General features: G+C 38.3%; 5 protein-coding genes and 1 non-coding gene across 6 annotated transcripts; 4 read left to right on the top strand and 2 right to left on the bottom strand.

Moving 5' to 3' along the window:
• Window positions 1-10,352: 10,352 nt before the first annotated feature.
• Window positions 10,353-14,087, top strand: LOC140236590 (uncharacterized). The gene is made up of 3 exons (XM_072316516.1): window positions 10,353-10,454; window positions 10,812-10,969; window positions 13,209-14,087. The coding sequence occupies exons 1-3, from the start codon at window positions 10,355-10,357 to the stop codon at window positions 14,085-14,087; spliced, it is 1,137 nt and encodes a 378-aa protein (XP_072172617.1). The 5' UTR covers window positions 10,353-10,354.
• A 42,101-nt stretch (window positions 14,088-56,188) lies between these two features.
• LOC140236932 (proteasome assembly chaperone 3-like) lies at window positions 56,189-69,414 on the top strand. The gene is made up of 5 exons (XM_072316871.1): window positions 56,189-56,288; window positions 61,201-61,302; window positions 63,944-64,024; window positions 64,854-65,012; window positions 68,615-69,414. Exons 1-4 carry the CDS (start codon window positions 56,253-56,255, stop codon window positions 64,998-65,000), a joined length of 366 nt encoding a protein of 121 aa, XP_072172972.1. The 5' UTR covers window positions 56,189-56,252; the 3' UTR covers window positions 65,001-65,012; window positions 68,615-69,414.
• Window positions 69,415-72,208: 2,794 nt separating this feature from the next.
• On the bottom strand, window positions 72,209-100,109 carry LOC140236848 (dynein axonemal intermediate chain 3-like). Its single transcript, XM_072316785.1, has 21 exons — window positions 99,845-100,109; window positions 99,199-99,258; window positions 97,533-97,723; window positions 96,782-96,886; window positions 93,998-94,174; window positions 92,203-92,402; window positions 91,363-91,479; window positions 90,722-90,833; window positions 89,318-89,521; window positions 88,676-88,855; window positions 87,075-87,098; window positions 84,557-84,679; window positions 83,491-83,564; window positions 82,854-82,986; window positions 81,938-82,022; window positions 81,164-81,303; window positions 80,425-80,619; window positions 79,121-79,325; window positions 78,211-78,302; window positions 75,645-75,764; window positions 72,209-74,352 (listed from the first exon to the last, which is right to left on the bottom strand). Exons 1-21 carry the CDS (start codon window positions 100,041-100,043, stop codon window positions 74,209-74,211), a joined length of 2,880 nt encoding a protein of 959 aa, XP_072172886.1. The 5' UTR covers window positions 100,044-100,109; the 3' UTR covers window positions 72,209-74,208.
• Window positions 100,110-103,324: 3,215 nt separating this feature from the next.
• On the top strand, window positions 103,325-111,966 carry LOC140236995 (ciliary microtubule-associated protein 2-like). Its single transcript, XM_072316942.1, has 10 exons — window positions 103,325-103,684; window positions 104,768-104,855; window positions 105,333-105,503; window positions 106,432-106,554; window positions 107,214-107,351; window positions 107,926-108,069; window positions 108,521-108,688; window positions 109,292-109,420; window positions 110,161-110,285; window positions 111,403-111,966. Exons 1-10 carry the CDS (start codon window positions 103,629-103,631, stop codon window positions 111,503-111,505), a joined length of 1,245 nt encoding a protein of 414 aa, XP_072173043.1. The 5' UTR covers window positions 103,325-103,628; the 3' UTR covers window positions 111,506-111,966.
• Window positions 111,967-116,799: 4,833 nt separating this feature from the next.
• On the bottom strand, window positions 116,800-140,874 carry LOC140236734 (DNA methyltransferase 1-associated protein 1-like). Its single transcript, XM_072316661.1, has 12 exons — window positions 140,742-140,874; window positions 138,866-138,951; window positions 136,311-136,431; window positions 135,173-135,247; window positions 134,166-134,324; window positions 133,212-133,382; window positions 132,059-132,262; window positions 128,130-128,198; window positions 126,806-126,930; window positions 122,728-123,073; window positions 118,989-119,048; window positions 116,800-116,953 (listed from the first exon to the last, which is right to left on the bottom strand). The coding sequence occupies exons 1-12, from the start codon at window positions 140,862-140,864 to the stop codon at window positions 116,888-116,890; spliced, it is 1,605 nt and encodes a 534-aa protein (XP_072172762.1). The 5' UTR covers window positions 140,865-140,874; the 3' UTR covers window positions 116,800-116,887.
• A 531-nt stretch (window positions 140,875-141,405) lies between these two features.
• Window positions 141,406-141,477, top strand: Trnac-gca (transfer RNA cysteine (anticodon GCA)). The gene has a single exon. It is a non-coding gene; the product is annotated as a tRNA-Cys (tRNA).
• The last annotated feature ends 2,702 nt before the right edge of the window (window positions 141,478-144,179 follow it).

Genomic DNA, 144,179 nt, shown 5'->3' with positions numbered 1-144,179 from the left:
CAATTTATTTTCATATTTCTCAGTGGAGGAATATACATCAAATATAGTAAATTAAAGTGAAACACAATATCCGGCTAGGATGCACATTAAATTATTGTAAAGTTTGGGTCTATGTATAAATGCTAACGAAATATGAAGAAACCTACTTAAAAGCGAGCTTATTATTAGGCGTAGGTCCCAATTCTGAACAGTGTAAAAAAGCAGATGAGGAGCACGGATGCAACATAGTACCAGAATATAGAAAACAAAAATAAAAGGCAAGAATACCCGGGGATATAGCAGATTCTTTTCAAAAACAGATAGGAAATATAAACAAACAACCAGATTCTGCAGACGCGTGAAGAGTTGTTTGTATGAACAGTAAAATTGTGAACAATGCGGGGGCGGGATGGGAAAACATACGGCTTCCGTTCAAACCTTCTGCTCAGTTTTGCATTGAATAGGTCTATATATATATAATCTATGTATGGTATTCATATCAAGAGCACGTACATTATTTCAAGCTAAGCCATTACAGCGTAATTAAAACAATGTGCTTCACTTAGACGGATAAGTGAAACTATATGACAAGTATATACGGTCATTTAGAGAAGTCAAGACGTTATACGTTTTACGTGAGTATTGTACAATGATAATTTATGCATGATCATAAACCAATAGAAACACCTTGAGGCGATGCGTGTTTTCATTGTGAACCGTATACTCTTCCTTCCGTATAGGTTGTTGCAAAAACTGTGGACTGAGCGTAACTGGACAGAACATGAACTTCACTGCGACTTGGAATGCGTGGGGGCCTGAAAACGCAACCTACACACTGCGGAGAGGCTATTCCACGTAATAATTTCCATGATTATGATACGCCCTTGCAGATCATTTTTCTTTATTAACGAAAACAAAAGCGATTTACTCAATTCCCACGCTTAAAATCAGAACGATACCAATGCCGACATATTGTTATCGCCATGCCCAACTTGAAACTTGTTTTCTTTTAAATCTCAGTCGTTCACCCGCAGGAAAGAGAATAGCCATGCAATACACGCATATTCTAACATACAAAAATGATCAAGCTATCTAGCTATAGGGCCAAGCAACTAAACAAGAAAAGTGTGATTATCTGATAACTTGTCATTACTTTCTTTTTACAAATATTCTATACTTTTGATAACATGTACATTGCTGCCGATGCTGAAGAAGACATTAAAGTGAATTGTTATGTTTCTTGGAAAAAAAAGAGAAGATTAATTCTTTTCCTTTTTAATAGTTCACTGCCCCCAAGTTGTAGAAGGAAACGTCAGAAAATACCGAACAACATGTCACTGCTAAAAAGTTATTAGTGAAGTCTCTTGAAATGCAGATAACGCTTATACACTTAAAACGGAATATGGCGATGGAAAATCTTGATGAAAAACTTGAACGTATAAATATAACATTTATATATATATATATATATATATATATATATATATATATATATATATATATATATCCCGGGAACTAGGACTAAACATGCCTGCTTTTACGTAGGGCCCGTCATCTTTCGTGTAGTTTGAGCACAGTCCAATATTATTCTAAACAGACCTTGGTGTTTTGTATTGAGACGTAGACTGTTGTATATTCAGGAAAAGTTTCACCTCATTTATGTTTTGTATTTTCGGTATTGTACATTTCCTGTGTCATTTTCATGAGAAATGTATAAAATAATTTGAAATTGAGATTGAGAAAAAAATCATGTGTGTTGATGACAAAATGCATTCCGAATAAATTTAGATACAAGTTACTCACGTGCATGTTATCATGCCCCAAGACAAAATGATATATATTGTTACAATTATGTGACGAATCCGAATTAAAGAAATTGTTGCAATACGTAAAAACACTGCGTGACCTTTTATCTGAACAGGGAACTAATTTCGGCACACCAACTTTTGAGTTCGTTGCAGCCGACTTCACTTTTGCAGTAATGTTGTTTATTCTGACATACCATAGAGGAAGCATAAACGACGCACTTCTTTGTGAAACCAAGGCTCTGGGCTGCCACATCGGAAGTTCATTTTTGATTGGCACCTCGCGCCCCTTTGATATCATGTGGGTGAGATTATCGAATGGAACAGACGAGTGTCCGGAACTTGTCTCTGAAAGTCACTTAACAGGTAATGAACCAATTCCCGTATATATGAATTTATATAGCTTTTTAATATATCGTCAAATGAGAACCAAAAGGGCGGTATCACGTCTTACAATATTAATATCAGCGAAAATAAAAACAAAACAATCCATTTTCCAGAGGTAAAAATCTTATTTGGTCGAAAGTGGGTATAGATTCACAAGCGTTGTTCCAAATATCAGTTAGAATAGCACCCTTGTGTTTTTGATTTTTTTTTTACCATTTTAGTGAAAATGAAAACGATTTAAAATTAAAGATCAGAAAGTAGAGGAGATTGAGCTCTACAATGTGATACCAATAATTCGATACCCCCTCCCCCACCAAAAAAAAAAAAAAAATAAAAAAAAATAAAAATTGTGATAGTGCCCTCCTTGTTCTCAGGCCACGATATGCGTGCATCTTCAAAGTTCTCTTACTGGTCTACCACACTGTCCATGGATCCTCGCCACTCTACCTCCAGAACTCCATACATTTATATCAACCCCCTCGAAGACTCCGTTCAGCTGGTACTTCATCTCCAGGTTCCTCGATCCTCTCACTCTTGGGGAGACCACAGCTTTTCCCACGCCGGTCCTTCTCTCTTATGGAACAATCTTCCCCTTTCTCTTCGTCAGGCTTCCTCAACCAATTCCTTTAAGCAACTCCTTAAAACACATCTGTTTAATTCTCAATCGTTAATGAAACATGATTATAATTTGAGTCGTTTTGTATATGTTACTGTATAATTTGTACATGACGGGTTTTTCTTATGTTCTGAGATTTATTTCGTTATGTACGGTAAGCATTTTGTTTTTGTTTGTATTTCATTTGCTCTAGTTATCGTATTTGAATATTGTAGGGTTGTATTACATAACTGTTCATGCTGATTATGTAAGAGCGTCATGAACATTGATGGACTTCAGCGCTTTATAAGAGGCCACTATTATTATTATTATTATTATTATTATTATTATTATTATTATCATTATTTTTATTATTATTATTATTATTATTATTATTATTTCCCTTTCAGGGTTTGGAAGTTTCAAATTAATCCTGCACCACTGTTGGTTTGAATACAGAGATTCACTTGGAATATTCATTTCAGTGCAGTTTTTACAGGTCCATATCCAAGTTGTGCCTCTAATAAGGGTTATTAGATGACACGATCAACTTACAACGCTCATCATTATGGTGTCGGGGATGATAAAAAAAAATAGTCTGTAATGTTTTTTGTTTGTTTGTTTGATTGGTTTCTTTTTCACTTTTCATTAGAAGTGACCTTGGATTATTGATCTGCACCACACACTCACGACAGTGCACGTGTTATATACAGTGTCCTATTGACCGAACTTTTACTGTGTCTCATATACGTTTAGTTGGACCTCCAGATGTTATTGACGCAGGTGTTATGGACGCAGATGTCAAGTCCAATGGGCTCGTTCTGTGGATGCGACTCCGAGGACCTCCGACCGCTCTGTTTTACAACTCCAATTCGGTTACTTTTGATAGCCCGTCACAGCGGGGAGAGCTGCTCAGCATGGGTGACAAAAAACTGCTGGACAGTTCACGTGTGACATGTAACGTGTTTCTCCTCAACGCATCAGGTTTTCTGGTAGCCCAGGTATTTTTATTTCATTTTCATTTCATTTAAGTCCAGCTGTGCAAGTTATGGGGAAAAAAGTGAAATAAGGAATAATAAGAATGTATGTCGGGGTTTTTTTTTTTCAAAATCAAGCTGTCATACTGAGCTGCACCCTCTCTCTCCTGCGAAGGGTTATAAGGTGGAACCTATTGTCATACAGATTGGTAGCCGGGCTTTTACAGGAACCACACTGACAATGTTAATGTAATGTATAGTTCTAATATTGACAATACTATATTTCGTTTCACAATAAAAGAAGGTTCATCAAAGATATTTGCATGCGTATGGCAAGTAAGCACTGTAGAAAGGTTACAAAACACAACACAGCACACACACACACATACATTCTTTAGACTATACACTGGTCCTAGTCTTAGGTCTCTCCGACAAAGAAGTGACACACTCCGTATAGAGAAAGTCGTATGTCACGCCATTCGGATGCTTGAACCAGTTTGATAAATACCCCTAGAATTCTTCGAGTAAACACGGGTAGAGATTGCACAAATCATATCGGCATTGTTTACGCTGTTTTAAGTGGGTATAATGAACACTGAAATGTTACATCCATTAATCTCAACCAGCTGGAGTGTCATGTTTTCTTTAGATTCTGTAATTTGGTACGTATGCTGGTTTTTGTAAAGTTATCTTTTCGCTGAATGTTGCAGATCAGGAAATGTCCTAGATCAATTGAAAAGATACAAAATAACTCGAAACTCTCGCCACCTTCCTTTTAAATGTACGATAATGCCAATGAAACCTTATGTGACATGAGTATTCCATGCCTAAGTCATGTCTTTTCTTATGTAAATTATTCTTCTGATAGCGTGAATAAAGTGCTATTTTTAGTCTACACTTATTTGTTTCCAGTCTTGCCCGCCCCCCCCCCCCCCATTATCTAAGATCTCTTCGTCTTCTTTGTACACACACAAGCACATATAGACCAGTTCGTAATTCCACTTTGCGCATGAGCAGAAAAAGGTCATCTGTACCAGGAGGCATTTTGGTTTGTAAATTCACTGAGATAAGCATCTGTGATGCAATGATGATTCATGTGATCCTTATCTAAATGGTGCTTGCCAGCACATCCACCTGACAGCAAGAATGGTATTTCGCAATATAAAAGGAAATAGGCTGTTATTGCATTCAATCCTGCTAATGTCAACTGCATGGAGTATTTCGATCACCTGCTCTAAACGCAAGCTCATTCTTTGTTTGAACATGAATTCCATAAAATTGTTACGTCGGGCAAGCTCACGCATTATACCGCTTTGAAAACCAGTGAATTGCCTAACCAACTGAGAAAAAAGAAAGGTCATTTGTACCAATGTGTACATGAGCTAATTACGAACTGGCTTAATAAGCTCTCTGTAACTCTCTGTATCAACATGTCCATTGTATAGAACATCGGTAAAGAGCTTACCCCGTCGGCATATGTTGAGTTCGAAGATGTGAAACCATTTTCGGAATACACTGTGAGGGCACAGTGTGAAGTTGGTAATAACGGGATGAACATCAACCATACCATCTACAGCACTAGAACACCGGAACGAGGTAGGCACGGCAAAAATTGTCACTTCTCAGTTGAATATAACATTGACGGTTACTTATATACCCACCCATTTTGAATCACTAGCAAATGCATGATTTCTGAATAGTTTGTTGTTGCAGTGTAAGAATGAACAACGATGACCATATGCAGAAATTTTGCAGTCTATTCAAAACAGAACGCCTATCCTTGCTTATATTGGCTTGAGTAAGACAAAACGATCGCATAACAAAAAGTGGGCTATGACGAATATGCCATGGATTTGGAAAGGTTTACATGATTCAACGGAACACTGTCTTAATTGAATTTGAATGTTTCATAATGACTATGATGTCATTATAAGATAAATCTTCTATCGGTTTGCTTGACTTTTTTATACTTAATAATTTTCAATATTCTCTCTATTTTCAGTCTTGTGTACCTAATAATCGCGATCCTAGCACACTTGCGCGCTTTACGAATTCATTTCTTCTCTCTGCCGATTTCTTTAAAAAGAGGATTTATAAAGAATATATTTAAAGGTATCATTCGTGCATGGATATGCGAAAATTTTACGTTGATGACATCATCCTCAAACGTCAGCCCATGTGTGTACGACCAATACAGTATCACTTTTTTTTTCTTGAGTAAGAGATTGAAACTTGTAAGTTTAGGAAATTTAATTGCTATCGTTCTGTTCGGATGGCTTTATTCTACTGAATATAGTTGATTCTAACGTTGGAACCATAGTAACTAGGTAAGGAATGTTTTTGGTTTAGTGTGAGTTTGGATCTGTTAGTTTGTTTCGTTATCCTCGAAGATTTTAGGCCAATTCACGGCACAGTCATGCTGTCTTATACCCGGCCTGAAAAGTGTCTATAAAATAAATGCTCATTATGTGCTGCTTGGTGAAGACGAAGAGTCAATTCAATTCAATTCAATTCAATTCAATTCAATTCAATTCAATACAGTTGAATTCTATTCAAATTTTATTTCATTTTTTAAGAACATAGACATAATTTTCCTTAGTAACATAGAATAAGGTTTCATAAGCAAAGCAAAGTAAACTGAGAGTGTATAAAAGAATTGTGGAACCTTGTAGTAATGATACGCTGTAGTGAGAACTGAAGTAATAAAGATGAAATAACAGTACGCAACTTCGACAAGAAGGAACCCACTAAAAAGATAAAGCTTGTAGAATGTGGGCCCCTCAGGTATATACAGAATGTCAGTAGAAAAATAAGTTAGTGCACAAAGAAAAACAAGTTTGGCGGAAAAAAGTCTGGAAGCCCATTAAGAAGACAGAGTAACAAACAGACACACATACACATGGCATACACACGCGAATGAACATTAAACGAGACTGCAACGACAATGAAACTAAGGGAGACTAAGAGACAAGAAAGAATGAGACAAGACTAACATGTACAGGAAGACAATACTTGTAACGGACAGAAGGCACAACAGTCAACGCAAGAGTACAAAAGTGAAGATACCAAAATCCACGTGAAAGTGACATATCAGACGAATTATGTAATCTTATACGTGTTTTTCATAAATTGATGTTGCCAAGTATAGAATTGTGGTATCTATTGTATCCTTGAGCAGACAAACTTATGTTCTGAAAATCCCAACACATATTACATGGAACAGAAATGATGACTTAAGAGGTTCACATATTCCTGTAAAGAAGCAATATGATAATTTCCATACCACTTGTTCAGCAAGTTCACTCGTGTAGAATATTCGTGCATGATTTTTTCTTTTGTTCTACTTCCTTAGGCACCCAATCATGCGTTCTTATGTGAAGCTACTATATTATCATCTTTGTTCACTGTAATATTAATTTTGACAAAATTCTAATTGTTTATCCCATTCACTATGAATTCTGTACAGCTCTGTTACCAGTATAACCAATAAATGCTCAAATGTAAAAGTTTGAAAGCCTTCGCCTAATTCAACGCAATAAATACCACCCACACAACGCAATTGCATCGTGTCCCGACTTTCCATTGTGTACAAAATATTCTAAACAACTTTTCGACACTTTCTAATGTAATTTCAAGTGAATAGCGAAAAAAAAATAGTAAACTTTCCTTGGTTGTTGCGTTAGTCTTCCTGATTTTCATGGCAGTCATTGTTCAATTTGCACTTTGCATGCTGGCTCAGTTCCCTCAAGTGGCCCGAAAATCCTGGAAACCGTTTCAAAAGGACTGGGCTGCGAGAATCCAAACAAGAGAAATGTAACCGTAACTATTCAAGTACGAACTCCATTGTGATGCTATATCAATGTATACAATGCCACTCCATATTAAATTGGACTTTGATATAACTGGAAGTAGAATTTATACCATGTAAAAAAAAAAATCATAAAAAATTATATATTAGCTAAAACTATACGAAATATCATGAAAATCTCTTTCTAAGAAATGAAATGAACAAAATAGCTGTCATCATTTAATTCAAATTGCGTTACAATCAATAAGTTTTTGTACATGATAAATAAATTACATAAATCATGATGTTTGGCTGGAAACGTATGTACAAACGCATCGAATCTAATTTGCATAATTATATCAAGGTGACCAAGCGAATTTTGTTTCCATGAAACGAAGTAATATTTGGAATAATTTCTTATTGTGAATGAACTTTTATTACTTTTTTTTGCTTGATTTCATTCTGTTTCTTGTATCTAAAGTGTACATGAAATAATATGTTATATACACGTTATAGTGATCTTGAGAACGAGCGGCTTATACGACAAAAAGTATGATTGATAGAGACATTTCAAATTTATGAATAATTTGATTGATTGGTATGTAAGTTTATAAGTGCGGTGGGGCGAGGGGTAAAGGATCTGCGGTTTATACAGTATGTTGTCAATATAGGGAAATGGCTGCTACCGGCGTGACGGGGCATCGTTATATAGCAGATCTATAGTTCACCTTTGATATATTATGTAACATTTATAAACAACTGTGATGATCATGGTAATGTACATGACTCTAAATGACGCATAAATAGAAGTCGTGAATTACGATTTACAACTTATTATGAAATTCATTTCACGTTTAGATAAGGAACAGGGCAATAAAATCATTCACGAGAATTAATATATTGTCCGTCAATGTTGTCATTAAGTTATGTATGGGAACAAAGTCGTCTCATATGACCCCCTCATCCCGTAAGAACAATATGACTTGTTTTAATGTTGAAACATGTAATCGGTCTTTTTTATTTATTTTTTTTTATTTATGTGCTATATTTATATAGCCTCCTAAACTGGAGAATCATAATGGCATCCTAAAATCCTACGATATCCGCTACCGGCTTCAGTCAGAGGGCCAGAGTATTAGGAACTGGAACTGGAACTCTTTGGTCTACTCAGTCCCTTCCCCAGCCCCATCTTCGATTGAAGTGGTCCTACCTGGTCTTTCCCGATGGGATCCCTACGAGATCTTCATCTACGCCAACAACTCAAAGGGAGGCGCCGAGAGTAACATCCACAAATTTAACCCACTCCGTCCAAGTGAGTGCTGCCCTACTGTCGTCCGAAGTTCGGACGGTAAAAGCCTTCGCACCCATAACTTTTCATTTTCTTCAGAATGCTACAAAGAATCAAAAACAGACGAACATTGTTAGAAAGTGAAAGAATCCCCCAAGCAAACGGATGAAAGACCTTTATATTGCTTCTACGACATCGGCCTGAAATGTGTTTTTGACGTCATGTATCCAGTTGATATGTGTGTTATCTTTTTGAGACTTTCTATCATAACATCTCATTTAAATGTGTCTACCGCATAACTGAAGACACTTACAGAAAGCTGCAGGAAACACACGGGAAATTCTTGTAGGTTAGAAGAGATAGGCCTATTTCTGGAGTTGAGGGCATCCTTTCCAACACAGTGTCCCACAGTGAGAGAAACACAGTGTGAACACAATGTGAGTCATCAATTCACAGTGTGAAACAAACCATTACTATGTGAACACCCAGTGAAAACCACACCACAGTGTGAAATTATCTTCACACTGTTAAATTCGAGCGTTTTCACATAGTCGACCATATGAACACACTGTGACCACACTGGGACGTTGTGTTCTTTTCAGTAGGGTTAACTTTATATAGTTTCATTCTGATTCGGCTATGCCACTCTCCTTGAAGTGTATGTACTCGCATCACCTGTAAGTTGATGCGCTTACTCGCATCTGATGTGAAGTTTTCTTTAGGATTTTTCTTGTCATTGTATCCTTAGTATGATCGTTGCATGAATAATGTACTATCAATTACTAAGACTGTTGGGTTATGCTTCCCAATTGAATATTTGTGTAATTATGAGGATGTATAGTATAATGTATACGGTATAACTGTTCCCTATCCCTTGATGCCCCACTCGAGTCCATTTTTTAACACCTTTGGGATCCTATCTGGTTTCCAAAAGTTGTCTACTTCATCATTGCATGTACAATCTCACTAAGTATTATAACAATTCTGCTACTTTATTCCTCGTTTTCCTCGCTTGGTTTACCGCGTCAGAGAGTGCATGCAGTGGCAGGACACATTTCGGATTTTGTATTCTGGGTATTTCCAAAATATCAATATTCTATATGAGTTCATTTTGGTAGTGTCATGTAGAATTTTTAAAACCAATTTCTTCAATCATTCTTTTTCTGCATATCAATTTTAAGTTTCAATTCAATATCATCGTCTCATTGAATTTTGCATTTCGAGTTGACTGTATATCAAAAGAATTGCCATTTATAAATCTTGACTCCCTTTCATCACCATGACAACGCAAAATTGTATATGTGTATTACCATTACTAAGCTCCTTGTCCCTTCTTTTCGGATTTGAATCTCCGTGTCAGAGCGTTCAGAATCTCGCCTCGTTAACGTGACGAAGACGCAGATCGAATCCAACGTGTGGCTGATTAAATGGCTCCCTCCCTGGCCGAGCGGGGTCGGTGGCTGCGTCAAACATTACGCAGTGCAGATCAATGACGAGCAGGTTGCCTCCGTGAATGAATCATCCTACACTTTGAACATGGAGACGTTGGGGGATGTGAAGTTGAAGATTGCGGCAGTGATATACAACGGCATTGGATCATCGTTCGAGGGAATCTCATCGGAAGAAATGATCTTCGGTGCGTTTGTGTGTGTGTCTGTGTGTGTGTGTTTGTTTTATTAGGGAAAATAAATGTAATACATGTATGTAATACGTATATACTATGTGAGCAACTAACGCACTAAGACTGGAATGGTATATTATAATGATCACTATACATTGATTGACAAAACGTGATATTGGAATGTGGTTGTTAGTTTGTTTGTTTGTTTGTTTGGGTTTTTTTTTTCTTGCATGCAGTGTGGACATAAAACAGGTTGTCAAACGATGCTCAGTCTATCAAACAGACATGTCATTTGGCTTTTGAAAGTGTTCCTTGAATGCTGTGATACAAGATTACCTTATGTTTGCGTTATTTATCTCCCTCTTTTTCCAGATTCGGGTAAGAAAAGCGCCCTCAGTATTGCATGGATCAGTCTGGGCGTGGTCATACCTGTTGTCGTCACCATGGCGGTTGCCTGCTTAGTCCTGATTGTCCGCTTTGGACCTCGAGCAAAAGACTCCTTTTTTAACCTCAGCGAGAATCGAATTTTGGTAAGACCTCCAAATTATGTCAGTTACTCTGTTTTCCTTACACATACGAATCAATAAAAATTCCACACAGGACTTAAGCGCAGTGCGTGTTAGAATAATGTGTGAGTGTGAATAATGTGTGAGTGATAGAATATGTAGGAGAGTGTACTTTTATTCTGCCAAACAACAAAGAATCAACCAATGGCCGTAACATAATGCGTCTAACCAAGGATGTGAATTTTTGGAGTAGCACTGTAATGATATAAATTTTGTTCATTTGCAATTGTCATATTGCATACTTTCGTCGGAAATGAAATAAAATGAAATGAAATGAAATGAAATGAAATGAAATGAAATGTAACGATTCAAGCAACATATCTCTATGAAATGGCGAGGACCCGTGTTATTATTTCATTAAAAAAGTGGCGCATAATTTACAATCACCTGGGCCCCGACGAGAACTATTTTGTCCGTCAGGAATGCATTCTGCTTGTTCCAACATGCTTCAGACTGTCACATAGCTGTCTCGTGGGTAACCAACGGCAAATAAGATGTATGGGTGTGCGATGATTAGTTCACCACAGAGATTGAAGTAGCATGCCATGATTTCCTTGTACCGGCCCAACATGGAAGAATGATTAATGTAACCCCTGCAAACACCGATTCCAACATCCATCATTCGTGTAGTTGTTTTATGTAAGTCCATCGTGGTCTCTCAAGTACTGAGAGTGTGCAATCGTTCAACATTGATCAAAGTAGTGAGACCGGATAATATCACAATGACAGTGAAAAATGTGAATCATTGAGTTTGAATACAACGTCTTTCCTTTTTTTATGGGAATTCAAAATTAATCACTTAATGGATATGTTTTAAGAGACCTCTGATGAAAATGCTTTTAAAAAGGGGGTGGGGTTTCAGCCTAACACCATGTAATATAGTCCTTAAAAAACTGCTAAATGTTAAAGAGGATATATGAGTGGCGAGTGCAGAAGAAGAGGTGTTTTTGGCCGCTCTTTATACCTCTTAAAACTGAAAGCACTAGTTAAGAGGTGAGAGGCGAAATAGGATGAACTAGAGGAAAGTTAAAGGGGAAATCCAGTCCAAATTTAAGTTAGTCTAATAGGAAAGAGTAAGATATTACGAGTTTAACGGTAAAATTTAGATCGAAATCGGATGAAGAATAAGGAAATAAGGACATTTTGAATTTTCGCTAATTTTTTAGGAAACGGTTCTTGAACGGTCAATATGGAATTTGCAGCTTGAAAATTTTGAAATGTCCATTTTTTCATTCAAACACAATTATGCCCGAGGCTCAAATCCTGATATATGTAACTGATCACTATTCTGAAGTTATTCAACCAGGAATAACGTTATGTTTTGGTACATGATCAATGGAAAATTGTGAGGTTACGACATGGTCAGCTCACTCATTTGCATATTATATCCACTGTACAAGAACTGTTTTGCAGAAATTAGCTAAACTTCAAAGTATCATAACTTCTTCATTTTCTATTCGATTTCAGTCAAATTTTTACCGTTGAACTCGTAAGATTTTACTCGTTTTTAATCGGACTAACTTATTTTTGGACTAAACTTTTCCTTTAAGGAAGGGTCATTCTTCAAATTAATGAAAAGGGTTATTCTTTTGCCATAATGTAGTTACGAGCAGAGCTGATAGAGAGACGGTGTGGAGAGCGAGAGCGAGAGTCTGTGGCAGGAGGTTTTGAAAAGAACTGTCCAGAGAGATCGTGAAAAGAATTGACGAGTAGACACTTTGAGAAAGAACAAGAATTCTTTTGGTTTAAATTAGTTCTGAGCGGAACTAATATAGAGAAAGAGGTGGATACAACGAGATTATTGTAGAAAACAGTTCTGAGGAAAAGAAAATGTAGAAAGGAGCGATGGAAGTTGATATCTGTATTCCCCACTAGAGTTCAAGTGAATGTGCCATATCTCAAAGAGTTCTCTTTAGAAAATAAAACGAACAAACTTTTAAATACTGTGCCGACGATTTGAGAATATAACGTAACATGGATTTTTTTGACGACAAATTTCGAGGATTATATTGCAGGGAAGTCAGCACAAAGGGAATATTCATGATCATGAATATCGGCACACTCTATTGGCATGACCCGTATACATGAGTGAACTGTGAATTAAGATATAATTGTTGGTTTGTATGACTTGTGTATGGAAATGTTACTATGAACTATTTCCAAGCTTGTGGTATTTCAACTTTCTTGGTTACACAATGCACAGAATTCACGAAAGACCATGGGTCTGCAGCGACCAAAACCGCCGCCTGAACAAGAGGTTTACAATGAGATGCCCGACTCCCCATCGCCACCTGACTCCGGGAGTACCGAGGGGAGGGTAACGCCCTTGCTCATCCAGACGAATATCACGTCATCATCCTCGACAGGAGCAACGTTTCATCCTCAAAACTTCACCAGATCAACCTGCACCCTACAGAGCCTCACAAACAGTAGCACGAGTTCTCCTCAGAACCGCGTTTCCATAGAAACGAACAGTGGTGACACGCCCTCCTGTAGCAAGGAGTGCGCTCCTCACCTAGCTCTGTCCTCCCTGGAGACTCAAGAGGATCCAGGGATGAGTTTTAGTGAAGATAGTCTCATTTCCAGTCCCCACACTTCTTCTAATTCCTCGGGCTACGTAAGCTATCCACCGCCCGGCCAGAAGAGAGAGACTACAGCGAACCCAAGGAAGCCTGCTGTATCTCCTGCAGGCGACGGATATTACATCTTCAACGCCCTCACCAACAAACTTCAAGCCGTAACGGTCAGTACGGTAGATAGCGACTTGGACGTTAAAGGCGCAGTAGATAAACACAAGGAGAATGAAGTGACCCTAGAGGGTGGAATCTTTGATAAAGAACTTTCTCCTTCGAAGCTGAGTAGGCCTCCGCGTTTGGTCCATCCGCTAGAGGCGAGTAGTTTTAATCCCCAACCTGATGTCGAACTGTGCAGCGGCGTAGATACCTACACCAAACTTTCCACTCCACTCTCTCCAAGGAAGAGATCCCAAACCGATCAGCCCGGCAAACTGGGGGCGGACCAAGAAATAGTACATGGTATGGAGCAATCCCTCGGCCAAGTTGGACTTTTTGGTGTGGACTAAAAATAAACGCATTTTATAGTGTTCTCTTTACAGTTTTCGTGAGCATAGTAATTATGACATCCGATGAAGCATAATTTAGCAGGTCGCACTAAATTATGTGAAAGAAGGTCTAGCAAAAAGTCATCATCTACCGTCATGTAGTTTGCCTGTTTTTAGGTAACTATTATTTTTTACCTTTACTAATCATATAGTCAAAAAGTATGAAATAATACACATAGATTGCGCAAACAGCAGATAAACAGATGAGATACTGTTCAGTGTGGAAGAATGTGGCATGACTTTTGTAAACGGATATTATAGGTCCTCGGGTTTAGAAGAGGCGTTACCTATATGGTCATCCAACCAGGGACTCAGTACCATCGTCTTTCACCGGCTTTACTGATGCTGCGATATTTGCTGCCACCATTAATGACGTCACATACTCGAATTCGGTTTTGTTTTCGGTCAAACAATATGCACAGATCAATGTAATTATGTAGAATTCAAAAGTACATGCATGTCATAAATGTGTGACTCTGCAACCTATCAATGCCTATAGACAGCAGTTCTCTGCTAATTGGAAGCTTTATTATATTTTTTATACCCCCGCCACAGGTAGTGTGAAGGGGTTATATAGGAATCACCGTGATGTTGGTCGGGCGGGCGGTCGGTCGGTCGGGCGGGCGGTCGGTCGGTCGGTCGGTCGGTCTGTCTGTTGCAAAATCCTGCGTCGCGAAGTCCTTCTACAGTTTTGAAGCAATTTAAATGAAACTTATGGTAAATGATGATATTGAGGTATAGATGTGCAAGACATGTTTTTTGTGTTTGTCGGACAATGCGTTGCCATGGTAACCATAATTTTACCAAAACCTTGTGGATTGAATAACTTCCATAGTATTTGAGCAATCAATTTCAAAATTGGTATCTATGATGATCTATAGGTGTAGTTATGCAAGACACTCTTTGTGTTTGTACTTGACAAAGCGTTGCCATGGTAACCGCATGTTTTCTTCGAAATCTTGTGGAGTGAACAACTTCCACAGTTTTGAAGCAATTGAAATCAAATTTGGTAGGCATTATGGCCTTGAGGTATAGATGTGGAACACATAATTTTTGTGTATGTCGGACAAAGCGTTGCCATGGTAACCATAATTTTACCAAAACCTTGTGGATTGAATAACTTCCACATCATTCAAGCAATTAAGGTCAAATTTAGTATGTATGATGATCGGGAGGTGTAGTTATGCAAGACACCAATGTGTTAATATAAGAAAAAATGTGTTGCCGTGGTAATCACTCATTTTTGTATCAAATTGAACCGTTTAATCTATGAAGGTGAAATTTGGTGTGTATGATGCTCTTTAAGTGTAGTTTTGCAAAATCTCCTTTGTATTTTTTATCGGACAATGCGTTGCCATGGTAACCGCATTTTTTTTTAAATCCTGTGGAGTGAACTTCTTCCACAGTTTTCAAGCAATTGAAACCAAATGTGGTAGGCATTATGGCCCTGAGATATAGATGTGGAACGCAAAATTTTTGTGTTTGTCACACAAACCGTTGCCATGGTAACCACAATTTTACCAAAACCTTGTAGATTGAATAACTTTTCCATCATTCAAGCAGTTAAAGTCAAATTAGTATGCATCATGATCTAGAAGTGTAGTTTTGCAAGACACCAATGTGTTAGTCTAAGGAAAATGTGTTGCCATGGTAACCACTCATTTTTGTACCAAAATAAACCATTCAAGCTATGAAGGTCAAATTTGGCGTGTATGATGGTCTTTAAGTGTAATGATGCTGGGGGAAAGCATGTTTCCATTTGCTGTAAGTTTTATACTCAGTGTCAACTCTGTAATTGTACAGTAAACTAAAATTATTCTGTTTCCAATTCGACAAGTGCACAAACTTGGTATTAACGTCATTGCCCTCATGGCATCACATACTATAAAGCAACACTAGGGGCGGGGGTATTAATCACCTTCAGTGATAATTCTAGTTTTTATATCTGCTGTCACCATTAATGACGCCACATAATGCGAATCTAATTTTGTTTGCGTTCAAAGTATATGCTCCGTACAAATTAATGTAATTATGTAAAATTCAGAAGTACATGCGTGTATAAATGTGCGACTCTGCAAACCTAGTATAGACAGCAATACAACTCTACTAATTGGAAGCTTAGCATAAGAATGATGGACTGTCCACTCTATATAAAGGACCTGGGTCCCTTTCATAAAACTTGTTACTGAAAACTTGTTTTCAGTAACAACTGCCACACTTCTATGACAAAGTTGCTTTCAGCCGATCAGATGCAAGGATTTCAGTAGCTTATAACAACTATCGTAACTTGTTATTGATAATAAGTTTTATAAAAACGGGGCGTGCAAGTCTGTGAGAATTTATATTCTTGTAGAGAACAGGCAAAGTCCATCAGGTCCCGGCCGGGACTATTTATTTTTGATATGAGAATTTACATTTTGCCCTCGTTAAATCGGCAACTCTGAATTCAAAGGAGACCTCCGGATTATTTTCGGACTTTAACATTTGAACAACTAAAAATCAGTTATACTGAGTAAATAGTTTCAGAATTTATAGTGATTGGGATGAGGAATAAGAATGTTTTAAATATTTATAACAAATTGCAGTAAGCAGGGATGATGACATGACAGCCTGACTATAAGATTGCATGAGTTGGGGCTCAAGGAACCAGAACAAAAGAAGAAAGCATGATTAAAATAATGCTACATAGGTGAACTTGTTTCATGCATTCTTTTAGTGAGGCTGCCATGTCATCATCCTTGTTCATTTTGATAATTGTTACAAATTTTGAAAACCTTAATTCTTATCCCAATCACTATAATTCTGAAGCTCTGTGCCCAGTATGACCAATAATATAGTTGTTCAAATGCAACAGTTTAAAAATCAGCCAGAATTCTCCTTTAAATATCAGAGAGAATTGATAAAAGGAACAGGCTGAATTCGTTAAATCTGCACAAAATCAGAAAATTTAAACAAAATTATCAGGAAGTTTTAGTCATTTCTTGCAAATTTGATGATCAATTATATTACGAAATCATGGCAAGGCTCCTGAAAAGAAAAACAAAATGCAACGAAAATTGCATCATATTAAAAAAAATGCTTAAAAGAAAGAGCTTTTTATTATTATTTTACATTTATTGGTGGCTGGATGAAACTTGATGGGCTAAGGAAGGCACCCGCTTACTTACCAATGAATGTATTTCACTTTACGACTACACTACGAGCTTGGATTTGTCAACGGAAGGAGGATCGTACATAATGTTTTAATATTCTGTTGTTCCTCAGTTTGATCATGTACTTCGGACACCTTTTAAATGGGATAGGTAATTCAGTAGATATTGTCAACGTCGTGAGCTCGATGCCGATCAGGCCAATGACGTAAGAAAAGTCAATTTGTAACTTTTATTGAAAGCAAAATATGGAGAGAAAAAAAAACAACAACGCAAATACAAAGAAAAACATTCAATGAATGTTGAGTGTTATCTCTATGAATTGTGATAAATATTAACTGCTTGATAATAAATAACATCAAAAGTGAAATTCCACTCTGTTTGAGTTGCTCTATGAATGATGAATAAAGCAAAATCGAACAGATTGGTACAAATTTCATAAAAATTGATCACAAATATGTTATGGAATATAAAGGTTCGCAAAACAGTAACATTTGTATCTCTTGTATTCTTTATTCATTCTTTTTCTTGACATGAAATCAAAAAGAAAAAAGTTTTCTCTCTCTAGGATTGTTTTTTTTTTCCTTCTGGGAGTTTTCTGACATGATGAACACTTTTAGGAGGAAGGTTATATAATCTAACATGTAGGCCTACATACATTATACTGTATTTAGGATATTTTTTGTACAACTATCAATAAGAAAATTATGAGATGACACGTTTTTGCAGATGAAATGTACAATATGATTTTTTTTTTAAACAAAATCTGTGTTCAGTGAAAACTTGCGAAATTTATCATTCAATTTTGTTTTTAAGGAAACCAAAGCCAAAATAATAATGTGGATTGAGTGAAAGCAGCAATATCAGTAGAACACATCAGTTTGTCAGTGAAAGTTTAAAGAAAGATAGAAAATTCGTCAAAAAGTTTTTAAAGTTCTGGTGACGTCATCGCTAGATAAGGAGATTACTACGTACTACACTCCACGTCATTATGGATAACAAGTATGTAAAGAAAATATATTTTGATTCCCTTTTCTAGCATAATGAAAGAGTGTTCCTACAGGTAGACGTACCTCTTTCAGAAAGCAGGGGGTGTGACATTACCAGTAACTGTCAGAAGCATGTAAATGGAATGTGTACTTTACATAAAAAGTAACAATTTGAGGAAATGTATGATTTTCAGTTCAAGAGAGAGACACTCACGTAACTTATTTTGAGGTAGACTGTCAGCCCCATGCAGCCTCGTTCCCCCCCCCCCAAAAAAAAAGAAAAGAAAAAAGAAAACCCTCGTATTATTTGCAACGTATCTTGGAGACCTCGTACCGATATTTTATTTTTGGAAATGTTAAGATCTTAAAGAGAACTGATCTTTATCATTATCATCATGGTCAATTTATGTACAAACTAAGCAGCAACTCATTACCTCCCATTTTCACGAGCATGTTTTTGAAAAACAAATCCTTTCATATCAGATTTATGAAGCTGAAATTTTGCACTCTATAAGCACATTCTATGCATACATGATTACTATAATAACTTTCAGAGCAGTAGCATCATCCTTTCAAAGGTTATTAGAGTTGAAAGTGAAAAGTGTATAAATTATTGGTTTTTAAGAAGTGAAAGGGGGTCTCGAAGGCATACTAAATCATAATATTCTACAAAAACAAGTGCTCTAGAAAAGCTGTAATTGTTTTTATTTTCCCAAGCTTTAGAATTGGATACAGTTTTTTTTTCAACGATTTAGGTTAACATGTTTCACCTATTCTGAGTCCTCACATGAAATCGAGTTGTACAACTTTCTGTTGGTTTTATGATGCACGGTCACATTTAGCACATGTCTTCGACCTCTTAAGTCGTTTTATGACACAATGTCATTTTTTGGTAAAAAGATTAAGTAATATGGCAACGCAAAATTATTCTGGCTGTCCACGGACACAAATCGGCCTAGAAAGGTAATGCACATGAACGAATTTATAATATGGCTTTATTATTTGTTATTATTCATTATTTGTGAAGAACAGGTAAACTGAGTATACCTTCTTACATTGTACGAATCAGGGAGTCATATTAGTGAGTTTGACACAGTGAAACAGCCGATCGATTTATGCCAAATTTTTAGTTGTTTTTTTTTCCCTGTCCCAGCCCAAAAAGTTTCGTTTCAAACTCAAACTATTCATCTCAATTCTCATCCCACCCCCATTCCTCGCTGGTTCAAGGCGAACTTGTAAAGGCTTTTGTAGGATTTTAAGTTTGTTATCAATGTTCGATGACCTGTGTTGTCGCATTATATATTATATAATTTTCTCTGTCCGTCATGTTTTATGTCGTGTTTATTTTAGTTTCGAGGGGAATGCATATGGTAAACTCTGCTTTTTAGCTTCCTAAATATCATGAAACTATGGATGTCTATATCGGCCTCAATTTATTGTGTTTACATTGTATTTTCATGTACATGTACACATATATTTAGAATAAGGTCATGATGTGATTTGCGTTTTTAATGCTATGTTTTGCATACTGATACTCTGATGAAAATAAAATGAGATGAAATGAAATGAAATGAAATGAAATGAAATGAAATGAAATGAAATAAAATGAAACGAAACATTTACACGTCAAGAGACTGCAGACGTGTTTCGTGTTAGGTGTGTGTGTGATTTTTTTATTTTTATTTTTTTACATTTATGTCTATTTCAGCCATAACGGGAAGTGACCTTCAGTATTCCTATGACAATAATATGCACTGTATTACATTACAAATGACTGACATATTTCCTTCTTATTTAGGAAGTTGTCCCTTCCCCTCCAAGACTAGTTATAGGCGACGTAAGTTATTTTTTTTAACCGAATCGGTCTATAGGTGGTTAAAGACCTTATAAGGGCTTCTCACTTGATATACACAACATTATCATTATTTTGGCCTGTCAGCGGTCTTTCAGCAGTCTACATGTCCGAGGAAAAGACAGTAAAGGTTATTTTTACTATTGGGAGTAGTGAAAAATGTTCGAGATATCACATTTGGTGCATATGTGTAGATCAGTTGTATCACAAAACATCCTACCATATAGTTTTTTTTTTTGCAATAAAGCCTAAAATATAAAAGATAATATCTCTTTTTTGTCATCACTATTTTCCCCCAAAAACCGTAACTGTATACGGTTTAGCCTAGAAACATTTTTGTTATAACTATTGTTCACATTTTGTTTATTATTATGTATTTTTATAACAATACTTATCATTGATTATACTGATTCAAATCTTTACATTGGTTTCTTATATCTCTAACTCACATTTTAGATCTATTTTGAAGCACTAATGCTGGATTTTTGTTTCGTCTGCAAATGGCATGCCTTTAAATTGAAAGGATGGTATAGTATTGGTTGAGGTGAGGATTCAGCTTTTAACTTTTTGCGATATACTTAGAAACCACTTCATGAAACGTTAAAGAGCATACAGTTCTTAGAGGAATTCAAAGTCTATTTGATGAAAAATGGTTTTGAAAATGGCTGAGATATCCAAAAACAAGTAAAACAAAGCGATCCCAACAAAGGTGGTTCCCACCTTTTATTAAGATCGCTTTGTTTTGGTTATCTCAGCCATTTCAAAACCAATTTTCATCATATTAACTTTAAATTCCTCTTTATACTCTTTCGTTATTTCATAAGACGTTTCTCATTTTCTCAAGAAATCATCATCAAAAAAACGTTGGAAACCTGAAGCCTCATCTCAACCGAACCTGTACCATCCCTTTAAGGTAAACAAGACAAGTATAGGTTTTGGGAAGCTGTTACATACGATGAGTCATAACATCAGGTGTTATTTTGAATGCATCGTGACCATTGCTGGTTCCATTAATTGTCTAAACACTTCATGCAGACTAATGTTTTAAAAATAAAAAAAAAAACTGCACACACACACACACACACACACATAAAAGATACGTGATACGTAGCATTATTAATTTCAAGCAATTCTTTCTTACTACATTGTATTGATATTGTGTTATTTTGTGTATGAAAATGTTTTGCATTGTTGGAAATGAAATTAAAAAAAAATGAAATGACATGAAATGACCAGAAATCAGGACTTCATACTTTCGCGGACGCACAACCGACGTTTTCGTTTCGATTGCCCGACCAACCAATATGCCATGATATGCAATCCTATAAACGAGTCATAAACTAAGAACACTAACATAATATTCAAATGCATGGATGCTTTACCATTGGACCGTGCTGTTGAATGCACCTGTTTCCACTGTAGATAGATAGATAGATAGATAGAGAGAGAGAGAGAGAGAGAGAGGGAGAGAGATAGTGCTTTGTTGGTTTTTGTGATACTATAATTCATCATACACGAACCTGTCTTGGGTAATCCTCTGTGAAAATTGCAGAAGACAACTATAAAAATCACATATAGGCGTTAATTCAGGTTCATTAGTTTAAACATGCACGAACTAATATTCCATACTACGTGTAATGTAAGTTCCAACTCGGGCACATGAGTTATGACTTTAGCCCAAACTTTTTTGGTAATTCATAACTTTTGACAGAAACCATTCTATTTCTTCTCAAACTTCACTTATGTATTCTACTGCTGTTTCTGCATAGATAGGGATAGATGTCCCTTTAATGATTCACGGGAAACATGTCTATAAAATTAACTATTTTTTTTTAAATCAAGATTTGACTATGAAGACTAGTGTAGGGATACGTCAATATGCAAAAGTTTAACCGTAAGTGTCGTTGAAATACGATGATAGTGAATCAGATATTGGTAGATACCAATACGTATGTCCAGTGCAATTAGACTCGAATTCGTGGATACGAATTATCATGACCAATTAATAAGAGGAACTATGGGAAACTCTCCTTTCAGATTACCTAAATAGCCACTTACTGGCCATATACTTTCAAGTGGAAGTGGACTTTCATCACATAAAAGACTACTAGTACCTCTGAATTGCTTTCTGAAGCATGTGGAAACACTATACCTTTCGAAAAGTGAAAGTAGATATCCTCTTAGTGCAAAGCTAAATTTGGCCTCGTGTGTGTAGTACACCGGTCAAACCATGCACAGACATGAAACAAAGAATTCTCCCCCTCTCTCTCTCTTCCATACACACACACACACAAACACACACACGCACTCACACACACACACACACACACACACACACACACACACATACACGCACACACTTTCAGTTGTTCTCGCTTATTTCTTCCTTATTTCGTATGTACATGCCTTTCAAGAACGCTCTTCTACCGGACAACCTGCTACGGACACAATGGATGTTTAGTTCTCTTGACAAAAGTAACCAGCGCATAAGAAAGGGAGAACAAAGGAGGAAAAGGTGAGGATACAGATGCTATCAAACACAACGACCTTGAACCATTCTACTTGAACAGAGTAAATAATATTAAGATATCGATCAAAGCGATGCCAACTGTAAGAAGAATAATGATAGCAACATGCCTTGTAATGATAATCTGGATAATTTAGCAAAAGTACAAAAATCAGACTGTTGATGTTGTTATTTAGATTTCCATACTAAACAAAGAGCTTGGGTTTGTCAGCTGAAATGAGGGGTAAACAATTACGTATCAGATATATGCTAGAATTAAAAGCTACGTCTTTTGGAAATCCCAGATTTTCCTGAAGTGTTATAGAAATAAAGTTGGGAAAAATTACCGAGACATAACTTTGGGACATCATTAACATCGACACAGAGGCGAGAGCCATTCTGGCCTGAACGCCAGTCATGTGAGTATGGAGTCCCAAAAAATACGTGATTATAATTTTGCGGTGTTCTTACTTTACGAAGCATCATATTACTCAACTTCTCTGCACTGATTCTGAAAATTATGACTCCATTAAAGCAAAAGCGCGGTACACTAGAATCCTCAAGGGTGGGAAATAGCCATAAACTTTTTTGAAAGGACATTTTTTTTTCATATCGTTGCCGTGGTTATACATTGCGAATTCAACCACTCGCAAAATGTCCGAATGGACAGGTTCTGTAATGTATTTAGATTTTATGCATGCTTTGTTCATAAATGTTACTACAAAGCTATAGCATGAGACTTGCCCTACCTAGCAACAACTTTTATCTATGGAACTTAAAGGGAGGGGACAGTTGAGTAAAATGTATAGTTACTACGCCGTGTTACAGGAAAAGAAACATTCATAAATTGTAATATTGTCTATATAAACTGTCTATATGCGTAATCAGGTACTTTACTCGCAAACAGGCGTACAGTATACCGACCAAAAACAAAACAAAACAAAACAAAATCATTTTTGTTTTCCGAGGCATTTTTTTTGTTGTCGTTGTTATTGTTATCTGTTTTTCCCCTTCTTTCTCTTCGTGACTTCGTTCGGGGGGGGGGGGGGGGGTGCCAAACACTTTCATATTGAGCAAGTAGATACTAATTTTATAGCTACTTGAGATAAAGCTGAGAGCTGATATGTGATAGCGACGTAAGGATTTGGTCTTCCCATAATAATCTCCTTGCAAGATACTAGCAGTGGATTGATGTAGTTCCTTAACGCCCATGCTGTGCTATATTCAATTCAATTCAGTTCAATTCTATTCAATTCAATTCAATTCAATTCAATTCAATTCAATTCAATTCAATTCAATTCAATTCAATTCAATTCAATTCAATTCAATTATTTATTGTCACGAGTACTTCACGTTTTTTCTCATGCACGCCAAAAAATCCATAGGCATTCATATATATGCTTGTCGTTCTGGAACTCTGGAAAAAATGATTTGTCGCATGTTCAGATATAAAGTATAGTGAGTTATCATTGTAACACCCACGCGTAAACACTCAAAAGGAACCCATGGACTGTGATGCAACACGGCTGCCAGCTCTTGAGATAGAATCCATATACTTCATTGCATAATAATCAAGCTTTGTTTTGTTTCCCTTTCGATGGATTTGCACGCAACACCACTCTTCGTTACTGTTCCAAAAGATAAGCAGTTTCAATTCTGATATAGTCGACCCAAGTGCAGTAACAATAAATAAAACGTGTTCACTCTTCTATTGTAAGCACAGCACACTCTTGGTTTTCATATACATGTAAATGAACCAAATGTGTATAAGCCGCATTCTAACGTGTAAGCATACTGTTATGTGTTCCACTTTTATAGCCAAAATAGGACGTAATTTCCCTTACCTTTTTTTGTATCGCCCATGAAGTCTGCATTCCCATATGGCCTATATTTTATCTTTACCTTTTTATCAGGTCCTAATATCTTTGATGTTTAAATAAGATTGAAATAAAAGTAGATCATTGCATCGTTGCTGTAAGCCAGTAGTGAAAACTTTCATAGGCATGATAAGGGAGAAGAGCTTACAGCAAAGTCAGTCAGTTGACTAACATAAGTTTGTAAATCATTTTCTGTGCACAAAACATGAAGTTGTGAGGTGATGACATAAACATTAAATTCATTTCGCATAATGTGTTTGGAGTAGTAACCTGATGGGGATGATATATAAAATAACATTACTGTCTTATTCTGTCCAACTTCACACAAACTTTTACGGTTCAGTTTGCTTGTTTTATTCTCACATAGCCTTCATTTTAATCAAATACGATTAATTTTGTTTGGTCTTAACGTACATAGCAAGAGTCTACGCATTCGATCAGCCTAAACTCATCACACAACAAACTGATTTGCGCTTTATAACACCACCTTCTCAATATAGCTTCAGAACTGGAGAGACAGGATAGCTTCGTTATTTTTTTCCAGCTTATCTCCCCCACATTTACCATATACTTTTGTCAATTCATGAACATGTCAGCGATGCAAACTGCAAAGGCGATGGTTTATAATATAGTAAACCTCGCATAAATCAAAGAACAGGAAATACATACGTAAAATCGAGACTTTTGTTTTTCCTCCAAGTTAAGCGATATTCGGCTAATCAGACGTCGAGTTATCATAGGTATAACTGTACATTCATGTACGACATGTACAGTAATATATGTACACGCCTGTAAACAATGAAATACCCAAAAAAAAAATGAAATAGATGCGACTCAATCACCACTGGTCACGCCCTTTTTGTTTGTTTGGTTTTTTTTTTGGCTCAAGAACCATAAAAACAAAGAGACGCGTAGCGGGGGAAAATCTGTGATGACCTGAAATATACTAAGCTTTCGATGTTTTTGTTGCAGTATGTGCTCGCCCATGGATTTCCTGCTCTAAATTGCTGACGAGACACATGCGTATCGTTAGATCCGACAAATTTTGTTTGGGTCAAGTGCGTGTGTCTCTCACTTTCCTCTTAAGGACCGTATAGGCCTTCCCCATCACACGATATGAATACATGCATTTTTTTTTCTCTCCAGCGTTTCAGTTTAGCTCCTTTCGAGTGAGCCAAATTTACCCCAGATGAAAATTTGAAGTGCCCTTTGTTGGGTGAAAGGACAGCAGCTATAGGTAGAATAAACAAAATAATTGTCCTTCCCTGGCGAGGGTACAAATACGATACCTGGAAGTCTCGATCTTGTCTTTTGAGTGGAGTTAGCAATCATTTAAGTGTTTTTTCCCCCATTGATTTTATTTCACCATTTATTACATGCTATATACATAAATTACACAGTCATATTGTAAAGAGAAAACATTAATAAGTATGATGTTGATCAGCGGGATGCACTTGAAAACATTTTCAAAATCGTCCACGTCAGAATACTAAAAGGCAGAGCATTCAAACACAATAACAATTATCAGTAAAGGCTGATACTGTCATCAATTACAGGCAGGCACATGCACATAAAATATAAAGAGACGCTTTCATGATGCACACGTATTACGTAGATATAAAGGAGTATGGTAAATCGTGAGTAGAAACGGGGGAGAGAATAGATGTTTGTGGAGAGAAATGCAAGACCAAGTTCTGTAAGCTCATAACTGGATTTTTTCTTTTTCTTTACTTTTTAAAATTTGTACATATGTTAAAATGACTTATGATTATCAAATCAGTTGGACAATGACTCCTGTCAACTCGTAATGATGTCTTTGTCACTGCAAACAAGAGACAAGTAAGATATCATAGATGTGTTTGAGGTAAAACTTTAAATACATGTACAGACGGCAAACTACATGAGAATTTATAAAATGAACGTTTGTAGCTTTCCTTATTTCCTTCACTCGAATAGCTTTATTCAAATAGTGTTTTTTTTTTTTCTTTTGAATCGGCCACATTCATTTCTTCGTTAAGAGCATGAAGTCGAGTAATTTGGATTTTCATTTCATCGATCATTGTGCACTTTGTCTTCGCGCATCCCCTTGTCTGTACCAGTATTATGTACAGCCCATGTTTTATGAGAAGGGACACTGAATATTGATTACCATCAAGATTCTTCCTTAGAAAGTGGCTAGTCAGGCAATGACACATAAGCATCAGTATCGTCACCCTATGATATGTGAGGCAGATCAACTTTGACACATACTTCAAAATATTTTTGAGTGGCGGCATCGAACATGGGATCAAAGGGAATAAAACTGTTGTGACTCCATCTCTTGAACTCCCTTGGTTCTTATCAAATTGCTATGCTGTGCCCAAGCAAGGAGGTTACAGATGGAGCAATAACAATTATATTCCCTTTGATCCCATATTTAATGCCGCCACTCATAAATATTTTTCAGTTTGATGTGCGAAACTGGAGCTGCCCCATAGATAGGAAGACCGTTGATTCATGTGCCATATTACACCTGGGGGAATTTCATGAAGCATTTTGTCTGACAAAGTTGTCGGACAAATTTGCTCTCAGCCAATCAGATTCAAGGATTTTAGTAGCTTGTAACAGTTTGTCAGAAAAATATCCGACCAAATTGCTTCATGAAATGCCCCCAGGACTAGTCACTCTCTAAGGACAGTGGCGTAACTACGGGGGGGCATGGGGGGGCACGTGCCCCCCCCCCCCCCCCCAATCCGCTGGTAAAAAAAAAAAAAAGAAAAAAAAAGAAGAAGAAAAAAGGAAAAAAAATACCAAAATGGTAATTCAAGGGTTAGTAAACTGATTTTGAAATCGACATGAAAGGATGATCAAGAAAAAAGACATTTTTCTAAGATTTCTTTTAACCATATAAGAGGTATTATAGTGAAACATTGTTCAAAAAGCCCGGAGACGACAAAAGATTGTGATTCAGCGTGATTCCTGGTTGGCATTTTGAATATAAGCAGGATGTGCGCAGTGTACTCAGAACATCGGAATGGCAAAAAGAGTCGCTGCAATGTTACGCAATGTGATGTTTGATAGGTTGTGCGCATTTGCTATCAAAGCTTGATCATTGATTTTGCAGTATTGCTTTACATACTAGTCTATATTGAAATGCCTTGCATTGCCAATAATAAGACTTGACCTTGGCTATTTCCTAACTTTTCCATCTATATGAAACACACACACTCACAAACGCAAACAAATTAAGGGGATGCTCTATATAAAGTGCAGATTTTGGACATCCTTCTCCCGCTTGGTCACTTCGACGCCCCCTCGCTATTCATACTCCCCCAATCATGAACATAAACCAACACCCTTGACTACCAGTGGCGGATCCAGGGGGCGCACCGGGCGCCCCCTCCCTCCAAAGCGAAAAAAAATAATACATGTAGCTACAAACGACAGTTTTTGGACTGTAAAATGTCAACATTTTCAAGCTCGCTCGCTTCGCTCGCTCGCATTTAACCGTTATATGCCATTCTCCTAATGTTACTGCCAATAATTGCCAGCAGTTGCGCCCGGTGCGCCCCCCCCCCCCCCTCCTGAGTTTCCAAAGCGAAAAATATAGCTACAAACGGCAGTTTTAAGCTCGCTCGCTCGCATTTAATCGTTATGCCGTTCTCCTGATGTTACTGCCAGCAATTGCCAGCAGTTGCGCCCGGTGCGCCCCTTCTCCTTAATTTCGAAAGCGAAAAAATATAGCTAGAAACGGTAGTTTTGGGACTGTAAAATGTCAAAATTTTCAAGCTCGCTCGCTTCGCTCGCTCGCATTTAATCGTTATGCCATTCTCCTGATGTTACTGCCAGCAATTGCCAGCAGTTGCGCCCGGTGCGCCCCTTCTCCTTAATTTCCAAAGCGAAAAAATATAGCTACAAACGGCATTTTTGGGACTGTAAAATGTCAAAAATTTCAATTCAACCGTTATATGCCATTCTCCTGATGTTACTGCCAGTAATTGCCAGCAGTTGCGCCCGGTGCGCCCCCCCCCCCCCCCCCCGAATTTCTAAAGCGAAAAAAATATAGCTACAAACGGCAGTTTTGGGACTGTAAAATGTCAAAATTTTCAAGCTCGCTCGCTTCGCTCGCTCGCATTTAATCGTCATGCCATTCTCCTGATGTTACTGCCAGCAATTGCCAGAAGTTGCGCCCGGTGCGCCCCTTCTCCTTAATTTCCAAAGCGAAAAAATAAAGCTAAAAACGGCAGTTTTGGGACTGTAAAATGTCAAAATTTTCAAGCTCGCTCGCTTCGCTCGCTCGCATTATTTTAATCGTTATGCAGTTCTCCTGATGTTGCTGTCAGTAATTGCCAGCAGTTGCGCCCGGTGCACCCCCTCCCCTTAATTTCCAAAGCAAAAATATGTAGCTACAAACGGCAGTTTTTGGATTGTAAAATGTCAACATTTTCAAGCTCGCTCGCTTCGCTCGCTCGCATTAAATCGTTATGCAATTCTCCTGATGTTGCAGTCAGTACATTTTTGGGACTGTAAAATGTCAAAAATTTCAAGCTCGCTCGCTTCGCTCGCTCGCATTCAACCGTTATATGCCATTCTCCTGATGTTACTGCCAGTAATTGCCAGCAGTTGCGCCTGGTGCGCCCCCCCCCCCCGCCCCGAATTTCCAAAGCGAAAAATATAGATATAAACGGCAGTTTGGGGACTGTAGCGTAAAATGTCAAAATTTTCAAGCTCGCTCGCTTCGCTCGCTCGCATTTAATCGTTATGCAATTCTCCTGATGTTGCTGTCAGTAATTGCCAGCAGTTGCGCCCGGTGCGCCCCCTCCCCATAATTTCCAAAGCAAAAATATGTAGCTACAAACGGCAGTTTTTGGATTGTAAAATGTCAACATTTTCAAGCTCGCTCGCTTCGCTCGCTCGCATTAAATCGTTATGCAATTCTCCTGATGTTGCAGTCAGTATATAGTAATTGCCAGCAGTTGCGCCCGGTGCGCCCCCTCCCAATAATTTCCAAAGCGAAAATATATAGCTACAAACAGCAGTTGGGGACTGTAAAATGACAAAATTTTCAAGCTCGCTCGCTTCGCTCGCTCGCATTTAATTGTTATGCCATTCATGTTACTGCCAGCAACGGCCAGCAGTTGCGCCCAGTGCAACGCCCTTAATTTCAAAAGCAAATATATTATTATATATAGCTACAAACGGCAGTTGGGGGACTGTAAAATGTCAAAATTTTCAAGCTCGCTCGCTCCGCTCGCTCGCATTTATTTATACCGTTATGCAATTCTGATGTTGCTGCCATAAGGTGCCCCCCCAATGTCTTGACCCACGGTACGCCACTGTCTAAGGAAGATATGTCTTTATGATGGTATTTACTTTTCGTCGTCCCTTCGTATAAAACACGAGTGGCACATACAGGTACAGACATGGGTATGTGCGAGTAAAGGGGTGCTGTTCGTTATTCCGAAGGTTCGCTATTTCGAAGGTTCGTTATTCCGAAGCGTCGTTAATCCGAAACACACAAATTCCCTATGCCTAGAGGTTTAATGAAAAAGGGTTCGTCAATCCGAACATTTGTGGCGTTATTCCGAAGGTTCGTTATTCCGAAGATTCGTTAATCCGAAAATGAAATTCGGAAAAATGAACCTTCGGAATAACGAATCTTCGGAATAACGAGCTGTAACTGAGTAAAGATTGTCCCAAAACTGAAGAAATAAACTAAAAATTACTCCACTTTACATGGCTGTACACCAATCCAACATACACATAAATAAAGAACTATACTTGAAGATTATGCCATAGGCCTATCAGTTTCATTTGTCAGAATGATCGGAAATATGATAAAGTTGGCTTTTCAGCGACAGTATACAGTTTCAAGTATTTCCGCGACATACAACTTTTTTTGCCTATGTTTCTGGACAGGATTTACTTTTGATTCATATGCTCTATCGTTAAGTGAATTTTAATTGTATTTAATGAATGAACAAGCAAAATATAGCCGACGTTATGTCAGCATTCAAAATGAATCTTCAGTGCTCAGAAAGAAGACGGCATCAAACCCCGATCATCAAAGACACATTATGTATCTGTAGAATTCTTTTATGCATCAGTCATGTCAATAGAAAACTGACAGTTGTTAGAATAACTACAGCTATACGGATCTCCATTGCTTAAACCTTAATTGGTCCACGTAGGTACACCTCCTTTCTCTGGCCAACATGAATTTTACCCTGTTCTATTGTGTTGTCTTATGTTGTGTGTAGAGTAAGGATTTTAAACGGCATTTTCTTTACATAAATTTGGGACACTGACCTATGTCTACTCGTTCACATTATTCAATAGTGTGACACCTCAGACTAATAAACCTCTTTATAAATTGATTCAAGTTGCGCTCTGCTTTAAGACAAATCCCTGAACTTTATTAAATCATGGAACTACTTCATCCAGAGCTCCATTATTAAACTTCGGCTGTAAAGCAGACTAGTTGGTGGGTGGAGCCAGAAAGCCAACTTCGCTGATTGGTTCAGACTGACAACAATAGAAAGTCCTTAGATGCACAGGTGATAACATACTAGACTTTGTCACAGGCCCTCCTGTTGTGGAAGGCGCGCAGGTCACCGCTGAACACTGTCCACTGATTGCGAAGAGACCAGTCGGCACACGTGGAGGAGTCGAGCCTCTCTGCAGAAGAGCTGACTTACAAAACTGACGCCACGGGATTCCAGCATTTGGCAGCAAAGATCGACCAATCGGTGGTGCTCAATTCGAAGCAGCTTATGCATTCAGAGACCACATTTCCTACTTGGCGGCTGATTGGTGCATAGATCTGATAACTCCATGAATTGATTTGATTGACTTAGCAACACCAGGAGTGCTTCATATTTCAGCGATGACCGGATGACGCGCTCGGCTTTGTATCGCCCACGGTGGTTAGAGCAACGCACGGTGAGAACCACTGCTCGAGCACACACACATCTGAGACAAGAGTGAGTGAGTAGGCCTACATCATACTCGATTTCTACTAGTACTGTAAAGTACTACAACTGCTACTAACACTTTCACGTCTTTGTAATACGAACTCTGTATAGATGCAATGGGTTAAACAGTTAAAGGTAAAATCATACTCATCTGCTGAACCACTATTTATGTCACGTCTTGCAGCATCAGAATGAGTTTTTCTTTTCTTTTCTTTTCTTTTTTGACTTAGCACTTGGTCATCAAGTTTCCCTAAAGAACCTATAAATGCAATGCAATTGGATATTGACTTGAGTAGAATCTTTGTATACTCTGAACACCACACAAGTACAACAAATGAATTGGTGAATACCTGTTATATATTTTTTGTATGATAATTCCTACTACAGAATTTTTCTTCATATTTCTAGGAATGGCCCACATGAAAAACAACATTCCAATGTTTGTTTTTGTTTGGGTTTTTTTTTTTGTCAATTATGTTATATTTTGCCAATAATAGATAGAAGTGTCGCCAGAATCTCGGTTGGAAGGTTAATTCTTTCGGGATCATTTGAAATATCCACATGATAAGTGTATAATCTGGAAAAAAATGTAAAAAATTAATGTAGGATAATAGCAAGATTGCTCTTTGTTGTTGTTGTTGTTGTTGTTGTTGTTGTTGTTGTTGTTGTTGTTTTTGGTTGTTGGTTTGTTTGTTTGTTTTTTTTTTTTTGGGGGGGGGGGTGGGGGGGGGGGGGGGCTCATAAATGTATAATCAGGGTATTATGAATTCAAGTCAAAACGTATTTGCAAAATGTACAGTCTGGATCTGTTAAAGCCATGGAAGTGATATTGCCTTTGATTGAACAAACTTCCGTCATCAATCATATAGCTTTAAGAGGAGAGCTTTTGCTTTCTAAAACAAAAATCGCACGTACTTTTTTATTCTTTTCAATAGACTGATTGATGTCTTAAACAGATAAATGTTCGTTGTGATACCATTTTTGAAGGCTCGGCACATTAACGGGGAAATCATGATGGGGGTATGTTAGGGGGCAGGCCTACATTAGGAGGTATATAATATGGAAGTACATTATATGGCTCTGACAAGTAAGGAAAATAATTTACCATCCAGCCTATATGATTTTCTAGAAAGTTACTCACAGAATAGAGACGATTGTTACAGCGGAGAAGAGCCTGTCACTAGCTGATATATCGAACATATACGGTCTTCCTGTCTGAATGGTGTACGATCTTTTAAAACCGAATTAGAAACTGGTCACGTTTACACATCGTTTGGTTGTTTTTGGATTCAACACATGCTCTGCTCACAAAAGTTGACCTTCACAAGCACAAATCTTGCCCGAGCAGGGGAGTGAGACGGTCCCTTTTATTGGGCGATGGGAGAAGAAGTATCCATGAATTTCAGGACATCACGGAAATGTTCTATTCATATCCCAACAGTGAACATTATTACATTGGCTCACTCGATATCGCAGGAGATGAAGTGTATCCAATTTGCATAAGATCTTGCGACGCAACTTCAAAATGACGTCACATCACTCGCTGCGCCTCGTCTCCACTGGAAGATTTCGCCGTGATGGACCACTGTACGACCATGGTCTATTCGTCGTTCTTGTTTTAGGATACATTGCGCTAGGTGAGTACAGTACTACATAACATAAGCCAGGGAGATGTTAGAGAAGGAGTGGAATCTCTTACTTACTTGCTTACTTACTCAGATACTTACGAAACAACTTTGTTTAGATTAACTTATGCGTAAGTTCTTTAGCATCAGCATGATCAGGGGCGGATCCAGGAAATCCTTAGAGAGGTGGCACCTTTACAAAATTAAATGGGGGACGCGTGTGCGTCCAAGCCGCTCTTCCTTGGAGTTTTTATATGGGGACCAAAGGACAGGTTCTTGATTTTGATTTGATTTGATTTGATTTTAATATCTTTACGCTGTGTTGTAGAAGAAATGTTGACCTGTCTGTAACTTTTTGGTAATATGTTACGGAACAAATCCTGTCAGTTCCGTTTTTACGCCTTCTTGCCATCAGTACCCCAGGATTGAAAAAAAAAAGAAGAGACTATTACCGCGTGAAAAGTTAACATTTTGCCATCTCACGCACATCGTTGTGCGCATAGTTATATTATTTTGTTGAATGACCGATCTTTCGGATTCAGTGCAGAAGGCTAATGCGTGTTCACTGGCATTTTACAGTGAAAGTAACTACAGCTTTTACAGATTTTTTGATGGCTTAAAGGGATGATACAGCATTGGTGGAGATGACAATTGGGCTTTTAACTTTTTGCGAGATGCCACGAAAACACTTATGATATAGTACAGAACATACCATTTTAAGAGGAATTCAAAGTTTATTTGATGAAAATCGGGTTTGGAATGACTGAAACATCCAAAAACAAAGTAAAACAAAGCCATCGTAATAAAGTGTGTCATGGGTCCCACATTTCATTAGAATCGCTCCTTTTTGGATATCTCAGCCATTTCAAAACCAATTTTCATCAAATTAATAAACATTGAATTCCTCAAAGAATTACATGCTCTTTCATATTTCATAATAGGTTTCTCATTACATCACCAAAAAATGTTAGAAACTTGAAACTAGGTCTCAACCGAAACTATACAGTCCGTTTAAGTGCCCCTCCCTGACCTCCCCGCGCCTCTGATTATTTTCTCTTCACGGTCAAGATGTACACTGCACAAGATATGACGTACCCTTGTGCACTTTCAAGCACTTGCACGCGCATTCACCACCATCACACATCAGAGTTTATTTTCCCCTGCAATCTTCGCAGCAGAATTTGTATTGTTACGAATCTAGTACGTGCCTACCTTTTCCTCGGGCCGGCCATCCTTTCAAGCAATGCTTACAATGGCGGCCCTCTGCAAAATCGCTTCTTAACTACAATTGTTATTGTAATCCCTGCTGCATAGACATGCATACTGTATATTATATCATTAATTTCCTTTTACATCGCTGTTTATGCAAGTCAAACGACTCTGTTTTAAATTTACTTTGTATGTTTTCCACATGTTCATGATTATGTAACTTATGTATATTAATTTGCAGAAAATAAAGTATCTACAAACAAACAAACAACACTCATGGAAAGTTTCTTCAAATTCTAGTTGCGTATTTACATTTCATAATACATTTTACCTTCATTTCAAATAGAGACACGTGTGCTTGAGTGTTCTTAAATGTATCGATCTGCGGATAATCAACTGAAAGTGGAAATGCTTCGGGATTAACAAAACAAAGAGAAATGCCATGAGGCAGACATTACAGCATTAAGTATTTTGATGACGACATTAATGTTGCTATACCATGATCTTTCCTCCTATGTGATTATGTACGTGTGTGTGTTTGTGTGTGTGTGTGTGTGTGTGTGTGTGTGTGTATGTGTATGTGTGTTGGGTGTGGTTTGCTCTAGTTACTTATTCCATGAACAATGTAAAAATCTGTCTGCTCCTATAATGTGCGCCATTTTGAAACGGTCAATATTATCAGCGAAAATAAAATTTCTTTATCAATCAAGCTTTTATTGATGTACTGTATGTTTTGATTTTGTTTGTGTATTTGTTTGATTAAAATAATTATGTTTGTAGTCTTTGTATCAACTCCATAGAAGGTAAGATTTGTCGTGTTGACAAATGTGAAGATGGGCAGTTCATCCGAGTACCTTTTTTTTTCGTCTGTTTGTTTATTATTTTACGGGAAATAAATACTTTACCAAACGTTTCTGTATCTCCCTCCCTCCCCCTCTCTCTTTCTGAATCTCTTTCTTGCCTTCATGCCTATATCTAGTTTGTTGTAGCGATTGTGGGCTCAGGATCATGGGTGACAACGTGAACTTCACAGCAACATGGAATGTGTCTGGTAACAGGAACACTACCTACACGCTAAGCAGAGTACTCTGGTAGGTATCCATCAAATTACCATCTGGTAAATTGAATGAATAAATGAATAGATAAATGAATAAATGTCTGAAATGAAGAAATGAATAAATGGAATTAAGGTATACATTCAAACATACAGTATAGTATATACTATGTGTGTCTGTGTGTGTGTTTTAAGGAGCATCATCACAGCCACATGATAAATTGAATTTGAATACACAACTTATCATTTTAGCATGTTAGCATCTCTCTACTTTTTTGAAAGTTTTACTTCACTCGTCAAGTCTCTCTGATTTAACAGTCAGAACTACGTCTGTTTTTGTGGTAGGCTTATTCTAAATTTTGTCTGCACAGCCAAGACAAAGGATGTTAAACTGAGCAAAGATACTTTGACGTCTGGAAAATATTATTTTTGTTTTTAAAGAAAAGAGAAATGATGCTCTAAATTGTGTTGTGATTTTGATTATGTAACAACTGTATGTACAAAAGTTAAAAAAACAAAGCCCCCATAGGTTTTACTCTATGAAGAAGAAAAAAAAAACAACAGCTATTGAATATTATGCAGATGAGAAATATATTCATTCTGTATCGGGTACTCTCAACAAATTTAGTTTAAAGTGGCAGTCACTCCAACATTTGTTTGTGTAAATGTTTACGAGAGAAATGTTAAGAAGAAAAAAATTAAGGTTGAATATTTTTGAGTTTATATTATGTTAACATGGAGATAATAAAATAGTCCATGGAGGGCTAAAAAGTTTTGAAGAAAAATATACTTTGACGTCGAATTGCTTCAAATTACTTTTCCCCATTATCATAATCATTATCATGATCGCTTCTACTATTGTTGACCAACCCTTCACCCTGGCATTATGCACTGTGTTTCTTTTACAGCACAGGGCGATATCATGAAGTCGACTTTTTGTGTGAAACCCAAAGTCTACGCTGCAACATCGGAAATAGATTACTGATAGACTGTGGAACGTCAGTTTCAGCTGTGAGGTTGAGACTATCGAATGGATCAAACAAGATATGCGCCACATTATTTCGAGGCATTCATAAATATATCACCGGTAAAGAGGCAACTGCAAGATAACAGTACATTATAATTTTATCAAGATGATGGCTGGTATGGGGAGGGGTACAGGATGTTCCATCCCCGAGAGTGTAGAATGTTTTGTATATTGTTACTAATTTCATTATCTGTTGTATTGTTATATGATATAGTCTAATCAATTTTAGAGTTATTTATCTCTTCAACTTCCATTTTCAACTTGGTAGTCTACGTAATTTTGCATCGGCATACACCGTGCAGTAGTGCCAACACAGCGGAGCTATCTCATGGATATAACTTTATGCAGCTGTATAAGCCCCGTTTTAAAGAGGCTTTCGAAGCACAATTACCGTGACAACGTCCGGAGATTTTTTTTTTTTAATACTACGCGATAATTTTGTATTCAGGACGTTGTCCCGACATTGTCGGCGTAGCAGAACGCAACAGAACGTAATGGAACGTTATATTATCACGTGGTTATGTTTATCCAATTGCTGGCTGGTGCCTGACTTTAGAATTATAATGATCACATTTATGATAAACCTTCTATCATTTGTATGTCTTTCACAGTTTAGACCTTCCCGATCAGAAGCAATAACCTCGTGCTCGAATGTGCGCCTTTAGAAGTCAACATTTTAAAAAGATATACCAATTTGATTTCAACGTGCATGCTGTATTCATTGTGATTGAAGCATTGTTTCCTTTTTATTCTTGCCAAGTGCTCGGAAATATGTGTTGTTTTTTATATCCTGCGTGTATGTACCATCTTGCATACAGAGCTCTTAAACAGTCGTATTCTAAGAAACACATAGTTGGTAGTAAGTGGTTGTTGTCTAACATGACATATTAGAGAGCTTGGAGATTTTAGCGCAATAATCATTATAAACAATGCTCCAGTTTTAATCTCTCATAATTATTTAAAACGGCCTTCCTCAGGTCGGTAAGCCTTATTCCTTCCACTTTTGTGTCACAGTTGGACCGCTAGATGTTCTTGAAAGTCCAACAGTGACCTCGAGAAGTGTTAACGTTTTGGTTCGTGGTCCTGGAACATATCTGAAAGAAAACAAAGCTACTGATACTCTTGTGAACGCGTCGGAAAGAGAGCAGCTGTACATGGGGATGGACGAGATTCTGGGACCTAGCGTTAAATGCATAGCATTTCTATATAACGCTTCCGGACTGCTCGTGAATCAGGTACTTTAATCATGTTAATGCTTTCTAGATATGCAAACGTTTTTTTTTTTTTTTATGCTTCCAAGAAGTTACATCACTTCTTGGCGATGACTTCGAAAAAAAGTTCCCTACTTCTCTTAAGTTAGTTGGTTTGTGCAATCCCCTCGAACAGGTATATCTAATCCGCATAACTTTTACCCCGATGCTTCATGCTGTGGGTTTTTTGAATATTTTTGGAGCTTTTTGCTGATGTATGTCGGTATCTTCATCAGAACTTCCTCAACTGTAATTGTAGAATGCATATTTACCCATTTGATGATAATACGCACCAAGATGGTCGGGGTTTCCATAATCTACCCATGTTCGTTTTTAGTTTGCATAGCTTTGAGTTATCCCATTGGTATCATTCAATGTTACTCAAGGTGTTTGTCTGTGTGTGTGTGTTTAGTTTCTGGAAAAAAAGCGTTTATATTCCTGAATTGAATTATCATTTTCTTCTTTTATCAATATTCACTTCTCTCTCTCTCTCTCTCTCTCTCTCTCTCTATATATATATATATACATATATATATATATATATATATACATATATATATATATATATATATATATATATATATATATATATAATTATAAGAAGAATGAGTCTCAAATACGCCATCTGTGGATCCAACAAGAAGGTTTTTATTCACAAAATTTTCAACCCGCCTCGGGCCTTCGTCAGTGTAGAGTATACCAGGACAATGAGACTCATATTTGAGACTCATTCTTCTTATAATCATAACATTCGAAGTCCAACACGTGGAAAATTCCAAGATATATATATATATATGTATATATATATATATATATATATATATATATATATATATACAGTATATATATATATATTCTACATACATACACTATTTTGCACTAGACTGAAAGGCAAGCACTTCACTTCACATCGGGAAAAATGGAGATAAACTTTATGGACCTCGATCCTTTCTCAGCGTACTCCATCAAATCCAGATGCGAGATCGGGAATGAGCTCACCACTATAAGCCCGCAGCATGCACTCTACAATTTTACAACAGCGGAAGAAGGTTAGTAATTTCGGTTTTCGTACATGGTCAGATCATTGTGTGCACTGTGTGAACTCTAAAGTCCTGAAGTTTGTTTTAACTTCTCGTTCACTTTTCTCTCTCTTTTTTTAATTCGTTTCACTGAAATCCCGTCATAAGTATATTTCCATTTGATAGATCGGTATGCTGTGATCATTATGCTCTTTTGCCCTTTGTATGATTCACATTATACAGAATCGTGAACACGAAATGTTTTGTGCATAATATATGTATGATGATTAGGCAAAAAATGATACACAAAATATTTAATATCTAATTCCCATATATATATATATATATATATATATATATATAGGCCTATAATGTATATATCATATGCATAATTACATCTATTTACGCAGATAATTAGACATAAACAACAATAATAGATACAGTATATATAGATAAATATATTACATATATTCACGTAGCTAATTAGACATACGCAGTATCATTTATGTATATATGTATATTAGTATATGCCCTAAACATACAATATAAATGTATGTGTGTGTGTGTGTGTGTGTGTGTGTGTGCGCGCGCGCGCGCGTTTATGTACATTCACAGTATTGAATGTTGGCTCAGTTCCCTCAAGAGGTCCGTTCATCCTGGAACTGATTTCAACAGGACTGGGCTGCGAGAATCCGGACCGAAGAAATTTCACGCTCACCATTCAGGTATTCATCTCAGGATCAGCATCCTGCTTAAAAGGGAGACCTCCGGATGATTTTCAGACTTTTACATTCGAACAACTATCAGTTAGTTTTACCGAGTACAGAGTTTATAGTGATTGGGGTGAGGAATAAGAATGTGTTCAAAATTTATAACAAATTGCAATGAGCAAGGAAGATGACATGGCAGCCTCACCATAAGAATGCATGAGTTGGGCCTTAAGCAAGCAGAACAAAAGAAGAGGTCATGCATAGATTTCACACAGGTGAACTTGTTAAGCAAGCGGTATTGTAATGGAATTACACTGCTACATTTCTGAAATATGTGAGGTTCATAAGTCATCAACACTGTTCAGTGTAATTTGTTCAAGATTTTGCAGAATATTGGTTTTTCTGCTCAAGGACCACAATAAATTCCAGAAATTTATACATAAGGCTGTCGATTTATGTACTACATAATGTGAAATTTTGAAAATCGGCTGGAATGCCCCTTTAACTTGGCCCTTCTCACAAAAAAAGTCGGATAGAGTTCTATAGCGCTCACAACTGTAAATAAAATGGAATGTCCCTGACCTCTTCACAAAATCATACCAAAATAAGTGAAGAAAAAAAAATTAATTAAAATCAGAAATGCAGTATGAATTACTCTACAAACTGCATTTTGGTGGGAAGTTGAAAGCTTTTCTCATTGAATTTGAAGGGACTATATTTCATTGGGTGCATGTACAGAAAATAGGTGATTTTTTTTTTTTTTTTTTTGAGTGAAAAGAACTCGTAGTCTGGCTTTGCGGATCATTGGACAGAGTTTGAGCTGAAGAACTCGCCGTGGAAATTTGACATTGTTTTTCATAAAAGTGTTTTCTAATAATCTCGCAAAAAGCTAAAAGCTGAATCCACATCTCAACCAAAACTATACCATCCCTGTAAGAGAATTCTTGAGCAATGCCACAGTCCTGCTGCTGGTGCCACTTTTCCTGAGCTAAAAGGGTGATCCAAATTCGTGTCTCATTTTAGCCGCCCGAACAAAAGCACCGCAACGGTAACCTTACCGCCTATGAGATCCGCTACCGCCTTGTGTCGGACGAAAAAGGCAGCCAGGACTGGACTTATGTGGTCGAGCCTATCCCGACCCCAGTGCCGCCAGCCACTGAAGTGGTCCTAGATGATCTGTCCCGTTGGAATCCCTACGAGATCGTCGTCTACGCCAACAACTCCAGGGGTGGCAAGTGGAGTCGCTTACTTCAGCTCGATCGACTTTTGCCAGGTGAACACTTCCCACGTTATTCCTCTCAGAGCCTGTCTACAGTGGTGACACAGCATATAAAATATAGTACTACTCACTTATACTTATATACTATACTCACTTATAAGGCATTAAATAATTTGGCTCCAACATTCATTCGATCAATGTTTAAAACTAGTTCATTTCATTATTGTACTCGATACTCAATGGATAGCCTTCTAAATGTACCATATCCCCGCACTGAATACAGGAAACGTTCGTTCAGCTTCATCGGGAGTTTATTATTTGATAAACTTCAAACTTCAGGGCATACTACAGTGTTCTTATTCCTCACTCCAACTTTTTAAAAATAAAGGTAAAAGTGTAATACATAGTCTGTAACAAATTACGTTAGATTCATTCTGCACCTTGCAATATCACTAACCCATACAGGGCATACATATCCCTTTTTAAGGTAGGGTGGGGTGAGGGAGTGGGACTAAGGAGGAGGGGGGGGGGGGGTGGGAGGGACAGGGACTTCAGAAGGGGGTAAGGGTGTTAGATGTGTTGGGGGTGGGGTGAAGTAAATGACTGTATGACAACACAGGATCTCCAATTTAAAAAAAAAAATCATAACCTCAGTTTTTGTCAGGATTTGCTCAGAGTTCATTGGCCTGTTCCTGTAATTTGTCCGCCTCTCGTCACACAAACTAATTTTTGGGGTGGGTTTTCACTCTAGTAAACTAAACCCTCCGGTTGATTTGCCAATCAATATATGACATATATACATGTATTATATATATATATATATATAGCTGCAATATAATATATACGTTTAGATGGTAACGGCAACATGGTAATGGTTTATGTATTACTGCAATTATCATTGTTTATGTTTATCGGAAAAAAAAAGAAGATATTCTATTAGGGATTCCAAAATGGAAATACTTGACCCAACGCCTTTACAAACCTCGCTGGAACAGACGTGAAATAATGTGTTAAGTCATTGACTGGAATAAAGAGAGATTTCACTTTCCCTCCATAAGTTTGTTTAGACTATTATGTATACGCCGATTTCGACTCCTTCCATCGTCCCTATATTCCTTCTGAATTCTTGTCCCATATATAGAGACTGAAGAATTTCTCCTCCGTAACGCAACAAAGCGGGAGATTCAACCTAATGTGTGGCTGATAGAATGGCTCCCTCCCTGGCCTACAGATTCCGGTGACTGCATCCTGAATTACACCGTTACCATGGTGACGGTAAGCGGCACCCATTTCGACACCGCCAACACATCTTCCTACACCTTAGACCTGGAACCGCTTGATCAAACTGAAGGCGTGAGCGTGACGATCACAGCGTTGATTTACAATGGAACCGGTCCACCTGCTAAAGGGACTCCCTTGGAAATGACTTTTGGTGGTGGGTATATACGACACATGACTTTAGTGGGAGGGAAATGTCAGCATGTTGCAAATTATATTGTGAAGGTTTCATGTTGAGGACTCTCAACAAATTTCAATGAAAATTGTTATGTGTTTCTGCCAGATGTTTCTTTTCATAAAGGCGTATTGGGCCTAATGCTGGATACGTTTGGATTCGCCTGCAACGACACACACGCACACGCACACACACACTGCACATATACATCTTTGATTTCGGTATATGGATAGTTTTCGAGTTCACACTCTTTCTTTGGATTTGTCACTTAGGATTTGTCACAACAAAACTTGGAAAAATTCTATTACAATGACATTTTATTATGGAACAATGGAATCAACATTCACAGGAAGACTGTGTGGAGATTATAGGGCCTATACTTACAAACTATAACCCAGTACAGTCATAAGAATTAGGCATTATGCTAGAGTGGCAATTGGCCGTGTGTGAACATAAGCACAACAAAGAGTAAGCGACCAATATGTGACGCCTATGGCACACACGGTTCCTTAGCAGGTTTACTACGAAAGAGACATGCGATGTTTCCAGACTTGTATAGTTATAATACTTCTCATGTAATTGGAATACATGGCTTTTATAAACAGAATAGAGGCAACAGAAAAGCACTAAATAGAGTTAAACTCAACAAATTACAGCGAGCGTCCACTTGATGTAAATTTTGCATATAATTCTGTTTAGTTCAGTTCAGTTTATTTCGGCATTCCGTTCTCAATACAATATATAAAATATTTTAACAAAATTTTATAAATTGTATGAATTGTCTCTATGCATCAATACACATAATAAATGAAGTACAATCGTTTAAAGAAAAAAACATGCAACGAGGAAACATATAAAGCAATATCATATTGAAAGTACAGTGTACAAGAGGGAACACTTCGAGTTAAGTTTTTAGAGAGAAAACATAACTTGATTATGAATGAAATCGGACATGCAAGGGACCATCTTTATAAAGCAGAGCTTGGCTAGAAAGATGGCCCAGGAGTGAACTCATCATTTAGTTCTGGGCATGCCTCTCGCTTTGCTTTCACTCTCAGGTCCTGGCCTGAGCAGCCCCTCCAAGAGCGGGATAGTAATTCTAGGAGCACTAATTCCTGTCGTCATCATCACTCTGGCGGTTGTCTGCGTAACCGTGTGCATTCGCATTAGGTTAACACGGAGCAAAGATTCCTCCGACCTTCGTGAGAACAAGATTCTGGTAAGAAAGAGAAAATTGAAAGGGTATACTAATCATTGATGATTAAAGGTTCAAAATGTTTCGTGTTAGAAGCATATTGCAGTTACTAATTCTGCTTTACAATTACCCAATTCCATTTCCGTACAACGAGTGTTTCGCTCGAAATGCTGCCATAGAGGGTAGGTATACATCAAGAAACCGTCTAAAGAGTGTGAAGGATAACTCTAACTCGACCAGTCAGTGGAGGGCGAAGTGGTTATTTGCTTTCCTTATAATGCTTGCCCTCCTCAATATCTTTTGGCTCGAAGCACCCCCCCCCCCCCCGCCCTACCCCATATCTGATCTTTTGCTGTTGGGAACAAGAATATACACCTATGCATAGTCATGGAAGAAACGAGATTTAGATTTTGCATTTGCAATTAGTATGAAAACAGCTTTCTCCTCTACTGCGCCCAGGCTGTGGAATAGGCTTCCTCCTCTTCTGAAATCATCACCAACATTAGATCACTTCAAACAAAATTTCAAGACCTACTTATTCTTAAATTCTTATGTATGCACTGGACTTTTAATCTCACTGCCTGGTAATTTGTTGATATTTTTATCTCCTATGGAGACCCTGGATGACATCTCTTAGCATCCAGTGGAAAAGGTGCCCTAGAAATATTAACTATTGTAACAATAGATGGTGTATATATGTGCGACAGATGAATTTGTTTGTGAACTGATTTACAGAAATCAGCTAAGGCCATGGGTCTGCAGCGACCAAAACCGCCAACGGAAAGGGAGAAATTCACTGACTTACTCGATCACAGACCTCCCCATGACTCCGAAAACGATGGCGAGGTACCAGCGGTACTCCTAAACCGGGCAGAAGAGCCACACTCGACCGCAGTAACTGTAGGAGACGTGAAGCTGATCCCTCCCGGCGCAGCCGACACGACGTCCATCTCAGAGGAATCCACAGAAGATACCAAAGGGACAGGTCAAGACTGGTGCGTTTCCTCTGAAGCAGGTACAGAACACTCCAACGACATTAACCCTGAAACAGCTGTGCTCTCTTTGGTGGTTCACAAGGGGCCTTCGAGAAGTTGCGGTGAGGAGAGTGTCAAGTTTGGTTCTCAACACTTCTTGAATTCTTCTAGGTGTGACCCACCTCTGGATTCTTGCGAGAACCACATGGTCATTGGCACCGATGAAAGTGGTTCCCTCAGCATAACACCCTCCTTTTTGTCTTCTGGCTACGTAAGCTCTTGTCCTACGGAAGTACGGGAGGACCACAATGTTGATTGCACCGATGAATGTGGTTCTTTGAACATCACACCATCTTCTTTGTCCTCAGGACACGTAAGCCCCCCTCTCCCAGAAGTTCGGAAGGGCGTAATGGTTACTTGCTTCAATGAAAGCTGTTCTCTGAGCACCACACCAATGATTTTATCTTCTGGCTATGTAAGCTCCTCTCCTTCGGAAGTTCTGGAGGACAATGTCTTCACCTTCACCAGTGAAAATTGTTCCGTGACTACCACACCATCTGCTTTGTCTTCTGATTATGTAAGATCCTCTCCTCCGGAAGTTCAGGAGGACCATGTCTTCCCTTTTACCAGTGAAAATGATTCTATGAGGAACACACCATCTGCTTTATCTTCTGGCCGTGGCAGCTCCCAGCATTTCAAGTATCATGAGAACAATGCGATCCCCTCCACTGATGGAAGACGTACCCATAGTGCCACGCCTTTAGTTTATCCAAGCTGCGAGACCTGCCCACCTCTTCAAGCGTGTGCAGACCACACCAGCACATGCAATTACGGCAGTGGTACACTGGGCACAACCCGCGTCGCAGCTTCTACCACAGCCAGCTTTCCCCCTTCGGAGGATCAGGAGAACTATGTGACCACTTGTGATGAAAGTGACACCTCGAGCACCGCACCTCCCAGTGTGTCTTCTTGCTGTGTAAACCCCGCCATTCCGGAAGCTCACGAGGAGCTCTTGATCGCATGCACAACGGAAAATGATACCCTGAACACCATTCCACCCGTAATTAAGTCTTCTGGCTATGTAATATCCCCTCCTCTGCAATTCCAGGAGGATAACGTGATCAATTGCAATGATGGAATTGGTCCCCTAAGTGCCCTATCATATTCTATGTCTTCTGGCTATGTAAGCTCTCCACCTCTCATACCGCACTAGGACCACTTGACTGCACTGACGGCAATAGTAGCCCTAGTAACGCAGTAGCGCAATAAAGGAAGTTCTGATGGATTGCGTGATCACCTGTACTGATGAGAGAGGAACCACACCTAGAAGTGCGTCTTCAAGCTAAGTTCTCATCCTCCGGAGCTTTATGGAGACCACGCAACTACTTGCATTCGGGAGAGTGATCTATTAATAGACACAAATGCCCCCTTAAACTCCTCTTTCAAAGGACTAAGACCACCAATCATCTGCACAGATGAACCAGCAATCCTGCGAGCATGCATACTCCTTCTTTATAACGTCTTCTCGGTTTGTTCAAGTTCCTCCTTCCTCTGGAGGCTCATGATCACCAAGAGATCTCTGGCAATAGAAATAAGACACACTGAGCACCACGCCCTTTTTATACCTTCTCGCGATGCAGGTAAATTTATCTCTTCGTCCAGCTCACGAGGACGTAAGATAACCTTCACAGCGAAAGGTATCACCATAGTCCCTATGTGTCTTCTGACTGTAAAGCTCCTTACCTCCCCTGCACAAATGGGTTACCACGTGGCATCCGCACTCTATCGTATCCACTTGCTATGTATGCATCTTATGCGAGGGGCGACGGAGGCTTAAAAATGTCAAACTTAAGATCGCCATTACTGAGGCACGTCGTACCTTCAGCACGCTACTATCGTATGCGTATCCTCCGAACATGGAGACTCATCACCCCTATAAATCCCAATGTAACTTCTGAGTTCCACCAACTTTATCCTTTAAAAAGACTGGAAATATTGTGAACGTGGGAACAAAATTAATGTCTGCAGGTAATGCTTAATATTGCATCAGAAGGCGGACAATATGTAATTGTATATATACTTCAACTAGCCAGGCACAGCATGGGCCGCCCCAAGCGGAGTCTAATGGGGTCCAGAGACTCGAATGGGTTTTGAGAGAAGGCACAACAATGTCTCCACATCTCCAGTCGAAAAAACCGGGCACGCACATGACTGTGACGCATCCAACCTCTCCCGATCATCGACGATTCAAAAGTGCAACTGTCACAGTGCTCAAGTTGGCTTTAATAGATATATCAAGGCCTATGCGTTAAAATCAGATGAAAAAATGGTAGAATTTCCATCATAATAAAATTATTGAACTGCAAAGTTCAATAAGGGGGGGGGGGGGCTGTGGCATAGTGGATAAGACTCCGGACTCCCAATTGGAGGACCAGAGTTCGATTCCCGCCAAGTGCTTACGTCTTTGGACGAGATGTTTTTATCCACAGTGTCCCTCTCGATCCAGGTTTATAAATGGGTACCTGACAACGCTAGGGTAATAATAATAGCAGGGCCCCCTGGTAGAGCAGTGGCAACACTGATGAGGCTACCCTGGATATACAAGTTTGCTTTTTAGCAGCCCCTCAATTTTCATTTCAATCAAGTCCTTAATGAAACAAGATGAATTTCTACAAGAATATACATGTACTATCATTTTGACGTATATATTACCTATGAATATTGTTTGGGAAATGAAAATAAAACATGAATGAATGAATGAATTAATGAATGAATGAATGAATGAATGAATGATAAAGGAGACCTTGATAAAGTTTGCGTGTTTTCACGGTTTTATTGAGAATTCCACGATTGAGAATTCCACACATCTTCATTTTGTGTTTTGTACATTACATTATTGTACCCTTTTTGGAATCCATCTGCGATAATGACACGTGGATCATATCAAAACTGTCATAAAAATTAATATCCTTTGAATGACTAGTTCAATTGCCTATATAAAACTTCACTGATGTCCATCGCCGATTTTTAAGCTTTCACTGAATCCATAAATAGCCTTAGACGGTCATGAAGTTTCTTTCTCATCTCACGTAAAGGAGACAAAAGGATTTGTTATATTTTATGTCATTCTGCCCGACCCTTAGTTACGTCCCAAGTGGATTATTTGAACTACTCTACTATGTAAACTCAAGTGAACAGAAAGTAAATTCCCAGCATATTGTTTTTATTCAACTGGTTTTTTTCCTTTTGCTTTGTTAACAGGGCTCAACTTGTAACAAAATATTTCATTGCTTGATTGAATTTATTTTTTAATTTGTTTTAACTTGAATTTTGAATTTGTTGTACGTGGCCGTTTGAGAAGCAATAGATGCTTGATATCAGGCAACCACTTTACCGATGGCTCACCCCCCCCCCCCTCCAAAGGCAATGAGCCAGGGCTGGATCTAGCTTTTTGCTAAGGGGGGGGGGGGGGAGACCTTATGACGATGGATCAAGACAAACACAAATGAAAAGCAAAGAAAAAGTCTTTACATTTTTTTGTCAGTTCTCTGTTATCCCAGGCGGTTTTAATCCCTAAAAAAATTAATAAAAATAAAAAAAGGAGTCTGGGGGTGGGTAGGGGTTAACCGTCTATAGTACCTCCCCCCCCCCCCCCCCCGTATAGATCCTCCACTGTGGGCATAAAGTGCCTTGTAGGGGCATAACCGCTGCAGTCAGGGGACTTGAACCAGGGACCTAACGATTGACAGTCCATGGTCTTATACCGCTGAACCACATCAGCTCCTCAAGTCAATTCGAAAGTTAGTCCTCCTTAATGTATCGATTCCTTAATGCCCTACCTTGTTTCTTTTACAAGCCATCAGGTTATATTCGTTATTCCCCTTGATCCTAATATGTAAGTTTGACTATCAAAAATAAAATGTCAATTGGTGATAAAAACTAGACATTCCTATTCGCTTCCAATATTTTAAACAGTATCCCTGTAAAACTGAGGTAAGTGGCTTCACAAACCGCAGTCATGAAGCGTCCCAAAACATAACTCCCCTTGCAGTGGCTAACATCAACTGGCTTTGATGCTATGGCATGTTTGGTGAAAAGTTCGAACAAACAATCAGTGTCATATCAGGTCTATATTTAAGAAAATTGATTATTGTACCCATCAAAGGAGTCAATTTATTCGTCCATTTTTTAATGTCTTCCACCAAAGTAAGCAGATTTTAAAAACATATCGTATACCCGGTGTTTACCGAGATTGTTAAACATATCCGGGTACTAGTATCGGTTTTGCTAAAGTCTGAATATTCAGTGTTTTGTCTTGTCCTTTCATTAAGTTCCTAGATCCGGCCTCTCAAAGTTTAAGTGTTTTTATGACAATGGGAAGGAGAAAATTTACCTTCCATGCTGGGCTGAATACCTGACCAGTCGAATAACATTGATAATGATCACGTTTTTACAACTAATGTGTGTGTGCTAATTACATATGATCTCACAAAGATCTTATGACCCCTGGTAAATGACAGATATAAATGTGGTCAATTCGATGATGAATGATGACCCTATTTCTGAGCATGTATTTCACGAGGAGCATCAAGTTGATGAAATGTGTGGGAAAACGAACTTCCCCAAACAAGCGTAAAATAGTAGCACTTCTCGGAAAGGTGTTATTGTTGCGTGGTGTCCTGACTCAAGTTGTAAAATAGCATGGCGGAATAAACAAACAGGACTAAGTATGAAATAGATGAGTTGGGATGCGTGGATATATGCACGTGTAACTGTTTTGTTTTGCTTTGTTTAGAAATTCTGTTTGTGCAACACTACCCACCAATTATAGCAGAAGACAAATTTAACCATTTATTTGCCGCAGTGGTTGGCTCTTTAGTGTGTGGTACAATATACCTCGTAGAAAATTAATTAAGATCTAACGTTGCTAATACACATCTTTTCTCGTTCTGCTCTAATCAAATCAATAAGTTGAGCATTGGCGATCTTCCTAGTTTATTTTCCTCAATGTTTGTTAAAAACAGTGAAATTCATAATTACCCTACAAGACACAGTGGATCATATCACTTTTCCCCCGTTCGTACAGTTTTAGCCCTTAAGACAATTACTTCTACCGGCCCTTCTTTCTGGAATGAGTTAGATTCTGTTCGGTTGCAATCAAGTTCTCTAAGTTCTTTTAAGCAAAATCTAAAAGCCAATTTTTTTTTTTAAATCCTATGATTAGTTACTTTTCGTGATCATTGATGATTATCTGTCCTTATTCGCAATGATGACTACATTAAATTTTGTTTGACCAATATTGCAATTTTATGTAGCATTGAATCCTTGACTTTTACCTTGAACATTATAAACTATTTTGTTCATTCCGTAGATTTTATTATGATCTCGACATGCTGAATTTCGCATGTGTTTCGTCATCTTTCGTAATTAGCATGTTGTACTAAACGCTTGTATTATTTCTTTGGAACCTACATCCTACAAGCATTGCTTTTTAGTAGGTTCCTCATATTTACACATCATTATATTACATGTCCTTATACATTTTTTTTTTGGTGAAATTATGTCTAGAATTGACTGTTGTGTTAAACATATTTTACTTCGAAATCAAATGGAATATGAAACCTGAATATGAAATGTGGAATATGGAACATGAATTATTTTTGTTTTTCTCCAGACCACTCCAAACTAGATAGGTCTATGCGTTTTTGTTTTTGTTTTTTTTTGTTTGTTTGTTTTTTTTTTTTTTTTACATAGAATTATTCAGTTATTATTTCCGGAATGGTCGCACTATGGACGCATTTATACAAGTCATTTATATATATATATATATATATATATATATATATATATATATATATATATATTGAAAGATGGCCATATCTTGCATTTTTAGTTGACAGTGATGTCGTTTTGTTTGTTTTTGTTTTTGCTTTTCTTTTTTTTTAAGATAATGACATTACTACGGTTTCCACAAAAATGTATACAATTTTAGTATTTAACCCTTGGTGAGCTTTGAGTACCAAGTGGCACAAAAACCCAATAGCATTGTACATACTGTCCAAAGTTCCGGCACAGAAAGGGGTACAGGTAGGCGTTGTGTGTATAATCATTGCTCACAGTTTCATTTTCAACCATCATTCAATGTAGCCTATACATGACGTAAGTGTTTATGTCGCTTGAAAATACAAAAACAAAAATTGAATAAAGTAACATAGACTAGAACAAGGTAAGATAAAAATAAATAATGTGATAAAATTAAATGAAACAAAATCGATGATATAGGGTAGGGGACCACCTAAAGTTCCTATTATGTAACATCTTCATACAGAAAACACTATATGTGCTATAGGAGATTTATCAAGACATTGATGGCAGTATGATATCCATGATCACAGTGACATCTCGTGCACAGTTGGCGATGATACTGACCAGGTTATATTTAAAGAATCCTGGTATTCCCAACAGAGATAAACAGCTAAACCTGTTGTTTCGTACACAATCACATGGTATTCCCATTATACCAGGGGTATGGACAACAGGCAGGTGCGGACTTGTCTTTTTTTTATTCCTTGTTTCGAATCTATATCTATATCTATATACCGTCTCCCTTGTATATCTTTCATAACGAAAACGAAAGGAAGATGGGAGACATATCCAATGAGCGCCTTCGCTGTAGAGACTTCCATCAAACTGTAAACCTGATAACCTCACCTACACTGTGACCGAGAGCGACCTATTAGATTCAAAATGCCTTCATCAAGGTCAATACAACGTAAAATTCTATGGAATCTATTGACCAAGTAATCATGCCATTGTATGCTGGGCACCCCCACTTTTTCACATATACATAGGAATACGTAAGGGTCTAACCACTTGCCCCCCCCCCCCCACACACACACACACATTAACACACGCACACATTTTTTTTTCTAACCCCGGAAGTGGCACCAGAAAATGTGCTTAAGCTTTCTTTTCTTTTCTTTTTTGCCCTAAAATTGTACCAGGAACCCCCCCCCCCTCTCTTTTTAGGCGTCGGCCTTAATTCTTAGAGTGAAACTGCTATGACATCATCTATGTTTAGTGTGATTTATCATACATTTTGAAAACATTCTTCTACCTTATCCCAATCACTATGAATTCTGAAACTTGTTTTACCCAGTATAACCAAATTTGTAGTTGTTCAAATATAAAGGTCTGAAAAACATCCGGAGTTTTTCTTTAAGCAAGCGATATTGTAATGGAATTACATAGCTTTCTGAAATAATGTTATGTGAGCCTCCTATGTTATCATACTTGTTCAGTGTAATTTGTTTGGGGTTTTTCAGAGGGCCGGTTTCTCTGCTCAAGTACCACCGATATATTCCATAAATCTATACTTGGAGCTGTCGATTTTATGCATGCTGCATGATGAGAAATCATGAAAATCGTCTGGACTTCCCGTTTAACTCTCAGCACCCTTGTTTCGACAACATGGAGTGAAGGGAATGAGTCTGTAGAATTGGCAAAGGTGTTGATGCCAAAATGTAGTTGGTTTAGGCCTACTTTAAGTGGCGATAGAATAGTTGACGCGTTGAGATCGAGGATAACTGATATCTTGAGATCCTAATAGCATAAAGTGGAAATTTGTCGTTCAGAAATTATCACGAGGACCGTAAGATCATGCCTTTCAGGGCCACAACAATCACATACTGACATACAAGATAAAATAAATGGTCTAACGTGACATCAACCATGAATGTAATTTTACCAATTACTTAAATCGGGTAAATACATTTCATCGTTAATTTTCATTTGTTATTTCAGTTTCAATTTTGCCTTTTTTTAACAAACAAGCAAACAAACGTAATATCATTCATAACTTGACTAAAATGAAAAAAAAAAATGAGCCAAAGAATAATATTATAATTATGTCATCGTTACAGCTTTGGTCAATAAACTTGAAAATCACACAATAATAATTGCCTGATTTAAAAAACAGAGGGATTGATATGAATATATTAAAAAGGCTGGAGACTCCACATACTGTCTGATCTTGATAGAGGACACATTAAAGTCCTCAATGATGTCCTATGGACATCATAAATTGTCCATGAATATTAAAAAAAAAAACTAAATGTATGATTTTTAGTAACTCTTTGGAAAATGTACCTAGGAATGTATATTTGAATGACACAGTTATCGAAGAAGTTTCTTAAATCAAATTCTTAGGTTTGATTATTGACCGTAAACTCACTTGGAATTTACATATTGATTCTATAAGCCGTATTATTTCAAGAAATATAGGTGTTATGAATAAAGTTAAATTTTGTTTACTCAAAAATGTTCTTTTAATGTTATATTCATCTCTGATTTTACCTCATCTGAATTATGATATACTCGCCTGGGGAAACACACATTCTTCTCATTTGGAAAGACTACTTTTGCTACAGAAAAAAGCTCGTCGTATTATTTGCAATGAATCGTGGAGAAGTCATACTGATATGTTATTTCATGAAAACAAAATCTTAAATGTTAAGGATTTGTATTTTTTTACACCTAGGACAATTCATGTACAAACTTACCAATAATTCTCTCCCATTTGTGTTTGAGTCCATGTTCACTAAAAATAGATCTGTTCATTTTTATCCTACCCGGCAATCCAACTCATTTCATTTGCCATTAACTACGACTATGTTTGCTAAATCTATATTTTCTTTTACTGCATGGCCCCAAATTTTGGAACACTCTCGATAATAGTATGAAACAAGTTCAAAGTTTAAACACATTCACATTTAAACTGAAGAAGTTGTTCATAAATTCTTATATAGTTGAATGAGTTATATTTTAGTTAGCCTTAATTTTGAACTCTCTTTTATATTCGTTATACTCATTCTTTTCTTTTATCTATTCCTTTCCTACATTATGTACATATATCTCGGTGATTCACCGCGCCTTGTGCTTCGCGCGTGCTGGTATAGACCTTTCATCTCTTCTCCTTTCTCGCCTTTCCCTGTCCTCTTGTCTCTTTCTGTTTCTTCTTTCAAAATAATTTCCTCGTTTCCCCTCTTTCCTTTACTGTGTTTTGTTTTTCTCTCTCTATCTTTCTCTTTACAAGAGAGGTTGCTTGTGTGTCCGTTTGTTTGTTTGTTTGTTTGTATGTATAGGTCTGTATGTGTTGTACACCTTTTATATTATGTCTAGCTAATTGCTTTTTGATGTTATTTAGTCTTTTTGTCCACGGGGAGACTGCAAAATACAAGCTTAGCTTTTTAGCATGTCTCTTCCATTTCCTGCAACTTTAATTTTAATTCAATTTTCATTGTTTACTTTGCTTTTGTGATGCGTAGTATTGTCAACTTCACGTATTTTTCTTTGTTACTACATTGCATTGATGTTGTATTATTTTGTGTATGAAAATGTTGTTGGAAATGAAATAAATGAAATGAAATGAAATGAAAGGGAATTCCGGACCAGTGAAAGTTAGTCTGAAAAGAAAAAGTAAAATATTACAAGCACAACAGTGAACATTTTGGTCAAAGTCGGATTTAAAATAAAAAAGGGGAAAATTTGATCATGTACTCACAGACACAGACCCAGACACATCATTATTTATGAAATTCAATTTTCAAACGTTGTTCCTGGTTAACTAACTTTGACATCTTGATCAGTCAGATATTATAGGATTTTAGACTATTATAGGGCAGAATTGCGTTTGACTGAAAAACCTAAAAATTCAAAATTTTAGACACACATTTTATTTTAACCCGTAATTGAGGGGATAATTCACTGCATTGCATACATAAGTGAAAATTTGAATAGCGAAATTTCACAATTTCATAGCCTTCTTAATTTTCATCCAATTTTGATAAAGTTTTCATCGTTGTGCATAGAGAAATTTACTTTCTTTTCAGACTAACTTTCAACTTGCCTGGAATTCCTCGCTAACGCAGACATGATATAAATAGGCCCTACAATGTACACATAGTGCGTCTATGTAGGCCCTACTCATTGTAGAAACAGTCTAGGAGGGAGGGGATATTAAGAGTGCGGACGTGCATGAGCGCAGGGCATTGTACTGTATACTACAGTATGCGTCGGTGCAACAGGAACGGTGATTTGTGTGGGTGGGTGTGTGTGGGATGTAGTTGAGGTTACGTGTGCCTGTGTAAAAGCTGGAATCAAAGAGTGTTATTATAATGACCAAGGAAGTTCTCCAACGTGATACAGAAGCACTTATCGATAATTGCTCTATATACATGTAACAATTTTACTTGTACTTTCGTGATTTCGTAATGAACTACACATTATACCTATAAGCCATACCGACTTCTGTCAAAGTCATACATCTAATTATGCTGCATTTTAGTCAAGGACAATCGGCACACGCAAGAGAAATACTAGTATAAGAAGGTATGTTTGCCACGACTTAAAAGGGAAACTTTAATCCCTGTTTACAAAAGTAAAGTCACAAAATTAAGCTTCATTGAAATATATTACTGAAAGCTACATCTTTTTTTTTGGCTTTTGAATGATTAATTTGCACAATTACTTAATATCACTTATATATATATATATATATATATATATATATATATATACATATATCAAATATATATATATATATATATATATATATATATATATATATATATATATATATAGTAATGAACCAATGCGATGGTCCTCTCGGTTCTTCTCTTGTAGGCCTACTTTGAATTACCTGTAAAATGAATTGGATGAACGCTACTATTCTTAGCACCGTGGCGACAAAGATAACTCCTTTCCTGAAAAGCTACTATAGATCTACGCACGTACCACAGTACAACTTTTTGGTGTTTAGATGCAGATAATATGATACTTCTTTTTAATACATCAACTGGAAAATAAGGGGTATTATACTGGGGGCATTCCAGACGATTTTTATAATCTCACATCACGCTGTAGCTATAGGCCTACATGAATCGACAGCTCCATGTTGTCCCCCCTATCAATAGATTCGTGGAATTTATTGTGGTCCTTGAGCAGAGAAACCAATAAACTAAAAAATCTTAAACAAATTACACTGCAGTGCTGATGACATCAGAGCCTCACATAGTTCAGAAATGTATCATATAGCAGTGTAATTCCACTACAATACCGCTTGCTCAACGAGTTCACCTTTGAAGAATCTATAATGCATGCCTTCTTCTTTTGTTCTGCTTCCTTGAGCCCCAACTCATGCATTCTTATGGTGCGGCTGCCATGTCATCATCCTTGTTCATTGCAACTTGTTCTAAATTTTGAAAACATTTTTATTCCTCATCCCAGTCACTATAAATTCGGAAATTCTGTAGGCCCTACTCAGTTTAACTAATTTATAGTTGTTCAAATGTAAAAGTCTGAAAATCATCCGCAGGTCCCCTTTAGGACCTGAATCAGGGTAGGCAATGTGCAAGTCAGTGGAAGACTCGTGCGGTTATAGAGGCCGGGCTCTATCACTTCTTTATTCATGTGAAATTCGTTCACGAGTGTTCATTTTTATCTTCGTTTTCAAACGATGCACAGTAGGCCTATTCCATAACATAATAGAAATAGGTTTAATACATCTTGTCTCACAATAAGACTGAAAATTATTATTATCATCATTATTATCATTATTATTATTATTATTATTATTATTATTATTATTATTATTATTATTATTATTATTATTATTATTATTATTATTATTTACGTTTTAGGTCGCCGTTTAAAAAAAACAAAACAAAACAAAACAAAAAACATATGAAATCAGATACTCCACAAAATTCATAAGTCCCTTCTGGACTAGCTCCATTTCATAAAAATGTTGTATGATTGTAACTCTTGCTGGAATGACAATTGTTATGGTAACGACAAGAATCCAGTCTCCTGATCTGATGTTGCTATGGGAAATTGCCATTCAAGCAACAGTTGCTATCCTAACATACTTTATGAAATGGGACCCACTGATTTTATACAAACAAACAAACTTGCCTTCATAAAGGACGTCTGGAAGTAAGACTATGTAAGCAAACGTGAAGTTTGAGTCTGACACAATTCTCTAGGCTCTGGTCCGATGATCGACGATGGAATCCCAAAAAGGCTATCCAACCTCGAAGACGGTATGATATATTCATCATATCGAATGCTTTTCATGCTGTCGGCTGAAGGGATATTACTGGTTTCAATTGTCTTGAGTGAGGAAGGAGTGACTAAGTAACATCATATCACACATGATCAGTAGAAAGTAGGAAACTGCTTGTAAAGTTTTACGTAGTCCCATTCGTGCCAATATATGTTGTATCGTGTTGGGGCATCGTTCTGCTACAATTGATTTTACAAACTGGGATTTTTTTTTTTTTTTTGTGGATGAATTACTTTTAACAGTAGCCCCTCTACCATAGATTCTGTCTGTAATCCTTTAGCATTCTTATACTTATAGCACGTGGTACTGCTGAAGAAGTAGATAACTAACACTAACAGCAACGGCAACGTCAGAATTACACTCCGTCTCCAGGTATCATCATTCATGGACATGGTAGGCAAAACTCCTACTATTACTTGACCGACAAGTAACGTTACAGTCAGTATGTCTAATTCCGCGAAAAACTTCTCATTTATAATAATGACATTTGCTGGGTCAGTTTTTCGCTTCTTAGACAGACACCATTGATACATACGCTATTGCGACGGTTTTCGACCGTTTTGGTCGAACGCAACTTCGACCCAGTTCCCCCTGCATAGAAATGGTTCTTATTATTTTTTCCAGCTTGGTTTGGTTTTCAAACCAACAAACCAATCTGGAAAAATATTTACAGGATTAATCAGTAAACATTTTGACTCCCCTCTTCCACTGTTTCCTCCTGTTTTCTGGTTGTTTTCTCCACTTCTTTGCAGCGCTCCCCAATTCATCGCCGCCTTCGTTTGAAAAATGACCGCATGAACGTCTACGGCAAGCCAAATGCTCATTCACAATATTACAAAGTTAAATTTAGTGCTCGCGAACAACTTATTAGTACTTTAGTCAATAAACATAAGTGTACCGATATAGTGATTGTATGGAGCATTTGGCTTGCCATAGACGTTCGTGCGGTCATTTTTCAAATGAAGGCGGCGATAAATTGGGGAGCGCTGCAAAGAAGTAGAGAAAACAACCAGAAAACAGGAGGAAACAGTGGAAGAGGTGAGTCAAAATGTTTACTGATTAATCCTGTAAATATTTTTTCCAGATTGGTTTGAAAACCAAGCTGGAAAAAATAATAAGAACCATTTTTATGCAGGGGGAACTGGGTCGAAGTTGCGTTCGACCAAAATGGTCGAAAACCGTCGCAATAGCGTATGGTATCAATGGTGTCTGTCAAAGAAGCGAAAAACTGACCCAGCAAATGTCATTATTATAAATGAGAAGTTTTTCACGGAATTAGACATACTTGTCTGTCAAGGGCATTACTAACCGCAGCAGCGAACCCAACACGTCCCCGCGCTAGGGTATTATTACTGATGTACGGTTAGGGACAGTGACCTAATGCTAACGTTAGACGGCTAACGTTAGAGGTAGAGCCTATTAAATTCATTCTAGATTCTACTCTATCTATCTAACCTTCGTTAGAATAGAAACCTCTCTTGCTAAATTGGAAATAGTTTTGCTTGGGTTGGGAATTTGGCTTTTAACTTTTTGCGAGATGCTTATAAACTACATTATGAAATGTTAAAAAGGATACAATTCTTACTTCTAAGAGGAATTGAAGTTGATTTGATGAAAATCACTTTTGAAATGGCTGAGAATGAGATTATGTCCAAAACAGTAGATCTAAATCTAAAAACAAAGCGATCCTAATAAATGATGTATTCCACTTTTTATTAGGATCCCTTTGTTTGTCGATATATCAGCCGATTCAAAACAGATTTTGATCAAATAAACTTTGAATTCCTATTAGAATTAATATGCTCTTTCATATTTCATAAAGAGGTTTCTCATCATAATATCTCAAAAAATTATCATCAAAAAACATTAACTTCAGGCCCCATCTGAACTGACACTGTACCATTCCTTTAAGTACTGGTAGAAGGTCTAGTAATAGTATATACAGGTAGAAGCTATGGTATTACCGGACAGCATGGTAATTCCGGACGCACAGGACTTTGTAGATTAGCCTCACAGAGTGTTGTATGGACCAAAATTGCAAAAAAAAAAATGACATAAAAGTGTTAAAATGCTGAGAAATTCACATTTCACCTCAGATTTAGAAAAAGATGTCAGTTCAGCACATGGTTTTATCATGTGAACTGTTCAGAATGTCCAAGTTTGATATTTTACCATAAAATATGAAATTTGAGCCTCATTTGCCGATTTTTTTCTTTGTCGTCCGCTGGGGAAGAATGTATACGGTGAATAACGGGTGTGAATTGTGACTCTAGTGCAAGGACAAGGTGCGAAAGTTGTTGATTATTCCATTACAAAAATTGTGTCTGGAATTATAATGTGATCTTACCACACCGCAAAAAAAGACAACTTTACGGAGAGGGGTACATTTGAAGTCTATTTTACAACTTGAATGATTTTCATAATTTTGCCAAATTCTCATTGTGAAAACTTGGTGCTATTTTTGGCTGAAAGTTCATCCCCCGAGTGTGGAATTCAGAGCCACGAAAAAAAAGCGTCCGGTGATATGATCCACTCTCTTACCGTCTAGATATACTACATGATGTACCTGCCAAAATTAGTTTATTTGTATTCATACTCGATTGTTGGATGATTGTGTAACCCCAGGGTGCTCCTTCACGTTTGTGCGCGCTGGTTGCCGTTAATGATTGTATATACTGGTGCTGTAACAAGTTAGACATCTAAACATTAGGGAATCTATAGTGCAGACTGTAGTGTAATTAGTAGGGTTTATAGACCTGATGACATACATATTCTGACCGAGTGAAATGTCAGCTTTACAACGATACCAAACTTGCTGCCTATCATCGTATCGCAAAACAGGGGCCACGGAATCAGGGGGGCTGGGGGCAACAGTCCCCCCACCCCCACACACACACACACTTTTTGTCCCCGCCGAACGAGTTCGAGCAGGGGACTATGAAACGGGCTCCGTACGTGTGTGTGTCCGTGTGTCCGTCCGTCCGTCCGTCCGTCCGTGTGTCCGTCCGTCCGTCCGTCCATGTGTCCGTGTGTGCGTCCGTGTGTGATCAAAATCTTCAATTTGCTACTTCTCTGTCATTTTTGAGCCAATTTTGATTCTGTTTGCTTTATATGATAGCACTACATGGGAGCTTTGAAACTTCTACACAGAATTTCAGTCGTGACCTTTGACCTTGACCTTTGACCTATATTGTACATTTTGCTACAAAATGCTACTCCTTCGCCATTTCTAACCCGATTTCGATTCCGTTTGCTTTATGTGATGGCACTAGGTGAGGGCTTCAAAACTTCTACACAGAATTTTGACCTTTGACTTCTTTGACCTTTGACCTTGATTTTTTGACCTATATTGTACATTTTGCTACAAAATGCTACTCCTTCGCCATTTCTAACCCGATTTCGATTCCGTTTGCTTTATGTGATGGCACTAGGTGAGGGCTTCAAAACTTCTACACAGAATTTTGACCTTTGACTTCTTTGACCTTTGACCTTGATTTTTGACCTATATTGTACATTTTGCTACGAAATGCTACTCCTTCGCCATTTTTAACCCGATTTCAATTCCGTTTGCTTTATATGATGGCACTAGTTGAAGGCTTCAAAACTTCTACACAGAATTTTGACCTTTGACTTCTTTGACCTTTGACCTTGATTTTTGACCTATATTGTGCATTTTGCTACAGAATGCTACTCCTTCGCCATTTCTAACCCGATTTCGATTCCGTTTGCTTTATGTGATAGCACTAGGTGAGGGCTTCAAAACTTCTACACAGAATTTTGACCTTTGTCTTCTTTGACCTTTGACCTTAATTTTTGACCTATATTGTACATTGGCTACAAAATGCTACTCCTTCGCCATTTCTAACCCAATTTCGATTCCATTTGCTTTATGTGATGGCACTAGGTGAGGGCTTCAAAACTTCTGCACAGAATTTTGACCTTTGACCTTGATTTTTTACCTATATTGCACATTTTGTGACAAAATGCTACTTCCGGCGGGGACATATGTTACGCACCGCGTAATTTCTACTTTTCCTTGTTTTTTCATCAAAAAAAAAAGGAAGAATAAGGATCTATTATGGATAGCATGCCAACTAAACATATCAACTCAATGAAACATCAAGGCTCTTGCCATGAAAGATTTTTCCACCTCTGCCTTGTTCCCTCAGATTGTGAAAATGTATTTCAGCAGAACAATGTCAAGATAGGAATGTTGTGGCAAGCCTCTGTGTTCATGTCATGTAGGCTAAATTTGGACATTGTATTAAAGGACATGTCCCCCTTCATATACGTGTGTATTGAGTGAAAGCAACAATAATAGTAGAACACATCAGTGAAAGTTTGAGGAAAATCTGACAATCCGTTCAAAAGTTATGAATTATCTGCGCAATCACTGCTGGATGAGAAGACTATTGTACTACGGTGTATGATGTCACATGCGGGGGGTATGCGTAGAAAGATATGAGGAAAATAAAAAGAGAATTTCACAAAATTTTACTTTTTGAATAAAGTGCACTTTTCTTGTGCTTGTTACTGATGTGTGTTAAGGGTAATATTATTCCCCTTGCCTTCTGAAAGAGAGAAGTCGAGTGTTCTTTTGTTATGTGAGAAAAGTTAAAATATGTTGAATTTTTTTAAATACTTTCTTTATATCGTTGTACACATGTGACATCACAAGCTATAGTAGTCTTCTCATCCTGCCGTGACTGAGCAGAAACTTCAAAAATTCATAACTTTTGAGCGGATTGTCCGATTTTCCTCAAACTCTCACAGATGTATTCTGTGTTCTACTAATATTGCTGCATTCACTCAACCCACATGTTTATGAAGGTGAACTTGTCTTGTAAGTTTCTCAAAAATGTTTATCCCTGCTGCGATTCCTTTTTCAGGGTGCGGTGACTCTGGATGGGAGGCACACAGACTTTGTTCTCACTCCTTTTGAAGACAGATCCTTTCTTGTTGTTACACAGTATCAGAAACTTGGGACGCTCGTAAGTATCAAGGCTTTATTTTCTTTTTTTTTTAAGCCAATCCAAGCCTTTACATACAGTTATTATGCCTCCACCACGAAGTGTCGTCGGAGGCATTTTGTTTTCGGGTTGTCCGTCTGTCCGTCCTTCCGTCTCTAGTCAATTTTGTGGACAGCGTAACTAAAAAACTGTTTGAGGTATCCTAATTAAACTTGGCTTGTATATGTATGAGTGGGTGAAGTTGTGCCTATCAACTTCTGGATGCACATGCCTAAGGTCAAAGGTCAAAAGGTCATGGTTGAATGCTCAAAATTTCACTATTTCTCCCATGTCTCCGCAATGCCTGAAGGTATTTTCTTGAAATGTAGTGTATGTATTACCCAATAAAGATTCTGGAGAGAAAATTTTGGGCCATAAGGTCAAAGGTCAGAGGTCAAGTGAAAATGTTAAAATGTCACTTTTTCCTCCATATCTCTGAAATGGCTCGAGGTATCTTCATGGAGCTTAGTACATATGCATGTACTGACGAGCAGTGATTGTCTAGGGAGTGATGGGGTCAGGAGGGTTAAAGGTCAGGGGTCAAAGGTCAAGTTCAACTCTTAAAAGTTTCACTATTTCCCTCCTAAGTTTTAATGCAATGCCTGCAGGATTTTTCTTTAAACTTTGTGTATACATGTACAGTGTAATACCCAATAGAGATTCTTGGGGAAAGTTTTTTTGAAAACTGAAAAATGCTAAATTTCAAGTCTTCTTTTATATCTCGAAAGTGGTTTAAGGTATCATAATGAAACTTAGTACGTACACTGTATTTATGCATGTTCTTCATGAAAGTGATTCTCTTGAAAATTTTAGGGTCAAATGTCAAGGCTCAAAGGCAAGGTTAGAATGCTAAAAATTTTACTATAAATACTTAGATTGCACTTTTTTCCATACCTTGGAAATTACTCAGTGTATAAACTTATGAAAGGGTCAAAAGTCCAGTGAAAATCTTCAAATCCCCAAATATGTGTACCTGCTCTCTGAGACAATGTAGCCATTCATCCAATGAAACATAGTACATGTACAGCTGTACAAGGGAAGTGAAAACACATCATCACATTTGTGGCAAACATGTCATTTTAAGAAATTGTCATCGCACGTTGTCATGATGTGCCATAGACCTATTGGGAAGAACCACACATTATGGCGGAGGCCTACCAGCTGCCATAGCGACATTTCTAGTTAATATCAGTATGTAATGACATGTGCTTGCCTTAAATATGACACTTTTTAAAAAGAACAGTGACAAAAATTAAAAACCCAGGTGTCTTTTTGACATAACATTGTGTTGAATTTAATAGTGAATTTTGTGATCAAACTTTCATATCAGTATGATATCAGTATTATTACATTTGTGAGACCAGTTTACCTGGTGATATTTATAATTTATGAACCAATGCCCTCTCGAGATGAAACCAAACACTTGAATGTTTATGACATAGTTGGGATTCATCTAGCTGTTGCTTTCATTCTTTGCTTACCTGTGGTTCAAATTGTTAATCTTTCTTTCTCTCTCTCTTCATCTCTCTCCCTCTCTCTCTCTCTCCCTTCGTTTATTACCAGTACTTCAATGACAATAAAAGTTACCATAAAGTATTGACCGATTCGGGTCCGTTGAGGGCAGCAGACATTTTATGGCACTGGGCGCAGCCATGAGCTCAAATTGCGGTGTCTCAGCCGACCCCCCCCCCCCCTGCTCTCCCCCACCCCTCGGGCAACATGTTTATCGCGCACTTGTAACAAAGGTTCGCGCGCTAAGCAAGCATTCGCGCACTCAGTACGAGACGCCCATTGGCTAAAGCAACCATGCATCAGTTCTTCATTCTGCGCGCGTGCTAATGTAGGGAGAGGGGTGGGGAGTGGGAGGGGGGGGGGGGGGGGTCGGCTGAGACACCGCGTAATGGCGCTGCCCATGCCAAAAATACACATAGCGCGTCACAGAATCGGTCAATAGGCAGTATAGATCTATGAAAGTTGTAGGGAATGCATGTTTGAATTACATTTTAAAAAGTCAAAGTGTATGCCAGTAATGGATGGATTTTATTTCCTTTCTTTTATATTTTTTGTAGAGAAGAAATTGCTGTCAGGAAGTAGGTCACAAAATAATCTGTGTGAATGCATATGTTCTTCACCATTTTCACCAAAGTTTTTATTTTCTGCATGTTACATCATAATTGGTAGTCCTTGCATATTTTCCTATAATTGACTTCGAATTTGAAGAAGATACTCTGGGTTTGAGAAATGAAGGTGAATAAGACAGATTAATTGAGTTGAAGTCAAATGCACAGTGTTAACATATCCTCTCACAAATATGTCAATTTGTATTAAAGTAGCATCGCATACAGACTTAATATATGTTTACTGAATGAAATTATTAAATTTGATTCCCACAAAACATTGTGAAGCATAGAGCCCTCATTCTTGGATCATTGACTACTTAGAATGATATGTTTGTTGCCTGACGATAAAGGAACTTTGGACTTGTGTAGACAGCAATTTATGTCAATATCAGAAGTAATGTTAATAATGGGTGCTATGCAGTATTACTGAATGTGTGGGTGTTAAAAATGTATTTCTCTCAACTATTACTGATAATCACCCTTTGTGTACTCGTGTTTTTCAGATCCATGTCACCAAAGATTCTTTGCCTCTTGATAAGAGAGAAGAGACATACTCTACTCATGTTTTACTTGGCAGAGACGAGGTAAGAAACGAGGAGGAGCCCATCAACTTTTACCCATTTAGGACAAGTCCTGAGTATACTTGGACAAGTGTCTATGGGAAATGTGTGTCTTAGCAAAATCAGCCTGTCCTCAACAGGTTAATGGCTACATGACAGTCTGTGAATGGGCATGCAGCTTGTTGGCATCATTTATAGAAAGTAAATAATCAAATGTGAAACTGTCTGTTGCACTGGATCTTCTATGGATTTGATGCCATGAAATTGTTCTTAATTGTAATACTATCATGCACAGTCCAGTTCAAAGGTACATTCCATTTCAAGCAAAACTGACATGGGATTTTCCATTACATTCATCTGCCATGAAGAATAGAGAATGATAGAGAAAGTGATAGGTAAATTCTGTTGAAATGAAGTGTCACCGAGAAATGGTTGATGTTTCACAGAGTAATCTTGACCTAATCTTGACTTTCTAAGATTTTGCATCAAAATTTTAAATCTTGACTTAATTCTGAGTATGTAAGATTTTGCATCATATAGGGAGAAGAGTTAGATGTGGTGCATAGAAGATCATCAAAGAGTGCAAGATGTGTCAGTGTCAGACATTAGTGTGCAAAACATGACACAAAACAAAAGTAATCTAGATGGTCTACTGACTAGCGATTGGTATAAAGGTAGGAAACTTTCCAGGCATGTCAAGTAAAGTTGCCAACAGTAGTTGTTGAGAGTGAATTGACTGGAAGCAGATCAACAAACCGGCAGTTAATGACAGATTTCATGAATCTGTGGGTCATCCTATTTGGTCATTTTATGCTGCATTCTTGTTGTTCCCTCGTGCATTGCTTTAATTCAGCCGGTGATCCATGTGTTCGCCCGGAACATAGCCAGCCAGGTCCTAAAGTCGGAGTCGAAGCCGCTCCTCCTGAGTCTGGCGCTGGAAGACTACTCACCAGCCGTTCTCAAGGGCATTCAGAAGGTCATTGAAAACTACCTGTTATGAGAGACAGGACTGGTGAGTTTTCTGGTCCTCTGTATACTACTCTGCTCATGAGAGTCAGTGGTGAATTAACAAACTCTTGATGCCAAAGAGTAATTTCCTTACACTTGAAGATAAACCTTCTTTTCATTTTTTTTTTATTTCCTTTTTTAAGGTACTTTACAACTAACTTTCACTGTTTGAGAGTTTTTACTAGTTATTGTTTGGTTGGTTTGTTGGATCTCTTATTAATATTTTGTTTTCAATCTATGGTATGATACCAGTTAACCCCTGCTGTGCCAGGGACTTTGGACAATGTGTCCAACGCCATGGGGTTTGCTGTGGTAAGAGACACTGAGAATACACAGAGGGTTGACTGATTATTTGTCCTCATACCCCCAAGATATTGTATAGACAAGTTCTCATGGATTCATACATTGTTTTTCCATCTTGGTCCCGTACTTCAGCCTCTCTTGTCATTTTCATGTGCTCTTTGGATGGTATTTCTGCAGATGTGGTGACTGCTTGCATAATAAACTCATACCGTGATATGTTGCTTTAACTCAGAGAAGCCATTGAAAATGTCAAAGTGAAATATTGGGAAGAGACAATTTAGCCACTTTGTAATCAACAGTATGTGGAGCAAAGGGCATATGATATACAATGTGATCGAAAGAAGGGTGATGCTCCGCTTTCCTATACATACTTCAAGAATCACAACCAGGTGTATGTTTTGTAAATCATTTTGTAAACAAACGTAGTGCATGTCGCACCTTATCACACTTTGAGGTGGAGAGGTACATTTTGTATCGCTCACTGTGCAGGATACACGAGTTTCATGTCTGTAGCAATAGCATGCAGAATACAGCAAACAATATACCACTTTGTGCATGTGACATCACAGGGTAAAATGCTTCTCATTCTTTGGCAAACACTTCCACTCCATTTGGAAGATTTGAATGCTCCACTTGTCATTGGAAACAAGTGAAACATTCCCCCTCCCCCTATCTCTTTATACACAATGTTTGAACTCACAGGCCCACAAGTAGACTACGATACTGAATAATGCATAAGCCATATATTTCGCAAATTTTATGAGACGGGTCCTTTTTTATTGTCCCCGCCGAACGAGTTCGAGCAGGGAACTATGAAACGGGCTCCGTACGTGTGTCCGTCTGTGTGTGCGTCCGTGTGTGATCGAAATGTTCAATTTGCTACTTCTCTGTCATTTATGAGCCAATTTTGATTCTGTTTGCTTTATATGATAGCACTACATGGGAGCTTTGAAACTTCTACACAGAATTTCAGTTGTGACCTTTGACCTTGACCTTTGACCTATATTGTACATTTTGCTACAAAATGCTACTCCTTCGCCATTTCTAACCCAATTTCAGTTCCGTTTGCTTTATGTGATGGCACTAGGTGAGGGCTTCAGAACTTCTACACAGAATTTTGACCTTTGACTTCTTTGACCTTTGACCTTGATTTTTGACCTGTATTGTACATTTGCTACAAAATGCTACTTCCGGCGGGGACATATATTACGCACCGCGTAATTTCTACTTTTCCTTGTTTGTGAATTTAACAACATGCGAAAATATCAACTCTGGTCCTGATGTGAATTCTTCGGGCATGCTTCGTGCATGCCTACATTTCTCTGTTCTGTCCTGCATTTCACAATCGCGAATTCAACCATTTGTGAAATTGTAGGGACGTCCTGTTTCACAAAAAAAAATGACCTGCTATAATATGCCGTATAATATGTACAATAGTATGATGGTTTCACTGTTAGCTTTCAAGTACAAGTTTACACTTCACTATCCAAAATACTTTGTAATTGCCACAAACATACAGTGAAAGACAACTCTCTTTAAAGGACAAGTTCACCTTCATAGACATGTGGGTTGAGTGAATGCAACAATATTAGTAGAACACATCAGTGAGAGTTTGAGGAAAATTGGACAATCCGTTCAAAAGTTATGAATTTTTAAAGTTTCTGCTTACTAAAGGCTGGATGAGAAGACTACTATGGCTTGTGATGTCACATGAGTACAGCGATATAAAGGAAGATTAAAGAAAATTCAACATATCTTTACTTTTCTCGCATAACAAAAGAACACTCGACTTCTCTCTTTCAGAAGGCAAGGGGAATAATATTACCCTTAACATACGTCAGTAACCAGTTGAAGAAATGTGCACTTTATTCAAAAAGTAAAGTTTTGTGAAATTCTCTTTTTTATTTTCCTTATATCGTTGTACGCATGTGACATCATACACTGTGGTAGTCTTCTCATCCAGCAGTGACTGCGCAGATACTGAAAAAATTAATAACTTTTGAACGGACGGTGTAATTTTCCCCAAACTTTCACTCATGTGTTCTACTACTATTGTTGCCTTCACTCAATCCACATGTCTGTAAAGGTGGACTTGTCCTTTAATACCAGCAAGTGGGGCATTATGTGTCGGGGCCCTCTGCACTACTACTTTATGTCTATTTTTTAATAACTTTTGAGAGTCTGTTTTGATGGGATCTTATTATAATGAGAAAATTCTCATGGTCCAGACTGCTGTTGCTGATTATTTAAGGGTCACATGCTCTATTGTTGAAAATGAAATACATGTAATTGTAAATAGGATTGTTGGTAGTTCTCGAATCCAAACGATCTAATTATCTGCCTGTTTATCATTCTACAAATTATTTTCAGAGTATATGTGTTAACCATTTTTGTGTTTTACTTGAATCATTTGCCTATCAACATTCTCACTTGCCTCTTGCTATTGACCAAACACTTGGGACCCTGTCCATGGGCAGAATCCGCCCCCCTCGACATTTCGCGCTATAATTCTGTAACACGAGAAGGCCTCGTCGCGAGGCTTCTTGACTTTCTTTGTTCAAGTCTCGCGCAACTTTTAAGACCAAATTTGCAACATCCACACGAACTTTGTCGAAGCCACGCCCATTTTTGTAACGACACGTCACCCCGAAACGGGCACAATTTTGTGATTTTGTGTACATTTCCTATGGAAAACAGTGCTCTGTTATGGAAGTCATAAAAGCCTGATTATTTTTACAGATAATTACTTTCATTGATTAATTTTATGCTAATTATGGTAGAAAGTGGGCTGTGACATTTTCCAATAAAAAACAAAGAAAAGAAACAAAAGTAAAAAAACAGTGGAATACATAAGAAATTCCGAAAACAGTAAAATACATAAGAATTAAAATGACTCGTGGAAGTTTTTATGATGTACGATTGTTTGAACATGACGTACGATTGTTGAACATGCTAAAACAGATGTACAAACCAAAAAGTAGACTCTCAATGCTTTTCATTAGGCTAAAGTACGATCTTGGGCTTAATTTGCATAATTAATTAATTAGAATTAGAAATTGATTGCTTCAAAAAATCCTATGACACAATCTTGTAGATTACAACGTGGGTGTCACACATGCCAATTTTGTCGAGATCGCACCACTGATGGCCGAGATCTTGGGGGGGGGGGGGGGGGACAGAATCCGCCTCTCTCCGTTTTAGCATAGCCAAAAAAGTCCGGCCCGATTAGGGTTAAAGAACTTTTTGTTGTGTGTGATAACTTTCTCTTCTTTTCCCCATTTGTTCTATTTTTCTTCATTTCAGGGAGAGAGAAATGTTAGGGCGGAAAATGCAGCTGAGCCATGGTGATTGTGTCCTGTCCTCGTGTTCAGGGGTTGAAAGAGAAGTGATCTGCGTGCTACCACCAACGCAGGACATCGCTGGCAGTTGGGTTCGACAGAGAGCAGTGCAGATATCCCACCTGGCCCTGTCAGGGCATTGATAATAGCCATATTCCCTGTGCCTGCATCCACTGGAGACATACGGTACTGCTTTAAACTTCAGTTGGCATTTCTCCACCAGTAGGTTGAACACTGGACTTAAGGTTCCATCTAGAAGTCCTGTTTAACAAGATGTGTCAGATTTGATGGGAGTTGTACTCAAACTGATGCTAAACTGGAATTTTGCTGAGCTTGCAGGTTTGCCACCCTGCTCCTTTTGCAGGCTCACATCATGTTTTCTGAATTGGTGCATACACATTGCAATATACACAAGCACATGGTATCAAACGGTGTATGGTAACTTATGTGTTTCTCAATAAGTGAACCCAGCTGATTAAGGCTTATGGAGTGCCAACTGTTACTCTCGCACCAAAATTGATTTTCCCATAATGATTTACAGTAGGACCTCGATTATCCAGCCCCGTCAGGACCAGCGGGAGTCCAGATAATTGATTTGGCCGGATAAGAAAGAAAAGCTCAAATGCAGCACTATCTAGCATATCGTGCTAGGGGTACACACATGTTATTACCAATTCACTAATATCGTGATTATGTGTATGATATTGTCATGTATTAAACTTTATGGATTGGTATGGAAATAAAATGAAATAATTGTAAGGAAAATATTCCTCATGTATTGTTTAGTTTTATTGATAAAAGCCGGCGATGAGATCGATTCAAATTCATGAAATTCTTCTGTAGAGATGTTTTGTTTTGTTTTTTGCAACTGATTGACAAATTGCCCTACATCGATGTAAATAATCAATCAGTTGCAATGAGATCAATATTGCGAATACTGCTGCTATATTGTACTGTAACTATTGCTGTGCACTTGGTACCAGTGACAAGCACGGTACCAGTCATTGACTTCATCTCATGAACTGTTCCGCTGCGATGAGTGGAATATGTCCCATTGTGTATTTGCACGATAAATGATTGAACGTGTGTTTGTTTTGAGTGAGATTTGGCACTGTTAAAAAATACTTGAAAACTTTAAAAAATGTCTTATAGTTGATGTCCAGATAACAGAGAATCCGGATAATCGACAGCCAGTTAATTGAGGTCCTACTGTAATAAGCATAAATTTTAACTATAAGATGTAAACTATGTAATTTAAAAAAAAAAAAGAAAATGCTGATTTTTTTTTTTTTGATTTTTTTTTTGATTTTTTTGTCTTTGTGGGAGCTCCATACGGTATTAAAACCGAAATTGACCTTGATGATCATAAACCAGTCAGACATTCTGTAGATAAACAGATTTTTAACAGAACCGTTGTTTTGGATGGGCATTTGCAGAAAGGTTAACAGCTGTGACTACATTGGAATTTATATTTATTAGTGTATTTCTGTCAGTTTCTGTCAGGAGACAAATAAAAGTTTTGTTGCTTGGCAACAGATAAACCATTATGGACTTCGTAATTGATGTCTAGTTAGCAAAGTATATGATATATCAGTAAACATAAAAAATTAAATGTAATGCAGGCCAAATACAGTCGTCAGTTGGATAATCTCTGCATTATGCATCTCAAAACAGGACCCACTGTGCTTTTCATAGTCTTTTTTTCTTTTTTTTTTCCCTCCCAGTTAGGCAAACTTTGTCACAGTACTTACAGCCTGCAATTTAAGCAAAGTACTCTGACGGAAGTGACATTGTTTTTCTTTTTGTTTGCACGTTCGTTCTCATTTGGGGTATGTGCTCGTTTGTTTGTGTGTGTGTGTGTGTGTGTGTGTGTGTGTGTGTGTGTGCGTTGTTGTTGTTGTTGGTTTTTTGTTTGTTTTTTTTTTTGTGTGTGTGTGTGTGTTTGTTTTTTGCATGTCCAATGAGCAGGGGATATCATGAAACCCTTCCAACCCCCAAAAAGCAAATTTTGTCTGATGCAATGAATTACATGTAGTTGCAGATTCATATTCAGGCCATCCAGCACATTACTTGTTACAGTGGATCAAATGAAAAAAAAAAAAGTTAGGCTTCTCATATTTTCTTTTGTATGAAGGATAAACATTTTGATATGGTGAACACACTCTAGTTTGCAGGTGTGCAAGAATCTTACACTTCGTATCATGAAACATCCAGTTTTATTTTAAGGCAAATCTTTTCTTATCATGAAATTAATGTGTAAACAATACAAAGCAATTTACATTTGACATGCTCACACAAATAAGTGCAATGAAGTCTCGAGCAGATGAGTTTGCACAACGGCTTTTAATGGTTCAAACATATATCATCATACTATAACCAGCTCAACAAACCAGCATATAGTGAATACAAAACACTTTACATATAAAATAGCAGTATTTACATATCATTTCATCATAAAGTGTACAACAATCTATTCAATATGTACAGTCGACTATGCACAGTAACATTCCAATAACTCGACCATTGGTATCGCAGATCTCCTTCAGATCATTCTACATCATCAACATTTCAAATGATGAAAAGTCATTCAAGTTTGGATGTCGTACTGTATACTTCCCCTGTGTGTTGCCTGAACACAATTTTCCCAAAGGCCCTAAATCTGGGTCACAAATTCCTTCACACATCTACACACCTGTAGTTTCGTCTGCGGTCAAACTGTTGTATGTTTCATCTATCTGGACTTGGAAAAGTACATTGACCTACGTACAGTGTCATCAAGATGTTGGGTATCAGGATTTCAGATCTGAATTAAGAGAGAAAATCTTTAGGGGAAACTTATCGCGGTTTAGGGCAGTTCAGTTACTAATGGGTTAAAGATAATAAAAAGTTTTGGTACCTCAAAAGTTTCCCTGAATTTCCTTGTCTTAGTTTGTGTTTCAGGTTAAAGTACCTTTCATATAACTAACACTGTGAGACTTACTCGCCCCAAAGTGCTCTCTTGTCTTAGTAATCATGCAATTAACTGCGACCAGCAGCCCCATACGCATAGCATAATCGGGCTTCGCATTGTAGCATTCAGGATCATGACAGATTTAGTATCGCGGGTACATGTCAACTTAAAATCCCAAAATTTCTTCAATTTGAAGACTTACCAATTAAGTTGAAGTATTGAAAACAGGCTTAGGGCAATGTTTGGTTCTGCCAATAGTCCCTTTCTGTTGTTCGAATTGATGACTGAATGTGACTCGGTCGAGAGGACCTTGGGAGAACTACGTACACTGAATACTACAGCCAGTGCATGAGAACACATCACATGCATGCACACAGATTTCAAATCCATGAACGGATAAGATGTTTGTGTGCGCATGCGCTGGCCGTAGTATTCAGTGTATGTAGCTCTCCCAAGGTCCTCTTGACCAAGTCACATTCAGTCAATTCGAACAGAAAGGGACTATTGGCAGAACCAAACGTTGTCCGAAGCCTGTTTTCAATACTTCAACTGAGTTGGTAAGTCTTCAAATTTAAGAAATTTTTGGATTTTAAATCGACTGTTACCCGCGATACTAATTCTTTCATGATCCTGAATGCTACAATGCGAAGCCCCATTACGCTATGCGTATGGGGCTGCTGGTCGCTGTTAGCTATGCGTATGGGGCTGCACGGTGCTGGTCGCAGTCAGTGGTTTCGTACAATACACATACATTGTACTATAATTTTCGCCGCGGTACCACGATGGCTCTGGTACGAAACCATTATTGCATGATTACTAAGACATGAGAGCACTTTGGGGCGAGTAATTCTCACAGACAACGTACTTTAACCTGAAACACAAACCAAGACAAGGAAATTCAGGGAAACTTTTGAGGTACCAAAACTTTTTATTATCTTTAATCTAGCGAGAAAAATGTGGGAGAGAATTTCAGATTGGATTAGCCCATACAGGAAAGAGGTAATGTGTAATATGTCATTTGATACAAAGCCACTTTACAATGATTCATAGTACATGGTGTATGTTACACTTTCGTTCACCCCATTTATGCCAATGAGTCAAATGTAAACATATTTTACACACATACAATGTACAGCCAGAGTCAAGGGTCAAATAGGGTCAAATTGACGAATTGTGTATGGTGCCAAGTGCGATGGTACAAAATTTCGGAATTGGTAAGAGATGAGATACACTCTTCCGCACAGTGAAGTAGAATTGAAATCTTTGTTTTATCATGTGCACAAAGGCAATTTACTGTATGTTTCTACAACACCTCGGACATCTATGGGCTTGGTCCATGTGAAGGATTTGGTATTATAATTACAGCCATTTCTCATGGCACAACATTTGTGGAAAACTGCAAGTTGGGCGAAGAGCAATTGTTTGGCTGTGCTAGCCTATCCAAAAAAGTTTGGCAGCTATTGCAAACTGGATGGTGAAAGCACGCAATGGCACTTTCAGCGAAGGTCACGCAATAGGCAGTCGACCAATTGGGCACCAAGAATCCGTGTGGGTGTTGTATAATCGACAATTGTTAAAAAATAGCAAACACAACCTTACATCCCGTGCCACCACTTTTGGGTTTCTAATGATGTATATAACAAAGGATAGGAATACACAACCACTTCATTGCGACAAAGCAAACTGGTTGTGTACCCAAGGAATACTTTTATCGTTACTGCCGTAGACAGCCAGTTTTGTAAAGTTTGCTGTCACGCTTTACAGCGTCTGAAAATATTCAGAGACCTCAAGCACTCTCAAACTTGTGGCTATTATTAGGCCTGTCATGATGGACAATGATTAGGAAGTAAGCTAGCTGCCAGTATCACACCCGATGCTATAATCTGACCTACCTGCTTGCCGAGGGAAATATGAACACTCATTGTTGGGCAAGTAAAACGAATGGCCACTTGTGTGTTCTGAGTATTGGGCCTTTGCTGAAATGTCCATTTGAACAAGTACTGGTACATGTTAGTGGAGGAAAAATCTTTTGTAACGCCATGAACCCATGCACTGGTTAGGAGAGGCTAAAACAAAACGTGACCTCGGACTGAAAACATACCCCATTGTAAATCAGCATGGCTCTTGAAGGTCAGTAAACACAGCTAAGTGCTATCATGTAGCACGCAATTGCCGGTTTCTGGATATGAAACTGCGATGCGTGCAGTCCGGGTTGGATGCTATATGAAGAGAAAATTATAGAGAAAGACTTGAAAAAGGTCAATACTTAAGGCCTCACTACCCTCTGGTAGATCTCGGTAATATGCTGTAACAGTGAGTGGATAATTGGCAAAGTGCCAATCTGTCGCCCATGATGATTAATAACAAGCCCAATTATGATATTACCCTGCACTGATACTACAGACATTTTTTTTCCCTCATTCTTCATTTTCATATCCACTTACATTTTATAAAATCCCTCAGAGTTTTCTCTCAAGTGACTGTGATTGCCAAGAACTCATCACCACTTCGTTAACACAATGAACTGGTTTCGTCATCGTACGAGTCTTGTTTCCATCTCACACACGTGCCTACGTGATGGGCGGAGCCTCTTGGCTCCTCCCCTCTGACTACACCTCCGGGAGAGGCTCCTCCTCCACCTGGAGGAGTCCCAGGTCCTCCAGAAACTTCTTCTCCTCCTCTTTGAAGTCGGCGTACTCCACCCGCTGCTTGTTCTCCACCTCGTCCATGCTCGGCTCGGCCGGCTGCGCCATCTACAGGTGAAGAGAAATAATAATTGTTCAGATGTTAAGAGCGCCCTCGCTGTCGAGCGCACAGTCAGGTACAGGGTACAGGGTACAGACCTCCCAGCCTTTCTGAATTTGGTGGAAAGAATCTGAATTCTTACCATTCCAAGCTCTTGTTTCGATAGGCGTTTCCTATTTTTCGTGGTAATTTTGCGACACACTCCTATGGGAACTGCTCTTTCTTTCCTATTTTTGAGTCAAATCATCCCCATTTTTCAGTCAGATAGGTTGGGAGGTCTGAGGGTATATCTCTACCTTTTCTCATCTTGGCCGAGTTTTGTTCAGTGGCAATATAGACGCACAGGCAATGTCCAGACACTACTCAGTGTAAAAACCTTTCATTTTCTAAATGATGTCATGTTGAAGTTGGGGAAAATAACTGATCATCTCTTCTATGTAGATGAGGGAGTCTAGAATACTGATCAGAGTACAAAGGTCTTTCGATGTGGGATTAACATCAACAGCAGTGACTCTTCTCAATGAATCTATTTACGGATGATGAAAACTGGAAATATGATGCCGGTGCAAAACTCTTTAGACGTATCACTACCACTGAATGAAGCAATTCTCTTCAAGCAATCTGCATACTGTATACACCATATCATGTTAGGGGCATAACGTTTCGTGAAGTGGAACTTGTAAGCCAATTTTACAAGCCAATTATCACTACCACTGAAAGAAGCAATTCTCTTCAAGCAATCTGCATATTGTATACACCATATCATGTTGGGGGCATAACATCTCGTGAAGTGGAACTTGTAAGCCAATTTTACAAGCCAATTATCACTACCACTGAAAGAAGCAATTCTCTTCAAGCAATCTGCATACTGTATACACCATATCATGTTGGGGGCATAACATTTCGTGAAGTGGAACTTGTAAGCCAATTTTACAAGTGGCTGAACCTACAATTTTGTTTTTCATAAAAGGGTAATGCATTAACTGGATTAAAAGAGTCCTTCCACAGGGGCCCTGTGAGAAATAAGTATAGTACCTTTTCAGATGAGCACTTTCTAACCTAGGAGACAATACACAGAGCACTTTTGCTTTACAAAGCAATATTTTTGCAAGTTGTTAATTTCATGAATATTTAATAGTGGACTTGCAAAATTTGTGAAAACTATGAGAATGCAGAATGTACCGCGCATACATAATTCTTTTTCATAGTAAGTCCACTTCAGTGGTTCAACAAACCTTGACATTAAAGACGGGATAAATGAGGGCAGTGGTCAGAGAGAAGAAAGTTTGGACCAGCTCACCTTTTTCTGGGCCTCCTCTTGATCCAGGCGGCGCTTGTTATCCACGTGGAAGTTGGCTCTCTCTTGCTGGTAGTCAAGTCTTCTCACCTCTCGGTCGATGTAGTAGGTAAAGCTTGAGAGCTGGAGGATTGGCAAGGGGAGAAAATAAACGTAATCACATTTTAGTGGTAAACATTGAGGTCTAATATCAGTGATCACCATCTGGAAGTGTAGGGAAATACAGCGGTGACTTTAGAGCAGTGAGTGAGTGATGTTGGTTTAGCGGTTTTGATTGAAGCGCGAATCTCCTTATCTATATTGCTGGACAAATAATGCCTGAAATTGTCACAAGTGGAAGATTATTTAGCCAATAGCTGGTCATTGACAAGTGGGACAAATGTGACATGTATGCATACATACCAGACATATCCATATGTACAAAGCATGTATCATGCCTGCTTCATATATGCATTCATGATTAATTTTTTGTTTGTCATACAGGGTAATGCATTAACTGGATCAAAAGAGTCCTTCCAGGGGGGCTCTGTTAGAAACACTAAAATGTACGCACATCTATTTGCACTGAAAAATGATTTGATATGTGCACAATAAAAGTACAGTCTCTCAAGTATTTGTCAAATAAAAAAGATGAAAAGAAGTAGATAATGCAACATATCTACAGGGGATGTATCATTCATTAAATATGTCTCTTTTATTCATATAAAGGTTACTATTACAAATCAAACAGATACATGAATTATGAAAAACGAAGAAAGTGACTGCATGAACATTCATTTGAAAGACCGACATGATTATCAGTTCTCACCGCATAATCAAATTATTTCATGTATGTATGAATAGTTTATTTGCAAAAGGGGCTAGATCCATTTTTAGTACTTTAGAGAAAAATAGGTTTATTTGTGAGAATTTGTACACAAGTGTATGGAAAATCTAAATCTAATTTTGCAATAATTTCAATTCAAATGGTTGTCTGCAGTTGAAATTTTCACTGTAGCTAACTCAACTGGAATTCTGTGCAGTGATGCTAATAACTAAATTTTCATCAAAAATGGATCTAACCCCTTTTGCAAATGAGCTCTTCATATAGAGAGAGATGGCACAAGCAGGCTGTGTCTGTGACAAGAAGTCTATGATATTCACGTATGATCAGATAGATTGATGTTTGTGGGACACCCTGCTCCACGCTGGCATGCATGATTGATGCGTGGCCACAGCACTGCACATTTCTCGGTGCAGTAATTTTAATCTTTTTAATCAAAGTGAAACTCTGTACTACAGAGTCATACCTTCACTACTCAGGGGTGAGGCTGTGATATGTAATTGCATTAAACATATGATATATGTAACATTATATATTTTCTGCATGAGGGAAAATCCCTTCGCAATCCCTACGAAATTTTCTACTTGAGTTTACATTGAAGGCTTACTTTCCCGTATGTAGATCTGTTAACCAGAAAGAGAGGTTATTAAAGACACTGTCATCTTCTGGCTGTACTCATGGTGATGGATTTGATGCAAATGTGATACATCACAGGATTGCGCAGTAAATTACACTGCGTCTCCTTTGAAGAAGGAATGAATAGGCATCCTTATGATACGAAAAAGAAAAAAAGAAAGAAGAGAAGATAATGTAGGAGTTCCAGACTGGAAGAGTGAAAACATGGTAGGGCAATACTTCACGGCGTATGAACCAGAAGGGTTTGTATGAGAAGACATTGACCAATATGCATCAGGCCACACTACAGGTGTTAGATATAACTCTGATATTTTGGTGCAGGGTGTGGCATTGGAGTAGAGAGAGAGAGAGAGAGAGGAAAAAAAAAGAAGAACATCTGACCCAGAATGTAGCCAATTTGCCTTTTACTAGCCCTCAAGCAACGATATGCTGTGATTGGAATGCCCTTTATTTATAATAGAGTATCAAAGTGATGATGTCACAGTCTTTTGTTATGTATTTGGGTTGGAACCAGGTGTGAGCATAAACGCTTGGGCCAGGTGAGGTTGTTTAGAACCAGTTTCCATGGCAATGAATGGCTATGACATCACACTTTGGTAGTCAGTGGTAATGTTCTTGTAGGCACAAGCCGGTAGTGGAATAAGCCAGTTGGGAGTTAGCTCATGGGCACATTGGTACGAATGACCTTTCTTTTTTCTCAGTTGGTTAGGGGCACTTCACTCGTTTTCAGAGCGACATAATGCATAAGCTTTACCTAACAATTTATGGGATTCACCAATCCTGTTCAAACAAAGAATAAACTTGCGTAGACCAGATGAGCAAAATGATCTGTCAATTCACACTTGAGAAAGCATCCATTTCATTATTTTGCATTGGATGTATTGACAATCTCTTTCTATTGATATTGCCAAATACCACTTTTGCTGTCAGGTGGATGTGCTGGCAAGCAGCATTTATAAGGATTACATGAATAATCATTACATCACAGATGCTTATCCCAGTAAATTTAAAAACCAACATGCCTGTTGGTCCGAATGACCTTGTTTCTGCTCATGCGCAAAGTGGAACTCCGAACTGGCTTATAGTGGGGTGACCCCCATAGAGACTGACCTCATTCGGTGTCGGATTCCTCAGGGTCCAGGGAACTTCCAGGATGTGTAGGGTACCAATCTTATCAGTCACTGCCAAGAGCTGCTGCTTGTCTGCACACATGGACAGAGGTGAGAAAGGGTAAGTGTCTGTTAATCTGTTGAGGAGGGCTGATTTTGCTACAAAACACATTTTCCATAGACACCTGCCCGAGTATACCGGGATTCGTCTGTATTCAATACATAGAACATGCCTCTCCACGTGCTCTAAACTGTATCAACTTGTCAAATCCATGGTAATTTTTCGGCGAAGAATTATATCTACCGATTAAATATAATTATATTATAATTATATCTAAGAGACAATTGTATTTTGTATTCAAATGAATGAATTCTTGCAACAAGTTGTTTTTATTGCAACTGATTGACAAGTTGCCTTTCTTTGACATAAGTAAGCACCGAATATAGTGTTTTAGCAGTAGCCATGATAAAAAAAACATGGATACATGTACTCGGGTTCCACTCAACGATCTCCAGGTAACTAGACAGGGTTCATATCAATTGGATCACTGAGCTTGGGCCCGACAGCCAGGTGTTTGTTCTAATCCTTATAGCAACAGGTACTGTGTATTCATTTAGATTAATGCATTCCAGCAGCACTGGCTGACTGACTGAATAATCGGTGTTTAGTTATGGCAATGAAGGGCAATTTGTCATTCAGTTGTAATAAAAACTACTCTATGCTAGAATTCATTAATTTGAATAAATTGGCGGAACCCGCTGCTATTAGGATCAGAACCAGCAGTGGATGTTGGGTGCAAGCTCGGAGGTCCTGTGGACACAACGCCTATCCAGTAATGAGAAGAGCGTTGGTTCAAGTCTAACCCATGTATCATTTTGTACGTTTCGGGGCACTTTGCCTGATAACTTACTGCTTAGCACCCAGGGGTAGATCTTGGTGATGCCAGCGGCTGAGATGTTTTGGGAGAGGGACGGCTCGTGAGTCTTGTCCAGCAGGTCCCAGACATCCACATTGCCCTCCGCTGTGCCAAGATAAAAGACAGCCGGACGGGTAGGGGACCAGTATGCCGCTGTCAGGGGCTTAGCAGCACCCGCCGATACCAAGAGAGGTCCAAACTAGGGGATAGAGTATTGAAACATTAAAGAAAATAATAAAACAATGAATTCTTGTCCTTTTTATGACACTTTTCTTTACTGATGTGGTAAAAGTGAATCACTTAGATAAAGTCTGCAGGGCAATGCTATTTAGAAGTTGACCATTACTGTACTTCTTAACCCAATTATAAACAGCCCAAGCGCATACTATCCTTAATTTAACCCAGGTCCATTGTCTATGTCCACGACTTTCATTGCCAAACTATATCCAAACGCATGCAATCATCTATCTTTTGACATTAATTTGTCACTCCTGATATAATTTCCTTTTTCTGTTTGCTTTGTCACAACTGCAATATATACAGCATGACCTTTAGCTGTCAACAAACACACAAGTCACGTTCTATAAGAGCTGCATGGTGGATTTAAGTAATGTTGTTTAGGATGTGTGGACTGGTGTATATCAAGACAAAGAGGAAAAAAAAAGTTGATGAGCGTGTACAGATCATACTTTTATCAAAGTCTTTTTTTAAAAAAAAAGGTAAAAATAACCTATGTATAGAACATAAAACAAACCCCCAAAACAGCTGGCACAAGAACTCAAATCATAAACCTTCGACCCTCAACCCACACTATAATCATACACTGAATAGAGCCCATTACTCTCCACACTGGCCATGCAAACTTGCTGACCTCATAACAGCTTCCATCCACCCACCGACACACCTCCTCGTCCTTCCTCTATAGGGAGAAAGTTCCCGGTCACACTCACTCATCGACATCACCCATCCATCCACCAAACCATTTCCTTACCCTCCTTCCAGAAGGAGATGGTCCATGGCCACACCCACTGACATCCCCACCCATTCATCAAACCATCTCCTTGCCCTCATTCCAGAGGGAGAAGGTCCCTGGCCACACCCACTAAACTGACATCATGTCAGCCTCTGCCTACAAACCCACCTCCTTTCAGAGGGAGACCACACCCATTAAATTGACATCACATCAGCCCCCGCCTACCAACCCACCTCCTTGCCCTCCTTCCAGAGGGAGAAGGTCCCTGCAATGGCCATACCCACTCACTGACATCATGACAGTCCCCACCCATCCACCAACCCACCTCCTTGCCCTCCTTCCAGAGGGAGAAGGTCCATCCCCCGACGACCAGGAGGAGGTCCTTGAAGAAGGGGGACCTCTGTAGGCCCTCGATGCCCTTGTCGTGGATCTGGCTGGCAAACTGAGGCTTGGGGGCTTGCAGGCGGCCCGAGTCTGTATCCTTCTCCAGCTTCCAGTCGGCATACACCAGCTCTCCTTCCTACCAAGGGAAAGGATCACCACAGGTAGAAGAGATCCATTATATTTTTGCTTTCTCTTCTTCTTCTCTCTGTCTCTCTCACACACATATACATAATTATTACTAGTTATGAGTTAAACTGGTGGTCCTGGCCACCTCAATTAAATTGGGATTCCTTGTACACAATACCGGTGCTCCAGCTTATTCAGGATGATATAGTTAGTATGATCCACATCACAAACTAAAAGTTGTTCCGTTTCCCAAATTAGTTTCTAAGTGTCTCTGTCTCTTAGTTGCTTGGTTGTAGATTCACATTTCGGACATCTGTTTTTTTTCCCATCCATTTTTTACCATCACATAATCACTTACCCAGTCAATGTAGCAAACCACCTTGTCATTTTACTCTATTTTTCATCTATTCATGAACCCATCTGGTTGCTTTGTGTTTGCAAGAAGATGAGAATATCCTTCTTCTGAAGAAGGAAAAGGAAGCACAACAACAACAAAAGAATAATCAGGAAGAAGAACCACTCATACAGCAAAGACCGAAGAAGGTCACGCCCACCTGTGTCCCAACAAAGAACTTGGTGGTGGCTGCCTCCAGTGGTTTCTTCTCCTTGGCCGAGCCGCCCGTGAGTGACATGCCCAGTCCTCCCGACATGCTGCTGTCTTTCCTGTCCATCTCACTCTTTGGCTGCTTATCCACTGCAGGGGGCAAGGAACACAGAAAAGTGCCGTCGTCACTTCAAGGCACATAATTGACAAAGCATTTGGAATTCTAACTAGCATTCTGTGCAAGATTAATATCATTAGGCTGTAAGGATAGAAAAACTCAAAACTAGGATTGATTACTGTAAAATGAGAAATATTCATGGGCATTTTAATTTCGTGAATTTCGCGATCCAAGATTCGTGAAATCAAAATGCATGTGAAAGTTCTCGTCAACACTATATGCATTGAATGTCAGAGGCAACTCACAAAAATTTCATGCCACGAAGAAGACCGTTGGCTCCAATTCATGAAAATTTCATGCTGCGAAAATATTGTGTATTACAGTACCTCTTCTGGAGGCACGTGGTTCACATCACTTTGTGATGTTATATGGCCCCTTGGTAAGCATCAACAGAACATTGTTTGTGTAGACTGAACTTTGATTTATGAGAATTCAACCATCACCACAAAGATTGCCCTGATTGATCTGACAGAGACATGGCATCCCAACGGTCTATAGATGATAAGGCTCACTTACAGAATTTACAGAGAGATGCAAACTGATCAGGAGAAAATTTCTAGAACCAAGGCCAAAGTAAATGAGTTGAAACCTGACTGCATCACTTACAGACACTTCTGTCTCCTTGTCTCTCCTGTAGGCTGACCCGTGTCGGACAATAGTCCCCGCTCCCCTCCATTCGATTGATGGGAATCTAGAATGGAAGACAAGACAGTATTTGATATCAGCGAATTGCAGATTTTCTTCAGCAATGTGTTTGACCATCACATCCACTGAGTATTCCTTGTTACAGTAACACAGAAATTGTTGCACTAATTGACAAAAAGTGTTGTATGTCAAGTGGACGAACGATGTCTGAAGATTACAAAACAAGTCAATTCGAAAGAGAAATCTAGAACATGTTCAGAAAGGGAGTAAAGCTCATAATGACAGTTAATTATCATCAAATAAAATATTAATTCAAACATGTTAATTTTTGCGTTGGACAATGATATTGACATAGGGATTTGCCATTCCCCCATGACTTTTGGAGGCTGGAATGAACATTTGCACTCTTACATTAATTTGACAATATCCCAAACATTCCATGACTGTGATGGACTGAAATCGCCAGTTCTCATTTCACTACCTTTACATACTTCCGCTAAACTCCTAAGGTCCTGACCATGTATTTGTATTCATTTAGGGAAAACAGATACACAAGAAATCCCTCAAACTTGCCTCTCAATGGTCATGATAGTCTGCTGGTATGGACAATTGACGATGAATAGTTTGTAATATTCCCGCTCTCCATGGTCAACACAAGCTCTACAAGTCAATCTCAGGACCACCACTTTCATATACTAGATTGAAAAGTTAACTTCAAATGTCCTGCATTTAAGCCTTCAAAGGCAATGAAAGTGCTATACCCACATACAAAACACTTAGTTCCTTGACTTGTTAAGTGGACATTACCTTGTCTTGGGTCAGCTAGCACCAAAGGTGCCAATCTACCCTTTGACCACCCCCCCCCCCCCTTCCTCACCTTGATGACCGGCTTCCATGTGAGATCAAGGTGCTTGAAGGTTGTTGCTACGCCCAGTGGGTTGTCCTGTTTATTGTTGTCAACTGTTGGTGTCTGGCCCTTGGGAGGACGTGTGTCCCATATGGCTACATATCTGCCGGAACAGGGAAACATACCAAAACAACAACATGTGAAATAAAGTGCTACAGGAGCATAGCAAAGTTTACAATTAAGTATGTCATGTGTGTGACTATGTGAGCATTCCAAACATGAAATGATATATGCATTAATTGATAACATTTCTCTCTCTATCTGGAAAAACAAAGAAATGCACACATGAACACACTTTACAGGAATACTTGATGAGCGTGATTTCAATACTATGCCAAATATTTGCCACCAGAAGTTTATTATGAATTCTACATTTTATCCCCACAAAAGTAAAATATTGCTAACTGGCAAATGGATATTATTTCACGAATGAAAGTTTTACACTTATAACAATTGCAATTGTACAATTTTGTAACAAATAAACATCGTCTGATTCACAAGCAAAGGAGACTACAGAATTCTTAGGAGCTGGAAGTAGAAATTGTTTGTAGCTAAAGACCTATCATTCTGAGATGATCTGAAGACAGAAGATTAGATCTTGTCTTACCCATCTGGTGAGGCTGTTAAGATTTGGTGGCAGAACTGCTGTTTGTTTTCCACGACCATCCCCACACGAGTGATCTGCACATGAACAAGAAAAATGCACAATGGCCAGGGGATCAATCTTTAGCCATGCATTGGAAGATAGACCTGTTTCTCTTTATGTCAATAGTTAATAGATATAAAACCAGAGTTTAATCATAATCAACTTTTCATTCTAAAGCTTGATAATGTCATTCTGAAAGACTAATATGCTGAACTGCAAAATGCCCAAAGTTATACTCTAGGTTACTGCAAACACAAATAGAGATATGTGGTGAAAACATACTGGGTGCCAAAGAAAAGCATAATTGAGTTAATACTATTTCATTTGTGATCTTTAAGAAATCCTTGCTGTCAAAGCTTTCTCTTCTTATCCATTCTGTGACATGTTTTCACTGCCTTAAAAAAAAAAGGATATCAGGTTTCTTTTTTTTTTCTTGTTGGATTTTCCACCCACCCTTCTCTGCCTTACAAAAAAAAAATAATAAAAATAAAGAATAAAACAAACATGTACGATATAACCAAAAAACTATATAAATATTACCAAATACATCACTGTTACACCTTACAGGTATTGTTTACCATTGGGAGCAGTGATTTAAAAAATGTTCAAGTTATCACATTTGATGCATATGTGTAGGTCAGTTGTATCACAAAACACCCTACCATATAAAAATTTTGCACTGAAGCTTACAATATAAGGAGATATCACTATTTTTCTCAATACACCATAACTGTATAGGGTTTTGTCTAGAAACAATTTTATTATAACTACTGTTCACATTTTAGTATATTAAACAATACTTAACATCGATTATACTGATGAACATTTTTGCATTGGTCGTTTACTAACTCACATTTTAGAACTATTTTGAAGCACTAACGCTGGGTTTTTGTTTCATCTGTGAATGGTAAATAATGCCTTTTAAGAATGTAAACATCTTCACAAACAATAAACACCCTGAACGCCTGTTGGTCATTGAGTTCCACTGAACGCATGGGTGGGAGAATTAATCATCTTATCGTCCTACCTCCATGTGATCTGGTACCCACTGGATGTCGCAGATGGCCGTCTTGTGGCTATGCTCGATGGCCGAGACAGCACAGTACCTCACCACTGGAGTCTTGTCAGCGTTTTCATCTTCAAACCCGGGCTTTGGTATGAACAAAGAATTTAAAGGAAGGTTTTAGCACAACGCTCAGGAACAAGTCACCGCTTGAATGAGAAAAAAATAAAGAAGAACAGCGTGCAGTATAACTTCAAAGATTGCATCATTCAAGGTACGCCACATAAGACGTGATTGACTATCTTCATAAAAATAGTATTGTCTTTGCTGCAAACCCGTTTATGTGAAATTCTATAATATGTATAACTGTAAACTAGCAGTTAATCTCTTCTTTGATTAAATGTAGAAAGTTAACTACTATATCAGCAGTAGTGCATTGATCTCTCTCAGTATACATGTACGGCTTTCAGGTAAAAACACACCAATATATTCCATTGTCATCACACAGTGATCTAAATTGAACACATCTAGATTTGATGAGAATAAGTGAATAAATCATGTTGCATACAAGTTCTGTGCATGAACATATATAACATGAGAGCCTACATTAACAGGAATTCCAGGATATACCTTGTCATGTTCTCTCTTTAATTAAATCATCAAAAGAATGCAAAACAAAAATAGTGCAGACCCAGCTCGTGTAAAAAAAGAAATGAATAAAATCCATCGAAAACAAAACTTAACAGCAAAAGCTTTTGTGCAAAATTAATATTCCTTTATCAACCACTCACTCCCAAACACAAGAACACATGTTGCACCTGAACCATATGCTATGCCAGAAGAGCTAACTCTGACATAAACCAAATTTTCAGCAAGAAATCTTGACAAAGAAACAAAAGGGGAGAAAAAAAAAACAACAACATCCTTGCGAGCTGTGACATTTGCCTCATGCAAGACTGATAAAGAATTTATACTCCATTACATCTTGGCATGCTTCAGCTTATAGATCATGCAACATGCACTGAAAATACAGTACTATTTTCATATTGTTTTTTCTTTTGAAGAAATTTGTTCAACATACAGGTAGGTTCATATCGGTAATGCTTGAATGCATAGCTTTTCAGTTCACATATTTCCATATAGTCCCCGCCCCCCCCCCCAAAAAAAAAAAATAAATAAATAAAAAAAATAAAAAATAAATAAATAAATAAAAATAAAATAAAATAAAATAAAATTGATATGTAATTATGTATTGTGTGAACCAATATGGTGAACAAAGGACAAAGAGACAAAAGTCAAATAAAGCCTGATGGGAAAGGGTCTAACTACTACGAAAAATTTCATGATATAACATTAAAAATTTGATGAGAAAAAATTTGTATGAAGATTAAAAAAAAACAAGGTCAAGCTGTACAGAAATTGAGAATGGGTTCAGAGAGGCAAAAAGGTTACAATGGACAGGTTGAGTTGAATTCTTTACAACAGGTTGTTTATTATCCCCCCCCCCCCCCCAAAAAAAAAAAAAAAAAAAAAAAAAATGTCTGGATGTCTGGATTACTTGAGTATCTTTAATATTGGTGGTGTACCGGTATTATTCTACAGGCTCAGTCCCTATATATTGATGACTTTGTGACTTTGTTCTGAAATGCCAAAGGTTCGGATACTCATAAGGTGTTTGTGGATTACATGCATGTGAATAAAAATTCAGATTGCAGCATTTCAAGGAGTGGAAGCGATCTGACAATCATGCATATAGAAACGCATACAACATAAAACTATGTGATAAATATTTATTTGAGAGTGTATAGAGCTTCTTAAGCATGCATCTCCTCTGTGACATCTTGAGTCAGCTTAAAGTTCCTGATTACAACTTTCTTGCTTGAGGTTCTAGATACTGCAGTCTCGGCCCATTGAGGACGAGTCCCGTGTATACTCGGGCAAGTGTCTAGGGGAAATGCGTGCTGTAATAAAATCAAACCAACCTGAACAGGTTAACATGTGTGTGTGTGTGGGTGTCAGTGCATATGCTTGGTGTAATGTCATCCATCGACACTTTACAAATGTCCCCCATCCCTTTCTCCCAACAATCTGTGCATCAGAGATAAATAAACAGATGAATGAATACAATGGTGTGCATATCATTTTCCCTTTACTATATCAAAGGAAAATATACAAGAGAAGATTAGATATGTGAATAATTGGTGTCTGTCGCCTTGTGTCAAGGCTCGATGAAAATAAAAAGAACTAATTCGTTCCCAGCTCAATCTATGGGAAAGAATCATGAGTTAATAATGTGAACAGAATACACTGTATTAAACTGAAAGTAGGGGTTAGAAATTCCCTGCACCAAGTGCAAAAATCTTGGTTGAGGTTAAAAAAAATAACAGTAATATGAAAAAACAGTGACTGCATTCAAAATTTGATGTAAGAACCATGCTGAAAGAAAAATAAAACTGTGCATAAGTAAAGTGCATTGTAAGTCAATACAAAATGAGATACTGGAAAGATGAATATAATAATGCATGCATGACCATTTCTTTACCTTGTCTCTGCCCCTACCATACCGCTAGAACATGCAACAGTGGATGAAGTGGGATAAATTGGGTGGGAAAAAGTACAGGGATAGACCAGAGCAAGAAAAGATATCACACAATATTGTTAGGAATGGCAAAAGATTAAGAGGAAGAAATTTAGACCATTATTCTAGCTACAGCATTTCACAGATACAATGGTTTGTTGACATGTGAATATGATGGAAAATGATTTGATTACTGAATAAACTGAAAGAGAATTTAAAAAAACAAAAACATACAAATACATATACATTTCATCTTTTCATATATCACTACAGCCTGTATAGGAAACAGTTGATATTTTAGTACCTTAATAAAGACAAGTCAACTGATCTAAGCAGAAAAAATATCCACTGAAACATACAGATATTCTAATTGTACTCCAATTTTTGTTTCTTTTCAAATGATTCAGTCAAACTGGAACTCGATTACTTTTACAAAGAAGGTGTGCAGATGTTGGTTTAGATTATCAAGATGTGAGTGGCTACTGTTTTCTTACAAACCATATCATTGGAAACTTTTTTTTAATGATTATCTACCAATCTCTAACTGATTACATGATTAATATCTACATGTGCATGTACTGTTATGCTACATGATATTACTTTTTGTGTTATAATGTGCAAATATTCCAGCAATAATACTCAAATCAAACTACAACAATGAAGAGCATAACCCATTGGGCACTAGTTCCAAGTATTCTTGGGCTGGGGTAAATGGGAAATGCCTGTTATAGAAAAATCAGTCTTCAACGGGTTCATAAGACTGGCTAATCTCACATTCAATCACACAAAAAACTTTCTACAATTTGTGTAAAACTAAAACTGAAATGTGCATTACTTTGGGACACTGTAAAAACAGAGGTATCTCATCAAATTTCCCTTTTATCACACACACAAAAAAATGCTTCAAATACTTTTCCTCAATCAAAGTTAGAGGGCTGTAAAAGGAGACATTCCCTTGAAAGTGCAACACGTTTGAGCACACACTTTGGAAATGTATCAGGCAAATTATCATTAAGAGAGCAAAGCATATTTTGTGCCCATTCAGATTCTGTTTACTACAGCAGAATTTTCATGTGTGTGTGTACTTGTTCAACGCAAATACAATGTCACTTTTCATTTCCATCCGCATATTTTTCATGAAGAATCATAGATGATAGATCACACATTAAGTTCCATTGAATTACAAAAAGAGTTGTGACCTCCATGTCCTCAAATTATACTCTATGCATACATTTAAAATTACCTTAGTCAAAATTTCTCTCCCTTCTGGGGGCAAATTGGCAGGCCCACATTCCATGAATCAGTCTACAATTGCAGCTTAAAGTGGCAGTAAATATCATTGCAACAACAAGGTAACAAATAATAAGCTGTGAGCAATTTAAGTTCCTCCGGTGATAACCACCATCATTCATTGTCAAAGACGACTGTAGACTAGTTTATGAATTGGGTTCCTGAAATAGAGGCACAAAAAAGTAATAAAAAACAAAAAATAAAACTTCAAAATGGATAGGAGGGACTTTCACAAGATTTGTTGCTGGGTGTGGCCCAGGGACCATCTCTCTTACCAGGTTCATCATGGAGTTCTTCTTGCTCTGCTTGCCTCGCTGGTTGCTCTTGAGACGGTCCACATGCTTGCTGATGTCCCACATGACCACCTGACCATTTATGCAGGCCCCGGCGATGATGTTGGGGTCGGACGGGTTAAACTTGAAGCCAAAGATGTCGTCAGGAGCTTCTAGTAGCACCTTGGTAGTGGTTAAAGGTAGAAATAGTTTATTGATTTTCAAAAATGTAGAAGGACATATCAAGAATTCAAACTATGTTTTGGTTCATGATAAATTTATAAAGACTGCTGAAGTGGCAAGACAGATTGGTCCCTTGAAGAAACTGGTGAAAACAGGAATAATTTGTGAAGCAACCTTTAATGGGAGTCTGTCAAATGTTTGATGAGTAATTAATCTATGTTCCCACGAACAAATTTTCAGGTTAGAATTTCAGATCATCTCCTCAAGCATGTACCAGTAAGGTATCTTTAATTATGGTTTCACAATAATTTTTTTTTCCCTCTCTCTGTGGTCATCCTTAATAATTCAAAGCCTCTTCTGTATTGCTTGCAGAATAAATCTAATTACTATCATGTCTGCTATGATTGGCTGGCACGAAATATCAATGTCTAGGTCTAGGGAGCCATTTCGATGACATATTACCTGTGGGTGGATTGGGTCTGTGAAACTCCACAGCAGAATGAGGGAAGGGTTCATGATGATCTTGGAGGCGTGGTCCACGCGGTCATCAAAGGTCATCCGCTCAGCGCAGGAGACGGCGATGACCCCCTTGATGGTGGGATGCCACTCCACCGCGGTCAGCACCTTGTCCTTGCTGAACTGCAGGTCGGTGAAGGACTGGTATTCCTGTGTGGAGAAAAGGGCAGTACCTTGAGAACATTAATGATTATCCCAGTAACAGGATGATGGTGATGACAGTGCATGATGGTGATGATGATAGTGATGATGGCGATATGATTGTGATAATGATGTTGGTGATATGATGGTTGCAATGGTGATGATTGTGATAATGGTAGTAATGATAGTGATGACGGTAATATGATGGTAATGATGATGATGGTAATGATGGTGATGATGGTGATTATTGTGATGATGATGATGATGATGATAAAGGTGGTGATGATGATGGTTATAATGATGATGATGATGACCATGGTGATGGTGGTGATGGTGATGATGGTGATGATGGTGATGATGGTGATGATGTTAGCATCACTGATGACAGTGGCGATGATTCTGACAATGATGAAAAACAATGTGATGGTGTGGAAGACAGCAAAGATGAAGGCATCGATAATGATAATGAGCATGATAATGATAACAATGAAGATACTGAAGACATTGAAGATGGCTTGCATAATTCCAGATTGATCCAAATGTAACAACCCATTTTAAAAATGCAGAGAAGTTTGTTCACTAAACTGTATCATGACAGTCATGGTGATGAAACACTCAAGTATATGCAATACTTTGAACTATGTTGTGAGAACAAATGCAATTGCATGCCATTGCAGGGGTGTATCCAGGAATTCCATAGAGAGGGGGGGGGGGGTGCAAAGCAATTTACCACTTCTGGGTTTAATCAGCTGCCAAGCAAAAAAAAAACAAAAAACATGTATTTCCACCCCTTTCAATGTTTTTCTTTATTTCTTTCATGTAAAAACAAAGAAAACACAATTAAAGGGGGGCATGTGCCCGGTGCGCCCCCTCCTGGATCTGCCACTGCATTGAATCATTTCTGTAGTGGTTTATTCTCACATTTATGATCATTATACCTTTGGATATGTTTTCTACTCCTATGTCAAGTTTCAAGAGAGCATGAAACTTGTACGGCACTTCTTTTTACAACCATTGAAAACACATTCACCTTGCTTCTGAAGTGAACAAAATTGACAATTTCTATTCAAATCCTGGATCAATTTGATTTAAAGAAAAATATCTTGACACAAAAACTAAAAAGTAGAGCAAAGATTCTGCTTTGAAATTGTCATGACATTCCAGTAAATGTAGCTTAGACTTGAGGTAAGGACCAGCTGCACAGCCCACCTTGAGATAATTGTCCGATTTGCTCCCAAAAGCGTTGTCTTCGTCGGCGAGAGCCTTCCAGTCATCAAGGAAGACGTCCATGATCTCATTCTGCTGCAATGCCAAGTCAAATCTGAGATTAAGGTAAGAGAGGAATAACGGGGATAAATTCAATCAGTTGAATGTACCACAATTCATTGCAACTTGTAACAATAATTCCCATCATACAAAGTTAATAACCTTCACGGTGATGATATACAAGTGCTGCACTGGAATTTTCACATCTGTATTTGGAGATCCCTTTAATAAGGTAACAGAGAGAGAGTAATTAATAAAAGTGGCACAATAGTGTGAATGAAGAGTCTTCTTCTACCTTGCTCAACTGGGAAACAGTGCGAGGGAATGCTTACACTTGTAAAATGACAAGCATTCATGTTTACAAAAATAAAAGAAAAGAAAAAAGTTTGACTATCCAAAGCAAGACGCATGGTGAAGGAAATTATGGCCTCCTAATGTGATGGAACAGTATGAGGAGATATATCCTGCACTTCACACATGATATGCCATACTTCTCTATGTGTGTGTCAATCACATTTTATACACATTGGAGGCAAAAAATCAAGACCACATCTTGACATCATTCTCATGTTTTCCAGACAAACCTTGGGGCGACTCTTTCGATGAACTCTGCGAGTTTCTTGGACTCTGAGATCTTGGCCCGTTCCTCTTCATTGAATTCTCTGGGCGCATACTGTATGGCCTTATTGCATGGATGTTTCCTGCAGAAAAACACACATGAACTACTGTAAAACGAGGAATGTTCACGTGCATTTTAATTTCTCTAATTTCATGTGCGCCAAGATTCACAAAATTAAAATGCATGTGAAAGTTCTTGTCTACACTATACGCATTGAATGTTAGAGGCAACTCGTGAAAATGTCATGCCGCAAAAAAAGCCGTCGGCTCCAATTCGTGAAAATTTCATGCTGCGAAAATATTGTATTTTACAGTATTACATTGTCCTGTTTGATAATTATAAAATGGCTCAAACTATTTCCCAAAAAGGCTTGTTCTAAAAGCTCAAGACCACAGAGGATTCTTTTTTTTCAACATTTATAACAGAAATCAATTCAAGAATATCATCATTTTGATAACTTTACATAGTCTCTGTTTTCACTTGCTTTTTATGGCTGTAAAGAGCCTTAAAGAATGTAAAGTTGTTGCTCATATTATGTCATTTACATGTTATTACACCCTCCCTAGGTACTTGGAAGGCAATTGAGCAAAGAATGTAAAAAGGAGTGAACAGAAAGTCAACATTTAACACAGATGCAAAAAATAACATCTGCATCATCAAGTATGAATTAGGGGCTACCCAATGTTTTTAGTGTGCGTGTTTGTGTGTGTGTTTGTGTGGGGGGGGGGGGGTGGGGAGGGGGCCTCTGGCTCAAGAGGGTGCAGTGCTTGCGGTTCAAGGGTCAAAGCTCCCATGCTGTGCTCACCAGTCTGTCTGAGTGCCGTTGTCCGTGTACGTTGGAACAGCCTGGATGGCAAAGTCTAACTCCACCTTCTTCAAATTGAAACTCTTGTCCTCGTATGATGCACACTCGATGTAGCCGTCCTTCACGTCATCCGGGCCTCGGTCCGAGAAATTTACGGGGGCACCGAAGTCTCGCCTCACACGAGTGATGGTGAACGAAAGCTGTCGTAGATCGACAACCACAAAAAAAACAAAAACAAAAATAAGATTACATGCGGACTGCCATTGACATTATTATGCTACTTCTGTGTCAAGTTCAAGGTAACATTCAAAGTTGAGTTTACAATGTTTCTCTAACACACACATACAGAGCGTACTATTGAAATAATTCATGGTCAAAAAGAGATGGGTAATTGTTGTTGTTGTTGTTGTTTTTTGTTTGTTTGTTTGTTTGTTTTTTTTTTTTTGGGGGGGGGGGACCGCATAGTGGTATTTCCATCTGCTGGTCACTAATGCAACACTGAAGTTACCTACATATGTACTAAGCAAACAACCTCACACAGTCTACATGACTAACAACAGAATTTCTGAGGCTGATTTTGTCGCCCGATTTTAGTACTACATGAATACAAAAAAGATGACAGCTCACAGCGTTAACGGAAACCATTCAAATACCAGCTGTCACAGGAAGACATATTACTACTAGTATGCTCATACCACGCCTCTTTGTGAGATATGGTGGTATATAAATGAAAGAAACTCACAACTGTTATGACAGGTTTGTAGTCACAGGCAAGTCTTTCAGTTTGTTGATATTACGTAAAGTTCTACATTGACAAATAGAGCTATGAAAGTTGCCAGTATGTTTAACCCGTTGAGGACGTTTTGATTTTGATACAACACGCATTTCCCATAGACACCTGCCTGAGTATACTCGGGACTCGTCTTCAACGGGTCAATCATGTTCTTCATAATTTTTACATCGATTTATCTGTGATATTTACTGCTCGTAATGGATTCCAAATTTCTGTGGTTCCATTAGGATTCTATATGGGTTTTTATTGGTCCAAGAGGATTTGTGGGTTTTCTAATGGTCTATCAGCTGTTTTCTGTTCGTTTCTGTGGGTCCCACAGACCTACAAAAATTCTATGGGTTTCCCAGTTACCTTTTTCCACATTGAAGCCATTTGACCTATTCGCTTCTATTGGACCAATAGCCTACAGGTTCTATGACTTTTTAACCAGGAATGCATGTTTGACATAACTGCATATGGTGATCATGAAGTACCGGTAGTTAAATCTTTATGTGACATGGTGGAAACCCCCTGTGTGCCACATTATTCTGAGACACCAACGTTGTCGTGCTTTAAGAAAACATTTTGTTTTAAGAATCAGTGTTACTTCCATAGATTTCTGCTGAGCTGGACACATTGTGAGTAAAGTTGTCGAGAAAATGACAAGCTTTGCTTTGATGTAAATCATATGACAAATCTATGATTATTATTTTTTTTTTTAATGACTAGTAGCTAAATTACTGTAAAGGCATGTCTTTTACACACGAAATAGTGACAGAAACTTAGAATTTACAAGCAAATCCAGTACGGAACGCCTCTTGTTAGTCCATCACAACATAAAATGCAAGCTTGTATACGGGAGAGGAACGAAAGCGCGAGAAACGCTGCATTTGGCGATTCATCGATCGGTTTGGGCGGGTTTGTGCGTTTGAGCAGAATATGCGAAGTTGGCCGTCGACTGAGTCGGACGTGTGAACGTGGCACATAAAGAATTAATTGAAAGACAAATTACCATCCACCTACCTTCTCTCTGTTCTCCACCACAGCCTCATCCTCAATCTCCTTCTCACTCCCCTGGGAGATCCACTCCTTGGGCTCGGGGGGCACATACCGGTAGATGGTGAGGTCCACCTCCTCCTCCGCACCTTCTCCTTCTCCACCTTCCTCGCCTTCTCCTCCTTCATCCTTCTTCTCATCGACCTGTCGGCATGAATCAAAGATTAGCATGTATAAGAGTATAAGGCTCTTTGTTTTTTAATCTGTTTAATGTGAATTATTATTGTATGGTATTGTTTTGTTTGTACATTTACATCAAACACATGCAATTCAGCCTCTGGGCTGCTATGTACCTTCCTTTTGATAAAACAGAACAATATCTATCTATTTATCTATCTATCTATCTTTCTATCTATCTATCTATCTTTCCATATATGTATGTATGTATGTATGTATGTATGTACGTACATGTATGTATGTATGTATGTATGTATGTATGTATGTATGTATGTATGTATGTATGTATGTATGTATGTATGTATCTATTTATCTATCTATCTATCTATTTATCTATCTATCTATCTTTCTATCTATTAAGAGGTAGCACACAGAGAAATACAAATTATACCTGGTGTTCAGTGACACACAGACTCAGGATGTGATCTGAATAAGAGATGCAGATATTGCCGTGGATGGTCTATGCATAGTGTTACTGAAGTGACCTCCATAAAATTCTCAAAATGTTTGTCCAATTCAATACCAAAAGGTGTACTTTTTTGGGGTTACACGGGAGAGCAAGAACCAACTCACAAGCAACAAAAAAACAAAACAAAAAACCCAGAAAAACACGGACATTATCAAGCGGAGCAATGATTCCACTAGGAAAGCAAATGAACATACATCAAGAGCTTTGACAAAGGGAGTTAAATGAGTTTCATTCCTGATACCCTATGGTGTTTAAAGGGATTGTTTAGTTTTGGTTGAGACCTAATTTCAGGTTTCTAACAGTTTTTGGTGAGATAATGAGAAACCTCTTATGAAATATGAAAGAGCATGTAATTCCATGAGAAATTCGTTTATTTGATGAAAATTGGTTTTGAAATGGCTGAGATAGCCAAAACAGAGCGATTCTCATAAGTGTGGGACCCATACTTTTTTACAATCGCTTTGTTTTACTTTGATTTTGGATGTTTCACTCATGCCAAACCCGATTTTCATCAAATAAACTTTGAATTCCTCTTAAAATGGTATGCTCTGTACTATTTCATAAGTGTTTTCTTGTTATCTCACAAAAAGTTAAAAGCTCAATTCTCATCTCCACCAATACTGTACCATCCCTTTAAATACAGTGTATCCCACTTCTCTGAGCTTAAAACAGAGAAGAGGTAGGGTAAGGGCACCAGTATTCGGTCAGGCACCGGTATTCGGTCACTTATCACTAGTCACCAGCCAGTAAGTTCAACTGTCACAACACACGCAAATCACACTAATTCACATACTTGCACACTCATTCACAACAGGAAACTCCCTTAGCCCCCTCCAAAAATCCATCCAAAATCCCAAATTTTACCGTCAAAAGTGCAGAATCGGCGCTACTTTCCAAAAGCGCGCGCGGATAAGGCCCAGTTTTAAGAGTACGGGTCGCCGAAAAAGCGCTAAAAATCGAGAAATACGCCGTTCTCTCGCGGGATTTTTCGCTTATCGCAAGCTTGGAGTGTAATGGTATCCTCAAAAACGCAAAAGAAAAACAAAATGTCTGTACGTGCCGATACAGTGTCCCAATGTACAAGGGTTGAATGCAAGTGCCGAGGCCCCAGTATTCGGTCACCAACGGTCGCCGCAACTTCCCCGATGCAATTTTGCGCCAACAAGGTAGCACGCGCGCGCGTTTTTCAGCTGCCTTGAACACGCATTGACTTTGAACGCGCACATCGTGTGACCGAATACTGGAGCCGATGACCGTATACTGGGGAATTTTCAAGGTGAAATATTTCGCGCTTTTGTGCAATTCTGTGAGATATTTAACGAAATGAAAGTTGAGATTAAAGAAATTTGATATATTTCACATACATTGCTGTAGATATGATGTATGTATGTATTATTTTAGTTTGAAAAATATTGCAAAAAAGCTTAAGTGACCGAATACTGGGGATGTTACCCTACCAACAAACATAATATGCATGGGCAGGACTACATGAAGAGAGATCGCATGGCACAATCATAATGATCGAAATGATGATCAACAAGATGATTGACATGATGATCAACATGATCGCATAGCGCAATCATGTTGATCATCTTTAGCATCTCACTTCAATGATACAGACAAAAAAAAAAATTGCATTTCTTTTTCTTCTATGCCTCATCAAACACTGACATTCCTCACATGTTCCATACGCATTTATCGCTGAGATATAACCACAACACCGTGACACTATGGATTTCTTTATTCGCTGGGAAACACAATATCCTGGGTACTTTACTGACCACAGAGCAGAAACCGGACATATCGCAGCTTAATTACGAAGCTAGTTTTGCAAATACAAAACTAAATCCTGGAAAGATTTTATAAACAGTGCACTGGTATGTTCAAGATATTGTTGTCATAACAAAAGATGCAGTAGAGAGGGTTATACACATATATGCATGCACAGTGCAAAGCACTGATATTATGTACTTGCAACAGAACTTAGTCTATATCTAAGATACAACTGCCCGGTCATTCTGTGTTATTTAAAGTAGGATTTTAAATTAAATTGAAATTTAAAGTAAGAACCCTACAACTTGGTTTGAGAAAAATTCAAAACTTACAGCAAGGAGCTTTTGCTTGGCTTCCTCATTTAGGGCCACGATGAAGTTCTGTCCCCACTTGAAGTCTGGATCATAGACTATCAGCACCTCCTCCCCATCATAGTCCTGTACAAAAACAAAACAAAACAAAACAGAGATGAGTGCCATCATTGACTATCAAATAACTTGAAATCTTATCATAACAAAATAATACACTTGAAGACAATCTTTTTCCACACAAAACAAAGTGAAAATCTGTATCCTTTTGATTTTGTTTTTAATCAACACTGGAAACAATAATTGCTGAATACAAACAATGTTTGTGGTCCTAATATCTGTCATGAAAAGTTCAGAACATAGTGTAAATTTGTTTTGGGGAAAAGGCAGGGAGTAGACTCTCCCGGTTTAATAAGATTTCAAGTCGATTAATTACAAGATACGGGAGTCAACCTTTGTAAAATATAGAAATACATAGACACTTTCTTTCACTCCATTTAAGCTATCCATACACTGCACTGCACGTAAGGAATCTGTTAAAATACTCTTAAACCTAATGAATCCTGCTATGGACAATTGTAATGCATTTCACAAAAACTTAATTCATCTTTATTTGAAGGATTGACTCATAGATATTTTCACTGTTTTCGATGTTACATGTTGCTATGTCTCTTTTCTTGACGTGACTGAAAACAAGACATGCGATATTGATTAGACTGAAGGGGGCAGGGGTATTAAAGGAGGGCAAAAAGGAGGAAGGGAGGGCTTGCTTTACCAGCATGGCCTGCTTGACGGGAAAGAAATCGGAGACAGCTGCCCTGGTCTTCATGTCCTGGACGATCTCCTCCTTACTGAGAAGCTTGTTGGGGTTCTCCTGGGTGACGTCCTCGTCACACACACACTTGAAGAGCTCCTGGGACTTGGAGGCCATAAAGAGAGGCACCACATTGGGTGGCAGTACATCTGCTGTGAAGAGAAATAACAAACAGAGTTAGAGTCCAAGCGCTGTTGATATAGAGACAATTGCTCTTTTTTTACTTTTTTTTTAATTTATTTATTTTTTTATATTTTTTGCTCTTCTTCCACTTTTACATAGGGGTAGACAGGTAGAATATTGTTCTTAATGCTTGACTACACTTTTTTTTTCTTTTTTTTTTATTTCTGTCATCATGTAGAACAGCAAAATTGAAACAGAAATACAAAATCTTGCTGAAGACTGGCAATACAGGAAAGTACTGCCATGATTAATAGACTGCTGAGTTTTATCATTTTCTTTTGCTGTTTCAATAAAATTGTTGGAACGATGTTAGTCATTAGTTGCTAATTATAGAATTACTGATGGGTAATACCAGGTTTGTCACTGCAGGAGACAGGTGAAAGGTAATTTTGAATCCTGAAGGAATGAGAATCATGTAGGAAAACATATGTGACCCGCTACAACAAAAGGATCCGAAAGTCGGGGGAGGACAATTTTCTGAAAATGGCAATTATTCTCTTACTCTTCTACTTTAATTTCATATATTTCACAACTTATAAAAGTACTCGGTTGTGGAGATATCGATGATTTTATTGGTGCATGCCAAGTGGTTGAGGAAATCAGAGTTTCGAGAAGAACGCCTTCAAAGTTTTCCTTCCCACGCTATCATGATTAAGGTGAGGCGAGACAGTTTTCACTGCTTGACAATAGAAGGCATGCTCCTAGCGACCTCCGCGATGTTCATTCAAGCTTAGCGCCAGCGGTCTACGCACAACCAATCAGTAATCAGGATGCCACGCACTGACCAATAAGATCACCCCCTCGTTGCTAGGGGCGGAGTCTATCTGCGGCGCTAAATCCAAATCTTCGGACACGTTTCTGTTACGTTGAAAGTCAAAAAATCATGGCCCAGAAAAACGCCGATTTCTTGCCTTTCCTTTGATCATTTAGCTTCAAAATTTCGGCAGATGATAGACAAAACATTAGACTACAAAATTACGCCAAAAGCAGAAATCTGATTGTTTTGATCAATTTTGATGATGTGACTTCAAACTTGATTTTCTCGGCTCAGCCGTCAGCGACTTTAGGATCCTTTTGTTGTAGCGGGTCACATATCACTGACTTGAGGCTCTTGACATATGACAGTAGACACCCAAAACTGTCGTGAAGTACATGTGTTTCACTTGAGAAATTTTGTTAGTCACATAATTGAGCATGCTATTTCTCAGTCAGTTAGTGTTGATTTTGAACAATGTTCTATTATCAGTTTCTACTACTATTCAAGTACAAAGACCAGTGGAAACAGCTTTGGTATTATATTAAATCTTCCATCTATGTTCTTCCTCTTTTTCCAGTCATCAGGACCTGTTAGCATTGTATTCTTGTTACTTTAGAACATACTGAAAAAAAAAAGTTACTATACAAAGAGTTTTTGGGGAAATGAACAAGCTAGGTTATAACATACCACTGGCGTCTGTTGTCTCAGCCTCAGGGGTCTTTGGAGCTTCTTCGGCTTTTGCTTTACCTGAGAAAGAGAGGATTCATTGCAAATGTGATTTCAGTAGTACAAATGAACTGTGATCTATAGCTTTACATGCACAGTCTAATTTGCTACTGCTAATTAACAGGATAAATATACAAAATACTTTCATTCTCACACAGAATCAACACATTTATCATTGACAACAGACTCTGCATCTTATCAATGAAGGAAATGCAAAGTATGTCTCTAGATCATCTATCAATGAGATCACAATGACAATGACAAGAAACCGTGAAAACCACAAGACATATATGATATTGTATACAAAGCGCGCAAATTGATACAACTACAATACAAACTGTAATTTAGTAAACAGGAAATCATTTGCAGTGTGGAAACTTTCATTCTCTGCTAAAACTTGCATGAAAACTAAACCATGCAAATATTTGGGAGAGATGTGTTGAAATATTTATAGAAATATGATGACCATCCGGGTCGTCAGAAAGTGATTTTTCTCTGAAATTGCCCAACATGAAAAATCAGTCAATCAACACGCAGTTTCTAAGTTTACAGTGGGACAGGAAGTAAAAGATGGTTGCTACTTGATGCAGTAAAGGACAACACCAACCTTTGCCCCCCTTCTTGGACTTTGAGGCACTCTTCTCTCGACTCTTGGGTGTGGCCTTGGGAGGGGCGAGGCCACCTTTAGCGGGTGTGGCCGACTTCTCCGGGGTCTTGGGTGCATCCCCTTTGGTGTCTACCTCCTTCTCCGCTACCTGGGCACTCTCTGCCTCCTTGGGCGTGACATCACCCTCTGGCTCTGCCATCCTTGCTCTCTATGGTTTCCCCTAGCTGGATATGTGAGATGATTTGCAGCTTTTCCTGTCACAGAGTGATAAAAAATTTTGCAGAATTGTAAGAGTATAAAAGATCTCAAAGTTCAATGCACATACTTTAAAAAGATAAGCCATCCTGAGTGTTGTTGCTGTTGTTGTTGTTGTTTAAATCACATTAACATGGCCTTTTTACTTTACTGCCACCACTGTTAATTCAACAGAATCAAACCAAACAAAGCAAATGTGACTCTCGGCTACTATAGATAAACAGATGTTTGTTACTTTATCATGTATGAGAGATGAGGTCACATGTGACATATTTTCCCCATCATTTCCTAAAGTGGGATCAGGTACAATGGTAATTGGTACTTCATCTGCATTCACCATGACCAAGTGGAGATGGGATTATGTGATCTGACTATGAGAGAGAGTAGATGGAAAGAACAGGCTGATGAAGGTTGTGATAGACTCTGTGAAAAGGAAACATGTGGTACTGGGTGCTGCAAAAAAAGCTGAGAGACACTGAGTGATGGAGCAATATCTTCATCACACCTGTGCCTGATTACTCACCAGGAGAAAATATGAGCAGAACTGAAGAATAGAAGGGAAAAGAAATGGGGATGGTGAGGATCAGGATGGTCTATATTTTTAGTTTTATCATCACAGACGTGTTTAGATTATTCAGCTGAAACAGAAAAGAGGCATTGGTGTTGGACTAACATCAAATTTTATAAACTGAAAATTGTCTTGAATATGAATTGTTTCAGTTTTTCATTTTCTCTTTCTTTTTCTTTTTTTCTTTTTTTTTTTAAGTCTGACAGGTAGACTTAGACTACTGCCCAAGGGGTCTAGAGTAACTATGGTAGTGAGCGGCCGTGCGCCCGTTTGCGGCAGGTACAACATACTCGGTAATATACCGCTAAACGCAGCATTGCACTGTACATGCACACTACACATATACTAGGACACTACCAATCAACGAAAATCAACCGAAAAAATGGGCACAATCTCCAACAAAAGTGAAATTTTCTCACCTAAATGACAACATATCACATCAAAAGTTTTATTTTTGGTACTTCTTAACATAACATTTAAGAAGCAATGGTCTAAGAAACTGGATTTTTTGTTGTTTTCCCGATGTTCATGGATTTTGAAAACATATCCTCACGTAAAATAGAACTTTCGCGAGCCGATGTGGGCTGCCATTTTATTTCAGAAAGAGGATGTTACCATCGAAAAAATGAGAAAAACAAGACTAAGAGAAAGACATCAACAACACCGCCAGAATTGCTATCCCTGTTTGCAGCCAGTGCATGTGCGCCCGCTATTTTCACATGCTTTCGCAATGGGAATTGGCGCTTACGCAATGTTCGCGAGACATGTGAAGGCGTTCAGCTGAAGATCGCAGAGCACACGCGTAGGCCTATTGCATAGGGATTGTACATCATGCCGCAAGCAGAACTACTACGGCGCATATCGGCGAAAATTGTGCTGGTTTTTGCCCTGGTATTAGTAAATCATGAAAACTGCGTTTGTCATTGGTCAAATCTTTTTATGATAACAATAGCGTTTAAGAATAATCTTGTCTATGATATATGAAATGGTTGAAAATAATTTGCCTGATTTGTTTACAGTGTGGAAAAATCCTTAAACTGCCGCAAACGGGGTATTTTAAGTAGTCTAGTCTAGAACTCTAACATCGTTAAAAATAACTTAAACTTCAGTCTAACAATTGTTATAGATCCTATATCTAGGTTCCTAGATTCTAACCATATTTTGTATACAAGATGCTGGGCCACGTAACATGGTACCGATGTCATTGTAAGGTAGCTTTGATGACCGAATATTCTCCACTCGAAAATAACTGTACCGTATCACAAAACTAGTCTATTTTGAATTCATCCCAGTATAGCTTTATGTAAAAGCTGCTTCAAGGGATTACGTGTACTACATCAACAAGGTATCAAGGTAAATTCATTCACTGCACTGTGTGTGTGTGTGTATGGATAAGCCTACGCGTACGCGGGTTGGTGTGTAGTCCCATACGTTTTGATGCATGTCAGGTTTTGGCCTACGTCGTAGGACAGCGACTAAAAGTTATGGTGATTAAACGTTATATAGCAAATCACAGAAGGGACTAACATAACAGGTAACCAAATATAGTATATATATGATTATTTTCATGCTACTTTACCAATACACAGCACATAAAAGAGATATTCACCTTACTTACCAGCGGCTGCGATAACCACTTCGTAATCCGCAGACATACGGTTGTCAAGCGACGAGCGTTACATTGATAGTCTTGAAAGCAGCCGCGAAACTTAAAGGGACTGTACAGTACTGACAATGAGGTAGGGATTCATGACAATATCACAATATCACAATATCACTATTGTATGACAATATCACAATATCATTATTTATGACAATGAGGTAGGGATTCATGTTTTGAACATTCCCAAGTGAGATAATGAAAAGCCTCTAATGAAATATGAAAGAGCATGTAATTTTAAGAAGGATTCAACATTTATTTGATGAAAATTGGTTTTCAAATGGCTGAGATATCCAAAAAAGTGCTAATAATAAAAGGCGACATGCCCCAACTTTATTAGTATCTCTTTGTTTCACCTTGTTTTTGGATATCTCAGCCATTTCAAAACCGATTTTCATCGAATGAACTTTTGATACCCCTTAGAACTGCATGCTCTTTGACATCTCATAGAGTGGTTTCTGAATATCTCACAAAACGTTAAAAGCTAAATCTTCACCTCGACCAGAACTGTACACACCCTTTAATAGAGGACATCAGTCAGTGCACAGAGGAATCATACTTTATTTTCATTTTCTTTCATTCAATGAATAGTGTCTCATACTTTAATGATGATAAACAGGCAAAAGTTCAAAATACTGGAATCGAGTAAATATAATTAACAAAAGTAATGCTACCTCACATGGAGTCATATTGGGCAATATCTTAATATTAAAAAAGAATACTATATTTCACTATTATTGATCTTTCAAGTCCCATAAACAACACCTCAGATATTGCATATTGTCATCATATCTATCAAAGCTTTCGTTCTTTTCCGTTTTACTTTTTGATGTACGCTGTATAATTTCATTTAACGAGCAACAAGTATGGCTGCAACAACGACTACGTGAACAAGCGAATGGGCGGTACTCCTAAAGAGACAGCTGCTGTGATATGCAAATAGCTCTATAGCAACGGCTGTCTGCGTGACCTCGCGTTTACAAACACATGTGGATAAAGGAGCTGAAGTACTAGTGCTACATCGCGCCTTTGAAAACAGTATACCATCAACTCCAAGCGCTCTAAGCTCATAAGATATTGGTACAATGGAACGAAGTATATGAAATTTTGCAGTTTTCCATATCCTTAGGCCGACGTGGGTGGTTTCTTGGAACATTATATTTTTGTTTTTGATTCGGGTAACATCGGTATATTTTTCGCGAGGATCTCACTGCAAAATTCGGCGTGCGTGTGTGTGTATTTTTACCTTCTGGATTCTGCTTTTATTTAGAGATTGCTGTATTTCAGTACTTCTGGACATCATGTCTGCTTCCGTGAAAATGTTCAAGGGTGCGCCTTTTGGGACACAGAAAGCCAGGTAAGCTATGAATCTCTCATGCATCTGCTTCTTTATCACTGCAACGAACAGATATATTAATCAGCAATATTATATGCACCTAGCATACATGTGTATATGTTTGTTCTATTGCGAGTGGTGACAGCATCAACATGTAGAGTTCTACACGCGGACACTTGAACGCATGAAGAATGGGGCGCATATGTTACAAGGATTTATCTGTCAATTTTACCTACCGTCGTGTTTCTTTCACCGATCAACAAGCTAACACTACTTCAGCAGCCCAGGATTGCAATGAATATTACTCTCTAAAAATCGAGTGAAAATATTCACTCTTAAAGGAGTGAATACAAAAAAGAGTGAATTTTGAGTGAATTTTGAGTGAAAATGTTCATTTTCACTCATTTTGGAATGCGAGGATCACTTGAAGATTTTGGAGTGATCCCTGAGGTCACTGTAAAACGAGTGAAAATGAACATTTTCACTCAAAATTCACTCCAATTTCACTCTAAATTCACTTTTTTTTTGGATTCACTCCTTTATTAAAGAGTGAATATTTTCACTCGATTTTTTTTAGAGAGTACAGACAAAATCATTTCTCTGTGATTTTACATAATGCTGGCTATTAATTTTGTTTTCATTAAATTGGAATCAATTACAATACTGTAAAGTGGATATTTTCGCGGGACTAATTTTTCACGCTAGGCCGGGTCAGAAGAGTTTCGCGTGTTTTTAATTTTGCGGAATCAAGACATCACGCACAGGAACGTATGGCAAGCAAAAATATTCGCGTGTTTTTATTTTCGCGCTAGTTTCTGGTTGCGCGAAATGCGCGAAAATTTCAACACCGCGAAAATTTCCACTTTTACAGTATTGAATCATTACTTCTATCACTTCTATTAATTCATCCCAGTCTAGCTGTGTTTGCAGCTGCTATAGGGATTACTCCATCAAGACTCAAGACTCAAGACTGCTTATTTCATCTTGGTTCAATTTCATTATGATAGAATATGGAGCATTGAAACTTTGAATTTTTGCTCATAAACATGAATTATTAATTCCAGCTTGGTTAAAAATCTTGTCATTTATCTTTCCCTCGACTAGATTTGATGTGTCTGGGGTACATCCTCAGAGTAAAATGCCAGGAACTTATACTCAGGTGTGGTACGACAAGAAATCTATGCACAATCTGGTGAGTACACATCTTCCAAATCCTCTTTTCCTCTTAATTTTGAATATAAACCCAGTGCAAAATATTGCTAAACTGATTGATTGAAAAGACTGTGTCCCCAAGTAGTTTGTCAACTTTTCATAATTACAAGACCAGCTGTAGGAAAAAGAATTTGAAATTCTTACATTATGTTTGTAACATACTACATGTACATGTCTCAATAAAATTTAATAGGCTTACTAACATAATTTTTAAATGTGTTGGGTTTATTTATAATTACAGCAATTGTTCCTCCTGATGTTTTTATTGTTTGATATCATAACTTTAATCCTTGCTGGGCAGTCTTATGGTATACATATGTAAGGTGCAATGCTGGGCATATTTTTGCATGAAAATATGGAGCAGGTATTTGAACTTTTGATATTTACAAATGTATATTCAAGGTACCTCCTGTGTACAATTTACAGCACGTGTATGCCTGTGCTATCTGCTTTTCAGAAAAGAAAACTTGGCCCTGGCGTTTATCAGGTTGAGGTGGGGCACTTCAGTGAGAATGAGGTGGCCCGCAAGGCCTCTGGGCCCGGCTGGTCACGGGCCTACGAAACTGCTCGCATGGCAGCTCTGCCCCACCTACTACACAAGGAGCAGTGGGAGAAGAAACGTATGATTGTGAGTAAACACTTCGTCTATTCATCTTTTTTTTTTTTTTTGGTCCTCTCTTCTCGCATGTTATATACTTCCCATGAATGTCTCTAGCTTGCTTTTCTTTTTCCATTATGCCTTATTTTGTAAATTGTTTTTTTTATCTGCACTCATGCACCAAAAATAAACATTGGAAAAGGTGTTTCATGATTTCAAAAGTGTCAAAATTTATATCTGCAGAGTGCCAAATCAATGCTGATAAAGTAACTGATGAAAGTATATTACATATAAAATGTCTTTGTGACTTCAAAGGTGTTGTTAAAAGAAATTACATACATGTACACTGTAGTGTATGCTTGATGTGTAGGCCTATTTTGTGCAACTTTGTGCATCTTTGGCCATCTTTTTAAATCTGGTGAAGAGAATCTGGCAAATCTCATCCTTTTTCATTATCTTCTTTTCTTTTCTTTTTTGCACCTCCTTAAATTTTAAAGGAATGGTATTGTCTTGGCTGGTATGAGGATGCAGGTTGTAACTATTTTGCGAGATAATTAGAACCACTTACATGAAATATAAGAGAGCATGCAATTCTAACAGGAATTAAAAGTTCCTTTGATGAAAATCAGTTTTGAAATGGCTGAGATATCCAAAAACAAAGAGGTCGGAATAAAAAGGATGGACCCACTTTTTATCAGGACCACTTTGTTTTATTTTGTTTTTGGGTATCTTAGCCATTTCAGAACCTCTTTTCATCAAATATGCCTTCAGTTCCTCTTAAAAGCTCTTTCATATTTTATGTAAGTGGTTCTAATTATCTCACAAAAATTTAAAATCTGAATCCCAATTTCAACCAAAACAATACCATCCCTTTAGTGTTTCCAGTCAGATAACTCATGCTATTTTGAGATTTTTATGATTATTTTTTTTTTCAAATTCCTTTTGATGTTCTTTTCAGGAAAGGAATCTTGGACCTGGATCATACAACATAAAGGATTTCTTAGAAATGATTTCTGAGAGGCCGTGCAGTACGCGAGGAATCTGTCAGACTAGGGCTCGCAGATTCAAACACAATAAAACGGTGAGAATAACAATACATTTCATCTTTTGATTATTTTCATGTCTGTTTGAATGTGCTCTCTATTTCAAGAATAAAAGATGAAACATAAAAAATACAATCATGTGTTAACATATGTGTCAAGGTGAAACTTTGTTTAGAATGGATGAATGCGCAATGCAATGAAACATTATCTTGTGAAGACTTTCTTGAGAAAGCGTAGGTGGTTCACGCCTTCTTTCTGCAACATTGTGTTTATTGATGATACTTAACCGATATCATTTCAGATCAGTTGGTGGCATTCAAGAAATTCAAATTCTAAATGCAGTAGATTTCTATGTTGTAAGGCCAAGGCACAGTAACCATTGCCCCATTGTTGACTTGAGGTAGAAAAATACCCCAACATTTTACAGTTTATAATAACATACCAGGGAGGTGGGAAGAGACCACCTCCCTGAACATCAACATTTTTGATGAATTGTTAAGACAGAAAAAGAGGACGGAAATTTCAACTTGTACTCAGGCTAGACATGACCAGTTTGTGGTTCCATTATCCACTGTCTTGTGCAATCCTAGATTGTAGATTCAGTGTCATTCTATAACCAGCTGTCCATAGTTCTGCCCATTTCATAATCATGAGATATCCGTGATGTCATACTTTATATACCGATATTCATTCTCAGACTGAAGTTCCTGGACCAGGGACATATGGAGAGGGCGGCATTCCTCACTCGGCCATTGAGAAGAAGTCCAAGATGTCCACAAGCACTGTAGGACTCTTGGACGCTGGGTCGTCCACCCCGCGGCACTTACCAACAGTGGTGAGTCTAGAGTTTGTTACGTAATTCAACTGTTTGCCATTGTGCAATAATATGTTCTACGTATAACTTATTCAGCAAATTTTGTATTCTTTTTGACAAGAAATTTACTGATATGCATTGTGTGTGAACAGGACACTTTCTTAGGCATGTCATAAAATCAGACATGAACTTTTATAATGCACCAGAGGCATGAAGTCTATTAGATTTGTCATGGAAGCCAAACCATGTCTCAATTTTGGTTGATTAGATACAGTATTTGTAGTTACTTTGATTCGGCTGTACTGTGGTATCTACACAGATTTTGGATTAGTGTGGATCTGTATCAAGCCAATAGATATAGATACTAATATTTGATAATATCTGAAGGGGATTGCCGAGATGCCATGAAGGGAGTTCTCACTGCCGTCATGTTGTCATTTACCCTGTAATCCTGCACTCAAAGTTATGGTAATGTGATTAAAGCCTAATTACGTCAGCATATGATATATGATTTATGTAACATTTGTATATTTAGGATGTTTTGTCGTGCAGTGTTACGACCAAAGAATTAATATTTCTGTTCCTGTCCCGACAGGGCTGTGAGCTTGGTCCAGGGACCTACGAAAACAAGAGCTTCACCGAGGAGCTGACGAGTAAAGTGACGAGCACGAGAGGTCCCTACGACCTTTTCACCGGAGAGAGGAATGCTCCGATCAAAACGGGTCATCTATCACGACCGGTAAGTAAATTGACATATTCTACCCTTTGCTCCTTGCATTCAGTATACCCCTGCAATATTGTGAAGATTCCTGCATTACTTCATTTATCCTTTTCCTTGCCCCGTTACATGAACATACCTGTATATAGATCCATGTACCTTTTCTTCACCTTCTCTCTTTGTATTTCTATTTAAAATTCTTCTGTACTTCTTTCTATTCAAAACTTGCTCAAACATAATATGTATCATTAAGTAAACTTGTAAGAATTTATGTATTACCTATAGTTGTTTAATGTCTAAATGTTGGGGGGTTTTTTGAGGGGGGTGTAAGACGATCATCACACTCGTCACACATTAAATTTACAAATGAAAGCAGGCTTATTCTGTGTGAAAGCATTGATTCTTGAAACTTAGTTTCATATTCTATCAATTTGTCAAATTAAATTGATGATTCCCCCCAACATTCTTCCAGGGCCAACATCCACTGGGACCGGGCCAGTACAATCTCAGCTCCTTCTCGGACAAGTGGCAGGACGAGCACAACGAGTGGAAGGGCAAGTTGGGCAAGATATCCCAGTACCCGGAGAGGCCGTCGGAGCGCATGTACTGCTCCACTCTCAGCCAGTGGCCAAGAAAAGAGGTGAGCGACGAGATTTCATCTCTTTTGCAGTCATAGTTTGTCTTTATTATCATATCTTCTCTGAATTGTAATCACATGATGTAGTAAAGAGCATCATTGCTGTGACACATGCATTAGCGTCTTTATATGCAGACACACCGGCAACAGTAGTTTCAACCGTAAATCACATTTGATTCAGTAGAATCATAAAAAGGGCCAGATCTTTAATGAATGGAAACGCTAAGTTGTTTTTTCTCAATTGTCTTTGATGGAGCATAACGTCAACACTTAATGTATCATTTCTTCCACTGTAATATTCTTGTACATGTATTGTATTTTTTATAAAGATAAAGTACAATATTTTTTTTTACACCATTTTGTGTCTCTGCCCCAGGAGAAAAAAAAAGAACTTAATGGGGATGACACAAGTGACCAGTCTCCATTTGTGCATGTAACAACACCATTGGTCATTTCATACAAATGGCCACATATATTTTGAGTAGGTTGAATATGTGTGAGAATATGTGTTATTACATGTGTTTATTTCCATGGTTGTAATAAGAAAAACAAATTTTCTTGTCCAAAAATTTTGTCCTAAGATTTTTCTCCTGCCTTTCCTTTCAGTCTGATCCGGGTCCTGGTAACTACACACCGAGGGAACTCTCCAAGCCCAAAGCCAAAAATCTTCCGCCGTTCATTTCTTCAGCTGAACGCTTTGACAAGCGTGCACGCAAGTTCTTCACTGGCCAAACAGTAAGTTCCCCCTTACAAAATGTATGTTGTTGTGCTGTGCTGACCATTTCCTCAAGACAAAGACTATTTCCTTTTTCTTTTAATGATGAATTGTAACATGATGCTACCAGAGTAGCTGGGCTTGGTAAAAGATGTTTTTTACATAAATTTCAAATATTTACATATTTCATTCAAAGTAGGGAATATGTGAAAAGTAGAGGAATAACAATCAACAAGTTATCTGCTACTTCTGAATATCACTGTTACAAACAGCCTCATTCCAGACATCCATGCCTTACTCGTAGAAAAGTGTATCAAACTTTTAATTGTAAATAGCTCTATCTGAGAAACCTCAGAAATACGGAAAGTTTATACTGCAATGTTCACTTTATGTGAGCTTTGTCTAGTGTTAACAAACAGTACACATCATATGTATCACAAATGTTGCAAGTCGGCTGAAATCCGCTAATCTTATGTGCCAGCTAGTTGCCTTACTTTACACATATGCAATGTACATCATACCCGTGGTGAGGGAATCCCTAAATCTGCTCCTTGAAAATACTTGTCTCTCATTCCATGGCTTTGGTTCTTAATCACAATATCAACCACTCCTGAACTTGTCTAACAAGTTCTCATTCGCAAAATACTACCCTCACAAAACAAATGGCACATTATATCCAATACCAAGCTACAAGGACTTTAATTCAGTATTGGTTTGTTTTTGTAATGATTATCATAATTATGTTCCCTCCTCTTCCCAGAATCCTGTCGGTCCTGGTCGGTACAACGTCCAGCACTGGCACGAGGAGCAGCACCGCAACGGTCACTCCAGCGTCTTCAACTCCAAGGTGAAGCGCGAGAGGACGGCCAGGGATAACATGATGCAGTAAGTTGGTCTTTCTATTCTTAACAGGTGGTATCACAAGACCCCTGTCAAGTTCTCCCAGATACCATTGCAGGAATATTGACTATTAAAGGTGCATAGTCCCGGTAGTGTAGAGGGCGCTGTTGATGATACTGCCGATCACCGTTAGCATTGATACGAAGATAGCCGAAGTTGAGCTGTCATCAAGAGTAAAGCGCGTAGGTGTTGCTAAGTAACGTTGCCTTCGTTGTCTTCTCTGCGCAACACACATTCTGTAGTAATGCCAGGGTGCGTGCATTATGTGCTTCTTATTATGACCTCACAAAAGAAGTTTGCTGAAGCTGTCATCCCCCTCAGCCGAATCATGATCTGAACTATGATCGGACCACTGACTACAGTGAATCGGACTTCTTCTGACTCTTGGAAGTGGGCCAAAGCGTAAGCACTAAAGAGGAGTCGATAGCGTAGGTCTCTATAGGAAACTTGTGCCATGCGCCCGCGTATGCATTTGACTAAAACACCGGGACCATGCACCTTTAAATATTATCTCTCCATTTTCAGACTAGAGCATGTGGGTGGTAGACTCCCTGCTTTGGTACCAGTAGTTATTTTCATCTTTAGAGATGCATGGCACACACAAAATTGTACATTCTGTGTCTACATCCGATTCCTCTCTAGTACCTCCTTGATTTTGATGCATAGATGCTGGCAGCCCTGCATCATTCATGAAAAACAAACAAAAAACAAAAAAAACACTCTCACTTCAAACCAGGTATTGTCTGAACCGGGGGGGGGGGGGGGGGGGGGGGGGGATATTGATGATAGGAGTACAAAGTGTTGAATATCACTTTGAGTCTTCACTTTAAGGCTGTGTTGTGCTTACTTCTCTTTAGATTTTCACAATCATCAGCACAAAGTGAGGACTTAAATTTGTGACAGCTCAAATTCAAGACATTTGTATTGAGCAGAATTCTGGCTCATTCTCCATTATTGATTTATTTGTTTGTTTCATTATTTTTTATTGTTTTTTTTTGTTTGTTTGTTTGTTTTTGCTGTGGCATAGTTTGTTTGTTTTTTTTGTTCTTTTGGTGCTGTCCTTCCATTCTAATCAAACTCCCCTTCCGGTCTCCCCCTTCAGAGAGAGAATCCGAGGGGTGAACGCGAGATCCATGGAGGCCAGGGGGAACAATGAAGAGGACTACATGAGGGCGAGGAGAACCATCTACTCTCAGCAGACATAGAGGGCCTCCTTCCACTGTTGTCATGCCAAAACCAGAGACATTCCACAACTTGTACAAATTCCTCAGCAGTTGCTACAAGCGTGTGCACCACCTGGCGCAATAGTTCCGCGACCTTCCAAACTGGACACAATTGGAGTGGACGTATACGCATCCTGCAGCAACAGATTTGGAGCTGCCATTACCAAGAAACATTTGCACATCGTATTTCAAAAATCCAGTCCTTATGACTGAAGTAGAAAGCAGACGAGAAAACAAACAACTATGCATAAAATTGTACTTTCCGTCCTCTGCCATCTCTCTTGTCTTGAATCAAAGGTTTCAAGTCTTATTAGTGTGTGTTCCTTGCATCCATGAGAGGCATTACATTTTAGAGCTGCCTGTTTTGTTATGGTGAGTGCTCTAGAAGCACATCCATCAAATAATGAAGTCATTATCATTAAAACTCTTATTTCTTTCATGAATCCGTATTGCACACATATCTATCACATAAATGTCTGATACATTTTCAGTTGCATGCCTGTAAAATGCCTCACAAGTTTATCATCTGTAACCAAGACGTGAAGCTGCACACGGTGAAAAAAAAAACCAAAAAACAAAACAAAACAAAATACAAAGTTATCTAACAAGGGCATTTGTAAACTTTGAGGCTGTTTTGACCTGCACAAAATAGAATAGAATGACATAACATTCAATATTGCCTGTAATACCAATTGGATATTCTACAGAGTCCTTGCCTGCACATTACATTTCTATTCAAAGTTATTGATTTCTATTATGCCATTGCTTGCTGGTATATTCTCATGGTCGCGCACATCACTTCCAGCATAGCTGGAGTGAAAACGAACAGCTTGTCTGTACATACAGTACATGTACGGAGCTGGAGTGTGAATGCTGTGCATGATGCACAAGCATATCACATAACTTTACACAGCTCTGTCGCTACACAGCAAGTCATGCTTCGCACAGCCTCTGGTCGGGCTAAAGCATACAGTGTACGAATCGATGTGGTGGTACAGGCAACACAGCATCGGCATTCAAAATCCTCAATCTACTATTCTTTCACGTAATCCATCAATAACATTTCTCATCATTTCTGTGGCTATCAGAAGTGCTATGATGGGCCATATCTGCCAATTTCTTGGAATTTCAAAGCCAATTCTGAAAGAAAAGTAGATAATTTCATCTAAAAAAAAAAATATGCCGATTGTGGGTTTGTTTCCACTCCAGCCACCTCCAGATACCTAAATATCCGACCATGAGAATATGTGTGCTCTAAAAAGGAAAAAACAAAAATATATGCTAGTAGTAGTCTACACAGACATCACTGTGTTGGTAGAGAGATAGATTAGATACATAGTAAAATAATGACCTTTTCTTGGTGTTAATCGTACTTCAACTGTGTACATGTACTAGTACAGCCAAAGCCCTTTGTGTGTGACAATATTAAACATTTTATTTTTATTTTCAACTAAAGTGGGAACATTTCACTCACGTAACTACTTTCAGTCACACTAAAGTGAAGAAACTTTGGACACCCTTCAGTAATGAGGCAGGGTTTGAAAAAACTGTGTATTCTAACAGCAAAGTGCCTCAGAAGCAAACAGTCTCTAATATCTGTAGACTTCTGACTTGAACATTCATCTTTAAAACAGTGACCTTCCATTCGTTTAGTTATCCATCTACAGTGTAGAAAAGCAAATTGCCACAATGCAGAAATCAGCTACTAAGTATTTTTTTTTTGTATTTTTTTTTTAATTGTTTTTATTTATTTATTTTGTTTTTTTCTTTTTTATTTATTTGCATTTTTTGGTTTTTCTTTCTTTCTTTTTTGTGTGTGTAGCTGTTGCTGGAGCCAGGATTTCTATCAAAATCTCTTTTGTATAAAACTGACCAGTATATGTATGTGTATAAACTCAGGTTAACTCCTGTTCTTGAATGAGCTGCATTGAAACTATCGAAGTGCCAATACAGTAGAAACTGGTTCGGAGAAGCCGTACTGCAAAGTTTTGTAATTCAAAGATGTTACCTCCGCATACCTTGAGAGCTGATATAGACTGTTATATGCACAGTGTTTAGAGCCAATGTTTAGAGGTAATATTACACACTTAACTTGCACAACCACTCAATAACTATAACTCCATAATATCATTAATACGAACTCCATTCTGAGTATAAAGGCTCTTCCATGTGTGAGGAGCTGACTTTAGTGTGCTGGGTATTCTAGTTGGCCTAGTGTGATGTGTTGGTTTCAGATGGGGAAAATATTGGAAATCTATGACGGCGTAACAGGTTATTTGCCTTTCGCCTGAAACAAAATATTGAGTGTTTAGGTCAAACAATAATATCTAAATATGACTGCTAACGATTCATGAATTAGAAATATGACTGCTAAAATTGTTTCTATGAAGTGATTTGTTACAACATCCCAATCATTTGGGATTACTGTAATGTCTTTCAAGGTATAAAGAATGTTTGAAATAATTTGTTATGCATTGAAATTATGTCTTTCTCGTCTAAGGACCATAAAAGGTTCGCTTCCTTGAAATTTTCTAGCATGAAATCTGACTTGTGTGAATGGACTGTAACAAAGCACATTTATCATGACAATAAGCACTGTAATTCTCGAAAGATGCACTTATCAAAAACATTTGTAAATAATGCACCTCTACTGTGTAGCAGAGTCGATGCTAATGCCCTAGATGCATGATGTAAATCTAATATGTATTCTTTGTTGATTGTTAAAGGGTATACATTTGCAATATTTAAGAGCATGAAAGTACATATAATAAATACAGCGATATATATGTATATATTCAATGCATTGTGCGTTGTATTGATGTCGTGTTTATTACACATCATAAATTTACAGATGAATATAAACATATCATACACATCTCAGTTACAATAATTTACATATGCACTTGTTTTTTTCTCGTACTTAAGACATCAACAAGCTCATTGAATGTATGAGGACTGTATGAGGGCTAATCTTGAAAAAAATAAAAAAAATAAAAAATAAAAATCCACCTGACATTAGGACTAAGTTCATCCATAAAATCTGACAAGACAACCAAGCTAATTCCAGTAACAAGATTTCTATGGAGCGGGACAAACAGAGTGGCGCTGACTGTGCTAAACTTTGTTTCATCCAAGCAACATCCAAGGATACACTGTAATACACTTAATACAGTATTGAACCTCCCCATAAATATGTCAACTACAATTGTAAAACAAAGGAACAAAGAAACATGTCTATAATAACAGAGGTCCCGAGCATATCTCAGAGACTCCAACCCCAAGCACCTTCTGATCTGGAGATTCTCCTGCCTGAAACCCCTAGCAAATGGGAGACTCCAACTTGATGTGCGCGAAGTTCCTTGCGGCCGGGGTCCAGGGCCCATTGAAGCTCTAATAATTAGGGTTCTTGATGCTCTCTCATGCTACCTAAGGCTTATTTTTCAACATACGAAGACAAAAAGTAAGAAATCATTTCAAGCTGGAGACACAGAGCCGGGATGGGAGAAATTAAATCTCAAGCGGGAGAACAGGAGATTTTGCAAAAATGGGCTTTCGGCGGGAGATCTCCCGTCCAAAGCGGGAGAGTTGGAGTCTCTGATATCTTATGAGTACTGTATAAAAGCTGTTATTTTTCACGTACAGATATTTTCGCGAATTGACACCAACGATATCATAAATGCAGTAATACCTTTGTGTGCAGTTAAATTCGCAATCGGACTGAATTCGCGAAATTCACAAAAATTACAGCTTATACAGTAAGTGAAGACTGACTTGAGAAAAATTTACATAGCTATCAGCCCTTTCATAAGACATTTTTGTGCAAATCAAATATCAATATCTGAAAACATTGAAGTCAGCAACATAAACAGTGACAAAGATTTGAAAAAAAAATGAATGTCTAATTACATCATGGTCATGAAATACATTGAGATTGATTACATAACTTTTCTGAGAAAAATGACAAAAGCAATTTTCACTCTAGGCAGCTGGATACATACAATAAAGCTCTTGGAATAACTGCCGTCCTGCTATTTCTGCTTCATCTCTCCCCATTAATAAATTCAGATTGTACAACACTAATTGAATGTGGTGTTCAAACTGGCTTTCCCCAAGAGAGATATTCAAAATGAAGCTGAGTCAAATAGCCAAAATAGATAAACAGAATGGAAATATTGATGTCTGCATGATTGGGTAATTAGCTTTTGGGGGATTTCAAAGTTTTACCTGGTGTGCATCATACTCATTTATCATAATATTTTGATTTAATATACACCATCCCCACACTTTGCTAGCATTTTGCTAGCATTATAAGCATGCACTTATAAATCTTAGATGAGGACATTTGGGGAAAAATGGGAACTAGAGGACATCAGACAGAAAGTTTTTAGGCTTATGCATGTCACAACATCATTCTCAAAAGTCATATATTCATTTTACACTATTCCACGTAGAATTCTGTTCCAATGATACACTTCCAGACCTAGCATCTAAATCTAATTAGAGTGAACAAGTTTAATACTGTATTAAAAACCAGAAACATTTGCAACATGAAACTTTTGCAAAGTGGACCCAACAGCCTTTTTCACGGCATGAAACTTTCACAAACTGCCACAGGCATTCAATGCACTGTATAGACTAACACTTTCGCATGCAATTTACTTTCACAAATCTTGGCTCCTCGCAAAATTTGTGAAAGTTTCATGTACCGTATGCAAATAATTTCTTGTTTTACAGTAATCAAGGCTTACACATTTCTTACTATCATACCGGACAGTTTTTGCATGACCAATTTTCTTACTGCTGTTGTCTTGTTTTTGTTTCTCATCATAAGGTTTATAAAAACTGGCTTGGCCTGTACCTCAATACAGATTTCGCTTAATTTGCAAACAAATAAAACATCAACTGTAGACCATGTGGAGGAGTTTGAGCTCATTTGCCTTTATACTCTGACTCAGTCAAGAAAGTTGCAACAAAAGATCACATAAACAGAGGATCATTGTTAAAGAGAAACAGACCAACAGGACTGACTGCAAAGTATTCAATAATATCCTTACATGTGACGGCTGGTCTGGGCTACTTCAGTGTACTCACATGATGTGTAGGTACCTTTGACCTTTGACCAGCAAATCAATGAAGGATCAAGGGTAGTCTGCACTCCAGCCATTCAATAACTTCTGTAACGCTTCATCTTTCTCCAAGCTAGGCAACCTCTGTGTCCGCTAATGTTCGGATGCCTCATCAATGCAAAGGCCAGCAATTGCTTCATCACTGTCCACAGCATTTAAATTAGTCTGTACGAGTCTGCCGAGTTGCAAATTGGCAATCCAAACGAGGGAGATTCGTCGTTCAGCGTCCAATCTCCTCTCACTTCTTCAGCTTCTTGAGAATGCTACCCTGCTCTACGGCTGCCTGCCTCTTCTTACGTTGCTGCTGTATATCAGAAAGAGTGGGGGGGGGGGGAGAAATGGAACAATGAAAAAAAGAAAAGCAAAGCAATAAAACACGTGCAATGCTTCATTTCTGTGGATTCAAAGCTGGGTGGGATCTAGCTGCAAGCTACAATGATGGGTAAAGATAGGGCATTGTTTTGTGAGCTGAAGTAGATTAGAGCACACCACCACCACCACCACCACCACCACCACCACAACCACTACCACTACCACTACCACTACCACTACCACTACCACTACTACTACTACTACTACTACTACCACCACTACTACTACTACTACTACTACTACTACTACTACTACTACTACTACTACTACTACTACTACTACTACTACTACTACTACTACTACTACTACTACTACTACTACTACTACTACTACTACTACTACTACTACTACTACAACTACTACTACTACTACTACTACTACAACTACTACTACTACTACTACTACTACTACTACTAACTACTACTACCACTACTACTACCACTACTACTACTACTACTACTACTAACTACTACTACCACTACTACTACTACTACTACTACTACCACTACCACTACTACTACTACTACTACTACCACTACCACTACTACTACTACTACTACTACTACTACTAACTACTACTACCACTACTACTACTACCACTACTACTACTACCACTACTACTACCACTACTACCACTACTATTAATTAAGTTTTAAAAAATTGTGTAAAAAAACAGATTTACAAAGGAAATACTTTTATGGAATTTCAATATTTCTTCTCTTTCGGTTGAAAGACCAAAATCATGCTGCATGCAGAAACTATACAAGGGCTCTGAAAATTGCAACACCTACATGTTTAACAAAACTGCGCGTAACTTTGGTATTGATTGCACACACATACAGAGATTGAGATGCAGCATTAGATGGAATATAAAGAAAAGGAAGAAGAAAGAGGAAGAGTAAGAGAAGGAGAAGAAGGTGTACAAGCAGGAAAAGACAGACAAGGAGAAATAGAGCAAGAAGGTTAACCTGAACATATCTTTTGCAATCATAATAACTGCATAGCAGTGATTCATGTAGAAGTCTTACCTTTCAAATATGTGACCGTGCACCACAAAACAAACAAAAAGTCGCACCCCTTGATTTCAAGTGAGGACTCAAAAAAGGTGAAATTGTTCAACCAAGTCAATCTTGAGTTTTTCATATTTTGTGAAAGACCTATCCTTTTTCTATACTTTTCTTTAGTTTGTTATCTTAACATGAATGGGAAAGTGTGTTTTTAGCAGTTTTTCTACAACCATTTTTGGGAGAAGAGTAGAATGATTAGGTATGTCTTAGAGGCTGTTTTTCATGTCTTGAAATCCTTTGCACACTCTTCACTTTCAGGTCTAATAACTTATAGGATAACACCACCTGCTTTGAAAGTTAGCATTAATCATGGGCAGAATGTGCTAATAGAACATGCTGAATTTCAGCTTAATCTGGTAATCCCTTCACTGTTGTTGCTCCGGTGGTTTACATTCTGTGTTTTGTCCCTTTCATGGCACAGCTAGCACGGCTTGGTAAAGATTAAGCGCTTGAATAGACTGTGTACTTCAAAGCCTCTTTTCTCAGTTCACACTTTCCCCGAGTGTGTGCTTTCTTTCCAGTATTTAGGTAGGTTAGGGAGTACATTTGAATTGAATTATACATCATTTTAAAGCTTAGAGTCTTCTCTTCCAGAATCTGCCCTTAACTAAAAATCCATGTCCAGCAACTTTTTGCTGGTTTTGTGGTGCAGGGTCACATATCTCATCATACTATATCATTCCTTTCTTGTGAGTTCATTCCCCATTTCTCTGCTTCTTGTTACTGCTCATGAGTCTTCTAAGGCCTGAATACTTTCAATGCAATGTAAAATATATCTGCCTTGCCATGGACCACAGCTACTAGCTGTTACGCCCACCTAATTGAACACACTGTGTTGCAAAGATCGCCTATAGGTATCAGATATTACTGGAATGCCTGCTGGTTAAGCAGCATACTCACCAGTGTAATAGGGGTCGTTGACACCACATCCACAATGATTTGGTCCGCTGGGTCAGTCATCTGTTGAAATGAGATTAGCAAAAATGTCACAAAATGATATTTGCTGAAGGCAAATACAAACATACATGTACTGCATTTTCAAGCATATATAATATAGATCTAATGCCACCAAGAAGTATTGGAGGGAAAAATCAAATTTTTGCATATCTGGTACTCAAAACTGGTTGAACATGAAATTCGCTTGACTTGTTTAAAGGGACTGTACAGTACTGGTTGAGGTCAGGATTCATGTTTTGAACATTCCTAGGTGAGATAATGAGAAACCTCTTATGAAATATGAAAGCGCATGTAATTTTAAGGAGGATTCAACGTTTATTTGATGAAAATTGGTTTCCAAATGGCTGAGATATCCGAAAAAAGTGATAATAATAAAAGGCGACAGGCCACACTTTTATTAGGATCTCTTTGTTTCACCTTGTTTTTGGATATCTCAGTCATTTCAAAACCGATTTTCATCAAATAAACTTTTGATACCCCTTAGAATTGCATGCTCTTTGACATCTCATAGAGTGGTTTCTGAATATCTCGCAAAACGTTAAAAGCTATATCCTCACCTCAACCAGAACTGTACACACCCTTTAATACTGACATATGTTATGGGCAATAATCAAAAATATAATTCCCCCTGCTTTCTGAAGGATGGTAAGTCAAATGCTCTTTCACTATGCTAGAAAAGTGAAAATATGTTCCACTTTTAAGAGATTTCTTCTTCTTTTTTTTTTTTTTTATTGTTATAGCATTTTCCATGTGAGACATCACAAGCGCGGTCGTGATTTGGCAAAAAGGTGTATGTCTGAAAAATATCATGTTTTTGGTTTTTACCATTTGGGGGGTTTTCGATGCCGAAATTTTCATGTGACCAACTTTCGTAAGTCATCGATCATTTGTTTCCGAGATACTTGGGGCTATCTTTGTATTATTTTATCAATTTTCCTGCTTTTGATTAGGCAAAAGGGTGTATCTTTACATACACCCTTGACGTACAATGACGTACCAGGATAGAGAACTACATGATTTGGCAAAAGGGTGTATCTCTAGATACACCTCTAACCGTGCACGCTGGGGAGCGCTTAAAGATTTGGCAGATAGGTGTATCTTTAGATACATCCATCTGCCGAATGAATCATGAATTATAGTTGCGAAGTATGATAAGGCAGAAAGGTGTATCTTTTATACTCTGTGTATATTATATACTCTGTTGTTTATACGTGCTGCTGGCATGTATGTGTACCGTTTCACCGGTCGGTGCGGTGGCGGGCCATGCTCCTGACTTAAAACTGGCAGCCCGTTGCACTGCAGAAGTTTCTCCTTGTTGCTAGTCAGTGAGTAGATAGAACATAATATCTAGAAGTTCAGATCTAACGTTTGTCCTAGACTTCTATGGCCACTTCTATGCCATTAGATGCGCAGATTCGTAAAATCTAGCATTTCTGTTGAAATGACAGCTTTTCCGGCAAGTGTGGCTGTGGGATGAGAGTTCTCTACGCTTCAAAATGACAGTGATCCCTGCACTGTCCGTGCTGTGCACTGCATGTAGAAGCCTGTACATATACACAGCCCAGTCGCTGTACATGGTACGTCGCGACAGGGCTGTACGCGCGCGACCACCAACCACTAGGACAGCGACGTAATCGTATTACGATAGCTTTGAATTTTGATACTTAATATCATTTTTGTCACCTCAAACTCAACGAGTATACTTTTCAATATTTACTCTACATCTTATGCTATCAGTATTCAAATGTACGCAATGAAACTTACCGGAATTGATCATCATATCCAGCATGTCCACACCGTACACAATCTTTCACGCCAGGCCTAACTATACACAGCCCAGTCGCTGTACATGGTAATGTACGTCGCGACGTACCATACAGCGACTGGGCTGTGTATAGTTAGGCCTGGCGTGAAAGATTGTGTACCGTGTGGACATGCTGGATATGATGATCAATTTCGGTAAGTTTCATTGCGTACATTTGAATACTGATAGCATCAGATGTAGAGTAAATATTGAAAAGTATACTCGTTGAGTTTGAGGTGACAAAAATGATGTTAAGTATCAAAATTCAAAGCTATCGTAATACGATTACGTCGCTCTCCTAGTGGTTGGTGGTCGCGCGCGTACAGCCCTGTCGCGACGTACCATGTACAGCGACTGGGCTGTGTATAGTTAGTACATAGTGTAATGGTGTGCTGTGTGACTGTAAGATCGGCTACCCATTACGCTATGCGTATGGGGCTGTTACCTAACAGACATTTAGTGGCAGTTACACACAAAGGTCTAGAGAAAGATGTGTCCCTGTCTTTGGAAATGATACTTGGATGTACTGCTCAAAGTGCTCAGTGGATGCAAACAGTTAAATGATCCTACCTGAATTTTCACATTTATTGAATTTATTGCAAAAATTGGGAGCAGCATGATAACTGCGTTTTTAAGAACAGATACATGATGTGCAAACAACTGCCTCTTTGTTTGCTAAAGCATTCAGTAGAGAAAACAAACGAACCTTTTGTCGAAAAAAAAGGGGCACAAAGCTAAAAATATGATGAATCATCTCATTGGAAGTAGAAGTTTTTGGAAAAAAAGGAGGAGAAGGAAGAAGAAAAATTCTTCAGCTGTAATCCTTAACCATGCATATCCATGAGACCATGTTTTGTTAATATTTAGACTCTAGGGTGAGTTGTAATTTGCGCACATTTTTCTATGTTTGATGAACAAGTTGTGCATCCTGATATTTTTCTTTATTGTTATTTTTAAAATCTTTTTGTAATAATGAAGTAAAGATTGTCAAGAGTTAACATTTGATTAGAAATGGTCTCACATACACCCTTCTCCCTACAAAATCTCTGGTATATTTTGTTATCGTTTAATTTGGCAAAAAGGTGTATCTCTATACATACACCTTTTTGCCAACTTAAATGCACGATTTCTCACGGTGCATGAGAAGATACACCTTTTTGCCAAAATAGCGTGGGTTGCAGTCCCTGTAAACGTGATTTGGCAAAAAGGTGTATCTCTATGCATACACCTTTTTGCCAAGTTAAATGCATGATTTCTTACGGTGTATGTGAAGATACACCTTTTTGCCAAAATAGCGTGGGTCGCAGTCCCTGTAAACGTGATTTGGCAAAAAGGTGTATCTCTATACATACACCTTTTTGCCAAGTTAAATGCATGATTTCTTACGGTGTATGTGAAGATACACCTTTTTGCCAAAATAGCGTGGGTCGCAGTCCCTGTAAGCGTGATTTGGCAAAAAGGTGTATGTCTCTAAACATGCTAAAAGTGCTAATTCTGAAGTATTCTTTAAAGTTAGATGCAAGAAAATTATCAGGAAATGAAATTTGAAGTGTATACTAAATCATGGAATTGAATCCCTGAGCGTTGCACAGTTTAGGTGGCTTTTACGGTCAAGGAAACTGCCAAAACTTTAAAGTCGATTTTCTCGGCTTTGTAGTCGCTGTAAAACGGCAGACATACACCTTTTTGCCAAATCACGACCGAGCTGTGGTAGTCTTCTTATCCAGCGATGGCAGCCCCAAAACTTAAAAAATTTATCATTTTTCAATGGATTGTCCAATTTTCCTCAAACTTTTACCAACATGTTCTACTAATATTGCCGCATTCATTCAATACATTTGTCTAGTTGGGTTTCATTCCCCTTTGGATATAACTCACCTTTCGGCTTGCCCCTGGAGACAAGGGTTCCTCTTTGAAATCCTTCTCCTCCTCCCTCATGCTGTCTTCCACACCCACGCTCAGTGAGGCCGACAACGACGAGGCCATGGTCATCGGAGAGAGCGACGCAGATGACGACGACGCAGTCCCAGTGGCTCCCGACAGCGATGAGCCCTTAGTCCCACCTATGCCTTCTCCTGCAGCCAGTGCTGCCCCGAGTGTCAGGGCCGGCTTGGAGGGCAGCTTGCCTGGCGCCAGGGCCTCGTACCGATGGCGCAGCGTCTGCAGCTCGAATTCGCAGTTGGCCAGCGCCAGCTTGAGCTCATACAGAAGCACCATGTCCGACCTGAGCGAGGAAAGATGCAAAATGATGAACCACATCAACTCACCCAATACTTTTCAAAAGATGCCCTGTGAAGTAAATTCAGTAACAATGGGTCTTCAAAAAAGTGGGATTGAAACATTCTCTTCACAAAGTGAATCACATGCAACCAGATCATGATGACAATAATATATTTACATTGAACTGAGAAATGATAACAGATGCTATCCCATCTGAACTCAGTGCTCGCAAATATCATACATTTAACACGTCTGCAAAACAAGATGAGTTGACATCTCTCAGAAGCTCGGAACACTTCAGACACGACCACATAAGCAGCACACACACATAAATGACCTTTGTCCTTTCACCACAGAGCATTGTGAATCAGATGTTAACAAATATACATAAATCTGTGTGTATCCCTCTGCCATGAATGTGTATGCACCACCAGCATGCATATTTGGGGTCAATTTCAGACCTTCACTGCCTACTGGATCCTGTTGAACAAAACTGCCCTTCACTGTCATAGAGAAAATCATATCCTTAATGCAGCTGTCCTATAAATCCTGACTGGATGACAATAAAGTAGAATTGACATTTACATGCCTAACCATCAACCACAGTATCTTTTTAGGCAATAAGGATTGGGTTTGTTAACTCTCTATGTGCCATGGTGGAAATCCCCCGTGTGCCACATTATTCTGAGACACCAACGTAGTCATGCGTTGTGAAAACAATCTGTTTTTCAAATCTATACAACTTCTATAGATTTATGTTAAATTATAGACGAAGTGAGCAAAGTTGTATAGAGAAATGCCAAGCTTTGCATTGATGGAAATTCTATGACAAATCTATAATTGCTTTTCTTTCAAATGGCCAGTAGCTACATTACTGTAAATGTATTACTTTTGCATACAAAGCTGTGACAGAAACTTAGAATTTGCACTTGAATTCAGTATGAAACACTGCTTGTTAGTCAGTCACCAGATAAAATGCAAGATATAGACGAGAGGAACGGAATCGCGAGAAATGTTTTCATTGTACTGTGGCATTTGGCGATTTATTGATCTGTTTGGGCGGGTTGTGCGCTTGAGCAGAATATGCGAAGTTGGCACGCCGTCGACTGAGTCAGGCGTGGGAACGTGGCACATAAAGAGTTAAGAGAAATCATGACATCCACATGGTTTTGAAAGAATATATCAGCTGCAGTGAATTATTCATTTTCATATCCACAGAAGCACCAGATTTCTTGCATAAATATGACATTACCACAAGAGCATTATATCTGACTAGTTTAAATCATTTGATCTGCAGTACTTGGAAGTTGAAAGGGGCACAAAAACCAGCACCAAATTCATCAGCATGAACAGAAAAAGATACTTTAATGAATTGATTATTCAGAATCACATCAGCTGGAGTATCTGAACCTGTCGTCAAAGACGCTCTGCTGAGGTGCACCGCAGACCATCGTTGATTGGACGTCCGGGTGACCACCAGGTGTCAACAATCTGCCACGACGCCCTCTGTCCCACAAGCTCGAATGCAAGCTACAGAGCCTGCATCAACACATATCAACACTCGGGGGCCCCCTTGTCAAAAAAGTGAACAGCCACAGCTGCTGGACACAGACTGACTGGAATGGCGGACAACTTCCACCAAAATACCTTTCCAGTTCGACTCAGAAGGGTATCTCTCTCGGGAGAGAGACAGGTTACTGTTTTGGCAATTAGCTGATCCGAGGATACTTCCTCTTCACCGCACTCTGGAGTGAAAATATTTGGGGGAAGGCTGGCTCAGTTTGGGTAGCTGAAATCACAGTGATAAGGGAGATAGAGAGAAAGCCACCCCGGGGGAGAACTTTCAACAGATAGTGGAGATAGGGAAGAGCTCGAACCAGCGTTTGCGTCGACCCGCTTTCCCAGCGACGACGACGAGATGTCAAGAGCACCTTGTGTCTCGAGGCAATAAATATAAAGCGGTCTGTCTGCTCATAGGGCGTGTTTGTTATTGCTTGTTTCTCCATGTGGTAGCAGATGGCGGTGGGTAAATGTCCTTCAAACGGTGGAATTGACAAGAACATTTTGTTGGAGAAAATTTCCTTTAATGCTCCCCTCCCGTAGGGTAAATGCATATACCCTTGCATGCAGGGTTCTGCAAACCTACTTGACAGCTTATTTGGAACAACTAAATCTCACTGAAGGGCAAGTAGAACAAGTGGGGCACTTGCCTCACTAACAATGCTCTTAGAGGAAGTGAGACACATTATCTTTAGTAGTGCTGTGGCAAGACTACAGGTTTGGCACCTACACAAAGTCAACTACATGATACATGAAGCTAAGTTGATATACAAAAATGTTGATTATGCCATATCACTCCTCATTTTTTTCTTCAATCTTTCTGGCACCAATTAAGCCAATGTGAATACGACAATAGGCTTTTCTACTGGGACAAGAAAAATCTATAGAGGGTATTTTCTGCTTTCTTTGTTAGTATACTAACAGGCATTAGGCATGTAATGAAAATAACTTCTTTCTTCTGTCAGTACAACATTTTGTCACAATTTGATGTCCCAACTGTATTCTTTTCTTTCTCTAATACATAATATAAGTTGCTGTTTCTCAGAAATACCATATGCAGGCATGCTACTGTGTCAGAGCAACACACAGAGTTTCATCTCTCAGAACACATTTAATGTGCCATTAGAAAAGCACAGATGAGTGTATTGCCTACATGTATACAATGTCCAAAGTAAAATGACCAGAAGGCAGAATTGAACACATGCTGCTGTGTCTGCAATTAACGAGCTGGGCATTCAGCATGTAGTTACCATCAAAACATGGATGTAGCTGGATATATACATAGATACATGGACAGACACATACAGACATAGTTAGATATCCGTAGACAGACAGAAGGACAGATATACAGACAGACAAAGACAGACAGACAGATACAGATAAATAGATAGTTATAATTTAAAGGACAAGTTCACCTTCATAGACATATGGGTTGAGTAAATGCAGCAATATTAGTAGAACACATCATCTGTTCAAAAGTTATCAATATTTTAAGTTTCTGCTCACTCAAGGCTGGAGGAGAAGACTAGTACAGCTCGTGATGTCAGATGTGTACAACAATATAAAGAAAGTATAAAGAAAATTCAACATATTTTCACTTTTCTCGCATAACAAAAGGACACTTGACTTCTCTCTTTCAGAAGGCAGGGGGAATAATATTACCCTTAACATAATGTCAGTAACAAGTCAAAGAAATGTGCACTCTATTCAAAAAGTGAGGTTTTGTGAAATTCTCCTTTTATTTTCTTTATATCGTTGTACGCATATGACATCATACACTGTAGAAGTCTTCTCATCCAGCAGTGACAGCGCAGATACTTTAAAAATTCATAACTTTTGAACGGATTGTCCGATTTTCCCCAAACTTTCACTGATGTGTTCTACTAATATTGTTGCATTTGCTCAATCCACATGTATATGAAGGTGGACTTGTCCTTTAAGATAGACAGAGACAGAGACATAAACAAACTAAAACATACAGAAAACCAGGTAAATAGACATATAGATGACATTACCTTTATTTTCTTTTTCTCTTTCTTGTCTAAGGTATAGTCAATGTAGATGAATGGTAGTTACTAATTCATATAATTCATATTCTCTTCCTGGTCTACAGTATAGTCAATGTAGATGAATGGTAGTCACTAATTCATTTGAAATCAAAAGCATTAAAGCTTACCTGACTTCATTATATAGCAGCGCCACTTCCTCCGTGGGCATGGGCTGGACCGGGATGCCCAGCTCGTCCAAGAGATGCTCAATGGCCTTTGTCTTCTTCAGACCAACGGAGGATGGCAGTTTCATCTGGAGGAGGAGGAGCACAGTGTGTGTATGTGTGTCATGGAATTTCCTGTAATAGATGTCACTTCTCTCAAATACTGCTTATATAAAAGGCAAGCCAGAGAAACTTGGATACATTAAATTTTGTAGTCTAACAAAGAAAGATATCATGACTGCATGGGTCATTCTACACCTACCTGAATAATCACAAACACAAACGAACCCCCCCCCCCAAAAAAAAAAAAAAAAAGAAACCCCAACCCCCCCCCCCCAAAAAAAAAAAACAAACAAACAAACAAAAAAAAAAACAAAAAAAAAAACAGATCCTCAATAATTGTCTAGTGCTGCTTTTGGAGGATTTTGGTAACCTTGGTTGTAATTTTCCTATGGAGGGAATGTAGGACAAAGTGCAATTTTTATACCGTGCTGCATCTGGCAAAAATTAAACAAAACTATTATTAATCTATTATTAATCATATGAAAGTGTCATCTATACTAAACAGAGTTATACATGGGGCTGAAATTGTACCACGATATATGTCACAGAATCATTTGGATGAATAAGTCAGAACATCACCTATGATAAATCTCCAAATATTTCATTTCTGGTGTTCTGTGGAGTGAAATTGGCAATATCATTCAAACACAATTCTTTAGACCCGTTCACACACACATGAAAGTACAGGAAAAGTTTTTTGAAAATCGACCTGATGTGAAAACTATTTATTCTTGTGCGCAGATACAAAAGAATTTTCTAACTCTCGTGATGGGCATCATGATGCGAAAATGGGTCCAGCTTTATTCTTTCTAGACACTATCATGACAAATTGCCTTGCATGGCATGTGTGAACGACACATGACGAAATCATCAATTTTTTAATCTTGTAATGTAATTCAATTTCGCCATACTAGGTCCCCACACTCAGGTGTCCTCGATCACACTGGCCTTTGTTTAGGTATGTGCAGTCTAGAGATTCAAAGCACTTCAGTTGCAGCCAATTTAATTTTTTTTTTTTTTTTCAGTGTGTGAATGGTTGCAAACATAATTGATTTTCCCATCTTGATGCAAAAACTCAACAACTCCTCATGTGTGAACGCGGCTTTCCGCCTGGCATTGTGTGTGAGAGAGAGAGAGCTTCTGTATACATATGTAAATATTTAGTTTTTCACGGCTGGCAGTCCCAAGGGGCCTGCACAGGACTATAGCCGGATTCAGTGCTCACCTTTTGGCTTCTCAGATAAACGCCGGACTGCTTGAAGTCAGGAAACTTGATGCCGCCTGTTTCCGGAATCTACCAAAAAATCACAGTGGGATGAGTCATACAGAAAAACATTTACTCTCTCGGACAATGAGGGCGTTTGTAACGACAAGAGGAAGTCATTAGGTGGGTGTGTTTGTGTGCGCTTTCCAAGGTCAACATTACAACTGTGTGAAACCTTTGAGCACTTGCTTCCATTTCAAATCCGGTCAGCTTCCCTCAAAGCTGAAAAAAGTTAGAAAATATCATACAAAAACAGCAACAACAACAACAACAACAAAAATCAAACACATGCACACACACACAAAGAATAAAACTCACAATTCCTCTTGGATTGAAAATGGTTGAATAACCTCAGATATTTATATTTCACTTCCCTGGCTTCCATTTAAAGTACATCATCGTAAGACAGGTCACTGCCTAGAAATCAATAATGCCTGACTGACACTGCACACTTCCTACAGATTGGTAAAGAAACGGTGGCACGGTCAAACACCTGCCCACTGATAGGGAAGCCACTAAAGGTCACACCACCAAAGCATACACTAAAGGCAGGTCAGATGTGGTCAGTACTGACAGCAGAGCTACCAAGTCTCACGCATTCTGCGTGAGACCCACGCATTTAGGGTCCGTCTCACGGTCTCACGCATGGCACCCACTTTTCTCACGCATCGGCAGCATACTAGTAGGTCAAAGGATTAACGTGATAGTTGTAATTCAAGGTATATAGCCCTTTTGTCTTTCAAAATAAGTAAAAAATAGTCACTTGAGTATGCACCAGATTGCACCATTAAGAGCTAAAAATTGAAAAAAGCTCCATACCGTGCTCCTGATCCCCCCGCTCGGTCGCTTCGCTCCCTCACTCGCACGCATGCGCTCGCGCCGAGGACGCCAAATCATGAAAATCTCACGCATAAAAATTTTTTGAACTTTGCATCTCTGTGACAGGTTGTTACCAAGAGATTAGGGGCCACTGATAACAGGTGGCTGCTACACACAGGTGAGTGTACTGAGACAGGCTGGACAATTTTAATACAAGTGTAACTGAGAGGAAAGTTATTATTACTTCTCACATCAACTCAAAGCATTCAGGGAGGCATACACAGACACATGCACAAATTTCAGAAATCCTCTTCGATTTGAGCGTTACACAAAGGGATAAATCAATGGGTTAATCTTCTAGATTTACATGGAAACCGATACAGTGGCTGTGTATTGCACACACACACACACATACAAACACACAACAAACAAAAAATTCCACAAAATGCATAAACACATTAGCTACATACAATAGCACAATAGCTACAGTGGGAATGATAATAAACAGTTTGGGACAAATTTTACATGAAGTATAGTAGGTGTCCAACACATCGACACTGTACACAGAAATTGGAACCCCTCTATTTACAGCACTACGCGTAAAAAACGAACTTTCACGCATGAGACTACGCGCTGTGGTTTTGCATTCTTCACTGGGGATATGAAGATGTCCAAATATTACTGAAAAACCTGATAATAAACAAGATCAACAGCAAAACAATGATACTGCAGATTATAAATGCACATTGGAAAAGCATTACATGCATTTCACACATATTATCAATAGAGGGTAGGGGTGTTGGTTTCAAAATTATGGCGCAACTGAATGCGTCAAAATACAATGTAACAACCCAAGCGTTCGAAGCAGTTATCTTGGAGCGTCTACCGCAAATCGCATTTCTGATGTGCGCTTGTGAATCCAGAGTATTTTCTTTACATCATCATGTGAGTAAAATTTCACGCAAATTGTGAGATATTTTAAGTATCTATGGATAGATATCTATTGATAGAAAAACATTAGGATGTTGGTGTGTTGGACACCCAACGATACTATAACCTACACAGTCAAGTGGAACAACCCAATAATGCTTCTTGATCCATCTTTAAAAGTTAACCCCTCCTCCCCCAACCACATTCAAACTCACTGTATCATCTTATTCCATTTATCAGCTATCTTCCCCCCCCCCCCCCACCCCCCCACACACACAAAAAAAAAAGGGTGGGGAACAAATTTCACACAAAATGCTAATAACATACATATTCAAACTGAATATCATTCCTTGCTTTAACGCAAATTTCAAAACACACAGTGTACTTCCAGGATGTTGGACTGAACACAAACATGAAGATTTAAAGGTAAATATCTATCAAACTCCACAGAGAGAAAGACATTTGATGGAAAGCTGTCAAATCCAAAGAAAATTTTTACTGAATATCAGCATCAGCATATGACTGCTTATAGTATTTCAAGTTTGAAAAATCTCAGCTGTATGGTCCTACACATTAACAGAGTCACTAATATTGTGTCATATATGAAGCTATGTACAAAATCAGAGTTGAAATTGAGGGCTAAATGCATCAAAACGGAACAAAAAATGTGTGTTCAAATTCATAATACTACAAAAAGTCCCACAAACAGTAGTGCTGTAAAGAACCATTTTGCAAAAGGTTTCTTTGCATGGTGATATTGTTTATGATCTCAAACCTTTGCATGCTCAAGTGTATTGTTTTTTGTTTTTGTTTTTGTTTTCATTTGGATATCATAATACAGCTGAGATAGCAAAGTTTGACATAGTCTGAAATTGAGCCCTCATGATATTAAAGGGCCTATGCAATGCAAATACAATATGTTGACTTGTGTTGATTTATGATACCCTGATCATTACTGTCTTTTTTTAATCACATTCAGTAGTACAATGCATGGAATGCAAGTTATGCTTAGTTTAGGGGAAGGTGCATTCCAATATCTTTTGCCAATCAAACATAGTAATTTATCAGTGACTGACAGATGATGTCATTGACAGAATCTTGGTTTGGAAGATATATATTTTTTTTTTGTATATCCAAGAAATCTCAAGAAAAATTAGCATAAAAATTATCACAAAATATATGGGACAAATTTCGACATTTCTTTTGCAGCATACAGTATAAAGCAATGATTAAGTCAACAGAAATATAAAAATATATGGGACATATTTATTCCTTCTTTTTGCAACATATGTGATGAACATCGGGGTATTACAGATCAACACAAGTCAACATGACTGCATAAATATATGGGACACATTCATACGTCATTCTTTTTGCAATACACTGCATACATCATCTATTCAGTGAGTCTAATTCTTCACGAATCGGGACTTCCCGACAATTTAGTGAGTACTCAAATTCGCGATTGTGGAGTACAAGACTAAATGAAAAATGTACGCGTGCATGTCACATTCACATCAAGATCACAGTATGTTTTCGTGTGTGTTTTAATTCGCGAATAGCATCCTACTCACAAAAACAATCACAAAAAATATAAACCTCACAAAATATTCAACGTATACAGCAAGCAGTGATGAGGATATTACAGATCAAAACAAATCAACATACCTTCGCATCAAATAGGTCCTTAAAATGATGCATTGAGCAGGTATTGAGTTATACCTTCTGAACAAATGCTTATTATGACATATTGGTGACTGTTGTTTTTAACTTTTTTTTTATTTTTATTTTTGGTCCCACTAACCCCTTTTATTGTATTTTAAACTCACTTTTTACTTACCATGCATCATAACAGTAACTGCACAGTTAATTTGTACGTTTGTCTTTTTTTTTTTTCTTGAATAATTCACTTTGTCTATGCCAATTTCAGTATATGTCAGTCTCGTATCTATTAAGCGTGTATTGTTTTGTGTATGTGTGTTATACTTGTATGTGATTTTTACTAAGTCTACTGTACTCCACTGTTTTGTCATGTATGTACACAGGGCTCCCCTGGAAAGCAGTTGAGAAAACTGAAGGGGACTACCCTGTTTAAATATGACAGAATAAATGAAATATAAATAAATTAATAATTGTCTCACCTTGACTGCCCCTTCTTGTTCTCGCCTCTTGCTGAGCGGGAGGGCGATCTTCTTCTTGTTGATCTTGCGCTCCGTCCGCCGCAGGTCGGCGTTGTTGTCGGCCGCCGTGATCAGCTTCTGGAGGTCCTGGGCCTTCTTCTCACGCTCCTTCTTCCTCAGCTCAATCTTCTTCATCTCCGCTATCAGCATCTCTTCCTCCTCCACCTATGGGGAGAAGTGTGTGATTGAAAAATGATGTGACATGTATCCAAAGTGTCCGGTTAATTTTTGGTGTGCAACGGTGAAAATCCCCTATATGCAAATTCATTCTGAGAAGGCAAAGCATGAGCACTTTTCGAAAACATTCTGTTCACCAAAGCCATGTAACTTTTTATAGCAGTACATATCACACTCATGCTAGAAACGCAGTGAGCGAATTTGTAGAGAAAATTGCAAGCTTCGCTCTGATGTAGATTTTAGGACAAAGCTATGGTTATTTTTCTGCAATTGGCCAGTATTCAAACCCGGAGTACAAAACAGACTGCAAAATTGTACTCTCCAGTCATCAGAAACCACATGCAACATATCAAAGGGATGGAATCCCGCATTATGTTTATGTGCTGTGGCCTATTGAGATTTATCACTCGGTTTGTGTGTGGTTGTGCATTTGAGCAAAATATGTGAAGATGGCAAGGCATCAACTGAGTCAGGTGTGCAAAAATGGTACATTAAGAGTTTAGGTGTCTGGTTTCATGCAAATCACCACTGCTAGTGTGAGCCTACACTGGCACATGGCTTGATGCATTAAAAAAAAGAAAGAAAAAAGAGCTTTAAAAGTTCCGTGCTGTTTTCAGTGTCTTGAATGCAAGCTAAAGCCATAACTCAGAATCATATCCTTGCACAAACAGTTAGAAATTCTTTATGTGGCCAGTGCAAGAGATTGACCACCAGGATGAAATTGGCAATTCACAGTCAATATTTCTTTTATATATTCTGACAAACAATAGTTCTATCATAACGAGTGGAATGGCAAGACCTATGTAGCAAAATCATTCTTTGGTCCACAGGAGTTTTCATAATTGTGAAACCACAGAAAACAATGGTTACAACAAGAAAAGACTTTACAATGTGGGATTTGATGATAGCCCCCAGGCAGTGCAGAGAGGTCACTGACCTGTTCGCTGGTCCTGTTGTATAGTCGGATGAGCTGCTCCTTTCGCCTGCGTTCGTGCTCTGCGTCAAATGCCTGAGGTGCCTTGTTGCTGAGGGAGGGGTCGCTGCGCACTTTGGCCAGCTTGTTGACGATGCTGTAATAACGCTCCTTCATGTCTTCCACTGACCGTTTCTGGAAGGATCCACAAAGGGAGAAAAGTTTGCCTCATCAAAATTTTTCTCACACTATACTGTATAAGCTGCTATTTTTGCAAGGGTTTAATTTTCGTGAATTTCGCAAATCACAGTTGGACTGCCAATTAAACAACACGTGAAAATGTTGCCATGCGCTAGGGTAATAATGTACTTAATATGATAACCTCAGTGTCAATTGTGAAAATTTCGGAGTCCATGACTACCTCATTTGCTAAAATATCTGTACACGAAAATTAAAGCTTATACAGTGTGGATAATAATACTATGGTCTTCTCTATCCAGGGTAACCTCTTCAGCATTACCACTTCTCTACCAAAGGACTTATTACCCTAGCGTTGCCTGGTACATGTACCAATTTACACATGTAGGTTGAGAGGGAAATGGCGGGTAAAAACATCTTGTCTACGCGTGTAGAAACTTCACAAAGTCAAACTCCTGACCTTCGACTCTGAGTGAAGAGGCTTCTTTTTTCTTCTTTTTTTTTTGGGGGGGGGGGGAGGGGGAGGGGGAGAAGGGAGGGAGAGGGCTTCTGCTCAAGCCATTATTTATACACTTCTTTAATAAAGAACACACATTTCTAATCAGAATTTTTGTTTTGCATTTCTTACAGAATCTTATAGAACAGTTGGCACTGATTTTTTTAAAGAATAAAACAAGCCAACAACTGCTCTGATGACACTCATGCTAAGATGGTTGCAATGGGACATCACAGCACATATTGCTTCCTAATGAGCAAAATGACAATGAAGTCCGCACTTACCCCATGCGTTGTATGGTCGAACCGATCATGGACAATGACCCAGCGCAGGTCGAATCGCGAGCAGAGGTCAAACATGTGGTCAGTGGCCAGTCGTGTCCACTTCTCACTGTGTAGGTGCAGCTGGTACTCCTGGTCTGTGTATATGGGGATCTGGATGGCCTATGCCACAAAGATTTGAGAAGAGTTTGAGTTGATGTCGGTCAAGCAAAACATCACTGTACACTGCATATATGATTTGTGAATACCATCTTTCCGGAACTGGAACTAGCTTGACAAGTTTACATGGTTGGCTGTATATCAAAAGCAATCAACAATTGCAGTGACGACACAAGAGACCAGTATTGTCCTTTTTTAGAGGAAATGTTATCGATTTTTTTTACCTCCAGACACATATAGCACATTTGCTTCATTTTAGGGACTTGTTATATACTCCTTTCAGTAACTCTCTGGTGAAGAACAGGCCCAAATCGTAAAATTTTGAGTTTATAAATGGTGCAGGCCAAAGTAGTTTGCACCAGGCTCGGGCTATTTTGGCGCTGCTGCTATCAGCACCAGACCAGCACCAGGCCCACACTTGGCGCTGACCAAAGCGATTAAAGATGGCAGCACCAGGCTCCGGCCTAAATTCTTTGCATAATCAAAGGTCTCAATTCCCTGTGGCTGTGCCTCCGCCTGAGCGCGTTCAGTTACCATGGCAGTATTATCTATTTTGCTATAGTTATTCAACACAATTGAATTTTTACTGCTTATATGAGAGATTTTAGCCCAGGCCAGGAGCAGGCCAGGAGTGGGCCAGAAATGCATGAGTTACTGAAAATGGTATTAGTTTTTCAGGGTACTGAAAGACTGTTACAGCTTCATCAAGTGCATCAAAGTGACTCTGCCAATCTAAATGTCTGAAGTACATGTACATAAATCAGAGTATACCACTCAAAATTCTCAAAAAAAAGATAGCAATTAATATATCTAATGGTCTCTTCTATACAAAACTTCTCCAAGATACTTACTTTATCAAATCTGGCAAAAGGGTAGTCTTTGCCTTCATCGGCTATTCTCCTCCAGTGGTGAAAAACAGCTCCATCCTGTTGAAATGAATGAAACAAAGACCCTGTGTAATCACAGATCACTTAAAAAAATATATATATATATATTCATATATATATATATATATATATATTATTCAAGAACTAACATTTGTCCTGTAAATACGTAACTGTTCATATTCAGAGAAGGAATATTTCCAGAAATAATCCCTACAGATTCTCTAACAGAAACATATTCTCTATTTCTCTATATTTCTCTTAATAGCGCGACAGGGTTCGAAATTGGCGATGGTCCGCTGGCCACTGGCCACCCAAAATCACGTCGGACTAGCTAAAAATCGTAAAATTCTGAAGTTACTAGTCCGTCTGGCTAGCCAAAATATTGCTTCAGTGTCAAAATTGATTCTAAGTAGTCCGCCTGGCTAGTTAAAAAAAAAGTTAAGTGCGACCCGTTGACAGGGCTATTAAGTTTATACACCTATAGCAAACTGCAATGCACAACAGCAGACTTTGACTTTGCTGATATACATGTATATGAATTAGATGATAGCATATGAGTTTGTCTTGCATTTGCTTTGCATTTAAAAACAACATTAAAACAAAAATTTATTCCATTGTAAGCTCACAATGCTCATGTGCAAGCATCACCCACACAGTGAAGTTACAACAGAGCTGGGGGTCCTGTGGTACAGTACCACACGACAAAGCGCTCACGATCAGGGGATCCTCAGTATAAACACTGCCAAGTGCAAATATCCTGAAGAAAGAAGATGATTTATGTGTTTTGCCTTTTCTCAACCCAAAGAAAGAATTAATTTAAGAAATGATTGAAATAAATATAAATATGAATAAATAAAATAAAACTTGATGCCTGGTAATGTACAATTAATGATAATGGCAGGGTCCTCTACACGAGTGATGCCAACACTCAAGAGGCTACCTTTGCTGAATAAGGCAACATTAAGCTTATGAGATCACGATATCATCATCATTTCCCCCTGTCTGTTTGTGTGTGCGTTCAATTTGTTTTTGCTTGGCGAGATTGGCACCGATGTGAAACATGCTGCCCTACGGGGGGACCATGGCCACAGAGTGCACTGACCTTTCTAGCTGGGTTGGTGAAGGACATCCACTTCCAGGGCCTGACCTGCCACCTGCCCAGCTTGACCTTCATCGACTTGTAGCCATTGTTGCTGTCAGATGGAATCAAGGGTGGTGGGTCCCTGCGACAGAGAATGGCAACAACAGCTATCCTCAATGTAACGGCCCATAAGGCATTATTTACCATTTACAAAAAACCCAGTTTTAGTGCTTCAAACTAGTTCTAAAATGTGAGATAGGGATAGAAACAACAAATGTAAAAAATTTAATCAATTATTGTTAGATATACCACAAAATGTGAACAATAGTTATAATAAAATTGTTTCTACAGATATGGTTTAGTGTAAAAAATAGTGACATCTCCTTTATAGGCTTTACTGCAAAAATTTTATATGGCAGGATGTTTTGTGATACAACTGATCTACACATATGCATCAAATGTGATAACTCAAAAATTTTTTTAAATCACTGCTCCCAGTGGTAAACAATACCTTCAAAAGAATGAATGTAAATGAAAAGGGAACATGGAAGTGCAAATCAACCCATCAAATTCTGGGTAAATTATATTGCAGAAATTATGCTTGCCAATTTGCATCAGCACTTCTGAATTTACTGCACAACTTACATCAGGACTCGACATTAGTGGTGGTCCCGGTGGCATGAGGTCACTAAAAATTGATGTCAGGCCACAAAATTTCACAAAAAGATTATCTTTTGGTGGCCCAATGGGGCAGCCAAAAATTTAAAATGAATTTTTATTTTACTGCTTATTTACAGCAAATACATTCCTTTGTTTGGAACACCAAAATGTCAGATTTAAAGATATTAGTGGCCCAAATAGGCCACCAAATTAAAAAAAAAAAAGTTAATGTCAAGCCCTGGGCATGGATCTTTAAGGAAGAGTAGTTGGACCTGGCTAAATTCATATAATCTTGATGATATCAGTAATTTACAAAATTGTGCTGCTTTGAGAGAGGAACAGAAACTTTAATCTTCTAAACTATATTGACAATATATCAGAATCATTTATAAACTTTATAATAAAGAGCTTTTTAAAAAAATTCCTTGAAAGGTGAGGGAAAATGCTACTTAAAGGAGATGGCTAGTAACTAATCAGTGGGAATCAGTGGGAATGCTGAAGGATGATTGTTCCAATCCTTGTGGGATTCATTTAAGAGTACATTATACATCTACTGTTGTGTGAAAATTATTTGCTTCAGAATGGTCTCATATTCAAGTAATGTGCAGATTACTGCCCCGTCACTGACCAGGGACGCTAACCTAGAAACATTAAACTGCACATTACTTGAATATGAGACCATTCTGGAGCAAATAATTTTCACACAACAATAGATATATAATGTACTCTTAAATGAATCCCACAGGGATTGGAACAATCATCCTCCGGCATTCCCACTGATTCCCACTGATCAGTTACTAGCCATCCCCTTTAAGTACACGTGACTGAGATAAATCTCAATTTCTTGATTTTTCTTTGGCGCAATTTATAGCAAAATCTATCAATGTCAGGTTCTGCAGTCATTCACTCATTTCTGACAATAAATTGACCACCTTTTTTTTTTCATGGAAAAATGAGCAAAGAAAATGGGATTCCATCGGGATTTGAACCCGAGACCTCTGGATGCTAGCCCGGTGCTCTACTGACTGAGCTACATTTGTATAGAAAGCCCTAGTACAATGTTCATTCCAGAGACCCTTGATTCTCAATGCTCGAATGTTTTTTTCTTTACATTTCATAACCAAACCTAAAAATCCTGTGCAATGCATCATGAGGTGTTTGATAAGCAAGCTGCACATTTTTGCTTTGAATGACAAATAATGCAGTAAACATATTACTACCACATAATATAGACATTCATGACCAAATCTTCATTCAATCAGAAGTGTAAAAAGTGCATATCTCTTCATCACATAAATACATAACACACATATTCTGTACACACATATTATCAGATAACCAGAATGTGACCTCCTACGACGTAAAAACATCATGCATGATCATAGATTTAGCTTAAGACCAGTTTTATTTGACCAAACAAAGCATCCCAGATGAAAATGAAGTGAAAGGGTGCAAATCATAAATTTGGTGTATCATTGTTAAATTGGTATAGAATGAGAGCATGCACCATTTGTTACAGAGTAACCTGAACTTGATTCTCCATGCAGAGATACAGAATCAAACTACCTTTAATACAATGCATCATACACGTATAACTACAAATGTAACAATGTTATGTGGTAACCATCCACACACATTACACACACATACTTTAAAAGTGGATATTTTCGCGCAACTAATTTTTCGCGCTTGGCCTGGGAAGAAGGGTTTCGCGTGTTTATAATTCCGCGGAATCAATACATCATGCACAGGAACATATGGCAAGCAAAAATATTCACATGCTTTTATTTTCGCCGTACTTTCTGATTGCGCGAAATGCGCGAAAATTTCAACACCAGGAAAATTTCCACTTTTACAGTAGATGCACACAAGATACATGTATGGTAGCCACTCTATTCCAAAGAATCAAAACTTACTTGTTATCTGAATACAGCAGTGCATACACTTCTCTGTGCATCCCCTCAGGTCTCTTGAAGACAACTTCATTGTTCTTTTTTGGTTTCTGAAATTACATAAACACACATTTATAAGACTGCATTCTTTATATCTGTTCTTTTAAAGCACGAGAAAAACAAAATAAAGCAAAGATGCCAAGGCTCGACCTCCCCATGCCAAGATTCAACCGGAACACAAATGCGTACAATGTGTAGGTTTTACATGTAGTGGGTGGTCAAATTTTGGACGTGGTCGAATCATGGGCAGCTTGCTTTATGAAAAATAAATGATGAAACTGAGAAACCAATAAGTAAAAAAGGTAAAAGATCAGGGTAGGTTCAATCATGATCTCTATCTAAATGTACTTGTAGTTGGAATTTAAATATACTGTGACCTACATGTGTAATGTACATGTACATCACATGTATGTAGAGATCTATAGAAACTAGACAGTGCACTCCCATTATGTCTATAACGAACAAAGTTGTCACAAAATTCTTGTCACAAAACATTTCAATGAAGTGAAATTCAGGTCCCAAAATCATGTCTTCTTTGTAGTTTACTGTTCAGTTTTAATGAAATTTTGATATAATAAAACTGTTTAAACAAGTGAGTAGAGAAATCGGTAACTGTGTGACTTCTCTAACATTAAACATCCAACAATAGGTACCGTAACTTCATATTCAAGTTACAATGTAGACCCGACCCTACTGTAAAACTGACCCTGGCGTGGGGAGCTGTCAACTAGTGCAGTAGTAACAGCCCGACGCCGACACGGAATGTGTTGGGGTCGCTGGTGCGGTTACTGTAAAACAAGCATGGAATGTTCCCATGCATTCTAATTTTGAAAATTTTGCAAGACAAAGATTTGCGAAATTAAATTCATTTAATTCAATTAAATCCATTTTTATGCTTGCGAAATCAAATGCAAAAAATGCACACAAAAGGTTTTTGTCTAATTTATGTCTACAAGTTAGTATGGTTGGACCTACTACTCATCGACCGCCTAATGTTTATTTGCTTGATAAGAATATTTAACACTGAAATTCCAGCACTATCAAATGCTGTTGTTCCCTTTTCAATTCGACGTTTCAGTGCAAAAATATCGCCATCGAACTTGAGTGGCCTCTCTTCAGCTCCCCGCGGTGCCGCGGTTGTATTGAACACCGTGTTGTACGAAGCTTTTTAGAAACTTCCATAGACCTTACATTACGATTCGGTTAAAATATTCATTCGAAATTTTGTACCTTGATTCAAACCATTAATGAACAGTGAATTTTCGCACTTTCCCACACATCCGCATCCTCATCAACACTAACAGTCAAAGCCAATCCGTTTTTATGTGCTCTGCGCGCAGTGAAGTGCGTACTAAGCCGCAAGCGTTCTGTGCGCCAGGGGCGCAATACTAAGTGGTCGGTTTCAATAATGTGTAATGGGCGGTCGATATGTAAATCTAAACAGTAGGGTTAGTTACTTACCATACACAATACAGGGGATCTAGAACGGTCTAACGTTACGTGGTCTACAATATTCAATGACAATGCACTTTGCGAAATTTTCATGACGCGAAAAAGGCCCCTCCTCCCTAGTGACATTTCTAGTGTAAATTCTACACATTATCATCTAGCACCTGCGCCTATTCATACAATACAAATCTCATATGTCTAGAATCTAATACTGTAATAGGCACCTGCACCAATGTTGTTACCAATGTTAGATATCATTTCAAACAGTTCTGTTATGTTGTCCCATGCACTCACATTGGTGTTGTAAAACCTTTTCTTCTTTTTTTTTTCAAGTGAAGGTTTCTAACCCTACATATTGTCAAAGAAAGGGCGTAGGGAGCGATCAAATCACCTGCTTTTTCTGTTCGCCTATAATCTCTGTTTTCTTGACTGATTGGCCGGAGTCTCCGAGTGAAGCTGTCGGCAACCTTTTCGAGTCAACATCCCATTCTAGGATATCCCTCACATCCACCATCTTGCTTGACTTTCTTGATGAGCACCTAGCTTTAGCTAGCAGCTGCATATGCACGCACAGTAGTATACTAAAACACAGGCGGCGCGGCGCAGTGCAATCCCAATCCCCCTCGGTACGTACGTACAGCGCGCCGCCGCGGCGGTGGTGGTGCGATGGAGAGCTCGCGATCGCCAGACGAATATTATATCGCAGCATGCAGCGCGATATAGCGCTATGCCTGCATGCATTATATCGCACAGACAAGTGCCAATGTGCAGAAGAACGTTAGTAGGCAAAGGCATGCATGTAGCTGAGTCGAAGGAAGATTTCAGCAGCACCCCATCCAAACTGAGGAATGTGGAAGTGTTTAACCTCAGGCTTTATAGACAAGGAAGAATGTATGAAGTAAAATTAGATATACAACAGACAATCTACATAATAAGAAAATGAGGAAAACAATCCTTATTCTTGAGCATTCAGCAAAAACATGCCTTTGGGAAACGGGGCAACATGTATTTATCCCAACTATATATACCGCAAACTTTCCCGCTTGTTCAGCGAAGGGGGTATAGCTCAGTGGTAGAGCATTCGACTGCAGATCGAGAGGTCCCCGGTTCAAATCCGGGTGCCCCCTTGTCACCTTCCTTTTTTTTTTTTCTTTTTTTTTCCTTTTTTTTTCCCTATCATTTTACATCTCTTTTTTTATCAGTTTTCTTTTGCTTCTCAGGTATATTTGTATATCTTGATTACAAAATCACAGGAATCCTACCTTATGGACTAACAAATCCATGCACACAAAAAAAATATACACTAAATCTGCAGAGGATCCTCTTTAGCATTTTCCGACTACTAGTATATTGTACTATACTTTTAGGGTTACGCCATTTCCTGACCCACTTTATCTGACACACTCTTTCTGACACACTTTTTTTGCCATTCACTTTGTACACGGGGCAGTTTTCATGAGACGGCGTCTGTTATTGGCTACTGTGCTAATGAATATTCAAGACTATGGTATGGCTTGTCGAACGTCGCGCTCAAGGCCGGCCAATAAGAGGCGGCCAGGAGCTGGTGAGCTGGAGGCGCGCGGCAATTTCTAACCTCATCCACGTGTAGGCCTTGCTACTACGTGGGCTTCCAGTACCCTTTTTTTTTTCAGCTGCTTAACCCATCCACGTACGGGCCTCTGTGTACTAGTAATCTTCGTGCCTGCTTAAAGTCGGCAGTGAACTTGGGCGCGATCTTCCCTACGGCGCGATCTACACGCGAAGGGTATTCATGCTCCCAACCCCCCCCCCCCCCCCCCCCCCCCCCCGAGATAGCTCTGGAACATTCCATTCAATGACGGGGGTTTTATTTTGCAATGTTATCAAATAACTCTCATGTAAGCAAATTCTTGCCATAGCTAATCTATTTTAGAATAAAATCGTAATCCATCTATGATTAGATAACCTAATTCAAATTGGCAGAGACATAGAAAAATATTTGTTTTACAATCGTGATACGTTCAACTACTCATCTGTGCTGAAATCCGCATGTCTGCTCCACACATGTTATCGCTATCGCTCAAACTTCGATCGCGGTGCCGGTGGCTTGTGTGTGTTTACAACATGTGTGCATATGGAGGAAGCATGGGGCTGAAAAAACAGTACCACGTGGTGAGGTAAAAAACAAATCGAACGTAAGAAGTCGTACATTCGAGAGCTAAACAGACAAATAGCGAAAACAAAGTCCACTGAAAAGGTCTTGACACTGTAATGTATGTTCCAAATTCATGTCTGGCTTAGTTTCGAGAGAATTTTCTACACTTGTAAAGGTTTTCTTTGCAAGAGATCAGGAGTGAGATCGGTGAAGTAGCTAAACATGTACTCTATGTGACTGTTGGTAACTGTTGCATGCATGCTTGCACGTACGTGGCTGGGAGAGTGCGGCAAGAACGCTAGGAATGCACCACCAGCACGTACGGTGGGCTGCAAATTCTTGGGGCAAAATTAGACTTCATTGTTCAGCCCGTCTAGTATTTACATATTCATAATAATTCTAATTCTTCATGAAATCACGATAAAAATTCTTCATATTTATATTCATAATACATTTAAGAAGCGTAATATGAAATATTTTGACCTTTTTTTTTGAAATCCAAAGAAAAAAAATGTTTTGAATAAAAAATTGATAATAAATAATAGTTCTTGACTCAAGTCTAAACTTCGTGCGTCTTCTTCCAGTTACCCCGCAGTTGCCCATGGATACGACGCATAAATAATCAGCTGTTTGCTGAGTCATTCCTACCCTACTGCCTCTGTTCAAATTGAGAGCGATTGTGATTTTATAGGTGGCATTTATAGTTTCATGACCTAATCCAATAAAACTAGACAAATTTAAACATCAAATGTTGTGACAGTTTTTGTCAGAATTTCCTATCAATATCACTTGTTGCCACGATAGTTTTGAGATTTCACTAGCTTCATTATCGAAGCTGTTCTGAGGCTGTTGGACATTTGAAAGAACTGCTTTGTAAGAAATCACCTTTTATTTATTATCTATTTTCACACACAAGAATTTTGATGACTTACATAATCTTTTAAAACTATTCTAATGTCATAATATTTCATGATGGTATGTGTTCTGTCTTTACATGGCAAGATGGGATTTTTTTTTCTTCCGTCCAGGGTCAAAGAAGGAAGTGACAGGAAGGAAACCAACACGATAGGAAGGAAATGAAAAGGATAGAATGAAACACCTGCTCAGCGGGCTCTTTTTTATTGATTTTTACAATGGTGAATGCAGTACATCAGAATTTAAGTAAATTTACAGTTCTAAATAATTTATCATTTGAAAAATGAGCAAAGAAAATGGGATATAATATCGAGTTCTTAAAATGAAAACTAAATTAGCATCGCCATTTAGATCTAATATTTACTAAAGAATAGCCCTGAGTCAACCTTATTGTCAAGCTTTTGGTTGAGTTTCTTTAGAGAAACGAATTTTTGGAGCACTAACCCAAGTGAACAACCAAAAGGTTAAAAAAAAAAAAGTGATTAAATGCAGGTCTCCAGGTCTAGACCACTCCTGTGCATGAGCGAGCAACAGCCCCCGTGGACAGTGTCACTCTCGTCCTTGGCCTAGGCTAGGCTACTCGTGTCGTTCTCGCCATCATCAATGATCAACGTCATGGTCACACGAAATAAATTGCATCATCAAAAGGGTTCGTATATCATTATGATCATCATCACTATCATCTTAACCACAGCAAAACCCTGAATATCATTCCCACCATAGTCACTCCCAGCTCACAAAAACACATCAGCATACAGACATCGCAGACTTTGTAGCTAA

The sequence above is a fragment of the Diadema setosum genome, chromosome 13, assembly GCF_964275005.1.
Source record: "Diadema setosum chromosome 13, eeDiaSeto1, whole genome shotgun sequence".
Classification (NCBI taxonomy): Eukaryota; Metazoa; Echinodermata; class Echinoidea; order Diadematoida; family Diadematidae; genus Diadema; species Diadema setosum.
This window is presented reverse-complemented; position numbering and strand designations above follow the sequence as displayed.

Coding starts and splice junctions, on each gene's coding strand:
- LOC140236590 (XM_072316516.1), top strand. CDS start 10,355: ATGGAGACGTTGGGGGATGTGAAGTTGAAGATTGCGGCAGTGATATAC. Junction 10,455..10,811: donor ATCGGAAGAAATGATCTTCG/GTGCGTTTGTGT, acceptor CTCTTTTTCCAG/ATTCGGGTAAGAAAAGCGCC. Junction 10,970..13,208: donor TCAGCGAGAATCGAATTTTG/GTAAGACCTCCA, acceptor CACAATGCACAG/AATTCACGAAAGACCATGGG.
- LOC140236932 (XM_072316871.1), top strand. CDS start 56,253: ATGGAATCCCAAAAAGGCTATCCAACCTCGAAGACG. Junction 61,303..63,943: donor ATCAGAAACTTGGGACGCTC/GTAAGTATCAAG, acceptor CGTGTTTTTCAG/ATCCATGTCACCAAAGATTC. Junction 64,025..64,853: donor TTTTACTTGGCAGAGACGAG/GTAAGAAACGAG, acceptor GCTTTAATTCAG/CCGGTGATCCATGTGTTCGC.
- LOC140236995 (XM_072316942.1), top strand. CDS start 103,629: ATGTCTGCTTCCGTGAAAATGTTCAAGGGTGCGCCTTTTGGGACACAG. Junction 104,856..105,332: donor AGAAATCTATGCACAATCTG/GTGAGTACACAT, acceptor TCTGCTTTTCAG/AAAAGAAAACTTGGCCCTGG. Junction 106,555..107,213: donor GATTCAAACACAATAAAACG/GTGAGAATAACA, acceptor ATTCATTCTCAG/ACTGAAGTTCCTGGACCAGG.
- LOC140236734 (XM_072316661.1), bottom strand. CDS start 140,864: ATGGTGGATGTGAGGGATATCCTAGAATGGGATGTTGACTCGAAAAGG. Junction 135,248..136,310: donor TCACCAACCCAGCTAGAAAG/GTCAGTGCACTC, acceptor TCATTTCAACAG/GATGGAGCTGTTTTTCACCA. Junction 119,049..122,727: donor CTCCAGGGGCAAGCCGAAAG/GTGAGTTATATC, acceptor TCATTTCAACAG/ATGACTGACCCAGCGGACCA.
- LOC140236848 (XM_072316785.1), bottom strand. CDS start 100,043: ATGGCAGAGCCAGAGGGTGATGTCACGCCCAAGGAGGCAGAGAGTGCC. Junction 88,856..89,317: donor CAGACCCAATCCACCCACAG/GTAATATGTCAT, acceptor ACCACTACCAAG/GTGCTACTAGAAGCTCCTGA. Junction 81,304..81,937: donor ACAAGGAGACAGAAGTGTCT/GTAAGTGATGCA, acceptor TGCCCCCTGCAG/TGGATAAGCAGCCAAAGAGT.